This window comes from Drosophila grimshawi, unplaced genomic scaffold, assembly GCF_018153295.1.
Source record: "Drosophila grimshawi isolate 15287-2541.00 unplaced genomic scaffold, ASM1815329v1 contig_848, whole genome shotgun sequence".
Taxonomy (NCBI): domain Eukaryota; kingdom Metazoa; phylum Arthropoda; class Insecta; order Diptera; family Drosophilidae; genus Drosophila; species Drosophila grimshawi.
Window position 1 is genome coordinate 21,971,245 of NW_025063692.1, and position 142,451 is coordinate 22,113,695.

Genomic DNA, 142,451 nt, shown 5'->3' on the forward strand with positions numbered 1-142,451 from the left:
AGACCCAACAAGGTCAAAGACCAGGAGGGAAATGCGTTAGGTGTTGCACATCGTGCCAACGAATGGAACAGCTTAGCGGGGTTGACCTTAAGGTACCCATACTTACCACAAAGTAGCGCTGAGTAGATCACAATTGTGGCTATCTCTAACACCCTCTGGTTGTCACTCTAACGATCCAGATTAGAAAAGGGCTTAATGATCTTTAAGACGTACATTTCATCAGACAATGCAGCTTAGAAGCTCTAAGCAAGACAGCTGACGATCAGAAGCAATAGAGGGTCTCGAGGGTCTCTTGGCCGTGTCGATCGCTGAATTAGAGGTATTAAAAATAAAGCGGTGTCTAACACCGGCAATTGGTTGTAAAGTCATTTTTCAGAACCTTTTCCTCGCCGAATCAATTCGGTAGTTCATTTCTTAAAGTTTTGAAGCTGCAAACAGGCGGCAAACTTACAGAAGGGTGAGAAGCTGCAGAATGACTTATCCATGATTCGTGGACGGCAAATCCCTTAAATGCTAAGGAAGATGGTGATGATATTCTGTGTTACCATCACAACAAGTTTGGCGATCATGCACATAAATGCGCCAGCAACAGATAAACTAAAGCTCGTGCTCAACTGATAGCCTGCAGCATTTCTAGGACCAGCACTGATTCACCAGACCATTATCTGCATGTCGTGGATAAAGACAGCTATTAAACCTTTCTCATCGTTTCCATATCTGTGCTGTCATAGCTTCACACTAGCTTAAGAATGACAGACTACAGTTTTACCTACCTATATTATGTTTATGTCTTGGAACTCCACTTTGCTTTTAATCTCACCTTCAACTGGTCTTTTACAGATGTTCAAAACAAATACAAATAGTTCCTGTTCAAGCAGTGTCCCTTAAAGCCAGGTTTGCAGACTTTTAAACTTACAATGTGGATGCACTATTGTGTAGGTCGGATTTGTGTTGGAGTTTTGTACCGTCTAAGGCAGGTTTGAGGACACTCTCCAGTTCCTGGTCGACCAAGTAGGCAATAGTTGCCGCAAGTAGAAAAAAGGCAGACAGAGAACAAGGCTGTGGTTTCACATTTCCATCACATGGTTTCATCGATGTCGACTGAAAGCCGAAATAGAAGAGCGCATATAGATTGCGAGGGTTGAGTTGTAGTCCCCAGGTCGAACACTAACAAAGTTTATACCAATAATATATTTCCATTTTGAGCACTTTACCATGCATAATAGCGACTGTGAAATGATCATTCGATACACTTCGAAGCATCAAAATGTAAGTAAATTATTTTAAATTTTATTTTAAGGCATTATACAATAACATTGTAAACTCTATGAATGAACTCCTAATTAATTTTTACTGCTCGCTTCCGCCAGGCTACGTTTATATTGTGCCTCAGTGACAATTACACCATCCATATCTACAAAGCGTGTGTGCAATCCAGCAGCAATAAATCGTATACTTGCAGCAATGTCCAAGTGTGGCGCTGACTTTGAATCATTTATTTGTTTATCGCGAGCTAACATCTCTTTTGCTCGATTCAAATCATGTAAAATGTACTACGTAATGAAATTAAATATTTAGAATTTGAAAATTTGAAAATACAATTTTTGAGTATACCTTTGATAAATCAGATCCCTGCAGTTTCAGGTACATCCAAAACAACGTGCTGTTCACATAAGTCAAGTATGTATCGAGTTTGATGTGCTCATCGGTGGACAATGTTGGGCAAGAATGCGCTTTAATTGCCAAATCCAGGTCATTTTCCACAATATTCAGGCAATTCGAAAAATTCTTTAAACTACCAAGTATTTCATCGTCATTAAGTTGGTCACCCGAACTGTTTGGAATCCTTGTCTCTATCATCGCTCTATCTTTATTATTTAAATTATACATGAAAATAAACCCAATAATCTGACTCCTTTTCCTTCACAAACAATACAAAAATTGCAATAAGCTTACACTACACATGCGAATGCAAAGGATTCTTTATTTGTTATCAATAAGCCCATGTATCGGTTATCGTTTATTTGTCTGCTTATTTACTATGTCAAGATAGCGTCACATATTTGTTTACTGAACTGGACAGAATTCAGTAAATGTTATAATAAACTCTGTTCACACATAGCTCTGCGTCATAATTTATACCTCAGCGGTGACCTAATATATATATATTTAAATACATTTTAAGCGTAATTTTCTTTTCTCTTGATTGTCTCACATCCTTGAAAAATTCCCATTTGTTCCGCATCATTTCTGAATCAAAATCGGATGTTCCTAAATCATATTGTTACACTGTCGATATTTTTCGGTGCCAAGAATTGAAATTACAATTTAATAAAGCGATTATTTATTATTTATTTTAATTGGAAAGTACCCCAATAGTTAAATGCACTTTCCACAAAACGACTGGCTATGACAATCGCTCTGAATGTCTCTTTGACTCATCGCTGCTATCATCTTTGATAAACAAATCTCGCAAAACAGTACAGAGTAAAAATATCATATATCAGAACATATAATTTCTGAAAATTCAATTATAATTAAATATAAAAAAGAAATTCGGACTCATGTTGACACTGATGTTGCCTTTGCGAACAGTGATTCACATCTTTGAAATAATCTCATTCGTCCCGCAAAGTTCGCTCTGTATATTTGCAACATCAAAACCGATGATTGGTGCTTTATGTCACCTATATATAATATATCGATAGTAAAATCGACCGTTTTCCAACTCTAGCATTAAAATGTTCTGTATGAAATACCAACTAGTTAAATAAATTCACTCTAAACATTAAATGCAGTCGATGCCGATTGCTCTAAAATTAAGCGGCTTAACTTTTGAAAAGGTAAATGGAAGCCTTTTCGGCTTTTGCTTGCATTTATAAATAATTGAAGAATGAGCTAATTTCAGTGTATGGTAATAAATAAGGTGGAAGACTCTTTTTGTTGCACTTTAAATTGTCAATCAAATGGAGTAGCGAAAAATTGTAATTTGCATGCTGATTATACCCAAAATATGTGCTTAATACACCGTATAGGCAAATTTATTACAAAATTCATGATAATTTATATTAATAAATTAACCAATTCTAAAGCGTACATCACTCAGCAGAATAACCAGGCTTTTTTGGAAATCGTATTGGTGGCAACTGTTTGTGTTGAAATGTTGTGTTTATATTCAAGTTTTATAATGAAACCAAAAGTTTCTTTCCCTTTGCTGACCACTTCCACCTACTTTTACCCAAATTGGCAAATTTTTTGATACAAAATACATACGTTTGAATAACATGCGAAGTTGAATGGCATTGCAAACTGAGGTAGTCATCTGAACTACGTATCTACATGCACACACATATGCACAGATAAAGTTAATAAAAACAAAAATAAAACTATGACGAACAAAAATGATAATATTTACCAATTTCTTTTGCTAGAAACTTATTTATTTAACCTTTTAAATTTGTTTACACTTGCAGACGGTATTATAATTTTGCTATGAAGTTTTTAACCTATTGACATCTCTGACCCCATATATGTAGATTCTTGATCAGCAACACTAGCCAAATCGATATGGACATATTCGGCTGTCTGCCTATGTAAATGTGAAATTTAAAACTATCTGGATGAGACTTTGTGTGTATCTGTCCTTTTACTAAGGGCGGTGCAAATGTTAAAAAAGAAATTTCTTGGGAGCCACAATTTAGACTCATTTATAGTGACATTGCCAGTAATTTTGCAATTCTCTTTTGAGCCTTTGTATATTTATTATTATATTATATATTATATTTATGACCGTGGTAACAATTTTCTCTTAAAACTTGCACAGTTAGATAATTTTTCCGGAGAAAGTCATCCCTGTAAAAATAACTATATTATATACGCCAGTTGGTTTATCAGGATCAACAGCCGAGTCGATATAGCAATGTCTCACAGACTACAAGAGCTGGAGGCTTAACATTTTCGATAGCTACCTCTGCTTCGCATATGTCAATATATATCGATTTCCGATAGCAATTTATTTTAAAGGCATATGTATATTGTTGATCAACTGGAAAGATCGGGGAACAAATACCTATGTTGTCGTTATATAGTTATAGTCTCTAGGCACTTCTGATTGTTTCTTTTATACTCTGATACCGTTTTGGTTTTGTGCAATTTCTGCCATGCTCTCTGTCCGTCCTTATGAACGCAACTATTATCGGCACCCATAAGCCGATTGTAATCGGATGCTGATAATTTTTTGTTATTGTACACAATCCTTCAACTATATATATGGCAATTACGATCAACGAGTGTGAATTAAGTTTAAATATATATTCCTGTATATAAACTTATTAATATGATTAAATTTAATTTTAGATCAACCGATGTCTTGTTTAGTTAAAAGTTAATAGCAGTCGTGAAAGTCAAGCTCAAATTATTGTCATACAGCCAGTATTTTATTATATGGCATAGGAATATTTTCTAAACATTCTATTATTTGAATGCCATGGACAACACAAGTGCCACTGGTCGGCGACGGAACAATATATGTGTTAATGCCGAGGATAATGCGCTCGATCAAATTACAAAGGAGGTATGTATTAGACAATTATATTATTAATTAGTTAATTAGCCACTGTGTTCCACTGTAAGGCTTCAAAATTGTCGGTTATCTGTATCTATAAAATCGGAAATGTAGAACAAGTTTTTATTTTAATGAAACAACGATGATGTTCTTTGATGTTCGCCAATCTATAAAATAGCACCGCTTTTAAAATGTGCACTTATAATTATGAAAACTAGAAATAAATCAAAATTTCTTTACTTATACCTAATTGTTAAAGTTAACATTATTTAATAAATAAGTTAATAGTTCCGTTCGTTTTTGGTATTAATGAGTACTCGACGACTTCGCATTGGATCAACCAAGTGTTGGCATAGTTTTCTGATGAATTTCGCTTCAGAAATTCCGAATTGCTCTCCAACGTGAATTGAACTGAGCTCAGGTGTCTACGCAGGCCACTTCCTTTGCTTTCTTAGTGGTATGCTTGAGGTTATTGTCTTGTTGCAAGACCGTATTTATTCAAGCTGAAATGTAATGTAATTTAAATTAAAGTACGACGGAAAAAAGTAATTTAATAACGAATTAAGTGGCATGATTGTTTTATAAACTTATTTTATATAGGCGGAAGCGCGGTTAGCAGCTCGTCGACAAGCTCGTGCAGAGGCACGTGAAATACGCATGCGAGAGCTTGAGCGGCAACAAAAGGAGCAAGAACAAAATGCTGACCGCGCATTTGACATGCATAACACCAGTGCTGGTGTTATTATCGACACTGTCTCATCACACCCCACACGTAATACCTACGGCGGTCTAATAAACTTAACGCGCGCAACAGCTTCGAGACGCAGTAGTGAGGATTCATTGGAGGATGAAGGTCGCAGTTTGCGTGATATTAAATTTGAGCTTAAGGTATGCACTTATCTTAATAATATTGAAATATGTATTTTTATTCACATACAGAGCGTACAATTTTTTTTATCGTGAGATTCGTAACATTACTAGCCAAATCGATGTAGCCATGTTTCTCAGCTTGCCTGTTTTTATGCGAACTAGTCTCTCAGTCTTAAAGATTTTTTATGAGTCTTGGAACATAAAGGTATTCTTGCTGCAGGCCGACGTGAGAGCCTGCCGGATCCGATCCACATATCATAAATCCTACAAATATGCGTGTTATTATACTTCTTATATTTTGGGAAAAAAATTTAAATTAAAATTAATTATTATTTAGCTTCCATAGGAACGATCGATTAAAACCTTACATGTTTTTAAATATACCCAATAAAATGAATAAAAATGTTATACTATTATTTAACAGGCAGAGGGAACCATAACTGATCCGCAAAATGTATATTCATTTTAGATCAAGTCGATGAAGCCATATCCGTCTGCATAAAGTTGTAGACAGACGCAGTCGTAGAGGCTGTAAGGGCTAAAAGAAAATGTCCTTGCATTTCATGTGCAAATTAAGCATATTATATTTTATCTCCTTACCTCTTTTCTCTCAAATCAATTAATATCGATTTCCGATGGCAACAAATTTAAGATTATTGTAGATGCACCCTTCCAATTCATTCCGAGTATCAACTGATCAACTGTCGAAATTTCTCATTTCAACCAATAGACTGTCAAATCCGTCTGTAGCTGCAACTACGATGTCGCATTGGGAGGTAGCGACCTTCAAAGCAGCTCACTAATTGTGGTTGGTTGTGATCGAGTCCAGATGATTGTGTATTATCCAGTTAATTCTCTCTCATTTATAGATTTTTATTGTGTTCTGTGTATATATTCTATTTTTCGATAATTCAAGCCCTACTTCGACAATATTCGACAAGTATTAAATTTTAATGGTTTAATTACGTTTTTAAGTGAAGAAGTATTTTGAATAATTTGGCTAATAGTACGTATTTTATTTTAACTGTGACATTTTTTCAAATCAGGATGTCGAAGAACGTTTCCGAAAGGCGATGATAACGAATGCCCAGCTTGACAACGACCGCTCATCTCAAACCTATGAAGTGAAGTTACTCAAAGATAAAGGCGAAACAATGCAAGAGTCGTTTGCACAACTTCAACGTGAGCTTAAAAATAAATTACGGGATTGTAATGCCCTGAAACGCAACTTGGACCGCACAACACTTGAATTGAAACTAGTGCAAGGCCAGCTAACCGAGCGTGACGCACTAATAGCGGAACATGGACTTGTTATTGTTGCCATTGAGAATACTGATGGTACTGATGCCAAGAGGGCTCTACTCAGTGTGGAAAACGCCAATACCTTGGCGACAGTGCAGGGTTCGCTTGGTGAGTATAAACTAGAACTAAAAAAAAGAAAAAGCACAAAAATGACATATGAATAAATATCAATATAATCCCAGATATAAGACTCAAAAAGTTGGCAGAAGAAAAACAACGACTTTTGAGTGAAATGCAAAATCTTCGTGAACAATTGGATGCGTATAAGAGTGATGGTCGGGGTGGACGCGGCAGTTCATTGAATGGTCCCGTAGGCTATGATGATGATTACGAAGTTCAAAGTAAGTTTACAAATTAGTTGAATTACAATTATAATTATATTAACATGTATATTTCACAGGAGAAGCAAATAAAATCATATCAGATTATAAATACAAGCTACAAAAGGCTGAACAGGAAATCGCTAGTCTTCAGGCAAGCTTATCACGCTCGGAGACACAAGTTATACGATATAAAAGCACGGCAGAAGCAGCCGAAAAAGCAGAGGCAGAACTAAAAGTCGAACGACGTAAACTCCAACGTGAAGTAAGAAGAAATACAATTTAACATTTTATTTATCAGTTATCCCCTCCTTTCACACTTGAAAAACAGAATTTAAAGTTTTGTTATGATAACAAACTTATTGACAACACGCGTCAACACGCTCCTCACAAAAATGTTAATATCAGCATATTTTTTATTTCTCCCATAGATTTTTTAATTTAATAATTAAATCTAGATTTGTACTGGGTGGAATTTGATATGCAAGGTAATGAAATTTTCAGCGTATTTAAGATTGCCGATTACAAGATATGGATGGGCTGGGAAATCAATAATACGTAGATACACCTCAAAGTGTACATCGATGAAACCCATAAATTTCACACAATTTCAAATCTGAAGTCATGACATTTTCGAAGACAAATTAATGGTACTAGATAGGTTGATTATTGATTATCCTCTTGATAATTGCAGTAAAGACTTTCTGGTCACGCCCACTTCCGTTCCCAAAAATCACGAAAATCGTAATCTCACATCATCTTAGATCTGGAGTCACCAAATTTGAGAGGTAGATCGCTGGCAATTTTTTTTTTATTGAAAGGTTGAGTCCCATCCTATCCACTAAGTTTCCAATTGTTTTATTTGGGTATGCATGAATTAATTTGAATGCGAGGAAGATTATAGATGTAAATACGACAGGTTTAATCAATATTTTCGCATCTATATTAATACTTTTTCTTTTATTTGACATCCGCAGCACCGGGAGATTCTGGAACGTTTGGAAGAATCTGAAACCGCTAATAACCATCTACTAAAACGTCTTGATAAACTAAAAAATGCTAAGAGCACGATTTTAAAGGACTTATGACCGAAGATGACAACGAACATAAAATCACGAACACAGGCAATAACAATGCTTCACAAGCAGTACCCACATAGCAGGAAATTAATCAGTGAATATGATTAAATATATGATGTATTTCCAAAATAGTCAAGCGCAAGATAATAGTCATGAAGAGCAAAATTAGGCAAAATACCATTGTGTAACACCTAACTTAAATATAAACTTCAATTCGTGTAAACCTTAAATTTGCATATGCCTATGGCTTTATTCTGTATTCTCGACAAAAAATATTACTTATGTATGTTCACAAAAAAATATATGTAAACCTGTCATTGGTATCATTTCTATAGTCAGCTATAGAGAGTTACAGATTTGAAAAAAAAACCTGAGACCTAACGTTTTCATTTCTTCTATGGTTAAATTTTAAATGTGACTTGTAAAGTCTCACAATATCCGTTAAGCCCCATTTTTTTTTATTTGCTTTTACAACACGTTCATATGTATAAGTAAGTAACAGTTATTTATATCCCTCAAAATTTAAGTATTTCTCTTAACATCACCTCCAAAGAACACGCCACATCAGCGAATTATGTTTACATTTTAAATGACCGCTATTAAATTATGATGTCAGCTAATTAACTACTTTCAAGTAGGTTTATTATTTGTACGTACACTTACAGTCATGGTCAAAATAATAAGTAATAATAATAAATAGCCAAACTTGCCTGAACATTGAAATGTTTTACATTTTATTGAAATCTATATCATGAAGGCTCTTTTTGTTTTCATTGTGACAATACGAAAGGCTTCTACATTTTCGCGTTCAGCATTCTTTAAGGTTTCTATCTATTTTTCCATAAGTTCAATGGAAAGGATGTGCAAAATGATGTCTAGGACATTGCCTGGAGTAGTCCACAGGCGTTTATAATTATTTGACAATGTATGGAAACACTCCACATTTTAGACAAATAGATTTTCTACAGGTGTAGGCGTGGAAATCTCGAGGCAAGTTTCCTATCTAAGACAACACACAGATACCATACAGATCTTGAGGGAGCGCCAGAGTACTCTACTTAGCGGCGTGCCTCTACTGACGTAACTGGGGGCTGTCCACACTGTCAATATCACCTGCGTTGCAGTATGTGGTCGATAATCTACTCGGGCACCTCCTATAAGGCAGGTGAAGCTGGAGAGATTTTTCGATAACAGTTGTTATCTTGTGGAGAGCTGCATTGCGGATAAATTGGCGGTCACTAATCCTAAGATAATAACAGTAGGGTTGAGTACCTGTTGAACTACACATTAGATAAGAACCTAACGTTCTTAAATGCGAGATCAGAGCAAACTTTCGGAAATGAAGGTATATCCAGACTCATCAACATCTGAAGAGTGTCGTCTGAACCATTAATATCGGATCACAGAATTATATTATTCGACATCAAGCAGGGCACCTCTTTTTATAGGAAGAACAGGAACCCTGGAGGGACTAACTGGCTATATTTCCAGTCTTCAACGAAAGAAGAAGAGGTTACGAACAAGCAATGAACTAGAAACCCTGACACAGCGTCTCAATAAAGCGTATATGTATACATATAATTATAAATGAAAATAGAAAGGAAACGGTTTTATTTCTTGAAATTCGCATCTTATACAGCTAACAATGGGTCTTATATACTACCTGATGTGGCAGTACAGCAACGGATCTACATGTTTGTTAATCCCGACGACGGTTACAGTTTATACCTCTGATATGGTTATTCTTAGTTATTTATTTGGAGTAGTCCCTAGCAAGGGACTTTTAAATCCTAACATGTTCTATCATCATCTATCATATCTACTGCCCATGAATGGACTTTTCTGAATCTAGTGCTCATATTGCACATACATATTATGCTTGCCTTATTAAATGTATTTAATCGACTTCAACACAAGATTTATCGATTTTAGGAGCGTTAGTGGGCGTGACCATTTACCTTCAAAACATGGTGACTCTTTGAAATATATGGCAATTTTCGACTGTTAGGTGCGAAGTACCTAGCGTTGATGCAGTTGGGTGTGGTTTGGTAATTTACATATCAATCCTAAAAGGATGTCACCAAGTTTGGTGACAGTGGCTTTAAAATTGTGGGAGATATGCTGATTTATCGATTTGGATTTTCAGATATATCGATTGAGAGACAAGACTCAGCGTGGCCTTCATTTTTTATAGACACATGGTTACGGGTAATTTATCTGCAAAATTTTGCGACTTTGGCTCAAAAACTTTGGAAGGTATAGGCATTAACAAGGAAGGAATCAGGGCAGGGGCTAGAAGCTTAGTCGTACGGACAAAGAGCATGAGGCAGAAGTCGGTGACTGATTTTAAATTTTTCTTCAAATTTGTTCAGGTTGTGTCTGTAGCTGCTTTGGCCGCACACAGATGGCGCTGATGTCTTTTTCACCATCAATAGATGGCACCATTGCGCCAGCCCTATTTCAATCTATGTTTTCGTCGACCATAACAAAACATTCGGAATCTTATTGATATGCACTTCGCGGGAAATCGACATGTTATCGATTTCCCAGCCTCCAAAAGAGCGTAGCACAGCAGCACTTTGTCCGAAACGAAGGACATAGGCGAATATGTATGTATTCCAATTGCGAAGGTGTCGAAAAATGTTGCGTTACCTACTCAACAATATATTAAAAATCAACATATGAAAAAATGCAACTCTAATGGTTAATGCAACAATAAAAAAACGTCCGAGCCCACATACCAAATTTAGGAGATATATTACTAGCAATCTCTCAAGATTTTTATAATTTTGAAGCCCCGCCCAGTGCCAGCGCCAAAAATCGCAAATTTACTCTTTTGAGCTAGTATTACGCTGTTTCTGCTTTTTTATTTTTAAATACTAGGTTAAACCACCGAATTTGCGCGTATTAGGCTAGAGTTATACAAGTTAAAAGGATCGACAGTTTCAAACTACGCTTAAATTGTAATATTTGCGAAAAACAATTATTTATTTTCCAGTGTGATTACCTGGAGCCCACAGCCGTAAATATATAAATATCGATTTTTATCTAAAAGCAGTCCTTTGATATCAGAAATGCAAGTATACCCGATCCGAGTGTATTGCAAAGTTGTTAAATTCACCATATATATTTGCTTATCGATACTACATGTGTAGGCATATAGTTCAACAGCTCGTCCGACGCCTTTAGTCGAATGGAGAATCAACGCATTAATCTGAGCATTATGTAGGCCAGGGAATTCCGTACTTCTTTGTACAGTCATGTTGGACATATTGAGTGTGGTGTGCTTTATGATTTCATCGTCGCCGCTGGTCAAAACGTGTAAAATGAATCCATCATCTAGCGTTTCTAAAGCATTAATGCCAGCAGAGTGCAACTTGAGCTCTAGCCGCTTCAAGCTGAGAGTCTGATCAAATCCATAAAGCATTCCATTTGTGGTTGTGATTAGCAATAAATTTGTATTCATTAAAATCTTTAACTGAAGCGGACACCGTTTTATATCAATAAAGCGAATTAAGTACACTTGTGAAGGATTTTCTAACTGCCAGCGGAGCATAATTATTTTTCCATCAGCGCTGGCAACATAAAGATGGAAATCTCCAGTCTCAGCATGTCGTAAAATGGAAATTGACATCAGTCGGGCATCGACTAAAGATTTTTTCCCGTCGATATTCGTTCGTATTGTGTGCGTGCACAGTTCACGAACGACTGGACCACTTGGATCCAGTTGATTGATGCACAGCTGTGATCGACCTCCTACTGAAAAGAGAAGCCAATGACTAACACCGTTTTCTAATTTGATGGGATATGACGTCAGGTGTCTTACGCTTGAAATATGCGTGTGCAGCTCGGTACACTGATTGAACGATTGATTTGTAAACTGGCTAATTTTAATAATATTATCATCGCCGGCAGATACAATATATGTCTGGTCATCATCATCATTAGTCCGTTTAAGTAATTGCATGATATTGCAACTTCGCATGTGCCAACAATTTTGAAATGCTTGCAACGAATACCCAGACCGATTATTGTCCAGTATCGCACGGTGATGAAAAACATGCTTTTGCTTTACATAAATAATATCAAGTTGTTCATTGTTTAGCTGATAATCCCAGCATCGGTGGCCCCCACCACACTGCAACTGAAAAAGGACGTCATTTTTACGGGACCAAGCCACAAGATGATTGTCATTAAAGCCAATCAACACATCTGATTTCGGTAATGCTTCTATCCAAGACAACGGGACGCACTCACGCTGGTCAACAGTTAAATCGTAATTTGTAAAACATAAACGCAAATATTTTATAACAGGTTCGTGTCCAGCACTAAGTATGTATGCGTATTTTTCATCAGTCTTTAACAATTGAAGGACATTCGATCCCATTGGTCCATGCAAGCGCTTAATTGTATTCTTTAGTTGTAATTGTGAATGTGCTTCCCGTGAATATAGCATAATATTTCCATTCCGAATGCTTAGCAACAAACAGGTAGGCGATACAAGCAGTGCCATTGTTATCCAGGGTTCACGGCAATTACTGATTTTCATATGTCCTTCAACGTCCATGTTCTGTCCCTTTAACAGAATACAATTACCATATTCATCAGACATAAGATACAGATCTTTGCTAAGAAAATGAAATGACTGAATGAGGCCTTCAAGCTTTGTACCATCATATAGTTGATCAAATTGTTCAGTCTTCTCTGTATATTTTAGAAGTGTTACCCGTTTATAGCCACAAGTGGCAATCATTCCATCGCACACTGCCAATAATGTGCATTTGTATTTGGGGAAATCAGGAACTAATTCCCAATTGCCAATGTTATGTGATTTTGATTGTTGTTGTTTCATCAAAAACAAGCGATTTCTGCTGCTCAAAGCAATTATTGCACTGCTATTTAGATATTTAATATTTTTCATAAATTCCGTTTCTGAATCGAATGGTATCAATTGGGTTGATTGGGATTGCCTTGCATTAAGAATGCTTTTCAGGTTATAAGCAAGAACGTTTCCCGTCGAGCCTGTGCAATAAAGTGTTGTCGTAATATGATCGAAACTCAAGCGCCATATTGGTGAGCCAAACTGTTGACGTCGCTTAAAAAGCATTTCACCTGATTGACTCCATACGCATATATGTGAATCCTCACCTCCACTTATAACATAAACTTGGCCATCTGTAACAAAAAGAAAATAATGATTAGGACAATCAGTTGTTTTGTTGTTTATATATTTTTTTTTTTAGTTGTCTTACCATACTCTGCAATGGTCGCACAAATAACTCGCGCAGTGTGGCCAAAGCAGCTGAACAATGGCCTCACTGATCCTGCGTCGTATTTCCAATCTCTAATCGACTCACTTTCAAGTTGCCAAAACTTTAAAGAGCGGTCGTCTGATGTAGTTACCAGCAAGCGAGCTGCTAAGTTCAAGTCAATAGAAAATATAACACCATTATGCGCCTTAAGACGCAAGCAAAGGGGATACGTTTTGGTGCAAGTAGTTGTATTCAAATCAACAGAATCATGCGGCTGCCATATGATTATTTCCCCACAACAATTCCCGCTTAATATAATAAGCTCATTATAGCAGTTACCACACAAGCTCGTGTGGTAGAGCATTGAATAGTCGGTGCAGCAAGCTAGCTCTAATATGCTGCAATCTCCGAAAGACCCATTATTCAAGTCATTATATTGCAAGCGCAGAAGTGCACTGTGGGCCATGTGCAACACAAATTGACAACCTATCTCGTCCTTTAAAAATATGGCTGCATTAATCCAATCCTTTGTCTCGCCCTCGTAAATCAATTTAAAGATTTCATTTTCGGTATTGTCATATCTGAATAAGCAGAATTCATTTTCTGCATAGAGCAGTAGCACTCCTGTTGACTCACATTTCTGACTAAATGTAAAGCCGTGTACCTTTTTGAACCGAAATTCATGCGGCAGGCGTGTTTTCCTATTTTCCGTAATAAAAAATGATTGATTGCCGATAGCTAAAAGATATAAAAGTTATAATGACAATATTACATACATACATATAGTTCATTCAAAAATAAACAGAAAAGCAATATGAACTCGATATCGGTTGGAATAATTGAACAGTGGATAAACAGCTCAGCGCGACACTTGCCGTATAAAATGAAAACTACATCTGTAACTCCGAAATACTGGCTGATAGTTCCGTTATGGGACTACAGCCGTAAGTGCACTGTGCAAGTGCACCCGCCCCAGCAAAGCAGGAGGCGGAAACTCCTTGATTAAGTGTCCTACCTATACCTATCCACAGTAATAAGTATGAGTACTGTAATAATCACATTCTTATAAATACTATCCGTAAGCAGCTAACATCTCTACGCAAACAGTAAACATCAGGGGACCTTTTAGAATTGAGAGTAAAACACCGTGGAAGATTCACTGCAAGCGTGCACATTTTTGGCAAGGCCCAGCTTTGAATATGCCGGATGGTTACTCGGACATAGGGACCAAAACCAAGAACATACCAGTAATTAATGATTTTTGTGAAATACTTAATCCCAACGATTCAGTTAGTAACGTTTGACATTCAGTCATGTTTTCTGATCAAATCCTGATAACAGATGCCGAACAGCGTTTCATTCAATATTCAAGTACTTTGGGGATGAGAGAAATATCAAATTAATCGAGTATCGATAAAACAGTGTTACCGTTTTGGTCTTTTAATCGGTAAGATCTGTCCATTATTAGTTTGACTTAGCCTTTTTATTTTTATTAGACTCGTTCATATTTGGTAACAAAAATGAACTTGAGAAATGATTTCCCTTTCGCCCAACAATTTAAGATTGCTGACCAGGAAGATCAGCTTTGGCCATGATTATTGCACAACATGCTTTGTTTTCCCTGTTGGCCATTTAATCGAGTTGTTTAATACGAAATTTGGCGCAATTTATATAAAATTATACCGTACTAAGTTATTAAAAATATTTTGGAAGATGACGTTTTCGATAATAAATACACATAATTTTATTGTAATTTTTTAACGTTTAAACCTTTTTCTGGTCGACCTGTCCATCAAGAGACGGCCAATTTCTTAAAATGTTCAACGTCGGTCCAGTTGTGGGAAAGGTATTCGACCTTTAATTTTTGAATATTTCTATATTTAAGTAAATAATAAATACCATTCTCAGACATTAATATGAAATTAAAATAAAATAGTTGAATGACTTGTTGCTCTATTTGCATGGCTATCAACAGCATATGTACTCGGCATAATTACTTGCCTCGATCCTATCTTCACTGAGATCGTGCAAAACAGCGATACAATTATTTCTCATTAAAAATATTTTTTGTTAAAACGTGTCACATTATTGAGAAAATGCTCTTTGGGTCGCCTAATACCACTCTGTGTTATGCAACTACTACCAACCTTTTCAAATTGTTATTTATTTTTATAACTGAAGCCCTTCCATAATCAATAATAATTTGTAACATAATATTACGCGCCGGCTATCGTAACAAATTAAATGTTGTAATTGCCTTGCACTGTCTTACAAGATCTGTATATCAATGAATACAGAAGGGATTGGTCAAAAATCGTTTTGCATATTTATTTGATCATTAGCTACTTCTCAATCCAAATAAATAATATTTATTCACATTTGAGAGCATTGATAGGTTTTTTCTCTAAGAAATTACATGTTGTTTGTGTTTTATTTTGTCTGTGTATTAACTTTGTAGCCGAAGTTGTTTCTTGTGTTTTTCGAAATCTGGAGTCCAATCAAAGCGACTGATTCTTGCCTTGAATATTATTAATTTTAAATACATGTAATTAAATACATTAATATTGATTATTAGGTTAGATAAAAATCATTTTATTGACACCCGAAGATGGACACACATAAGCCATGTTTGGTGAATATTGATCATTATTCTTAATAATTTTTGAATTGTAATTTCAATTCCTTGCCATGCAAGTAAATGCCAAGTATATTTAGTGGTGGACCTACGTGGACTGATAATATTTTGGGTGCAACAAACGGTTTAGGAACATCAAAACTAATGATTGATGCCGCTCTGTGTGAATGCGCAAATAATTTTGTTGCATCGTTACAAGTTGAGACGCTATTTTGACATGTTAAATATCTACCAAACACTGTTGTCTTTGGTTACTCTGATTGCTGAAATATAATCGGAAATCAACATTGTTATACAATTCCTGTATTGGTATACGTATATATGTATGTAAATTTACATCCGATTGTTTTTATATATCATTTTTAGTTTATTTTTATTTACTTTTTACTATTTTTGAACTATTATACTCCATCCAAATTCAGTTTCTGTAGACAATAAGATTCAATTATTGTGCGTTACATTCTTCTACAAAGTACATATGTATGTATGTAGTTTTCAGACCTACAATTGCGTTCATATGTAAGTATAATGGAATTTAAATTGATTGTGAATCGTAACAAATTAAACATATATATGTGTACACATATCTATGTATACCATAACCCGTAGTACAAAACTTCCAAAGATTTCTAATGCATCAAGACACATATTCATATGCATGCATATGAATGTTGCATTTACGTGCTAGGCAGATTGTACATACATACATACGTATGTACGTTAATATTGATAAGGCATGCGAAAATCTTCATCTCAGGAACCATAATCACAATAAGTTATATTTCAAATTTCATTCAATATATAAAACTAATTAAATGATTTTGGAATTTTTGATATTTTCGATCAAAAATGAAGTTCAATGTCTGATCACGATATTTCCAAATGGAGCTGTGGAAACATTGGAAAATGTCCAACCAAAAAATAGTTAAGTACTATTTTTGTTTCATTTAATAAAAAATAAGCTTCTGCAATTATTCCGGTAACGCCACTTTAATGGTGGAAAACTAACGTTAAACAATACATGCAAGAATAACCGTACATTAGGCAAAAGCTCTATTTGAGCGGTTTTTATAATCAGTGCGCATAGTCAAGTGCAGAGCTTTATCTTAAGTGACGACTGTTTTTTCATGTTGGCGGTATAACGCCTGCTTAGTAATCTCCAATAATATTATTTAATTTATTTTTAATTTCATTGAGTTGAATTTCCTTTGTTAATTTCATTTATTAATGTTTTTATGGCCCTCATTTTTACCCATCGACTGATTTGACAATTGTTTCTCCCATCTCACTTATATATATAGATATTATCACTACTGATATTGTGGACGTATTCTATATTCAATCCTTGGTGCAGGTAGTTCGTATGTCGGGTCGAACTACTATTAAAAAGCGGATCAACATTCTATAATCTATTTAATACGAAACTCAATATTTTGCCAATGCATACTTGTGTTCTATATCTTATCTTATCTTCCAAGTCTTATCTTATCTTCCAAAATCTCGTCTTCATAAACTGCTGCGGAAATGGCGGCTTTCTAGAAATTGATTGTCAATACACTTTTCTGCTAACCAATCTTTGAAGGGGTTTGGAGGTAATCTACCTTCCGTGTTTGATAACTTTATATATAAAATTTCGGTTATTATAGGCTTTTAAAATTTGTAGGGGCGGTAGAGGGTGAATTTTTTTCTTGCGAAGGAGATTGTGTGAAGTATATGGGAATATCGATTTACTCAATCACGATTATTCGTTTTTGGGGCCGGTGTGGGCGTGGCCATCAAATTTTTTATCGATCCCTAAGGGGAGTTACCGGTAATATACTTTAGAAATTTGGTGAGTACCTTAAAACTTTTGTAATATACGGGCATTGGTTAGCCTTTTGTCGACGTAGCTCCCAAGTTTTTGTAATTGTCTGACGCGGACACAGGCAAGCATATGTTTCAAGTAGCGTTTGTGGTGTCGGTGAAAGTTGCGAAAAACGAATATCCTCTTATACCCTCGGTATCAGAGTATAAAACGTATCTTTTACCCAAATTTGGCATTGGCGCATCTACTTCTTGGAACCCAAAACTACAAAACTGCAATTTTTTGCCATTAGCGTAATCCTGAGCAGAAAAGTGATAAATCCATCCGGAACTATCTAGAACAGGCCCATGACACATATATTGCAGCTAAGTCCTGAGCCAAATGATGTGCAACAAAAAATAAATGTATTTTTTATTTTCACCTTTTTCAGGAATGTCGACCCGAGTGAGCTCGATTTAATATACCGTGACCAAGTTGCTAAATTTAAAAAATGAAAACAGTATTGGGTACATTCTCTTTCGCGTGAACCCGAAAGCAACGCATCATAAATTTCCCGAAAAAGGTTCAGTCAAGCCAAAAGACTGGACTCTACAGGTGCATGGAATAAATATATAACGAATTTATCCAATAACAATTAGAAACTGCGCAGGGCTAAAAGAAAACAGTATGCTTTCTGTTCTGATATCGAAAGTACCACAGAGGCATCGCGCCTAAGAAAACTACTTTCTATAACGCCCACGACTCTTGGGTAGCTAATGAGAATCGATCAAAAAAAAAAAACAATGTCCACTGAAGCGTCTATTGACTTTCTGTACATATTTTTTTTTTTTATCTATCTTTAGATAGTAATAACAAATGTGAATACATTTTGGACTATGGCTTGGCTGTTTCCCATCGAATCTTGATGAAATTTGTAAGCTGATCAATAAATACATATGAATCCTTTGCCTTAAAAATTGTGGCTTTTATTGCTATTTGAAAAGGTATCGATATTTGCGAAACAGAGACAGTTATCGATTAATGGGGTTATTGGTTTTGCGCAAATGTATATAACAGGCAGAAGGAAGCATCTCCGAACATGTATGAATATTCTTGATCAGGAACAACAGCCGAGTCCATTTAGCCATGTCTGTCTATCCGTCCGTCCATTTGTATGAATATTTTGAATATAGGTTCTCATATACCACGCGCAGATCTAGCGTCATTTTTATCGAAAAGTGCCTCCGGTTCTCGATATCGATTAATTTCGATTTTCGATAGATGTTAGACTGCGAATGTAAAAGGCTGGTGGTTTGTGAACACTTTAAACTTTTTCACTCCGTATAGACAGCTTCGGAGATTTAAAAAAAAAAAAAACTATAGCAAGCAACTATCGTTCATTCGCCATGAAGTTAAGGTTAAGCCTTGAGAAAAAACTGCTCCTTAGGCCGAAGGACGAAGCGTTTGTTGTCAAATCCAATGGCTTCCTATTACGTGGTTTTACGTTTTCTGATGCAAACTTGACATTGTCTTTGATCAACTTTTCATTATAATTATTTTCATTTCTAAATATTTGACATTCTCTTGAATAAGTTGCGTTGTTCAGCAAAACCCGCTTGTTGGTTTCGAGCAACTTATCTAAGACCAATGGTTTTCTGGAAAAATAATTTGTTCATAAACATGAGCATTGTATAAGTTCTCGGTCTGTTCTCTAAAGTGAAATCATGACCTTAGGTCAAAAAAATTGCGTTTACCTATTTCTATTGTCTATTAATTTAATTTTCTTAAATCTGTAAAGTTAAACGTTTCTTCGTATTTCCAGTCTAATCGATTCCTTTCTTATCTACGACCCAGATGGGGTTATTGTCTTCACAAAATTGAATAAGGATACAACTTGTTATATATGAACTCTTCGCTCTCGGTTTTTATTTCGTTCGCATTTACAATATTTTCCGACTCACGTCATAGCTTTATACAGTTTTTTGAAGCATCCGTATCTATTAAAAGTTTTATCTTTCTCCCTGCTATTATTCTTTCTATGACAAAAAAATAAATCTGGTCATGTTCTGTAAGGTTGTCGTTAATGTCTTCTGCCTCCTGTTCTGTCTCAATTTGGTATTCCACACTTTCGTCAAATGGTGAGGCCTCGTGTTGATCAAAATGGTTTATTCTGTATTTCCCCGGACGCGTATATTTTGCAGTGCTACTGTGCGGTCTGTTCGGTGTCTGTCCGTGTTTTTGGTTATTGTTGTTTTGTCGGCTGCCTGAAATGTGATGACTGATCAACGCCTATCTTTTCTTCCTGTGTGTAGAGAGCCCTCCGCTAGAGGGCCTTTGGAGTTTATTAAAATAAGGATTCTTTCGCTGCTGGCTGCCCATATGGTTCCCTGACGTCTTCTCTGACTTGTTGGGAGACTATTGAGTGTTGTCTAGATCGGGAACCTTTATTAAACTAAATCAACTCAACACAATGTACATGTTTTCTTATCAATTTTCATCTTCGGTTAAGGTTCTGAAAAAATACCCATTTAAAAGATTTTTTTCTTTATAAGGACCCGCAACAAATCCTTCTAGATATACATTCTTTGTTTCAAATCCAAATGTATTAGACATAATGCATATATTTCGTTTTTCTGAAATAAGGAAAAATGGGTAGCGATTATAATAAGCGTGTTACGTACATTGTATTTGACTTTATTATGTTTCTTTGTAAATAATTAACATTAGTAATGCGTTCAATGAAAACTCACTAAATCCTTAATCATTTTCGTTTGCAGGAAGCACAATCTAAATTGGAATTTGCTAACAACTATTAAACAAATACGTTACTGAATACTTGAAACGTTATATACGCACTACAATATGCTCAATAAATATATTTGGAACTACTCTGTAATTGTTCTATTGTACTACATATCGGAAACCTCTTGTCTTGTGAGCATTATGAACGTAGGCATCCCAGAAAATGAAATCATTTTAAATCGTTACAACACGCATGGGGAACACCATGAGGAAAATATGAAAGAAAAACCAAGCGTACATATGAAAACAGCTACCACGTCTCCAGCGGCGGTAACACATGCGGGATCTTCACTGACAGTACATATGTCGCAGTCCCATACTGGCAGTGGTGAAAATTCTCTTCATTTTGAGCAACAGCGTCCTAGAAGTTCATACAACCTGCTAAGCGAAGCAATGTCTCAGGCGGTTAGCAATGAATTCAGTAAGTCAACAATTTGAAAATGTTTCCAATTCAACTACATTCGTAATTGTTTTAGTTGTGTTATGAACAATGTGAACAATGTAAAGCTAATTGGCCTAAAGGTATTTGAAAAGGGATCTTTATTTCCTACCCTAGAGATAGATGTAACCCTCAAAATAACCCAGTCATATTAATTTGCACTTTATCTTATCATATGCTCTGTAGTAATATCTGCGACAAGGGTCCACTTTGTAGTACAAGTCTTGCCTTGTTCTCCTCATTTTCCGCGAAGGAGTCATCCACATTCCTGAGACAAAGTTCCTGAATGCATTTGCCCTTAGATAACGCTCTGTTAGTACAAAAATGACGGAAGTTGGATCGTTTGCTCCTCCGTTTGTCTTTATTGTATTCTGTAGACCCCAACTGCAACTGATTTTCTGTGCTGCATTGAACCTCGTTTTTACTTCTAGTCTGAGTATACATTATTTTTTATTCCCCCACGAATTGCCTATTCTAGAAGATGTTTTCTTCTCAACACAACTGACATCTTGGGCATCACATATCATTAGGTGTTCAATTTCAATAGCTGTTTTGGTTTATTTAGGTTCAAATCTAAAATGGTTTGATAATATGGCCAGTCAGTTCTTTTGAAATTGCCAAGCTTTCTATGAAAACAGACACATTTGTATGATTTAAATAAATTGTTATTGTAGTTCAATTATGAATATCTATTTTATTTCTTTTCTGCAGGTTCTTTGACCACTTCATCGGATGTCACATGCAATGCAAATGACTTCGACTGTGAGAACGGAAACGTGCAGGATCGGCTTGGCATGGAGGCAATCGCCAGTTTACACCGGCAATTAGACGATGATGATAATGGAAATATCGACTTGAGTGAATCGGATGATGTATGTGAATCATCATAATTTGTACAGTGTAATGACAACTTTTGTTCAATACAGTTTCTCCGCGAAGAACTCAAGTATGACTCCGGCTATGAAAAGCGTCAGAAAGCATTTCATTTTAATGATGACATGCATATATCAGTTAAAGAACTGTGGGATGCATGGTTGCGCTCAGAGGTACATAATTGGACCATTGAACAAACAACAGACTGGTTGGCACAGTCAGTTCAACTACCTCAGTATGTCGACCTTTTCAAATTACATAAGGTTACTGGTGCCGCTTTACCAAGGTAGGTATTTTTATTGTTAAATAGAAAAGCTACCACAATGGAGAGCTTTGATTTATATACAGATGTATAAGTGACAGGCATACCCAGAATCCATAACAAATGGATACAAATGATATAACAAAGCTCTGGAAAACTATGTAACAGGCAGATAAAGTAAATATATATTATCGATCAGAATCAAAAGCCGAGTAGATCCAGCATTGTCCGTCTCTCTGTCTGTCCGTCTGTTGGAACAAAGGGATCCCAGAGACTATAAGAGCTAAAGACTTCAAATTTGAAATGTAGGTTCTCGCTAACCAAGTTTTTATCGATACCTAATAGAATAAATAACAAATCGATTTCCAGTATTATTAAAAGCAGCAATTTTAAAGGCTTAGCGTTCCAAATGATATATCCCTTTCCTTGATATATTATTTTACTTAAACGTATTTTCATGTTGATATTACTATCATTTTCAGTATGCATAAATATACGCGTGCCACGTATGTGACCGCAACAGCATGATAGTAGAGGCTGGTGTAAATATGCATGTGTATTGTCCGACAATCCGATATATACACACATATGTTTCTTGTGAATAGGAACATGCGCTGCCTTTGAGTAATTTATTTGACATCTGGGTTCAGGGTATCTTGTGGTCGAGCTCATTCGACTAGAGCATTTTTACTTATTGTTATTAATCAGCGATTACAAATAAATTTCAATTGATGGTTGACGGTCTTATATCTGAAGGGTATAAATTTACTGTCTGGCATAATTGATTTTATTTATTCATCAGGTCATTTCAGGTCTATAGACGCAAATAATATAAGCATAAATTGTTTTTGACACGATTTGCCCCTAACAGCTTATAAATAAGAATTATAAAATCTCTTCAAATTTGATCGCACTAATAAAATAGGCAGTGGTCTAAGCATAAAATACATAGATGTTAAAAAGTTACTAAATAAGAAATCAGTACGATTGAATTCATGATTATTTTTTTAAATTTTAAGTTGCTATTGTGAACTAAATGACGAGTTAATAGTTATTTTTAAACGGAATAAAGAAATATGCTTGAAAAATGTATGAAAATATACAGAATAATATAGAATAGGCAAGCGGTGTTAATTTGCAAAAAAAAAAAAAAAACGCTGCACGAGTTGAACAGAGGCAGCAACACTCCATCAGTGGAACACAAGTCCAGAAGAAACCAAGAAAGCCTGAATGCTAAATTGATCTAGTCAAATTTACTACGCTCTTTAATAAATAAATAGTAAATAAATAAATCTATATTTTATTCGTACTCGAGCCTAACTACCATGATATGAAATTTGAATATTTTTAGATTGGCTGTAAATAATCTGCATTATGTTAGCAATGTGCTGGGCATAAAAGACCCCATACATAAACAAAAAATATCACTGAAAGCGATGGATGTTGTGCTATTTGGACCACCGCGAGGTATGACAACAACGCAGTTATGCATTTACTAGACGTTATATAAATTCCAACATACTGTTGTAATTTTGGTTAATTCATTTGAGAATTGCTTGTTATTTGCAGAGACAGGCACACGCTGGAAAGACTATATTCTTGTCACTCTCTTACTGAGCGCTATTATAGGATGTTGGTATGCTTACCAACAGAACAAAAATGCTAAGAGGCATTTGCGTCGCATGGCACAGGATATGGAAGGATTGCAACGTGCTGAACAAAGTCTACAAGAGATGCAAAAGGTATGCTAATTGATTCTTGCTATTAAAGTCACATTTTTATGTAAGCATCACTTTTTTTTAGGAGCTAGAGCTTGCGCGCATGGAACAGGAAAATGTGGCAACGGAAAAAATGGACCTTGAGCGTCGTCTAAAGGAAGTACCTTCAGTTAGTTCCTCAAGCTCAGATTTGGAGGTACAGCAGTTAAAAAAGGAAATCGAAATGTTACGCAATGAATTAACACGTGCCGAGTTCGAGCTGGTGGATAATTGTTGGGCGCCTCCTCAACAATTACAGTCATGGCTACAGTACACATATGAGTTAGAAAACAAGAACCATCAGAAAAAGCGCAGTTCTGCCGAGAAACAACTGCAATCAGCTCGGGAAGCGTGCGAAAAATTACGTAAAAAGCGATCTAGCTTGGTAGGAGCTTTTGTTTCAACGCACGGTAGAAGCATTGATGATGTTGATCGCTCAATAGTTGAAGCGCGAAATTCTCTTGGAGAAGTAACTAATGAGTTACAGGAACGTCTTCATCGTTGGAAACAAATTGAAACGTGCCTCGGATTGAATATTGTCAATAACAACGGATTACCTTACTTAGAAAATGTTCTTTACAGTCGCAATGGAGGTATTTCTAGCAGTGGCGGTATAAGTTCCACAAAAGGTTCTAGAGGTGAGTATCTGTATGTTTTTTTTATACTCTGATACCGAAGGTAATACCTTCGGTTTGTCTGTCCGTATCAATGAAATTTGTTCGACACTCTTGAAGCTAGAGCCTTGATACTTTGAATATATACTGGTCCGTGCCCGCGTCAGACAAGGTGTACAAATTGGGGTGCTTCGTGCACTAGGAGAATAGGAAATCGATAAAAATCGCAAATCGATAAAGGCACATCTCTCCCTCAATTTGAAAGCTGCACTCAACAAATTTGGTTGACAGTTTGTTGGCGATATCCTTGAACGCCCACCTCCGCCGCCCACAAGTCCCCGGAAATGGGTATAATAACGGCCCCAGGTTGTAATTACATAATTAGTACTCGATACATTTCATAGGCATCAGATTTGTAATAATTAGAAAAACTTTTAAACCAATCTGACCACTCAAATCCTTAAAAATATTAATCCAAGTACATGGTAAAACATTGCATACAATTATCTTTTCACAATAACAAATCAATTTATAGTATTAGTATATAGTTTAGTACTTACATTCTACTTACCCTTGTCATTAGTATCCATAATTAATATTTAAGATTTTCTTAAACAGTATATATTTTACCAAGTGCAAAGTCGATAATTATGTTTGAAACATTTTTGAACGTTTGTGCTTTTCATGTTATGAAAATAAGAGTAATTTATAGGAATAACAATTCATAAATAATGAAATATATAGTTTTTAGTATGTCATCTCAAATGCAAAGTGAAAATTGTAATTAATTGAATGTAAGCAAATAATTAAAAATATTAGCCACCAACTTTGCGATAGTTCTGTGTCTGACTCATGGGCAGTTTTCGACCTAGTATAGGTATACATAAGTATCTCCTAGTTGGGTGCTTCTGACTGTAGATTTCTTATTTGTTTTTTAAATTTTTTTTTTTCACTTTTTCCGAATTGCAGCCAGAATCACAAGCAGCACCGATGACTTGGACGATGAATCAGTACAAGGTAAGATGCATTTTGAGAATTTTTCACTGCTTGCTACGGAGTAGCATTTGAATGGCAAGGCAACCCAGGAAAAAATCCACATAGTTGATACAATCAATGATACAATCGATGCATAAGCAATTATATCCAACTTACTATTCTTGAAGATCATGTTAATTTAGGTACTTACATTTGCTAGTTTTCAATAGTGATCCGATCTTTTAGCAGCAATAAAAGCTGTCATCGATAAAAGTTCAGTGATATATAATGAAGTAGGCATCTGCACGTATATATATGTATACATATTTATACATATATATATAAATGTACATGCAATTACTTATGCCTTAAATGCGACATCAATTTTTAAAAAAAATATACATGTATCGTAAAGATTTAAACTATACTTGGAGCATTTCTTGAATAATAGAACATAAACACATAGCGTGATTCAAAGTGTATTTGCATACAACATTTTAGAGACATATATTTTTGGATTTACATATTTATATTCAATTCAATATTAAAATTAGCTCTATCTGATATAATTCTTAGCACCTTCAACGAAATTACTATTTAACCCATTTGTAAAGAAGCTACCATTTTCAAGTTGCAGGCTGCATAATTCGAAATCACACTTTATATACTTAAATATACATAACATACATTTGTAGTTAATTTTTATTAGATTCTATTTTTTTTTTTTAAATTATCTTTTGTTTAAATTAATTATAAATATATTATACTATATTATATACTTAAAAAAATTTCCGAGACGCTATGTGCAGTTGCATAATGCTGTTAGTAAAAAATGGTACGAAAAAACACTTTGTGCATTGTATATATGTATGTATATTGTATTTGGCTTCACTTGAACCATTTACAAAACCAAAATACAAAAAAAAAAACAACAAAAATGTTAAATATCTAAAATTAAAAATGAAGTGTGCTATTAGATGTATTATTCCATCAATCTTATTTTAAGAATTAATAATAATAGTTTTTCATTAAAATGGAATTAATCAATGTGATCTTACGTACATACACACATATGTGTAACAATGGTGTATTTTTGTAAATACATTTACATATTATGTGTTAACAAATATAATTTCTATCTGCAGTTCTTCGTGCAATTAGTTGTTCGTTGTAATCTTGTACACATTTATACATATACTAAATTATTATATTTTTTAAAGACATCTTTGTACATCTTTGATTTAAAGATTGAAATAAATATTCCAACATTTTTATTTGTTATATATATAATATATACACATATATATTTATATATATATATATATATAAATACATATATTATTATTTTTTCTTATTTCTTTGCAACATTAACTTAGTTTCTTAAAAATTGTGACGCTATAAGACCTTTTATTTGTTTGTAATTGTTGAAGAGCGCTTTATTATTGTTGCCACTGCTGATAGGTTTCCCAATTCAAACTGTTCTTCGAAAAAGGGCCTTTTGAAAATATACTTTATATTTCCCTTGATTCCTTGGTTCTGTCCTAAAAGCTGCGATGCATCCTCGGAAATTAATATGCGTTGAGATGCTCCACCCATCAAAGCTCACAGCTGTTCGAAGTTGCCAATGGTGTTGTTCACTTTTGATTTTTGCTGAGGCAAATTCTTCTCTGTTGCGCCATCGTGTAACCAGGCATTATGGCTTCGATATTCGATTTTTGGCATCTGTACCCCTTTTTGCTTTTCGCCATACCATGAGTGTGAAGATAAGGAAGCATAAATGCTGCAATTTAATAAGCTTTGAGCCTTGAGTTTGCTTAATAGCGTTGTCCCGAATTGTATACATCTGTTAATGTCATTTCCGTTTATTGAACAAAAGCTGCACGATCTCTGCTGTCGTTATAGTGTTGTAAGCTTCGTGACTGTAACCAGGGAGGTGTGAATCTTCCAAGTCGCATCGTAAACTTTCCAACTTCAGTAACGTATTAAGTGGGCATCGCCAATAAATTGCTGAAGATCCACCTTTGGAGCGTTTGGATATTCTGGTTTTGAGGACGCTTGTATTGTGATTCGGACTTTTAAATATAAACTAACTAACGAACAGCACTTTCAAGTGGCCCAACGATATGTATAAAGTATATCAGTATCACTCGCCAAACCGGTGTAGCCATGTTCGTTAGACCGAATATTTTAGTCTTAATAGGGATAAAACTGCTCTTACAAGGACTCTTCATGAAGAAGATGAGTTTTAGAGACATGTATGTCTATACCGGAATTAATCTGCTGACATCCAAATTGTTGGATACCAAAATACTATGTGATGACCGTTCTTAGTTTTTTTTTTGCGTTGTCTTAAGTTGTACTAAGCCATCACATTATTAGATATCCTTGTCTAAATAAAATGTGTGTGGTAAAAGATGATTACAATGAATCTATCTAAAACTGTCGCTTATAAGGGTAATTTATGTTTGGGTAATTTGGGCACATTTTTAATAAAGCTGATATCGCAATATTTTGGTGACACCTAAATCATTTTCGTGTCATTTACATACCTACGTATCCAAAGTGTGTGTGTGTAGTAATCAAATACAAGGTGCTTGGACCCTTTCCCCAGGAAGGAGGGTCAAAAAAACGTAATATGTTGTGCAATTGCAGACATAGAAACGGTTCTTTTTGAATACATTTATATTTCGTTTGCTAAAGATGATCAGTCGGTTAAATGCTGTAGAGGGTTTTACCAGAACCAACTATAGTCCCAGAAAATAATAAAAACAGTCAACTTTACTGTGCTGACTCAATTTCTTGTACCTTAGATACGCAGCATAAAATGTAATTAACGGATTTTTCGCAACCAATTAGAAGAAAATTGAACAATTTTCGATAAGCAAGCATTTTCTACTTTATATTTGTTGGACAGATAAGGGTTGGGCCTGGTCAGCCACTCGTACCAAAGACTTGTCTTGACATGGTAATCTCTGGTGGTTGTCAAAGCCTGCGATTTTCTTTGTTGTAAGCTTTAATTTGTAAGTTGCAGGATGCCAAAAAGTTTGAGGCTTGTTCCGGCCAGCTTGCTCGGTCATCGTGTTATGGTCGGTTTCGATATCGATAGGCAGGTTTAGTAGGCCAGTACTATGGTATGTTAGTGTCATCTATCGAGGGAAAATGGAAAATACGCAACGCCACCTGGTGGTTGAAATGACAGCCACAGGTGTAAGGAAGATAATTAAGAAAAGACGAAAACCCAATATTACACCAAATGTAAAACTAACATAAGTTAATAATGTAATGTATGTGTTGACAAAACAAAATGTTTAGAAATGTTCAGAAATATTGTTAAACTAATTGAAAGACTTAAGTATAAAAACGGGTGCAAATGCATAAATTAAAATAAAGTGAGGAACACGTAGACTGCTCGCCACCCTAACAGTCAACGCCAGCTGATCGATACTGACGGAAGTATATATGCCGAAGTCACATGCGTGTCTGCGAAGAAAAGGCACTAGGATCATTAGCAACGCAACAGATCAGGAGCGATGTAGATTTGCCTAGCGAGCTGAAGTCGGCCACAGCTATTGCCAGAGTTCAAGTGCAAAGGATCATTTACCCTATGAGTATTATTAACGAATGCTGACAACACGATGGGCCCGAACAAAAAGCACAGAGTGCACGAGATGGATGCGAGCCGAACGGACGAAAGACTTACAAGCGATGTGTAGGCTCAAGCATCCAGAAGATCCGATTAGTCTCACATGCTGGAACTGTCTGCAGCAAGGACATGCGTTCTGTAAGTAAGAATCAGCCGTACGCAACATCTGCTGTTACAAGTAATGTTGCGCAAATGTCCTAAACTCAAGCAGGAGTTCGACGCAAACGGAGGAGTCACGTTTTCAATTCAACAAAGAACACTCACAAGACAATACCTCCGATAGTAATTTTAAGAAAAGTATAGTAAGGTAACAAGTAAATTAAATAAAATACACAATAGCATTAGCCTACCGGAGGCAAAGTGGTCTCAGCGAATGCGTCTAGAGCGGAGACAGGCAGAATATGCTCAAGCGATAGCCCGGATATCTGAAAAACAAGATCAACGAGTAGGTGAACTGACCTCATGTAGAGTTGAGCGGGGCCGGGATTCCAGCGACGGAGAGTACGGCAAAACAGCTTGTGCATGGTGCGCAAGTGTTGCAGGCAGTTCGCAAAGGTGCTCATTTGTCGCAGGGTGCTCACTGGCTTATTAGACACAGGAAGTTGCCGATTAGTCAAAGAGCTGTGACTAGATTTTTAGAAAGCTTATTCTACGTTGCAGACAATTGGAGCATCTTTTCAACACATCATTCGAAGCATCCGGACCGCTACTACTATGATCACAACTGACATCAATCTTTTCTTGTGCCCCACGTTGAGTCAATTAGTTTATCTAGGTGTCGATGTCGAAAAGGATGAGACAGAAGGACAGCGAAATGGCAAATTTAACAAAATCGTCCATACAGTTAGTGTCAGCGGAATATATGGTTTTCCTACGTTTTCGAAATATAACCCACATGCGATCCGAAAAGGGTAAACCATACGAACCTAGCGCCTATAAGGAAATATGTTGGGAATGACAAAACACTTTGGGACGAGAGACTGCCAGAAATAGCTATACAACAGTATGAAAAGCCATACATTACAGTATAGGGCCTTCGCCATATTTTGTACTGCTTAAAAGCGGAAAAGATTGCAGACTTGCTCGTCAACCGATGCCGAAGCCCAACATCTATCTAGCCGAGACCAAGAACAAATCACACGTAAGAAAACCCAATAAAATTTTTAATTAGACAAAGCGCCAAAGAATTATAATTTATAACTTTGAAAATATAAAATACAACATAAAATTTATTAAATATACAACAAACCAAATAACAAATCATCAAACAGGAAGGAGGATCGCCGGAAACAGGAAACACCTACTTGTCTTCTGGATTGAGAGGAATATCGGAGAGTACCAACCCGATGATCTAGATCCGGAGCGCCACAAAATAGCCGTGAGTCCGCTCTATTAAGAAATATTGTTAAATGAAATGAAAGACTTGAATGTAAAAATGTATGCAAATTTTTATGAATTAAATGGTTGAAAATAAGACTGAAATGAAGTTTAAATATTTTGATTGGGTGAGATGAAGGTATAATGGGTGAGCGTAAATAAAATAATAATACAATATTAGTCAATTTGTCAAATCGAATACAAAGTGGAAAGCAAGGGACAAGGCTGTGAAGCACCCTAATAATGCAGAAGCGCTAGCCATCGATACTGAAATGATAATGTTTTTTTTTGTTTTTTTAAAGTAACAAAAATAAATGAAATGTTGCTCCGTTGCCTCATAACATATCGCCGTTAATATCCGGTATAGCAATATACTGGTGCAACCGATAGGTGAAATTGTCACCAATGAATTTGTCAAGAAGTCGACGAGCAAAATGGGCTCTTATTCCAAGCTCAGGTCTGTATTTTGTTTATTTTTATTTTTATTTATTTTACTAATCAGTTAGCCATAAAAAATACAAAAAATAACAAATTCTAATATTTAATTATTTGTTGTGTGGGCCGGGGAAAACGAAGCAGAACTTAATGAGACCAAAACTAAAAGTGACGAGAGTTAGCAAAGAATAGTTGAGAGGTCAAAGGCCAAACCATGGTTCTCAATCCGCATAGCTTCGAAATAAAGAAAAATAAATATATAAAGAGTAAAGGAACATTAAAAGCGAAAAGTACAAAAACAATAACAATAACGTCAAATTGCCAACTACAGCAACTACGTTAAAAGGCCTCGACAACAAATCAGCAGCATCGACAACACAACAACAACCAACAGGAGCACGCCATCAGAATTTCGCACCGAAATCTAAGTGAGTTCGTTCCACTTTGCTACTACCTAGCGCCACTTAGCAGACAATACATGGAATGATTGCGCTCAACTCTCACAGCTGATCGATCGGCTCTTTGCCTGCAAGCATCAGTGATGCGCAGCTACTGCTAGTGATGCCCAACGTATTCAGCTAAACAAATTGTGAATTCAAATAATTACTTAAAACCACAGAAAGGGCGGAAACGCTACGGCAATGACAGTGAAGACGTCGTTGGACGCCGAAAGATTTAATTTTTTTGTTCGAATGTTTATGATTGCCACTGTCCGTTAAATCAGCTGTTTTGTTAGTGATGTGTAGATTTGTGTAGTGTTGTGTTATTGTACGGATGCGGGCATTGGCAGGCCAACCATAACTAAGCACTAGCTGGCCTGCGCTGCGCCATTGAGACAAACCGATTCGTAACAACACTGACATATCGCAGATTAACTGCTCGAATTTGTCAAAATATGGTAAGAGAACATGAACATGGCTTGTATATGAATTGGTGTTATATGTGCATAATTCGGACAAAAGGACAAATAATTGATTTCGTTTAGTGCGGATAATGTAGGTGTGTTGGATTTTCGTGCCCTAAACGTAATAGATTTATTTTTGTCTGGATGTATCTGGAAATTTTCTCCAGTTTTAGGAGTTTGGTATATCAAATTTATTTTGCCCAAATTGATTTTGTGGTTGCTGTCTTTAATTATAATGGTTGTATGAATATTTTCCTTCTTTGTCGGTTATTCGTTTCTTTTTATATATTGATGTCTAGGAATCCATTGTAGTTTCATTTTAGGGTGGCTTAGTAGTGAACGTAAAGAGGACTCGTACAAGTTGTTACTACTGTTTTGAATAACTTCCAAAGCTGATAGCAAGTTGGAACATGTAAGGTATTTACCTCTTTTATTTTTAAAGAAGTTTATGGCTTCGTGTATGCCTATTTTCGGAAAAATCGCAAATTGCTTAGTTGGTGGCAAAGAAATTGTTATGATAATCTCTTGTTTGAAAATTAAGATAGCACAACATTTGAAACGATTTTTAATTCATACTCATCAATTCAATTTACAGCTTCATTTTCAAAATCTCTTTGAATAATGCCCAAAAAAAACTCCGATAGCCCCTCAACCCCGCTCCCAAACCAGTAGGTGGCTTGCCACTTATTATCAGCTGGTATTAAAATGATTTAAGATTATTGCACAGTTGGCTTGATCGACAGCAACGTTCTCACTTGTTTTTCTTTAAAGCCCTTGCAGTAATTGAATTGTAAGAATAATCATATATAAAATTAGAAATTTGCATCGATTGTTGACAATAAACAAAAACAATTGTGATTAAACTAGCATTTTTTAAACAGGTTTAATAAATGAAATCTATTTTATTTTAGGTGCCATCGATAGCAACAGTCGAGGCTCGACAAGTGCCAGTGCTGTCACGAATCACATTACACGAGACGATAGTTCATGCAGTGACGAGGGTACCGACAACCAATCAGTTCAATTTTATATAGGCAGGATTACACCTCCCATATCTATGCTAGCGACAGATCGATTTAGGCCACTAGAGGAAATCAAAGCTTGTAATCACGTTGGGCTGAGTAATGCAACATCAACCAATGATTCACCGACATGTTTGGAACAAAATATCTCGTCTATGACAACTCTAAGCAATAGGTAAAGTTGATCTTATTACCGTTTATAAAATTTCTAAGATATAAACCATCCAAAAATTAAAAAAAAGAAGAAAATCCACATGTAAGATCGGCAGCTGAATCAAAACAAAGAAATGACCACGTGGCAATCGGATCTAATCGCCTGCGTAATACTCGGACGCCAGTGTGCACTACTGGTCGGAATTGGCAATTTTTTGAATAAAATCCTAATTTTCATGGTAAAATATTTTAATTTCATATATAAACTCTTAAAGTATAGTCTCTAACTACATATAACCGAAAAAAATTAATTGTAGAGCAGATCTGGTTCTTATGAGGGTTGCAAAGTTGAATTATTGGTCAGCTGATTGTTCACAGAAAGCAGAAGCATTGGGAAATTACCAAAAATATATTAGTTTTGTGAAATGTCAGTCATGCGGTCTGACCGTCTGTCCGTCCGTGTGAGCGCAATTTAAGCTACAAGCTTAAAACTTGGAACATATACTCGCTTGCTTTAAAATTATGGTGCTACGATTTTTTTTTTTGGGGCTAGAAAATTGATATAATCCAAAATCACAAAATGACATGTTTCTACAATTTTAAAGCTAAAGTCACAAAATCTGGTAAGAATCTTATTGGCGAAATCCTTCAAAGATTAGCATTGCTCGTAAGTAACTCAAATTCGATTTCGAATAATCTTAATGGAATACATAAAGTAACGGAAGAATTCAAGGAAGATTTTTACTATTCAAATTTGATAAGCAAATTTAATTAACTTGTCAAAATTTATATTTAATATTTCCCACAATAGTTAGAACTAAAGGAAAGGCTTTAAGATAAAAGAGTAATTGACTTGAAAGACTTAATTGAAAAAATTGCTTGCAAAGTGAACAAATAGAGAATTAAATAACAAAACGGTAATTAATCAGTCCTATTTTGTTCATCATCATATACCCTTGATTATTGAGTCGGAATTCTTTGTTAATGTCGAGTACACATTTCCTTTTCGAGAAACACAGAATTTTGTTCTAAAATTCAAAAAGATAAAACTATATTGCAGAGCGTAGAAAATGTTGACCTTGCTTTTGGGAACAATAATATATTATTAATGAAAGACTATACACTCCGCTGAACGCTGAACGCTGCAGATGATTCATTTTTGAGTGCTGCGGAGGCGACGCTACCTGATTCCTTTATTGGCTTATGTGCCTTACTTATGCCGCGCAGCATACCTTATTTCATCGCATCCGAAACGGAGTGAGTGAATATAAGTTTTAATAAGTGCACAACAATAGAAATTTTGTTAAAATCGTTGGAAGGAGAATCGTTTGCATTAAATATTTTCTTGTAAGTAGCTATTGATATTAGTAAATATGTATGTATGTACATTTTGAATTTAGTGCATATTTGTAAATGTATGTATGAATACGAGTAGATTCTTAGTTGGACCTTGGTGAGCTGCTAGGGGCTTTGTATATTTGCCTGCAGTTTGCAGGCACTACTTGGCATACATGCATATACATTGTCATATGTACATATGTCTAATACTTAATCAATTTTGAAAACCAGATCTAAATTTCTCAATATTTAAGTTGGCAGCCATTGCGAGATGAACTGCCCAAAGAAAGTGTTGGACATGGCAGAGTGTTTTTTTGCACATCTTGAGAATTGGAGAAGGCAAGTGAGTATATACATATGTACATACATGCATATATGTATATGCATGTACACAAGACAAAAAATATCCTTCAATCATAACATTTCGTTGCGCAATTCGCTTTAAATTTTGTATTTACATACACACAACATGCATACTAAAAAAGGTTTGGTTTCTATGCGTTAATTTCTTTGAGTCGTTCATATATATTTACATACCTTTTTCTAGTGACCCTTTGCGGATTTTACCTTTTGTTTTTTTTTTTACTATGGTTCAATAATATTATTTCCTCCATTTTAAACCAATCATTTGAATTTAAACTGGTTTGTTATTTTATTGTTTTTATTTTTAATCGATACAAATTTTTAAAAATTTTATTTGAACAATTTTATTTCAGATTGATGCTGATTTCAGACGACCTTTCAAAACCAATGATTTTATTAAAAGGTGGGAGGAGTTTAAAATAAAAAGCCGCCCTTATTCGACGAAAATATTAAAAAGATCAAGAGCCTTTATTTAAATCGTTTGAAGATCAATCAAATGGTAAAATAAGTTTTATTTTAACCAAATTATCATTTATTCCAATAAATTAATTTTATTAATTTCAGATACAGAAGATTTATTAATAGTATTAATGATGCATGCTTTGTTGGTGCCGACCAGAAGAGCAAAAGATAATTTAATTGGCAAAGTACTTTTTAAGCATAGCTTTGAAAACTTACTTAAAAGCCCGGACTCTTTCAGAATCTATTAATAGTTAAATAACACAAATCAGTAATCCCATTAACATACACATCCTTTACAGCTTCTTTTTCTCTTGTATATGGTCAAGTTAGATATACGCGTACACGAATTAAAGATAATTTATACTATTTATACCATGTATGAAAAACACCAACTAACTTAATTATAGTACTAATTTTCTTAAGACAAATATTATTTTTAGATTTATTAGTACATTCAATGTAACATATCCTACGTGATGTAAGTATTGTATACCATTGTAAAACGAAAAAATGGTTTAAATTTTTTTAAATAAAAACCATGAAATTCCGATATATTATTTCTCTATTTTTTTAGAAAAAAATTCTTAATTTTCAAATTAAGTACCCCAAAGTATAGGAAAAAATATATATATATATTTATTTTAGAAAGAAATTTCTAAATTTTAATGAAAAAAAGAATCTGAAATTCAGAAATAATAATTCTGACAATTCTTTACCTTTCAAAACTGGTATCCCAATAGTCGTTCACCAAACTCGCTACGCTCTTAGTTTGGTGACTCTATATTTTAAACGTTGAAAGATGGCGGTTATATCGGCTTTAGATATATTGGCTTTGGTGATTATGGAGTATATTTTTTCGCCACTGATATAATACTAGCCTAATAACTGTAGATTTGAGTCATCAGATTTTGGCATGGCCAACGCCGATCTTTGAAGAACATCAACAACAATCTACCAATTAAATTTGGTGACGATAGATAGATGTGTAAATTTGGCAGATATGTGGCTTTATCGATTTGAAATACCCCTAGTCGTCTTAGTAACTTATTTTTAACACTTTGACGCAAACACAGCCAAGTATAGAGCATATACATATACATATACTGCTTAAAGTCTCTAGCATTAAAGGTGTAGAAAAATTATATTATTCAGTTTCCAAAACGGTTTTATTACAAGCGAGAACGATGCAGTCGGATGTAACCGACTGCGAAATACTCTGATACCATAAGTAATACCAGCCTATAACAGGTGCCACAGAACACGGTCGGTATAGCTAAGAAATACCTATCTTTAAAGGAGGTTCCCAGTATTCTACCCTCAACGTTTGGCTTTGAAATTGAGGTAGATATTGGGGAGTGGGTGTGGACAAAAAAATGTTGGAGGAGTTTCCTAGTAATCTACTCTCCAAGTTTGGTAACTGTTGAATTTTTTGGTATCATTTTGTTATTTTATTCATTTTCCGGAAAGGAAAATTGGAAGCAAATGCTTATGATTTGGTATGCTTTAAATTTCATTCGATTGGCATTAAACATATATTTTTTTTTAGCTCGGTCTTGTTTCTAATAATAATAAATTTTAAACTACATTTATGTTTTTTTGTGTACTTTTAAAATATCTTAGCATAGCTCAAGGAAGCAATATTGGTGGAATCGAGTGCTCTTGTTACCCACATGCACCTCCACGTAATAAAAAGCGTCCATCTTCGATGTCATCAGAGCTGATGCAGCACGAAGCGTCTCCATCAGCGAGTCTCTCAAATGTTGAATGCCCACCATTACCTCCACCTCGTAAATTTATCCAGAGGTTTGTTAACGGATGTTCTTGCACACTTTCTCATCTATATTCGCTAAAATGTAAATATCAGCACATTTTATATTCTGATATCGAAGGTATAAGAGCTTATTGATGTTGTGCAGTGTCCGTGATGCTGTCGGTCTGTCCGCAACAAATGAGAACTCTCTAGTCGAGCGGAATAATCCGATACCAGTATAGTATCAGCTGAGAATGAATCTTCCACACGTTTGCCTCGATCATTAATATTAATAATCATTAATTTGCCTTTTAAATTTGGTGACTCTAGCAACATTTGCTCACTTTTATAAGTGTGCTGCCGGAAATATACCTCTCAAATTTATTGACTCTAGCTTTCAAATTGTGTGAAATATATGGTTTTCTCAATTTACTTTATCAATTATATTTTTTGTCGCCAACAAGATACTTATTAAACTTGTTGCCCCTAGTATTAAAATTGTGCGAAATATGTGGTTTTATCAAATATTGAAATTATCGATAGCACCCCAGTAGATCAAACACAAAATTTAAAGCCTTTTTAGACGGGATTCACATACGAGTAGATTTTTCATGCATCAAGTCTCTAGAGGAAAGGATCTACTAACCCATTTGGGATGTAGATGATCGATTGATAATGCAGCAAAAGCCGAAGTTTATCTACACACATACGTATATATCTAGATCTAAAACAATTCACAGATGCATGCTACGCAACCTTTGGCCATATTGTTAGCCATAACTAAAATTATGTTTGTAAATAACTTTCTTCTAATTATTGCATTTTTTACATTTTCAGAACTCAGACGCAGAAACCAAAATAGACGTGTTTGTTAATAATTATATTGTAATTAATTTATTAAATTATAACTTGAATTTAGGTCAGAGATACCGAAAACTAAATCGTTTTTTTTTTTATACATTTTACATGGATTTTTACACTTTACCTATTAAAATGTTTAAATCAATGGAAGTTGTGCTAATGGATTTGATTGGGTAATAAATATGAACAGGTTTAACATTGTATACTTCTGTCTGCCTGCAAAATTGTAAATCTAACAAAAGATATCCAACATGAAAGATCTCCTTTCCGAAGGACTGAAGACTACCCTTGTATATTTGAGTTAAACTGCTGACCGGACCAATCTTCTTATAGCATCAAATTATATTCTTAATAAAGAAATCGAAAGGAGTCGATAAAATAACTAAGCCTACAAAAAGTAGACACGAATTATCGAAATAAAGATAAAATAATATATTTAAAAACCTAGTTAATAAGACATCAAATCGTAAGCGAAAAAAGCTGGAGAAGCTGCATCGGTTTTGGGTGACTGACCAATTTTGTATGGAAGTATTGGCGTGGCATACCCACCTTTGGCATCGCCAACAACCTTCAAACCAAATCTGGCGACAATAGTTTTTAGATTGTGGGAGAATAGGAATACCACCTCAGCGAGTCATAGCATTTCGTGTGAGGCAACTAATATGACACGGAGATAAAATTATTCGAATAAGTGCCTCTCGTAGGCGAAAAGATCTTAGTCATTAACATGGCAATGACCAAGTCGATGATCCAGAGTAGTGAAAGCAACCCGTATTCCCCAGGTATTCCTTAGCGGCCATCCAAGAGAAGAAGGCGACAAAGACAGAGTCCAGTTATGTCTTGGGATTCAGGTACTGAAATCCCCTTTCAGATGTTGACGAAACCTTGGCTGACTATAGCAGTATTCTAGCATCTCAGTAAACGGAGTGATATCTTGCCGAAAAAAAATATTCATGTTCACCCGCTATATAACGTAATACGTCAAGGATCAGTTTTATCAGTTGTACTGAAAACTATAAAAAAAATTGTGGTTTTTGGAAATAATTTCTAAATAAAAAAAATGAAAATTATAAATGTTTTTTGTGTTTTTTAGAATTGTTTTCAGTTATTAAGAAAATTATTTGTAACAATTTATTTTATGTACAAATTATATTATTAAGAAATAAATTTCCAATGAACACTCTTATTTTATAAGACAAATAAACAGATGTAGATGTGGAAGGACTTGTCAAAAGCGACTCGTTTATTGGTGCTGATCAAGAATATATATATACCTAATACGGTCGGAGAAGCTAGACTCTGTGTGTTACATACTTTTATACAACTTCATTATACAATTTTTCCCATATTTCATGGATGGAGAATATAAAAATTTCCCTTTTCGAATATATTTTACACATTTCACCAGGCATTTGGCTTAAGACAGAATTATGTCAGCAATTTAGTCCCGGTATTGGAAAAAAAGACAGTAAAACAGGCATGCTTAACTTTAAAAATATTATTTGTATATTTGATACGTTTTAAATTATATCCCAGTATTTTGTGACAATGTCATTTTGTGGCAGACCAAAATTTGCTGGACGATCGTAGCTCAACGCGAACTGCTTCATCATCTTTTTCACCTCGTCGTCAAAGATCTGGGAAGGAAGACATGTTTTTTTTTTATTAATATTGTAATTATTTTGTTTAAATAAACTTGTAAAACTCCTAAGATAATTATGATAATTATGCGAAATATATTTTATTTATTATTAATTTCCAGAATTTTTGTAAATTAGAATAAACGCTGAAAATGCAACGCTTTTCTTTTATATAACCTAGCAGCAGAAACCCAACCATTTTTCCCTATACTTACATCACACTCCTTGATTTCAAGCAGCGGGCCAAGATCAAACTCGAATACAGGCAAACTTTTGGATATGAAGCGTGCAGCATTGGCCACTTCGGGCACCGCATGCTTTTGCAGCAGTAACATCTCCCAGAGGGAACTGTTAAGGGCCCCAGTTTTGACCGGGTCCAACTCGCGTTCATCGTAGGGATCCGAAATTTCCACAGCTGCAATCATCAATCATCAAAAATGAAATAGTTTAATTGCAGGAAAAGATTGCCATACAATGTCACCTACCACTTGCTGCATCCGTTGCGCAAATAAGACGTTGCAAGCCCGTGTGCCGCAGCAATAGGTTACACACGAAACGTATCAATATAATCGCATCCTCTGTAGGACTCTTCAGAGCAAGTCGGGCCAATCGCTTGACAAAGGCGGCCACCAGATTTTCGGGTAAATGCGTCGATGTCAAAAATATGTCGGCCAAATAAAAAAGCCGAGCCTTGTACTTGTTGTAGAACATCCGGGGATAGAACATGTTGTAGAGCTTCTGATACACATCCGGGTATGTAATATTCTGCTCTTGCATCAGCTTAAAAATGCCTTGCAAAGCAAGCAAAGCGACTGGTCCATCTGCGCAAACAGAAAGAAATTAGTAACTGTACAGATAATGCAAATCTATATAGAATATATATATGTGAATCTATCACTTACCGAACTGATGTAGTGAATTCATTAAGAAATCAGTCAACAATATGGGCTCGTCCAAGTGGGGGAATATTCGTTCCAAGAGCACGACAAGCACCTGACGATGCACCTTCTCATCCAGATCGCTGCATCTGGCAATAATGCCATTCCACACACTGTTCAAATGTTTGCGCGTCTCTTCGTATTCAAAATTTCGATTTGGGTTTGTCTCGGTGAGATGATACTTGTTAGCACTTAGAACCGTTTTGCTCAAGTCCAGCGAATTGATGATGGCCAAATAGTTTAGTGCCTCATTTGGCGAGTCAACGAAACTGACTGGCGCCAATTCAGGTAGCACTTGATAGGCCAACTGCAGTATGTCCAGGCAACGGGCATATTTCTCAAAGGCCACCAGAGCAGCTGGCGGTGTCGTCTCCGATGTGATAATCGATTGCAACATGATACGAAGCCGTTCATGGGGCTGGGCATTAAGCTTGGCATACTTTGATTCGGCTAATATGAATTGCATGCACACATTTAGTGCAACGGCAGACACATCCTTCGCCGAACTGGCCAAGTGGATTAGCAATTTGGACCACTCGTCATTGTAGTACTTTAGAAATAGACCATTTGGTTTGTTTTCTTTTGCCATCTGTTTTAGTTTAGCTTTTGTTTTTGCATTTGGTTTTGGGTTTGGTTTGATCTGGTCTGTGTCGGAACCATAGATGCATTTGCGCTTGAGCAGATTCTTGAAGATCACTTCGGTCACATACATCTCGCCAATTGCACTCACATTCAATTTGGTCTACAAATATTATAATTAATATACATCTATGTATGTATTTTGATGATGATAAACTGCCAATAAACTTACAAAGAGATTAATAATATGCTGCAGCACTTTTACATCGACATCGACATTTAGAAATGCATTCACTTGCTTCTGTAGCTCTGGTGGCGAGCTCGTACGCTTTGCAGGAGCCATCTCTGCCTCTGGCTCCTGTGGACGTGCTAATCTTTTAACTAGAAGCGAGTGTCGCATTGTAAACAATATTGGCGAGCTATCAAAATGAAACATGCGGTGTGCAAGTGTGCCAATGCTGCCAACTTGCTGAAAGATTTCACACGCGTTTGGCCAAAATTAGTACATTATTGCAAAATACATTCTGCTTGCTAACATGTGTGACAAGCGTTTAAACATCAATTTCGAACAATTTGTTTGTAGTTTGTAAAATGCTCAAAATGAATGTAAGTGATTTTAAGCCCGTGCTAACACGCGCCGCGCTTGCGCTGAAGAAAACCGCAGACTGCGCCGAATTTACGGCACTCGTCTTCCAGGAAGCGCCAGCGAAAACAAATACGGTGGAAAAAGAAACTGGCAAAACAACGAAGGATAACAAATCGCTGTCAAGCGGCGAGACAGATAACGAGTTCAATATGAAGAGGGCACGCAATGAAGTGCTCAACTTTGCTATGGCCAATCAGCGCACAATCAAAAACAAACGCAAAATGGAAATCGTTCAGCTGATCAAACTTGGCGCCAAAGCTCCAAAGAAGCCGTATCGGAACTACAAGGAACTGAAAGAGGAGCGGAAACGGCTCAAGGACAATCGCGAGGAGCGCAAGAAGTTCCATCAATTGGGCAAAAATCAAACGGGCGCAGCGAGTGTCAAATGCAACCAGAGCCAATCGCATCGCAATCATGCACAAAAGAAACGTGCTCCAGTTGCGAACATCAGTCAGCATTATGGCAAGGCGCAGCCAAAATTTAAAAAGCGAAATAAAAATTGATATCTTAAATTTTATTGTTCTTATTATCAAATTCGTTAGAAACAAATAGATGCTTGGCACATTTGTAATTGGTATGATCGTGTGTTTAAATTGTATAAACAAAAGAAATGGGATAAACGTTCAATCGGTTTTTTTTTCGATTGGTTGTATTCGGCTTGCTATAAATAAAATCGAAATAATAGAATTGTACAATTGTTGATTTCGAATGAACAAATGGCAGCCCCACGACCCACTTGATGGTGTTGCCAATCTACTCGATATCATCTGTTTTTGTTGTTGCTTCTGTTATATTCTATTTTTTTCGCTTTCAGTCGTGCGATTACGTGAATTCAGTTTGAAGTAAGAGTTGTTTTAGTAATATTGTCATCAAAAATGAATGCAGCCCAACGCGCCGCCCTCAACCAGTTACTGCGTCGTGCTTACAGCCAAGCACAAAAAGGCCCAGCTGCTGCAAAATCCACAGTTAGCAGCAAAGCCGCCGCCTCCGCCACCACTCCCGTTAGCAATGTAACGGGTCTGAGCAGTGCCTGTGTGAAGCCGACATCAGCACCAGTTGGTCCCGGTGCTTCAGCAAGCAGCGCCTACAAAGTACCGGAATATTTCAGTTTCAACCGATTCAGTTTCTCTGAGGCCGAAGTGGAACTGGCCCAGTTCCGTTGCCCACAGCCATCGGCGTTGAAGAAGTAGTTGTGTTGAATAATGTGTAGTTAATGTGCGACCAGCCAAACAAATGAGAAATGTAATTAATAAAATACATATATAATAAACGATGATACCAAAATACATATTTACATATACATCTGTACATACATGTAGAGCATTACCATATACGTACACACACATATATGTGCATCTGTGTTTGGACATGCCATATGTGGCATGCCAACTTGCTAACCAAAGTTAGCAGCACGACACCACAGGCTGCTCAGGTTAGCAGCCCTATGTTTTCCACTTTTTTTTTTCACTCGCTCTCTCTTTTCACTTCTATTTCTCTTCATAATTTCATAGCGAGTGGCAGTACTCTAGGTAATCGACATCGAAAATATTGAGCGCGGGAAGTGATATTACCTCAGTTTCCACAACCCAATTTGTCTTTGCAAAGCAAAACCAAGTAAAAATTAATTAATTGTGTTCCATTTGTGTTGCAAATAATTCGAACAGGCCAAAAAAAAACAAGAAGATAATAACAAACGATACGATTAGTTGCAAGGCGCAAGCCACGGGGTAGCAGTTTGTGTTTGTGCGTGTATGTGTGGTACAGTTGGGTAGAAAAACATTGCTGGCCTGGCAGCGCCGCACAAATTGATGAGTTCCACAGCAGAGGTAAAGGCAACGCAAGCGAACCAAAGAACCGAACAACTCTCAACAAAACAAGGTTGCATTTTGTTATTGCTGCTTACACTGCTTACGAGTACAACAGGCATAATAATTAAAACAGCAAATCAGTGCAAAATTAAATGAATGGCGTTGCCAATTTGCTGATATTATTCGCAAACAGGGACGTATCTTAAAACGCAATCGAACCAAGTGCAGTGAAAGTGTGCAAAACATAATTCACAAAGAAGTTTATAAAAAGCAAAAACCTGAAAATGTAAAATGTAAGTGCAACAACCGTGATTAAATACACAACCCCATTAAAAAATATTTACAATTTTCTTTTTAAGAGATAATTAAACATATGCATCACATTCTGTACATGCATTTAGTTACACACATATGTATATATATATATATATATATATATATATATATATATGTACACATATATAAATATCTATATATTAACATTAAATATATGTACGCGTATGTACACATACAACTGGCGCGCAAAAATCAGCGTATTTGTTAATAGAGCACCAAAAATGACAAAAATGGGCGCCAGAGTTGTCGCACAATCAGAATAGCGAGGAGTTCGTGAAGCGGCTTATCGTCACGAAATGAACACGAACCTACTTGAATAATGTACACCCAATACTCAATAATAATTATCAAATTTCAACTTCATCATAATAAAACCTATGAAAATAATTATATATCTAAATACAATTTTATATAAATATAAAGGAAGTTCCTTCGCATTTAAAGTCATTTCAACGTATTCACACTCACGGAGCGTATATAGACGTCCATCTCTTATTGAAAAGCCCGTGTTGCCACTACGCCATATTTTCAATTTTGTTTTGTTTTGTATACTTTGCGATACTACTACAAAAAAAAAGTGTAAACATTATTATTCTTAACTAATTACAGTGCACATATGAAAGATGCCAGCTGGAAAAAAAGCGGAAGCTGTGGAAGGAAAGACTCGACCGTGCATAGTATACGTTAAAAATTTAAAGGAATCTGAGACCACCGAAAGAATCAACACGGCAAAACACATGAAAGCAGCGCGCATCACTGCACCCAAAATTGCGTCCACTAGGCGAACACAAAACGATAAGGAACATCAGCTGGAGCAGCAGCGGCTGGACCTCAAACTGAAGCTGGAACGTGAGACAACGCGAGCGACGACGCGTCTCACACGCCGAGCCACTACTATTTCAGACGTCCAACGTTTGCCGCCGGCGCACAATAAACAGCAGCAGCAGAACAATAACAACAACAACAGCAGCATCGTCGTCACTACTCCAATTGCGACACGCACTCGCAACGCAAAAGGCGACAACAATCCTCCCCCCTCCACAGTATCAAAGTCAACACAGCAGCAGCAACAGGCCAAAATTGTGGCGGAAACTCCTCCATTGAATAAGCGTCGCAATACAGCGTTAATCGTGCCAGAGACAAGGACGTGCAATACAACGTTTATCAAGCGGCGACAACAGGACATCAACGTTACTGAACCGGCGACAAAGTCCAAAATGTACAAACAGTTGAAAGCAGTGGCAACAACAACTCCTGCTGCTGCAACGCCGCCACCAACAATTGCGGCAAGTCGATCGCGTCGCTCGATCAAACCGAATCCGAAATACGCCAGCGATGATATGGTCACGCCCAAGTATGTGGCCGCCTTGTCACAGGAGAGTTCCAACAAGCGGACAGTGAAACATCTATTCGCCGATGATGATGAGGACGACGATAATGATAATGACGACGATGAGGATGAGGATATGCGTGACCTAATCGAGGAGGATAACGATGATGAGCTCAACGATGTGGCATTCAATCCACAACTGCACAAGTCCGAAGACGATGATGACATCAGCGATAATGAGTTTGAGCAGCAGCTAATACGTGAAAAGGTGCCACCAAAACGTGGACGTGGTCGTCCACCAAAATCGGCAAATGCTGCACTCACCAGCGGTGCATCTAACGCATCCCAGGCGAGAAATGCTCAAGCCACCGGACGTGGCGTCAATCAAACGGGACGTGGTGGTGGTGCTGCTGGTGTTGGCATTACACATTTGCAACAGATGCGTCGCAACATGAACATGGCAGGAGCAGCCGCTGGCAGTCCGGCACGCTCCTCCGCCGCCGCTCACATTAAGGTAATGCCAACTGTGGGCAGCAAGCGTAAGCTCGATGATGCCAACGATGCGGTCATTGCACGCAAACGCGTCGCCAGCATTGCTGTTACTCGCTCCATAGCGCCCAGCATCAATGGCCAAGGGGCCAAAACAACAACAACTGGTCTGACCAAACCGAAGATGACGGTGGGCGGCAACAGCAATAGCAGCACGGGTGGATTGCGCATACAGCAGACGACAGCAGGTGCTGGCAAGGAGCGTCAGACGTCGCATTATAAGCAACAGTATACACAACTGATTCGGCGTTCGCCGGACGCAGTGGGTCGATCGTCGGGCTCCGCCGCCAATGCCCTCAAAATGCAAAAGGCAAATGAGAGTGATGATGTGCCCACTTTCACAATTGTCAATATTGAGGACATTATCAATCAGGTCGATGTGCAAATTTCGCGATCCTCCTCCGCAACCAACAACAATACCAACAAGACGAAGAAAATGGTGCAGTCAGCTGCACGCAACAACAACAACAACAGCAGCAGCAGCAGCTCACGCAAGAATCAATCCTCCCAGCAGCAATCTACGCACACAACAGCAATAGGTAGCCGGAATAGCAATACCATGCAGAGTAATAATTTAACAACAAATCGAAGATCAACAAAAGCGGCATCAACAGCAGCAAACGCAACAGCAGCAGCAGCAACAACAGCAACATCATCATCATTATCAACAGGAGGAGGAGGTGGTGGGGCTACAAAGCAACAATTGTTGGTTAATCATCATCGCAGCAAGCAGACGCCACTGATGGTTGCCGTGGGTCAAACAAAGCCACGCCCACGCATCTTAAATGCCGAAATTGGCAAGAAAATGCAACCGATGACAAAGCCACTGATGAGCATGGGCAAGGAGTTGTGCCCGGCAACCGATGGCAATGATAGCGACGACGACGACGACGATGATGATGATGCAGATGATGATGATGATGAGCAGGAGGATATTAACAATGAACTGGCCGAGGATGACATAACCATATCACCACCAAAACAAGCACCACAACAACAATCATCGAGCACAACTCAGACGCGGATGGTGCGTCGTGTGCAGAATACAAAATTGTTGACCAATCGCCGGAATGTGTTGTCGGCTGCAACAACAATGAATGCCAGCAATAATCAAAGGCAACACCAACAGCAGGAGCAGCAACATCACCAGCGACAGCAACAACAGCAACATAAACAACAACAACAGCAAAAGGAGCTTAGTACGGAACGTAAACTGACCAAGCTGTTGGGCGATAACAGCGATGATGATGTCTTTAAGAAGCCGGCGAGTTTGTCCAGCTCAATGTCGCAGCAGCAACAGCGTCGGTACAAGGAGAATGCCGGCGAGGATGCAGCAGCCGCAGCAGCAGCAGGAGCAACATCGGCTGCAACATCATCGGCCGCTGAGCCCGTCACCGCCGCCGCCGCTGCTGTGTCGAAAAATTCGAAATATTTTCCACCCGAGACAATTACATACTGTAAGGAGGATGGACGCATTGTGAAGAAGATAACATGCTATGAGACCTGGCATGTGATTGGCACACCCAAAGAGTCAGCAAATAAGTCACGCCAGCAAAGCACCTGCCTCGATCTGCCGCTGGTTAGACTGGCCAATTTTGCGCCACGCATCAAGGTGCCATCGACGAAATGGACGAGTAAAGTGACACTATATAAGCTGCCACAATCGCTGATACAGCGCCAACCAACGATGGCCACATTCACCGGTGATCTAAAGACCTTTAATATACCCGAAGAGGAGCGACACAAATATCAGCCCTCGTGTGTACTCTTCCGTCGATCCGTGATCGATCGCACCAAATGCCGTGTGCCCTTCGATCGTGCCATCATATTCAAGAACAAATGCTTCTACACAAACATTGAGGGCAAGCATGTCAATCTGTTGGGTGCACCCGAGGTGGTCAACACTGTCAAGGATGTTGAGTTGCTCATCGATATCGTTGATTCCCTCTCGCTGGCCAGCGATCTCGTTGAAGTCGTCCCCTCCAATTAGGCCAACGGTTCACTTCTCCTCGAGGTTGGATGTGTCGGCTTTTTTTTTCTTATGGGGAGATTGTGGTTGTGGATGCAATGTGTGACGATTATACATATATATTGAACACACACATACATGAGTGCATGTTTGTCTGAACCGGGACACACATACATATAATACATAATTAATACAAACGTATATATATGTGTATATATATATATATTTTAAATTATACATATACAATTGTAATAAATTTTTTTTTTTTTATTCGATTTAAATTAGTTGTAATAGTTACTTTAGCATAATAGATACCTTTAGCTTTTCGTTATATCTACATACATATAAATAATAATAATATAAATAAAATTAAAAAAAAAAAAAAGGAAAAACAAAAAACAACACAGACTTGTAAAGATTGAAATAATGTAAACTTCACTAAATCCAATACAGGCCCGATTCCCGCTATAGATATATATAGAACGCTATTATTTTGGGAAATACTAAGCATGCCGCTCGGACGAACGACTCAGTGTGAAATCTATAGTTTTAACAAATAATTTTACAATATCGATTGTATGTAGACATATTTCATATTTTGAGAGACAAAAAAAAAAAACAAAATCACTTTTTTAAATTGCAATTACTGTATGTAACAAGATAAATTATACTTTTATTTCTATGTAAATCGATTGAAAATTTGTAAACAATTAACATTTAATACATTTTATTTGTATGTAAGCTATTATGAAAGATGTAATCAATAAAATGATTGAATTTTATTACTTTGTAAACTATCAAAATATTATCAGTGGTTGGGCCAGAAAGAAAATTTCGTAATCTATTTCTACGATTTTCGTAACAGTCTGTACAAAAGAGTTTTAGCCAGTGTTGTTCATACATATTTCAAAAGTTCAAAAAGAAAATGAAGTACCAGAACACGTTAGGTTTTTGTGTCACTTTAAATATCAATGTTTATATGCATTTGTTGCACAAACTAACGTCATCGATTAACGTTTTAAAGTTGTAGGATATACAAATATTTCATAGAATTGTCGTTCGACAAATAATTTTCAAATATTCATTTTATTCTATGCCTTGGAGCACAAACCTAAGATAGCATCTAAAACCAATCGCCCTAAATCAGTGTATCCATATTTTAATCAGATAAATATTCAAGTTAAACATTGAACTTGAACGGCAGTTCATTGTATACTTATTGTACCTCTATATTCAGTAAAAAATAATTTTATTAGCAAATGTATGTACACACTTATTGTATAGATATTTACGTGAAGTAATTATCGATTCATGTGTAGAAATTGCATGACAAGCATCGATATACACTATGAGTAGAGAACAAGGAAATAAATTGGTGCATCACAGTTATCTTTCACAACAAGATATGGCATTTTACGAAATATTTTGCAAAGAAATTGTCATTGTTGATTAATTTGCGTAACTTTGTCCATCTGAGTATTTTTAATGCAAATGCATATCGATAACTATCGTATGGAGTGTGATTTTGTCTTTTGTGTTTGCTGAGCGTTGCAGCATCCCTGGTTCGATACGCGTATCGATATCAGTCTAGCGCTGTCAATTATTTACCTATATATATATATTTTGTCTCCCAAAACTATAATTATAAACGCCCAAAAAAAAAAAACAATTGTACACGATATTTGCAAAGTGTACGGAAAAACGCGTGCAAATGCTAAGAAAGCATTAATGAGCTGCAATAGAAAAAGCAGTGCAAGGCCAAAGGAGGAGGAGGAGCTGCCCGCTGCGGCTCCATTGACAACCCAACCCAAAAAAGCATAAGCGAGAGCAGAAAAGAGGCAAAAAAAAGGGAAAAACGAAAAAAAAGGGAAAAACTAGAAAAATAGTCGTGTGTGTGTAACGAAAAGTGTCGGCTATAAATACATACATATATTTAAAGCACATTAGTTGATGCACACACAGACACACACACACACACACACGTATATATTGAAATACATATATATAAATCATAATTATTAGAACGTTTCATACGAATTTAATAAGCAACAGTAGCAGCAGCAGCCGCAATGGATACAGAGAGACCAAATGGCCAAGAGACGAAAGTCATTTATCATATTGACGATGAGAGCACACCGTATTTGGTTAAAATACCAATACCGTCCGCTCAGGTCACGCTCAAAGATTTCAAATTGGTGCTCAACAAACAGAACAACAATTACAAATACTTTTTCAAGTCGATGGACGCCGATTTTGGTGTGGTCAAAGAGGAGATTGCCGACGATGCGACAATATTGCCATGTTTCAATGGACGCGTCGTCTCATGGCTTGTCTCCGCCGATGGCACCAATCAGTCCGACAATTGCTCCGAGCTGCCACCGAGCGAATGCGAGATGCGTGTTCGTAATCATTTAGCACTCCAGCAGCAGCATCAACATCAACAACAACACCAGCAGCAGCAACATCAACAGCAGCAGCAACAACATCAACAGCAGCAGCAACAACATCAACAGCAGCAGCAACAGCAGCAGCAGCATAAGCTTGGACCATTGCAAATGTTGCAACCGCCGCCACTCACATATCAATCGGCCTCGGTGCTATCTAGCGATCTGGACTCGACGAGCCTCTTTGGTACGGAATCGGAGCTAACATTGGATCGCGATATGACAGACTATAGCAGCGTGCAACGGTTGCAGGTGCGCAAGAAGCCGCAGCGACGCAAAAAGCGAGCGCCCAGCATGTCACGCACATCGTCATATAGCTCGATAACCGATTCGACCATGTCACTGAACATTATAACCGTCTCCATCAATATGGAGGCTGTCAATTTTCTGGGCATATCGATTGTTGGCCAATCGAATCGTGGCGGCGACGGCGGCATCTATGTGGGCAGCATTATGAAGGGCGGCGCTGTTGCGCTCGATGGTCGCATCGAGCCGGGCGACATGATTCTGCAGGTGAATGATGTGAATTTCGAGAATATGACCAATGATGAGGCGGTCCGTGTACTTCGTGAGGTTGTACAGAAGCCGGGGCCCATTAAGCTCGTCGTTGCGAAATGTTGGGATCCAAATCCGAAGGGTTATTTCACCATTCCGCGAACGGAGCCGGTGCGTCCAATTGATCCGGGCGCATGGGTGGCGCACACACAGGCGCTAACCTCGCACGACAGTATTATGGCGGATATACCGGAGCCAATCAAGGAGCGGCTCGATCAAAACAATCTCGAGGAGATTGTCAAGGCAATGACAAAGCCGGATAGCGGACTCGAGATACGTGATCGCATGTGGCTAAAAATCACCATACCAAATGCATTCATTGGCGCCGATGCTGTCAATTGGGTGCTAGAGAATGTCGAAGATGTGCAGGATCGGCGCGAGGCACGTCGCATTGTATCGGCAATGTTGCGCAGCAATTATATTAAGCATACGGTCAATAAGTTGACATTCTCCGAGCAGTGCTACTATGTGGTGAATGAGGAGCGCAATCCGAATTTGCGTGGCCAGATGCATCCGCTTGGGCATGGGCATGGGCACGCGTTGAGCCATGCGGATACGGAGAGCATTACCAGCGATATTGGGCCATTGCCAAATCCGCCGATCTATATGCCATACTCGGCCACGTACAATCCAAGTCACGGCTATCAGCCGATACAGTACGGCATCGCCGAGCGACACATCTCGTCCGGTTCGAGCAGCTCCGATGTGCTCACCAGCAAGGATATCTCTGCATCGCAATCCGACATCACCTCTGTCATCCATCAGACCAATCAGCTAACAATCGCTGCGCATGGCTCCAACAAATCCTCGGGCTCATCAAATCGAGGCGGCGGCGGTGGTGGTGGTGGCGGCGGCGGCAACAACACCAACGATCAGGATGTATCCGTATTTAATTACGTATTGTAGAAATATTTTTTGCAATGAAATTGTGTATGTTTATTATTAATTAATATAATTATTCTTTTTATACATATACGAGTATACAACAAACAACAAACAAACAAACAACAAACAAAAACAAACAATATAATATGTATGTATATTTATAAGATGATCATAATGATAACGATGATGCATATGATGATAATGTTGATGCAGATACGCTGAAGATTAGCGCGAATTGCGTTTGTGTCTGCAGACAAAATGAGAGAGAATGTTGCATGGTGGATGTAAGGATGTAAGCCAGTAAAAATGAGTATAAGAATGAGATGATAATTTTGAATAAAGTTCTAAGAATTTAGTAATCAAAAAAAAAATAAACAAACAACAAAAAAAATATAATAAAAATAAATTATTCTTGTCAACTTTTAATATATTATTGTAATGGGCCTCAAAATTGGAGTTCCTTGTTCACATTTCTTTTGCCTTTTTTTCGACTCTTTCAATAGTTGCAACTATTCGAACTCACATCACATTTCAAAGTTGAAGATTATGATATAAAATCCAGTATAATTTATGAATAACTCACCTAGATTCTGAGATCTAAATCTGAGCAGTTTGTGATTTTCCCTATGTAAGCATTGTATAAATTTGAATTTCGAAAATCTTGCTACTACTCACTGGACTGCAACGTATTTTATTCATTTTTGATCCAGCTATTATCTGTCTCAGAATCATTTTGCATTAGCAAAGATATATTAAAAAAAAAATGAATATTTCATTTGTCAATATAATTCCAACTATCTGTACTTAAAGTGAATGCTACGAATAATTGATTGAACTTTAAAACTTTCTTTGAGTCATTATAGAAATGTCAACGAATGTGGCACAATATATATATAATATATATTTATATCACATTTCTGATAGATAAGAACTGCTGACTAACAACAACTGGTACAAGTATACTAGAAATGTTTATGCTTCACTTTCAAACTGACCGCCCAATGTGTTACTTTCCAGCACTAGACGCTTAATAGAGACCGATAAGTGTGCAGTTATCGAATTTAGAATTGCAAGTGTGCATCGAAATCACAGTAAACAAACAATCCACGCTTGTGGGGAAGCATCACAACAACTGGTAATACACCGAAAGAAATTACAAATCAGCTACGGTAGGCACACCATAAATACCGATCGATTAAGGGGTATCAACGCTAAGTCCAAGCCAAATATGTCAGCAGAGGTGGAGACTGTCACAGCGGCTGATAAATTTGCAGCGAACGCTGAGGAATTGGAAAACTATTATTTAATGCTTGAATCTGGCAATATACCAGAACTGCAATGGCAATTCCCTGGAAGACGACCGCTCTCCCCAGACGCCAATGCCGGTGGTAACCACAAGGAGTTGGAAGCCGCCACCGAGGCCGTCGAGCAAGAGTGAGTAACTCTCAACTCACAATGGAAACAGTCAAATTTATTTAAACACAATTTCAAATATTCTACGAATCGCAGGCCACAAAAGGCAAACGATTTCGATTTCAGTGACGATGTGGCACCCACTCAAATGCGCGTTCGAAGCCAAACCTCGACGCCAAAATCGGCCAAGAAAAAGACGGCAAACTTTGCTGGCGTTATGGAGACACTGAAAAAGAAGAAAACTGAGGGCTCATAGTGGAGGTGGCCGCGACCCTAATTTATTTGTTTTTGCCGTTCCGACAAATCACGAAGATTTCAGATTGGTCCTCTTGCCAGGGCAAGCTCAACTTATATTGCCAATTATAATATACTTAATGTTTTTGTTTTCAAAAACCTTTCGCTTCTGGCAGATGGCAGATGGATTATTCAAAATGTTCTTCGAAACTTACCGTTTTTGTTTTTATAATATGATTTTACTTCTTCTTCGGTGCACTTGTAGCGTTTCCTTATAAGATTTTGAGATTTTCTGTATATAGATTTGCAATATGCAATTTTAACTTTTAAATGGTGACAAAAAAATGACAATAGTTTTTAAAAATGTGTAATCAATGTCAACTAATTTTGTAGTATATGTTTTCCCTGTATATTTCTAAAATCCAAAAATATACCACTTAATATCATATAGATGAAGTTGTGTATTTTTGCATGCTGCTTGAGAGATTATATTTGAATCATGATAATTAAGATAATTGTTAAATTATGCAAAATGTTGTATTTAGAATTTATGTATGCACTTTATAATTCTGTGCATTAAGTAAATAAATATATCAAGCAATCGTATAACAAATAAGTTTTTTAATTACTTGCTAGAATCACATATACAACCGAATTATTCCAATTATTGAAACACTTGAAGCACTTAACTGCATGATATTTTGTAACCTATTCAACCGATCAAATTTGATTAACGTTTGACAAATGCATTTTAAGCAATTTACGAATTAGACAAGAAAGCAAAATACATAGACAAATGTTTATTAGATTGATTTCCTTTGCAACATTTTTTATGGCCATCTCTTTTTAATATGATGTCTCTGTCTTTGTCGTTGATCGTAAACGAGACGTGTAAATATAACTATAATAAAAGGATACGTCGCGGTGCAGCTTCCCCAATAATAATAATAACTATAACTATACACGGGCAGTATATAAATTTAATGTATGAATACCGATGAAAATTCATACATTTAATGCACATATTTTTTTCGCTCAACGAATTACTTGTATATTTACATTATTATGCTAGATTAGAGCATACAAGAGTTTTGTTTAAATTGACTATAAATTGGTAATATCTTGTTTCAATCGGCATTATTTTTGTTTTAGCAAGGCAGGAATTCAATAGGCTGGTTGTTCTTTTGATGTTATTTCCATTTGAGTTGTGTTCTCTACAATGTAGTCAATTTTGAATACTTTTTTACTATTAATATCTATCTATCTATTAAATATGAAACCAAAAGTTCTTAACTCCTTACCGCTTTCTATTGGATCATATTTGATTTGAATTATTTGCCGTGTTTTTCACAAATCTGTATCAACTTTTGTATTACTCATATTTAGATGTCAACAAGAAGAGGGCCAATGTCAATTGAAGTTAACTTGAAAGTAAACAGTTTGTTATATCAAATTTTGTTGAATATTTTTGGGAATCTGTAAGAAAGAGTACAGCTGACAGGGGAAAGCCTTGACTAATTCCATTAGTTAGATATGAGTGTTGCCCTATTCTGGGACATTTCTAAAGGAATCGTGTATTTATTTTACTGGGACTTATTTGTTGTTTTTTGCTGTATATCATTTCCAAGGTTTGGGGCAATGGGTGGCGTTTTTCATACATATTTCGGACAGTCTTGAAATCGGTTTTCTACATGGTTTCTATAGTCAAAAATTATTTATGTTATTAGTTTGATATTTAAGCTGGTGACAGCTAGTAAAAATATTCATTGAAATTTTGTATATGTTTGTAAATTATTTTTGTTTTATTATTGATTTAAAATGGCATATATAAAGCATAATTGAATTAAAGTGTAATATAAAATGTCAATTTAATTCTTTTACATAATATACATATACATTAGCATTACAACTATAGTTTTCGTTTCAGCTTTACATAAAAACGATTAATTGATTCGCTTGATTAGGATTCAGCATATATACGTAAGTGCCTGCGCATCGTCGTGCATGATTCACATGTATTCACATTTTGAATAACAAACATACTATATACATACATATATATCAAGGCTAAGCAATATTCAACAATGTTGTCTAAAAGTTATAACAAACTAAAAAGAGATTTTAAGGAGGATCTGATTGCGATTCGTTAAAGCAATTGAACATATTCAAATATATATATATATATATACATATATTATTATAAAAGTGAAATTTCGATAGTGATTTAGGCAGAGGAGGGTTGCGAGAGAGAGAGAGAGAGAGGGGGGGAAAGGATCTAGATAAGTCAGTTTAATTCCAAGCGATACCTGGTTGCGTTTAAAACGTATGTGTATTAGTTAGTGGCTAAGATATAAAGAATAACAACTTAAAATAATAAAACATCAACAATGCAATTCTTCTGTTGCTGTCATCTTTACCCGACCTGCCTAAAAAAAATGACCAATTTGTGTTTTTGGTCTTGGTGTTTTATGTGCTCGCTTTCTAATTTCGCCATTAATGTTGCGTTTCACTGATACTGCTGCTGCTGCTAAATGCGATTAGTCAAATATTATTCATATAATTCATCGTCGCACGATATGCTCCTGTTTAGCAACTGTGGCATTTGTTGCTGCAGCTGTTGCTGCTGCTGTTGTTGTTGTGAACTTCCCGCAGTAACAGCAACATTATCTCCCATCTCTCGTGTTATGATTTGTATAATTTGTTGAAATGTTGGACGAGATTTGGGCGTTTCATGGAAACAGGGTCGCATAAGGTCGTTGTATACAAAGTCTGAGCATAATTCCGGCTTTGGTAATCTACAAGCAAATTAAGCAAATCGATTAGGGTCGAGCAGTCGAATACAAATAATATTATATTTAGTAATTTACACATACCTTTCACCCTGGCGCAGGCGCTTGAGAAACTCGTCCGATGTCAATTCGTGGCCTGGCAATAAACATGGATCTTCGCCGCGTGAGAACATTTCAAAGAGCGTTACGCCATAACTCCACACATCCGAATATGATGAGAATTTGCAGGTTTCAATGGCCTCCGGCGAGAACCTAAATATATGAAACAAACCAAATTGTCAAATTTTGTTTTGATTTTTTTGTGGCAATTTAACACTCACCATTTAATTGGTATGTCGCGCGCACTGACGCCAATGTAATAGCCATCGGCATTGGCAAACTGGGACAGGCCAAAATCTGAGATTTTTACACATGAACGATCGACTAGAACGTTGCGGGCAGCCAGGTCACGATGTATGAGACCCTTGCCGGACAAATAGTTCATACCCTGCAATCGATAGCAAATAACGATGAAATCAATGTTGAATTTTGACAAGATGACAAGCGATGGAAAAAACTTACGCGGGCTATGTCTAGGGCAAAATTGAGTAGCCGAGTATTGGTGAGAGTTGGTTTGTAGGACTTCAAGTATACGACAAATGAGCCAAATTCAAAGTATTCCATGATGATGCTCAGCGACCTTTCCGCCCAGTATTTAAACTTGACAACATTAGGATGATCGAGTTTGCGCATGATACTCATTTCGCGCTCAAAGTCTTTGGTGACCTGCATGGGCTTTAGCTTCTTAATGGCCACCTGCTCTTTGGGACGATCCTTATCATAATATTCGATTTCGCCCTTATATACGGTGCCGTAATGCCCATGACCAATCTTGTCCTTCTCAAGATATATAACCTTGCAGTCTTCCAGCGGCATCACCTGCGGCAGATCAAGCGAATTTGGAAAGAATTCACCGCTCACACCATAACACAGAGATGCGTCGTCGACTGGATCTTGTCTTGGTAGCCCATTGCAATGAGGATAATCGGGATAGTCGGCTACATTAAAAAAAAAACACATATATATGTGTATATGTATAAGAATTAGTATATATTGTATATATTATCTAAAATGTACTCACGTAGTTCATCTATAGGCGCGTAGTCTCTAAGTAAGCGTTTTTTGATATCACTCAAGTGTGTAAATATATCGTGGTGATTGAACCGTTTGTCAGGATCATCGCCCCAGCCGTCCATAATAGCTTTGTACATTTCACTTGGGCATAAGCGCTGATCCAGCTGCTTGAGTATGTTGCCATCGATGGAACGATTGCGCAAAAGATCGCATTGTTTCATTTGAGTTAAGTCAAGCTCACCGCGTGAGAAGATCTCATAAATGGTGGTCGCAAATGCCCACAATTGTGTGCTAGAGTCGTGTTTTGCTGCCTCCAAGTTATTATAATACTTTACAGGTATCCAAGGTGAGCTTCATTGTTTAGAAAAGATATGTCATTTTATATATATATATATATATATGTATAGCATATCTGGGATACTTACTCGGATAGCTTGTAGGGACGTGGATAGCCGGGATCACTAATTTTGGCATCTAGTACATACTTGTCGGGATCGTATTTGGTAACATGCAGATTCGCACAGCGTATATAGTTGTGTATTATTTTATTATCATCCAGATAGTGGATGCCACGCACCAGGCCATGCATCACGTCCAGCAGACAGAACATGCTGATGTGATGATGATTCTGTAGGAATTTATTAAGCGGCCCATATTTCGAGTACTCCAATACCATCATATATGGAACGGATAGTGTAAGCCCATGCAATTTTATAAATTGTGGTGACTGTATCAGACTCCATGTGTTCACCATTTTCGTAAATTCCTGAAAATTCGCATCATATCGCAGCATTTTCATTGTTACAGGCACATCCTTAATTGTGCCCTGCTGTATCCAGTCCCCTCTCACTGTGTACACCTTGTCATCATCGCTGGAAGTCACCGAGTCTACATTTGACAGAAAAATAAAACAAATGTATGTTTACGCTTAGCATTAGCTAGTAACAACGAATTTTATGTGCCCTTTCAGACCGGAGTTAATCTAAATAATATTATTATGTTTTGGATTTATATGTTTTCTGTTTCACGACGAATTATAATAAGAATTATAATATAATACTCAACAAGGGTATATATAATTGTCGATTAAGTCAAGCATACTTTACCTGGATACCATCGCAGGTCGGATTTGGGAATGAATAACTGAGGATTACGTCTTTGTAATTCGGCTTCACTCAATTCCGCATCAGTCTTTTTGGATTTCAAATTTTTTGGCAAAAGGAGCAGCAACAACGACGGTTTATCGTATTTGGAAGCCGGTATTCGTATACGATCCGTGCTATCTGTGCGTATAAATTGCGCCAGCTCTGGCAGCTTATCAAAGGTCCGCTCTTCGCCTTGATAGGCCAGCTTCCATTGTTGATCATTTTGTATGATCTTAAATGTTTCCGTATGGCATCTCTCATGATTGCTGTTTTTCGCCACGCTATCAGTGTTACGAGACGAACACGAATATTTATAATAAATATAGCTATTGATATGCATTGAGATGTACTTACATTTTTGTATTGATGTCAATATAGTATGTGTTATACTCTCGCTCGCACTGCCTCACTATATAACTGCCGCATTTATCGCCATTCTCGCGCAGTTTCCCAAAGGAGTATCCACCACCAATGGGCCCATGACAATATAAACGCTCCAGTTCCTGCAGTGATGGTGTCTTGTAAGACGGACACAAGTCCTGCATCCATTTCACCGTCAATCTAAATATTCAATTATCATTGTTATTAATTACTGCACACAGGCATTACAAAAAACAAGAGAGAACGTTAATACTTTGATACCATAAGTTAATCCACCGGATAACATGTAACAAAGAAAAGGGCGGGTGTAGCCAAGAAGTACTGTTCAAGTTTGCCTTTCAAATTGCGGTGGGTATAAGCTAGTAACTTTCTTTCCAAGTTTGGTAACTGTAGCTCTTAAATATTATTATTTTTTTTTTTTGGATTTACTAGCAATATACCTTTCAAATTTGGTGATTCTAGCTTTCAAATTGTATGCGAAATCTGGTCTTATCGATTTACACTAACAGGTGTATCGGTTTAGGGAGTGGGCGTAGCCATCGAATTTCTTATCAATCTCTTATGGGAGTTCTAGCTTACAAATTGTGGAAGATATGCGCATTTCAGATTTCTAGGACCGAAATTCCTGGGCGTGGTCTGAATATTCATATGCCGATCCGTGGAGGCGGTTACCAGCAAGTTACCTTCCAAGTTTGTTCCGTCTTTTTTTTTAAATTGTGGGAGATAGGCGGGACGTATTTTAAACTTTCTCTGACGCGGGCACAGACCAGTATGCGTTCCAAGATTCAAGTCTCTATCTCTAAGGGTGTCGGACAGATATTGCACAAAACCAATATACTATGATAGCTTCGGTATCAAAGTATATAAAAAAAAAAAAAACAATGTTAAATCGAACCTGGTATAAATGCTCAGATAGGATATGAATGATTTCATTTCGTGCTCGGTTTCGAAGCGCATGTGATAACCCTTGGGGAAGCCAACACTCTCCAAGCGCACCAGTTTATCGCTTTCCTTGTACAGCGAGAATATGTCTTCAACAATGGCCACAAGACTCCACTGCAAATGGAAAGAATTCAGTTTAAGAGAGGGAGAGAGAAAGAAAGAAAGAAAGAAGAGAGAGAGAGAGAGAGAGAGAGAGAGAGAGAGAGAGAGAGAGAGAGAGAGAGTTTGCAGATTGTGGTTGTTAGATTAAAGCCTCGATCTGCAAAGATGTAGGACGAGGTAGACGCACCTTAAGTGTTGCCTCAGATGTGACGCGGGCCACTTTGAGGCCCGGCTCGGGTGAATCATGGAAACAAAGACGCACATAGACTGGTATCGTGTTCGGCTGCTGCGGTATGGGTCGATTCCGATTGCTGGACTGTGTCTGATGCGGATGCTGTTGTTGTTGTTGTTGATGAAGCTGGTCTGGTTGTTGTGGTTGCTGTTGACCCGGGCATTGCGAGTGGTTGCCTGTCATCGTTGTAAAGAGCGTTGTATTGGAGCCACTGATAAGCGGTGAGGTGGATTGTGTACGTGCTGAACTTCCACCGATGCTGCCGGTGCTTTTGCCGTGCGGCAAAGATAATGGTTCCGTTGCCGATTCATTTGGCAAATACTCGACGGTGGCCTTAAATTGTTCGGTGAGATAAGTGGGCGCCAGGTGGCAAATTTGATGGACATAATGCCATTTGAGGGTATCGCAATTAAACTGATCTCTGCTCATCTGGCGAAAGGATCGGCGTATTTTCGGCCGTACAAAGATGCGATGGGCGCGCCACAAGGTGTGCGGCAGATACGATTTATACGCCTTCTCGATGGCCTCGGCCTGCAGCTGCTTCTCATCCTTGTCGATTATCATGTCCATGACGGCCAGTCCCATCACCTTATCCTTATGCTCCGGATAGCGTATCTCGTTAATCTGTTCGTGCAGCATATCGTATCGCATCTGATGATACAAATAATTTTGGCACTGTGCATCAATTGCCGACAGCTGACGATCCAGTTCCGGGACACGGAAACGCATCCGGAGACAATAGCGAACAATACAATTCAATTGCTCGCCGGGCAGTTGCCAATTGTGATTGGCCTCCAGGGTGCGCGGCGTGAGGCCGGCACCAGTTTTACCATTTTTGTGCTCTCGTATACCAAAGAGGAGGACCGCTGCGGGTAGGATTTCCATATGGCGGCACATTGCCGTACATATCTCCTCGCAGAGTAGTGATGGCGAGTATTTCTCGTAGTCGTGCTTGCGGTAATTGTAGATGTGTATGAGGCCATCGTTATCAATATTTTGACTTGAGCTTCCGCTCTGAAGCGAAGGTGTTGCCAAGCTGGCGGTATCAGCCAATGAGGTGCGTCCACTGCTGCTGTCGTCCATTGTGGCTGCCTGGCTCTCCCAGGGGGATGTGCTGTGCCTTAGCGCCTACGCTTGCTCACACATACACCAAATTTCCAGCGGATTGATAATATATATATATATATATATATATACATGTATATATATATAGATATATATATATATATATGTATATATTCTTTTTTGTTCTTTCTTATCCAAAATAAAACAATTGTCAGATATACAATTTTCGCCTATTTTTGGCTTGGTTCGCGTCTGCGCCGCTGCCTCATTAATGCACAGTTCTATTGTGATCACGCTCGCGCACTTAATTACTTAATTACGATGCACGAAAAAACGAAAATATTAACACAAAAATAAATTTATGCAGTTGAAAAAGAATGCAGTATTACCATTGGCTGTTTTGTCGCTGGCTATTACTGAAATCCCACAAATATCGATAGCTTGTTGCAGCGTTGCGTGATTGTCTTCTAGAGCACTCTCGGTATTTTCTGTCAATACGATGGCAACTCTATAACACATCTGTGTCCGTATTTATATAACCTCAAAAAAACAAAAACTAGAAATTACAAGTTTCGGGCGAGAAAAAACTGTTACATTTTGTGCGTACAAAAATTCACTGAAAACCTTAACAAAAGCCAATAAACATACATAAAAGCAGCCATGTCCGATTATGAGAACCAATCCGCCAGTGATAAGGAACTGCAGGAGTTTATGATGATTGAAAAACAAAAGGCGCAGGTCAACGAACAGGTACGTAAAAGCTGTAAAATATATTTAATACAAGATATATATATAAATATCAAATTTTATGATTGATTGACAGATACATGAATTCCATGGGATCTGCTGGGAGAAATGTATTGGAAAACCTAGCACTAAACTCGACCATGCAACAGAGACATGCCTCAGCAATTGTGTGGACCGCTTTATCGATACCTCATTGCTGATAACCCAGCGATTCGCTCAGATTCTACAGAGACAGAGCTCTGGTGGCATGTAGACCATTAACTATCTCTTAACTGGTCTCCGCTCCTAGTGCACAACAACAACAACAACAGCAGCAGCAACAACAAGAACAAGAAACAACGATGATGATAACTAAGAACACAATTTGGGCCTTGTATTATCAACTGGATTCAATTGGAGCCTATGTTCCATTTTCTGCATATATATATATATATCCTCAAAAATTACCTTGTAAGAAGTTGATGTGGAGTCAATCTGGTGCAAAATTTGTATTCTGTATGTGCTACAAAACGACAAAACAAAATTCTAAAACCAAAAAAGAAAAACCATAAGATGCATGGTATAATATTGTATTAATAGTTTTTTTTTTTTTTTGGTTCCCCCAAGGTTGAATATTTGACAAAACATAAATAAACATTGCAGACAATGTTAGTTAACTAATCCTATTTATTCCATGCCTGTTCTCGTTGCGCTTTGTTGTTTTTTCAGCTGACGATACAAATCGATCATTTTGTTGCGCTCCCCTTCAAGCATGTTGCGCGTGGCAGCTGGTAAATCCTTCCGTTTGCCTCTCAACTGCAACTTGGTGGGCGCAACACTCTTGGTCTGTTGTGGTGGTAGTGTTGGCATCTGCTCTTCCTCCTCTTTCTTCATCAGCGACTTGAGCAATAGATTCGATTTGCGGCCAGGCCGCGGCACAGTCTCGTTGCGGTTTGCCTTGCGCGGCAGCGTTTTTATCGTTGGCGGTGCATGTACCACCTCACCAAATTGAAACACATCACGCTTATACTCCACGATGCCTTGTCCTTGCTATGAATTATGCGAATTGTTTGAATTAATTATAGGGAGCAGCAAACAGATTTTATTAATTATGATTTTACCTGTTGTTGTTGTTGTTTGGCTTCTTCGTCGGCTTCTCTGCAGGCACGTTTGATTAGCTCCCGGCGGGTCTTCGCATCCATGCCGGGCTTTACAATGGCCGCATTCGGTTTGCCACGTTTATTTTTTAGATTGTGACGCTCTTTTTGCTTCTGCTTGAGCAGCTCATCGATCTCGTTTTTGGGTCGCTTCTGTAATGTTATTTCGCCCGTTGTCGGATTGCGTATGATATTAACACCATATTTGGCCTCATATTGAGCCTCTCGCACAGATGCGCTAGTTATGCGATTTACCCGCCGCAAATATTCCTCATTTGTCTCATCGGCAAACTGCTTAATATTTATGTTTTTTTTGCTGCCTGCTGCGGCGGCTGTTTGAGTCTTTTTTGTGGCCGCAGCCCCTTTGGGCATATCCTCTTTGCCAATGGTGCCCATCTTAAGCTTCTTGCCCGCTTTGGAGGCATCGGCAACTTTTTTGAATTGCTGGAAATTGTGCGATGCACGCTGCTCATCGTTTTGCGTCGGCGGATTATTCGTTACATTGGCCAGTCTGTATTTAAAATGAGTATTTTTATTTGTCTAATTGCAACATTGATTGATAATCTGTGGATTATACATACTTTTTCTCCCTTTGTTCAAGTTGCTTAAGTGGATCGCGTACGCCGTGATGTTTTCGCACGGGAATTTTACGCTTTTTCGCCATAATAATAATAACAAATAAATGTGTCCGTTTACAAAAAGAACTCACGTTTTCTCAAACAGACAACAGCTGTTCTTTGGCTGCTGAAAAATCATCGATAGATTTCAAATAGAAGACTGCATTAGAGTTGTATTTTCCTCGCATCATCGTATTTGAATGTCATCAAAGCAATCATTATTGCTGCTATATTTGCGATATTTAAATATACATTAAAAATAAATAATAAGCTTTACAATTGTAAGAAAATTATGTTATTTCCATTACAATACTAGAGAAAGATAAATGAATTTTATTGTCGGAAATCGCGATCAAGAGCCAGTATCGTTGTAGTAAACATCGATACATTCTTCGATAGTGGACCGGCATTTTATCGAAAGGGTTTTATGCCTGAAGTAATAATAATATACAAGTTTAAAAAATTCTCAATTGCTTATAATTAATACGCTTGATTTATATCTTGTATTTTATGCAATGAGTGTTTTTTAAATTATAGACACATATATACATACATAGCACGCTAGTGCGTAAGAGCATAGAACATGTACGTAGTACATACGCCGTGTTTGAATGTATGTTTTGTGCATTTGCCGTATGCTCGCAATGCAAATGCAACGCGCATGCGCCGAATATGCGGAGCAGGCCAGACAAGGCAAGGCAGGCTGGCAAAGCTAGGCAAGGCAAGACAGGCAGCCACAGACAGCAGCCAAGTAACTTGCGAGCAGAAAATCGTAATATATTCAACGTGCTTCATGCTAAACGCAAACAGTAATTTATTTATACTTAACATAAAATGCTCGAGGCCAGTGCCAAACGAATGTCCTTTGACGTGTAAGCGTGTATGTAAACCTTAAATTGTGATTTTTACACTGATAGTGACACTATTTTGATACACACAAACACACATACACACACATGCAATTTGCATTGACAATTGAATGCGGAAAATAGTGTGTACATATGTAAGTCTTACATATATAGACGTATATGCATATGTACAAGTAAAACTAGGGGCCAAAAAAAAGAAAAGGTAAAGAAAAACGGTCCCGTTGTGCGTGCCTATATTTTTTCATCTATTTTTTAATTGTACATACAACGTATACATATATATGTACGCATGTAAATATGTACAAGGGAAGTTTTTTAAAAATTAATTGTGATTTGTGACCTGAACAGCAAGCGAATAATCAAATACATACCATAAAATACAACTGCAGCTACATAAATATGTATGTGTGTACACACATTTACATATATTTGAGGCCATCTACACACATAAACACCTACATACATACATTTATATACCAACCATATCCACATGTATGTGTGTAATGGGACAGCCGCAGCATCAGCATCAGCTGCCAGAGCAGCATCAGTGAGCTCATAACGGTTCGCGAAAGCGTCAAACCTTTTATACAATTTTTTGTTCGTGAGTGAAAAGTTTCTATATATATATAAATATAAATATATATATATACATCATTGGCGTACATAATTAAATACACACATACGCACATGTACATGTGGACCATGTATCAAGTGTGTGTGTGCGTGTGCACTATTTTCCATACATATATAATTATAATGCACATTATCTGGCATAATTACATACAACGACAAATGATATACGAAATCCAATCCATTCCATCTTTATGTGCATTATCTGACATCGTTAACAGTTTGTATATAAAAAAAATACACTCGAATATTACAAATTAAAAAAGGCCAAATTTTTAGAGCCTACCTTTGGGAGCTTTCTATGAATTTTCCATAATTTACAAACAATTCGAAATTATTGATTGGAAAGAAAAAATAAAAAAAAATGGCAAGAAATAAGAAATAAAATAAAAAATAAATAAAATCATGTTAAAAACATGTACATGCACATGGACATTTGCAAAGATATTTCGTTTTTTTTTCTTTCTAAAAATATCGTGCATAAATTCAAAATGAGAATAAATAGAAATAAAATTAATGTTGCTCCCAAAACAGCTACACGTACATTTATATAATTGCATACGTTTTGTCTGCGTTTTATTGTTCAAACTTGTGCACACCTAAGCATTTGTGTACATACATACACAATATATATATATATATATATACATATATACACTTGTATAGTTTGCTTGCATTTGAACGTACTTTCAAGTGAAAGGGTCACCTAACTAGCACCTAATATCCAAAGCCCAACGACGGACGTCAAGGTCATCGCCATTCCAAATGTATCGATGTTATCGAAATTGAATTTATGTACAAGATGATTTATTTAATACTTCGTTTAAATATTACCTTGCTTGCCCTTCTGGGCACCATCGGCTCTGGGTCATCGATACTTAGAACATTATCGTACGGCTTGGTTTCTTGGTACAACAACGACAAAAAGTTAATCAGCCTTGCCAGTCCTGGATCTTCTCGTTAACTTCTTTCCAAAATTAAAGCTCATCTTGCAGATAAAAAAAAAGTTATCGATAATGATAAGCTCTATATAAAATTATCGGCAACCCACCATTGAAGCGGCAAGTGCATCGAAATCAAGATAACAAATTATGAATGGAAAATGATTTTAGTTTTTGATTTTTAATAAAAAAGTGTTCTTATAAATGCCGCAAAGTCGAGAAAATCAACCCATTACGGCAGACATTTTTATTTTTACGCGAAATTTTTCGTCGATCTGTAAACTGAATTTAAATGGTGAACAAATAAGTTGACTCGGTAATATGTGAACCATCTCTGTCAAGGTTTCAAGTCTGAGCAGTTGATATAAAACAAAATCGGTCAGTTTGGTGAAAATTATAATCATTATTTCTAAATTAATTTTGTTTTTGTGTCCGATTAGCCGCACTAAATGGAAATAGTGAAATAGGAATTGTTTGAAACAAAAAACAAACAACAAAAAAAACCGTCGGCAATCAATCGCCGTTTTAGCCAAACGACAGGATATAATGGCCGTTATCGGCATGTAATGCCAGCCAGTAAGAGGTGATTGAACTTAGCGATACTGCCACTTTGTCCACACACACACACACACACACACACACACACACATATATATATATATATATATATATATAGATATATATGTGTATATGTATATATTGCGTTCTCGCTTTCGCCTTGTTTTGTAGTGTTGTAGTGGGAAAAGGCGCACGTTTAATTTGCCAAGTGCTGCTGGGTAAAGTGAACCATGAATATAAATAAGTACATACAATATATACATACCTACATACAGTTCGAAATAGGTGTTATTATTAAAACAAAAAGTCAATGGATATAATCATTATGTATATACGTAAGTTAGGCAGTTCTACAATTCGATTGTCGTCAGATTCGTTGCATCCGTAGCCTACCTTTAGGCATGTCTACGATATTTATATCGATAAACCAAATTCTTAATTGAAGTGATCCGTTTTGATGATTTAAATATATATATCAGTAATTTTACAATCAGAGTCCAGTTAAGTTAGTAGAGTGCTCCTGCTGCTGTTTCAAAAACGATCCCATATTCATACGCAAATGAAAAGAAACGCAGTCTAACGAGCGAGTGAGAGACCGAATGCTTCGAGCATGCCGCTCTTAAAACAGTGTTGTCAATATCGAATTATTTTCTGCTGATTTGAAGTACTGTAAATATTAAATTTGTAAAACAAATGTGTTTCGAAAGTAATGCAATACAAACATTAACAATTTGTTTGTGGTTAGAATATCTATTTTTCTGCTTCATACAGTTGAGATTTTGAATGGAACTTGACAACACTGCCTGCTAGGGACTTGCTCTTCCTCTCCTTCTCTTTTTTTCTCTCGCTCTCTCTCTTTCTCTGTCTCTCTTTTTCGTATTCTCAGTTGGGTATTGTGTGGTGTTGGAGGCGCGGGTTCCTAAGCAGGAGTAGGTAGTGCTGTATTTATTCCTGCATTGCTCAGACACGCGTGAGCCAATCAGTTATTGTTCGCCTCTTTCGCTTTACTGCGTACGTTTGTATGTAAATTTAAAATATTTTAAAACTAGACGCATTTAAGAAATACATTTTCTTTGATATCTGCCTGCCCACATATTAACATTTTTTCACACAATTACATACATGTTTGCATATATTCATATATATATATATATATATATATATATATATATATATATGTATATAAATATATATATATATATAGTATGTGCGAGCGCAAAAGAACTAAAACCGAAGAGAATTTGCTGAAATAGCGCAAAAAGAGGCGCACATACGCACACATATGCATATATATATATGTATATATACATACATGTACATATAGCCGCCACATCGGACAGTAGACGGCAGATACCAGGAATCAGACAATAGCCGCACAGATAGCTACAAACATTTTGGGCGACACAAATTTCGAAAGCACAATTTTTGGTTCTTATTTAATATTTGACTCGTTTCTGGTCTCCGAATACGATTTCATACAAAATTTGGTGTCAATGTAATTAAGCGCGTGAGTGTATATATATTAATTATGTATGTGTTAATAAATCAATAGAATAACAATAAGAAATATTTAATTGATTTCGATTCTTATTATTTTTTGTTTTATTTTTTTCTGTTTTTTTTTTGGTGTTTTTGTTTTTCAGATGTGCCGTCTGCAGCGACTTTCAGTTTGAATCAAACATTAAAAATAAAATGAAATCGATTCGATTCGTAATGTGCTCATGTGTGCCTAGAATTAACAAATACACATGCGAAAACATGTGTCAATCATAGTGAATAAGTTAAATGTTTAGTGACGTTGAAATCCTATTTGGAGAATTCAATGTAAACGACAACTGCCGACAGAAATCAAAGACGAATTGCATACGCCAAAATATAATCATAAATAAATAAATAAATACAAAATAAACAGTAAATTGAGTGCACTTCATACTTATACAAACCATCTAAATACATATATATATATATATATGTATGTATATATATATATGTATGTTTCTGAACAAATCAAAAGAAAATAACAAAATACAAATAACGAGAAATAAACAAGAATATAATAAATATACAGTGTGTATTGAGTTACAGCGACAAAGACATGCATATAAAAAGTACATAGTACATACATTAACACATACACATATACAGAGTACTCGTATAACCGTTATAACAGTTACAAACCCTATAAATATACAGTGATATATACAGTTTAACGACATTTAAATACACAAGCGTAGCTGAAGCAATAGTAACAACAACAACAACAACTGCAGCAACAACCCAAACTAATAATAACAACAACAAAAACATCTACAAAATGCCAGTGAAAAAGCAAGGTAAGCTATTTTTGATGTCTATCTAGGAATTTACTTTATTAACTTAGTTGGATTTTTCTTTAATTCATTTGCATTCAAATTAAAAAAAAAAAAAAAAATACAACAAATGTATATATATAATATATAATTGTCATCAATTGATAAGATAATTCTCATTGACTCGGCTTTCTTAACTGATTAAGGAAATATGTTACAGGTTATAGGCATCGTTCTGTCCGTACAAACATTTGCACAACTCCAAAATATCCTTGCCTTTTAATTTGTAATAATAACTGTTCGATTTCCGCAATCTTATTTCTAGATTTCAAAACTTCCATAACATTGTTATTTGTAGTTCGTTAATCCGACATATCTGATAGTAAAGAAAGAGATTTAAAACAGTGTGGCAAAGCGGAATTTAAATGGAAACCCCACGATTCAAATTTGAATCGGAATTGTAATCAGAACCCAAATTAAACATTTTTTTAAAACCTAAATACCGGAACTGATTATATTTGTCCTGAAAAGACCGTATCGGAATCAAAACAGATATATTTTTTCAAGCTTTTTATTGTAAAAATGATTGTGCCGGTTTGACAAACCGATTTCAAATAATCCCCGTCAATATATGCATCGAGACATACATATGCAGATAAATGTATGTATTTACAGCTGTCACAATCACAGCCAGTGGCATGTCCATTGCACCAAATCTGAGCACAATAAATAGACCCATAAGTAGAGAAAAATAAAACTAATAATAAAAATAAATAGAAAAAATGCAGCCGCTGCCAAACTTTTGAAACGGGCAAGAAATGAAGGTCAGCATAAGCAAAAGACGCCACAGATATAAATGCTGCTTACATATGTATGTACAGCTGCGGTCAAAATAATATAACCCCTTTCAAATTCTCTACTATCTGCTCTCTACTTTTTGTGCTGTATCTAAAATATCGTAAAGAACGCAAGCTGAGCTGATTTATTTGCAGTTCGTTGAGTATTAATATATCTGCTTATTTGAAAATATTCCAAACAAGAAGTGAACTATTAACAATAGTAACAATGTTGTATTGCTAAAAGGCCGATATCTATTTTTAGAAATGCAATAATCAGAGATAATCAACTAGTTGCAAGATGGAGGAGTGTGTTATGTGGATGTGGATTATTTTAATTGTTGGAAAAACAATGCGACAACATGTTATATTATATAGATATTGTAGTATATGTTTTACATATTTAAAATGCATGTGGTAATTTAGTAGTAGTATTATTTTGAGCGCAACGTAGATGCATAATATATCACACACACACACACTCACACAAACTTTCGTAGATATTAATATAGATATAAATATGTAATCAGTTTCGTTTGCAAAAACACTGCCCGGCGACTTTATGGCAATGTCATCCAGGTTAGCTGTGCGCTGACCCCAAAGATTCATAAATGCCTGCCACGTCTAAAAGCAGAACCAGAAACAGAAACAGAAACACTAAAAGCTGAAACACAGAGAGCTAAAACAATGATAGTAGTGGCTGGGGAAGGCGAACACTAATTTTGCTTTTAGCTTTTTATTTTATTTTCGTTTTTAAGTCAATCTTTATTGATTTATTGAACTAGTTGGGTTGTGTATGTGTGTGTGTGTGTGCGTGTGGATGGGTTTGTGGATGGGTTTGTGGATGGGTTTCTCTATAATAGAGCAGTGTGACGCCGTCTCCGCAAGTGGACGCAAGTGCAAGTGCTGCTGCCTATCGTCGTTAGTTGGCCAAAGGATGAGCTCAGATACCGATTCGGATAGGGAGAAGAGCAGCGATCCCAATGAGGAGCTGCTCAGCAGCGATGATAAGAGCTATCCCGACGACGATGATGATGACGACGATTTGAACTCATCGCCAGTGGACGAAGACATTGATAACAATTCAAATGTGAGCGAACCAATTAGGCAATTACCCGATGCGGAACAAGTGCAATCGTACACCGAGAACGACCAATTGCTGGTGCAATTGACACAAACGGAAGCCATAGAAATACAACAGCCGCAGCAGCAAATTGATGTCGATTTGGCAAACGGCACAACTGGAGAGCAGTTGGTGGTCTGCGATGAGCCCATGCCCATCCAGCAGCCGTTGGTGGTTGCCAAGTACAGAGAGAGTGTTCGCGAATCCGTTGAGTGCTTCTATTCGGCACAGGATCTGCTCGAATATGGTCATATGCTATCATCGGCGGCGGAACAGCGCACTCCCGATGTCGAGTCGGGCTATTTTGACAAGTCGGAGAGTGATGATGTCTCACGCGATGAGTTTGGGGCACAAGCACTGCCAATTGTGGGCGGCCAGACCACATCCAGCAGCTCGGAGAGTCTACGCATTGAGCTGAGCCGCTTTTGCACCTCGATGGAGGCTTTTGAGCGTGAGCAACAACAAGAGCAGGAGCAGGAGCAGAGCCAGCGGCTCCAAACTCCGGCGCAGCCAAAAGGAGGTCCCATTGCTGGCGAGGACTTGACAACGGGTCAACGTTTCATTGAGAAACAAAGTGAGCCATATAGATAAACCAAGAAAGAGATAGCTGAGAGAGAGAGAGAGACAGATACAGCGATAGATATGTATTTAATCCCAATTAGAATAAGAAGTCCAATCCTCATTAAATTTCTTTATAAAATCTTGAATTAGACTAGAAAAAGAATTTGTATTTGAGTCGTTCATATTTCTGTTTGTTTGTTTGGCTTTTCTGTTGTTATATTCTTGCTGTATTTAATTATAATCTGATGCAATATTCATTAATGCATCTCTTCACTTTGCATTGCAGAAGCTCACCGAGCCCTCGAGTTGCTCGAGGATTATCACGCACGTCTGTCGGAGCCACAGGATCGTGCCCTGCGTATTGCAATCGAACGGGTCATCCGCATTTTTAAGTCGCGCCTATTCCAAGCGCTACTAGGTGAGTATTGCTCGATTCTACCTCTCCTTTGATATCATTAAAAATCAAAACAGTTTCAAGTATATATCTCTTGGAGTATGGAGTCAAAATCAATTAAAACTCAATATTATTCTCACTAGAGTCAAAGTTAATTCAATTCAATTCTCTCTAGAGTCTAGAATCAAACTACTTTAAATTATTCAGTTTTTCCAACCGGATGTTATTGTTGTCCAGTTCACTAACAGTGCCAACTTCGTAGGACTGAAACTGGACAGGAAACTAGACTGGAAGCGCCATACCCAGCTACGGGTAAAGAACGCAACAGTTGCTTTATACACTTGCAGGAAAGCCATTGAACTTAAATGGATTATGTCCCTTTAGATTATCCGATCGTTGTACTTATCAATCATTAGACCAATCCTCTTAAATCCACTTTGAGCCATAAGACTGAGAGATTCCTTAGTATGGAATACTCAGAAGATAGGCCATGCATTTATTCTTCTGGCAAATGTAAAGATTCCCACAAAAATGGACAGCTGTGTGTCAATAGTACAACTCGATACATTCTCCCGTACGTACTTCCCCCTGACGGAGGAATGGACTCACGGTATACCCGGGCCATTGGCAACCCTAACGTTCTACACAGACGGCTTGAAAATCGCGTTGGAGGACGCATTTACTCTGCACAGCTTAACATTCAGCTATTCTTCAGTCTCCTGAAAGCATTGGCCTTAAGAGAAGCACTAAAAAGGTTTAAAGCAGCCAATCAAATCTATTAGCCAAATAAACTGTCGTCAAATCTCTGCACGAGTTGGCTAAGCAGCATGTTGTTAGCCTAATTTGATAATTACGATTATAAAATGCAACTGTGTAACTGATTTGCTAGCTAGAAAAGGCACTCTATTGCCCCTGTTCACCTCACAGATAAGGATAAGGTATATTTATGCTTCTGGCTACCAGTAAGCTTAAAATCAGGTCAAATGACAAATGGCAAAATGCCAACTGCGATCGTTTAGCACGTTTAACCTGGCCCAATTTGAATAACAAACACAGTAGTCTAAGTCGCACAAATTGCTACGCAGTAAGTCGTGCTATAACCGGCCAGAGGAGGTAGAGTCTCCAAATCACGTCTTCTGCTTCTGCCCTGCACTGGTCAGAAAAAGACTCGCTACACTGGGAAATCACTTTCTATCAAGTTTATCACAGTTAGAGAATATGGCACCGACCAGAATTGTATAAATGCCACAAGTGCCACAGAAATGAAGTGAGATCCCATACGGTATCACAAAGAGCCAGGGATGGCCTATGTGTGGCGACCTTATTGTCACCAACCGGTCTAACTTGATCACTGGCAACTGCATACCTCATTTCAATGATTACTTTGCCTTGCTCCATATTATTTTGTAAACATTATCCTGGTCTGCATTGGCAGACTATTCTGAGAACTAAGAAACCATTTCCAGTCATGGCATGGTTCGCATTCTTATCAAGTTCCCAAATGCTGAGCACAGTTCTCTGGCTATCCAGCTGAGTCAAGCAAAATATGAGGAGGCTCGCAGGCGAATCGGATCCATTGATATACATTACTTCAAGTGGCAAACGTTGCATAAGCAATACGCCCGTTGCAACTTATATACATATATATAACATATATGGCATGTTTATGTTTTGAATGTTGATGGGCGTAAACATTGTCTGCCTCGCGGAGAGACGGAGACATTTAACAGGAAATTGAACGAGCGCATTGAATTCAAATTGTGAATGTGTCACAGCCAGAACTAAAAGATTGACCCAAATAACTTTTTACATGCCATTCAAGTGGTTCATTATGTTATTTCTGCAACCATCCAAATCATGGTTGGATTTCAAGTCATTTCCCGTCTCATGTTTTCCATTTGCAAATTGATTTTCGAACAGATCGATTTGCATGCTTGGCATGCAAATTGGCAAATGCAAATTTAATAAATACACCTTTGATAACATTACTTTTTCGTTCAGCTGGTGTAGATTTAATATACAGTGTCTCACAGTTTAAAAGACGCAGTGTCTAACCAAAAATTTAATTGCCTGTCATAAACAAATTATTCAATATTTTTCAAAAATTCCAAAGAGCGATGGCAGGTACATATATTAACCACCATAATGAATATATGATCCCAATAAACTGGGGTTTTCCCGCCGGCTGGGCCGGGTTATGTAAAAAAGTACCTTAATTTATGGTCACAGCGAATTTGGTTCAGGGGCGTTATGGACACCTGGGTGCCATAAAACCCGGATTTTTTACGTCATGTTGATTATTTTCGGTATAAATAGACCAATCCTTCGTAGTCAGTTTAGTTTTATCCTGCATCTCGGGTGCCACCAGCCAACAAGGACTATGGACAAACGGACTACCATTGAGCAACGAAATCTCATCCTGGAACACTTCCAGATTGGATATTCATATCGCCAAATAGCTAAAATGGTAAATCTAAGCACCACAACTGTATTCAACATCATTCGGCGCTTCGTCGACGAAAATCGGATAGAGGACAAGGGCAGAAATGCACCAAACAAGATTTTCACCGAACAGGAAGAGCGGAGGATCATCAGGAAAATAAGGGAAAACGCCAAGCTATCGGCTCCAAAACTGACTCCACAGATGGAGGATGAAATGGGGAAAAAGTGCAGTGTGGAAACTGTGCGCCGGGTTCTGCGCAAAGATGACTTTAATGCCCGAGTACCACGGAAGAAGCCCTTTATAAGCGCAAAAAATAAAGGGACTAGGATGACGTTCGCCAAAACCCACTTGGACAAGGATTTGGAGTTCTGGGACACAGTCATATTTGCAGATGAGTCCAAATTCAACATTTTTGGCTCGGACGGACGGAATTATGTGTGGCGACAGCCCAATACTGAGCTGAATCCAAGTGTCATGGTATGGGCATGTATCTCGGCAGCCGGCGTCGGGAATTTGGTGTTTATTGAACCAACAATGGACAAGAGTGTGTATTTCAATATATTAAAAGAAAATTTACTCCAAAGTGCCAAGAAGCTAGGAATCCGACGTACTTTCCGGTTCTACCACGACAACGACCAGGACAAAAGCCAAGCATAAGTCTGAATTAGTACAGTCCTGGCATATCTGGAACTGCCCCCACATGATAATTCCACAGGCCCAGTCTCCAGACTTAAATGTTATTTAAAATTTGTGGGCTCTGCTGGAAAATAACATCAGGAATCACAAATCCGATCTCAAAAATGCTCTGCTGGATGAGTGGAGCAAAATCAGTCCAGAAACGACCCGGAAGCTGGTATCCTCCATGAATAATAGGTTAAGGGAAGTTATTAAGGCTAAAGGGTATCATACTAAGTATTAACATCCTTATTTAAGTTTTTATACGCCAAATATGTTACTTTTCTAAGACTGCGCCAAATTAACTGTGACATGTATTTTAGACAAATTTTCAGTTTTTGACTAATTTTAATTAATTAATTAATATTTTAATAAAAACTAAAGTTAATTTTTCAAACGTGATATAACATAAAACAAATTGGCATTTAAACATTTTGCGTTTGTTTCTTTGTTTAAACTTTATAGCACTTTAAATTTTTTGCTAGGCACTGCGTCTTTTAAACTGTGAGACACTGTACATATTTAGTTGTATTAATGATAACATCGTAATCACAAAAAAAACAATGAAAATACTTCTCTTTCTTCCCTCCTCGATAACTGAACATATCAACGGTAAATTAAAAATCAACTGTTGAATACACACAAAGTGGATTACAAAAATGAAAACATTTACTAATACCAGTTTGGTTTGCCTGTATTCAATTGCAGATATACAGGAATTCTATGAATTAACGTTACTGGACGACTCAAAGAGTATACAACAAAAGACCGCCGAGACATTGCAAATTGCTACCAAGTGGGAGAAGGATGGACAGGTCACAAAGATAGCCGATGTAAGTAGAGAGAAAAGAGTCGAGCATAGATATACAGCGATGCATACATATATGCATATGTACACATGCACATGTATGTATGTATGTGTGTAATAACTGTTTTGTGCATAGTTAAATAGACTGAGAGACATAGCTCGTAGCGTATAACTGTAACTACTGAACAGTGTTGCAAAACAACGAATAGCCCTAACGACTCTGTTCTCTAATACATGCACATACATATATTTATATATTTATATATATATATATACATATATATATATATATATATATATATATATGTGTGTGTGTGTGTGTGTAGAAGAGAACTGAAAGATGCTATTGATTATTTTGCAGCTCTAGCGTGCAATTTGTGTTAATATATAGATTATGTATATATGTATTTGTGCATATGCGTGCGAAAATTTAGCACTCGTAGCACTTAGTCCAATAATTTATTTATTTTGTATTGTTGTTTTATGTTTTGTATCCCAAAAAGACGAAGAAAGAAAGTCGCGTGTCTAACCTCAATCTTGCCGAGGCACGTTAATCAAATTTGTAATTTCGTTCTAGGTTCATTGTCACATCATTGCATCATTTACATACCTACTACATGCAGTTTACTCTCTCCTCATATAATGCCTGCTCTATTATATTCTACGTTTTCTCTTTTAGTTTCTTTAAAAACACATATATATACATATATAAATATATAACAGATACTCTCTATCAACATACATATATCTAACACTCTTTCTCATGCTACTCTCTTTCCTTCTACATATATACGAATATATATATATATATATACATATATACATATATATTATATCTTCTATTTACTTAACCTACTATGCAGTTTATAAAAACTTCCAATCTTAATCGCAATTGCGCCTATGAGTTTAACAACGATGCCACAAATCCCAATCCAAGTTCAAATCTTAATCAAAACTTGAACGCGGCCGCGCATGCCGAGGCTTTGAGCAGAACGTTTAAAAATGAATTGGAAGAGATTTTGGTAAGCACATTAATTCATTATCACTTTCTTTGTTTTGTTTCACTGTCATACAACACCTATCAATATGCTATCTATCTACATATGTGTGCGTAACCTAACTAACTATTAATGACATCCAAATGACAAATCTCTCGAAACTATATAATCCCTATAATAATTGTATAGCAATCGTTGCCGGATTTATAAGTTTTGTGCAGATCCATCCAGAATCTGAATTCATTCATGATCAAAATATATTTTCGTCTTTCCGCCTTTCTGCTTGAAACTCTTTTTATAAGTCTTCTATTGGATAAAATATGTTCGCTTCTAAAGATATATCAATTTTTTGTTCGATTTACCTTAATATACTTATATATATATATATATATATATATATATATAGCGTTGATTTATTTTATTGCCAATAAGAAGAATGGCATCTAAAATGCACTATAAACTTAGAAGAGCAACCGATTCCGATGGTAGCTTTATGATATAGTTGTCCGATGTTCATTATAAACATACTAATGCGCATATCTGATGAGTTTGTCATCCGCCTAAAATCATTACGGTTATTAAATCGTAAACATTTGCCGTAATTCAAGTGATATCTGCGATAATTCAATTTTGGAGGGATCAGGACAGTTTCTTGAAATGTAAAATGTTATTATTATTATTATTATTCTCGTATATGAGAGCATATTTATGTACACAAAGATTAGCTGAAAAATTGGTGATACTATATCGATATTTATCGATTTGTTACATAGGCCTTAAAGTTTCTAGTTCCAATAGTGAGCCAGATTGATGAACATGGTTAAATCAACTTAGCTCGTCGTTCCATTGCGGATGTCATCTTTTGCCTGTTTCAAAAACATACATTTCTAATACCCATTTATACATTTTACTCTCACAATATAAAATTGAAGTCTTTTTACTTTTTACCACTGTTTGGTGGGTTAAGTCGTTAACTGGGTTTCGGATGCGGGGCATTGACAGACATCATTGGTAATTGTGGTAGGAGATTACCAAACTAATCGCTCTGATTTACTGGAGTTCAGTGACCGCGTCTCGCTGTCTGCCAATGATGATGACTATCTATGCAATTGGCCCAACTTGAGGCTGGCTAAACTAAAAGTTGAAGTCTGACTTATGACTGATTACTGATGAGTGATGAGGGGCGATGAGCGATGACTGTTGACTGATGACTTATCACGGATACCATCTCTGACGGGGCATATTGGCGCCAATTGACTTATAAATTAATGTGTGCTCAATATGAATATACATCATAGTTCGAGTAGGAGGAGTAGCAGCAGCAGGAACAGGAACGGGTGCAGGAGCATAACCAATACCAAGAATATAGCTATTAAGTTCCAAATTGATAAAAACGAACCTTTTGTTTATCTATACAATACTGGGTATGTATTGTGTATCCGGCTTAGTGTTTCTCTTATTATTATTATTATTTATTACAAATACATAGACTAAACCTGTATACTACCAGTATGAGTTGAATATAGCACTGGTGACTAGCTAAAAGTTTATTTTTAATTTAATTACAGTTAGTTCTATGTATATTTTGAAGCAAAACAAAATGTATATTATATTTATACATCAAAAATTTAGTTTTTATGAGGCATCTAATTGGAATTTTCAAAATCTGAGTGATCCCCTCGAAATATTTTATTTTTGTTTTGGCCTGTTTTCTTAAAGATTCTACAGTCTATTCAAATTTCGTTTTGGAAATGAGATGTGTGTATGAAAGGAAAGACTTACAAAACAGGAACCAACGAGTAAGAATTATATAGTCGATAGAGCTCGATTTAGAGATAACCAGACATACATTTAGCAATATATTTGCGAATTTATAGAAATCGGGGTTGCTTTCAATATTTATAAACGTTTTGGCTAACAAATTGGGTGTTTCTTAACCGATCTCCGCTTTGCTCATCTTTAAGCTAAAATATGATTTATTATTCGTTATTCGAAGCGTTTTCCTTGTGACTGTTGTTATTGCCATAATCATTCGATAAATCATCAGAATCGGAGCGAATTTCTACAAACTCCCAGCATACGTAACGAATGTTGAATGTTGCCTATGGGAAAATGTGAGAATGTTAATGGAATCAGGCTATAAATCGACTCGACTCGACTGCCGATGCTAATCAGGAATGGATTCATTTAGTCATTTAGAATGTTAAATTGTTGGGGGCATAATCAAAATTTGTGGTGCAACTCGAAGACAACGTGCCACACACACACACACACACACACATGTGTCACATGCTGTCGAGAATCGCTTGCTGAGATTACAGCGATTACAGCAAGGTGTTGTCGCTTTTCAATTGAGTTCCTTTTCTTTGACGCTATATATATATATATATATATATATATGTGTGTGTGTATGTCTGCATATGTTTTTATGCACATATTTATGCTATTAATTTGTTGTTGTTTATTTATTATTTTTTGTTTTGGCTTGCGTGAGCGCAAGACCGTAAAAATTGAAATCAGTTTAATGCTGCGTGCAGGCGACGAAGCAAGCAAAAACAGCAACAGAAAAAGTTCTTGTCAGGAAGTGGGCAACTAGGCAAGTGTCAAACACGTTTGAGGCGGGTCAATTTCACAGCCTTTTTAACTGTAATAGAAGCCATGATTGCTTTTCTCACCTCTGCTTTAAGGGTCACCTCTCGCACTCGCACTCGCACTCTCTCACACCTCTCGCTCTCTCTCTCTCCCTCTCTCACTCTCTTTCTCTGTTTCTTGCTGCTCTATCAATTAGGCTTGTTTGGCTGTGTGTCTGTGTGTGTGTGTAGCTAGGCAACCGTAAGTTATTCACATTCACCCACACACACACACACATACACACCCACACGCTGTTGAAATTGATAAGGACTAAGAATTGTTAGCGTCTGTTTTGTATTTTCAACATGATTTGTGTTGACCCAGTCAGTGTAGGAAAACGGGAACATGTTCTTAAGTGCCATAACATGGCAATTTTCGTTGTCATGCTGGAATGGTGGAATGATGGAAAGGTGGGTGCGGATAGTGGTGAGGGATGGGTGGGGGCGGGGGTGTGGAGTTGGTTCGCTTGTTTCGGTTGGTGTAGGTGGCGGGAAGGGGGAGAGGGTGAGGGTGGGGGTGGGGGCGGTGGTTTCACAAACAAGTCCGCCGCTCGTCGTTTTGTCCTGCGCCGACGCCGGGCTTTTGTTATTATTGTACGAGGCAACGGACGTATATAGAATATTGCTGCCTGACATGCGTAGTACGTTAGCCCTAACGTAAAACGTAATAATTCAACGTAAGTTCGAAGCGTGCTCAATGTGTGTGTGTCTGTGTGTGTGTGTATGCAAATGTGTGAGTGTGTGTGGGATATTTGCTTATGACCTGATTAAGCAGTGATAACACACACTCACTCACACACTCGTAGAAGTGCTTATCAAATTTGTGTAAGAAATCATCATCAATTTGAGTTCAAGCGGCATGCTTAGCGCGTTTAATGTATTTAACTAGTCCAAGGCATCGGGAATGCTCAAGCTGGTCAATAGCCACGCCCACTCCAAAAAAAAAACAGACTTGCCTTTCCTCTGCGTTGCGCGTGCCGTGTGGCGTGTGGCGTGTGTGGCAGTAACAGCAGCGCCGTCGACGTGTCGAGTCGCACAAGTTTCGTTTATCCGTCAACTGTCGCTGCGTTGACGTCTTTTGACGTCTTCAAGTCTTGGCCAACAGTTCCCAGCCATCGTGTGCAAAAAAAAAAAAACGCCCGGCAAATTTAAAGTTGCTTTGGGTTCGGCTTTTTCTTTTAATTTATACTTATATTTTCGTTTTTTTCTATTTTATTTTCGCATAAAATACACATTTATATCAAATATACTTGCAATCGCTCACTGCAAATCCTTAGCTGGATATTAATATATGAATATTAATATATATATATATGTATGTATGTATATGTGTGTGTACATGTGGCAAACAGCTGTTGGACATCAATGTTGTGTGTTGTACATAATAAAAGAAGAAAAACAACAATTTGGAGCTGTGCCACCTGCTAATTAACAACATGTTGCAGTCTCCGCTTCAATACATCAATATATATTTACATAAGAATCTGCTTTGAGATCTGGCCAATGTTGTTTCACCTGTAAGATGTGTATCTATATATATATATATATATATATATATATATATATGTATAAATATATATTTACTGTATGTCTGCTTATTGTATTTACTGACTGTATATTACGTATACGTCTTGGCAGTGTTTTCACCAAATATTCCGATGTTTTCATACAGACAGTTGTAGACAGACATTTGCAGACTACAGATACAGATGCAGATATATATATATATACATATATATAAATATAAATATATATTAACTCACTCGCTTTTGGGCTTTTCATTCAGCTTTTCTTCGTTGGCATTGGGCAACTTGTTAAAGAAACAACAATTTTTTTTCTCTATATATATATTTATATATATGTATATGTTTCTCTCATTTTTTTATTGTTTTATTTTTTGTTTTGGCAAGTTGCTTCACTGCCGTCCGTCGTCGCTGCCGTCTTTGTTATCTTTGGGCCAGTTTTTCGCGCACATTCGATTGAAGCGCTAAGAAACGCGGCTTTTTATTTTGTGATTTCCGAATTTTCACTGGTTTTTTTTTGTTTGTTTTTTTTTTGTTATTTGTTTTCTGTTTTCATGTTCTGTGCGTTGACGCAAGATTCAGCTTTAAATATAGGCAGCAAATATGTGTCCATAAGATACATTGATGACAAACTTGTGTAAAAATGCATCAAACAGCTGAAAGGAGATCCCATAAAAACAGATGTGCTCGTCAGCCTTGAAAACGGCTAAGCGATCAGCACTGATCTAGCGGATCTTCCTCATCACTTTCCACTCTCCAGTCATCACTCTCCACTCTGCAACTCTTAGCTGTTAGTTTCTAGTTAAAATTGAGCAGTGAAAACAGAATTAAAGAGAATCAAGTGCATTTGAAGCAAGTGAATATTGAGTGTGATAAATTTATCTGCGTGTTCTTGTGGAATAGATAGATATTTGCTGAAAAGATAAAGAAATGTTAAGAAGAAATTCACGCTTACTTCTCACACTAAAATTCAAACATTGTCTGCCTTCAAATCAGCATTCATTTAAAATAAAAGAAAAAGAATTCTACGAATTAATTAATGCGAGGAGTCTACTCGAATAAATCCTAAAATATTACATACATATGCAAATAGCTGTAATTACATATACACATACTCACTCACACTCACATACATACACACGGCTGTGTTTAGTTGCCAAACAGAATTGAATTGATGTTTTCTTGTCTGCCTCAACATGTGTACATAAATATATACTTATACATATACATGTACATATATATTTATGTGTGTGTCTGTAGGCGAATATGAAAAAAATATATCGCGCATACGTAACAACAAAATTGAAAACAACCGAAATAACGGTTAAAGGATAAAATGCATTTTGTGTGTGTGTGTGTGTATCCATACATATATGAATTTACATGCATGCGTATTTACTTCAATTCAGCTTACGCACACACACAAAGAAAAGTGGGTGGTGGGAGGTGTAGAAGTATACGAAACTTGTTGCTACATTTGCTTGTGAGATGCGTAGAATAACTGTGCATAACACAAACACATAGAAAAAAGTCTGTCTGTTGTCTGTCTGCCTGTGTGTTTGTCAATTGTACGTTGGTACAATTGTACCAAAAGTGGTACATTTCTTATGCACTGGCTGATGGAACGACTTCTTCCACTTTTGGTACATCGCACATCGAAAATGCTTTATTTATTTATATATATATATATATATATATATGTATTTTTTTATTTGTGTTGCAAAACGTTTTCCGCAAGTGGCAACTGTGAATTAATGTAGTAAAAAAAGAAAACTTAAACTGCAACTAAAACAAAAACAAAAATAAACATAGTACGTGGTACAAAATGATCGATTGGGTATCGATAGTGCGGCATTCGCGACGACGTTTCTCCAATTATGTTGGCTCTCGATCCCCGGTGCGAATGCGTCGACGTCGACGTCAGTTAACAGCGCCGTCGTCGTCGTCACAGCAGCACTCGCAACAGACGCAACAGTCGCAGCAGGCGCAGCAGTTGCAGTCGCAGCAACAACAGCATAAATCTCGTGTGCGCGAGAAGAGAGGCAAAGAGCAGCAGTATGTCAATGGTAACGGCGACGGTGACGTCGACGCCGACGTCGATGCTGGCAGTTATGTCTGCTGTTGTTCCAATGTAAGCAGTCAAATGTTATTATGTTATGCGTTCCATTTTATGCCAGAACTGGATTTAACAGAACATTGCTCAAAAATCTTTTGTATTAAGTTGTCAATTTCAGAATCAAGTGGAATTTTGGAATCACAACTGAAAATTGAAATGCATTTGATAAATTTCTATAAATTATATAAACATATATACAAATCTTATTCGCAGAACCAACGCATGCGCATCGAGTCCGATTGTGAGAATGCCAAAGATGCCACTGCCACAGAAGATGCCGCAGTGCAACAAGTGCGCAACGCTCGCTCGCCCCAGCAACAACAACAGCAGCAGCAGCAACAAGTGGTTCAACAGTTGCAACAACAACAACAACAGCAGTCGACAGCAACTAGAAGCGGGACTCAGCAGATTGTAAGTGGCTGCAATTGAAATTGAATCATATTTTTGCTCGAAATCATGTCAAACTAATACTCGAATCGAAACAAAACAAAACAAAAACAAAAACCAAAAAAGGAAAGCACAAAAAAGTCACCCGCCAGTTGTTCCAAGTTGTTGCCCGAACATTCCAACATGCTTAAGAAAGCGAAAGAAAAAAAAAACAAATAATAATAGCAATAATAATAATAATAATAAGAACCGGATTTCCATAATCTCTGCAAATTGTTTGGCTGTGTTGGTAATCGGTCAGCTTAATTTGGCGCTTCATTTGAAATGAAATGGCTGCGAATGCCGCTTGTTTCCGTTTCCGCTCGAACTCTTGTTGTACCATTTTTATTTTTCTCTTTTTTTCACAGTATTTGCAGTTATCGTTTTCCGTTTTTTGTTGTTGCCAGTGTTCATAATGCCCACTGTTTTTTTTTAGCACCGTTTCTTTATACATACATATTCAAATATTAATCACGCTGTTTTTAATCAAAACAAAAATTTGTCATTAAGCTAATTAAATCTCATGTAATCCACAAAAAAATCATACACATTTATCTAAATATATATATGTATATATATATATATATATTTATATTATTTTATATTTCAAACGTTGTCTTTATTGTTAGCTTGTTTACATTCGATCATCTTTAATTTAGGCATGTCTTTGTTTTTATTTAGATTGTAATATTAAATGATATAAAGCACTTATGTTTTGTGAAAGACATTAAAACGACAAATGAATCATAATACATATATTTTATTGTATTTTATTTTAATTGTTTTATTTGCAATTTATATGGTTTGTATATATATTTATTGTCACCACTACTCGCAATTTATTTTTGCTGAAAGACTTTTAGTTGCAGGATTTTCTATTTAGGCTAGTTAACTATTTAGAAAATTGATATTATTTCTGAAGTAGAGAAAAATGTGGAGAAAGCTAACTCCTCGTTTTTGGATATTCCTTTGAACTTTTTCCTTTGTTGCTTTTGTCACTTAATTGTGAATATGTAATTGATTGTAACTGAACTCTATTTTGAGAGTAATTTTGTGTTATTGAAACTTGTTTTTTTTTATATAATGGGGATTTCAAAGTTGCGCGGCTGGCTTAGAATCAACTCTGATCTAGTCCCACCCGGCATAAGCCAACACTGATGATTGCGATCGATAGTATCGCTACAGCAGCATCGATAGGTAGGCTTAAGGCTATCGATCCTAAGTTCCGTCGCTAGTAAACCAAGCGCAAGCGTCACTCCCAAGATAAAAATGTAAAAAATCATAAGTCGTGCGTGTCAATGTGCAATCGTATGTAAATTTAAATACATAATTATCGCGAATTGATTAGGACAGCACCGATTGAATATAGAGTCAAGGAATTTAAAGAATTCAGAACTATAACTGTGTACGGTGTTGCCAGCCCCGAGACCGTATAAATATATATAAGCGGTAATATAACCGGTTACGCATACCAAAACATCGCAACGATAGGTTTCTGTTTTGCGTACACGCTAGTGATGGACAGTCGGTTGTGTTGTGTTGTGCTTATGGGCTTGGCAGTAATCGTCAGTCGCTGACTCGCTAGAAAAATGCCAACAACACAACACGGCAAAATAGGCAGGCATCGCATAATTGCGGCGTAAACGCACCCAACAAATTATATATGTATATATATATATATATATTTGAACGGTCTGTGAAAATCTGCAACAAACGAACGGGCGAACGAGCGAACGAACCCCATTTGGCCAAATCAATGCAAGCGGCTAGTGAAAATGTGTGTGTTTCACACATTCAAGTGAACTAAAAAAAAATACCACAAACAAAATGTGCATGAAATCTAAAATTTTTTTGTTGTTTTTTTTGTATACAATACAAATGTACATGCATACGTAGAACATACCAAAACAGTTCGAATAACGTTAATGTTTCGAAATTTTGTGCCTTTTTACATTCGTTCGAATCGCACATATACTCTAGCACATGTATCTATGTATATACACAGACGCATACACGTACACACACATATATATGTAGGTTATACACATGCAAGGCGTAGCGCAAAAAATACCAAAATAGTAGTCGGCGTTGACACAGAGAACGAGAGCGAGAGAGCGTGTTTAGCGTTTAGCGTTTCTTGTTTTTGTTTTTTTTTTCGCTGTTCTCTGTGGCAAACAATAAGTGAAGAAAATACTTGTGTGTGTGTTGGTATGTAATTTGGAAAGCATAACTTATACGTGAATTTACAAATGTGTGTGTGTACATATATATATATATAAATATATATATATATATATATATGTGTGTGTGTATTAGAAGATTCTCTCACGCTGAGGGAACAGAAACCGTTGAACAGCAAACCGTCCGCAGCAAGCTTGGGCGATAGTTGTAGTTCGAACTTGCTCACGTTGGCAACGCGCCGCTTTTTTTTGTGTTGTGCTTACAAATAAAATTAGTTATTATTTATTTTCATTTTTTGTTGTTGTTGTGGATGACACTTGTTAGCGTAGGCGGCGCGTGAGACACGCGGCATATCTGTGCACAAGTGTGTGTGTGCTGTGTATTACTTTTAAATTAAAAACAAACAAATAAAGAATAAACAGAAGAGAAATTTATAACAATTTGTTGAAACGTATCAACAACAACAATAACAAATTGCGTAAACGTTTACGCCAACTGCAACCGGCAACCGGTCGTGATTTGTGATTGTGTCGTGCTACGTTACGTTCCGTTACGTTACGTTACGTGAACCGCTAAGAGAAAAGAGCCGCGCGTTGTGATAATAATTATATTAATAATACTAATATGACCACACGCAAAAAGAAGCGACAGGATGGTGGCAGCGGTAGCGGCGGCGGCGGCAGCAGCGGTGGCTTCATTAAGAAAGTCTCATCACTATTTAATTTGGATTCGGTAAAGAAATACAAAAAAAAGTGTTTAACTCCCAGTTACAGATTTCCATGCAAATTAGAACAGTTGGATAAATTGACAGTTAGATTTAAATGCATGCAAATATATAAATTTCATACGAATTATCGATTGTATCGGGTTAGAACAGATTAGAACCGTTCGATTAATTGACAGTTAAATTTTGTGTAGTAGCAGCAGCTTTTACATGGGTATCGATAAATATAAATCTGTCCCCCTCCCCCTTCCTCCTTTCCCACCAACCGAATTCGATTTATGCAATATCCGCTTTTGGCAGCCAGCGAAGATTTCGCATCTGCTCTTTTTATATATATATCTCAATGATGATTCCATGGGTTATTTTTAAATTCCGCCACACATTCGGAGAAGCATAAATGGAACAACAACAACAGTTCGGTTTGCATTGCATTGTGTAGTGAATTTGCGTGTATGAGTTTTAGTAAATGAATTTACGCATGCGCAGCCCAATTTCTACCTCAACACAACAAACGATTGCACATACGCAGTAAACGTAAATACACACATACACACGCATACGCAGCTGCAGTCTATGCTTGTGAGTGTGAACGTGCATTGTAAAACACCCTCTCCCTCTCTCTGTACTATGCATATTTTTGCATGCATGCGTGTGCGTCTCTGTGTGTTGTGTGTCGTGTGCGTGTGCGTGTAAACAGTGCTCTTTACTTTAGCTGCTCTCTCTTTACTCTCTATCTCCCTCGCTCGTTTTTAGCAGGTCCAATTTGCTCAAAATAGATCTCGCTGCTTGTCTGAAAAGCTTTGCTTGCTGCTCTCCTCACTCTCTCTGTATGGGGATGGTTGATTGATGAATGTGTTTGCTTATAGTGTGCGTTCGATAAAACGGACATCATTTCCTACATTGTCCACAGATATTATTGAAATATTTAAGCAACTCTTTTATATGTATACATAAACGATTGAATTCATAAAAATTATTCGATTTGTATACAATTGATTTCCTTGGGTTATCAAAAACAAAAAGAAATCAGCAACAACAAAATAAAAAAAAAAGTGGATATTATTGCCTACTCATTTAACAAGCAAGACACGTCTTTCTTCGTGTGCGTGTGTGTGTGTGCATTGTGTGCAGGTGTCGATTTATTTAGTTTCGCGAACGTATATAATACAACTGTATATACACATATATATGGCATTGTTGCCATTGTTTGTATGCGTGTGTCTGTGTGTGTGCATGCAGTTTTGGCTCATCGTCAAACGCCGTCGCCGCATCATCCATCGTCACTCACTGCGAGCGAGAGAGAAAGAGAGAGAGGAGGCGAGCTGAAAAAGAAGAGCATTTAATCCACCACACCCCAAAACAACAACAAAAAACATTCGTTCTCATTCTGCATTTGGTGGCAAATTTTGCCTTGCACAGACAGACTTGCATACAAACTTCTTACATGCGTATGTGTGTATGTATATATATCTATATATACATATGTGAGTCAATGAGTAGCGGAGTAAACGTTTTCTGCATTTGCAATAAAACACAAATAATTCATTGAGAAACACGTACAATTCTTCAATTTGTACGTGAAATTAATCAAAATATATTCACTTTAAATTAATTTTTAAGAAAATCTTTTATCACAATTGAATATTTTCTGCGTAACTTTTGCCCAGTGTAGATAATTAGTATCTAAAGCAGAGCATTTCAAGGGTACACAATAATAAATTATGTGTGTGTGTGTGTGTGTGTTTACTCATAGTATGTTGGCAAGTGTTGGCGCTGCCTTGTACGAGCTTCCGCCAAGTAAATAAACGACAACAATGCGTGTGAGTGTGTGCGTGTGTGTGTGTGTATGTCGTAATTCACCCAATTCGAATTCCAATTCCAATACGAATTCCAAGCAGCAGGACCATTGTCAGAATATTCTTCATATAATTCTTACTGATAAGATAAGTTGGTCAACACTCTGATATGATATGTCGACAACTATGTTGCCAATCTACATGTGTGTGTGTGTGTGTTTGCCGTTACAATTTGTGACTAAAACCAAAACCACAACAATTGAAAATACCTTTTGCGGTTATCGTTGTTGTTAGTTGTTAGTATTAACAATTAAGCGACCTTCGGGCGAAAGATACATCAAAGTGTCTCACACATAACACACACACACACACTTGACATATTGAACCGGCTAAAGTCAAAGTTTAATAAGCAATAATTCGAATGCAGCTCATAAAACGATGCTTCAAGTTTTGCATTCGGCTTGCAATTTGTGTGTGTGTGTGTGTGTGTGTGTGTGTGTGTGCGAGCTTAATGAATTCATTTACACTCAGTTGCTAATCAATTGGACGCGTGTATGTGAAAACGTTGCAATACTCACACACACATACACACAGCCGAATGTTGTTGCTTAATGTTTCCATTCATTGATGACAATTTCTATAGATTGTTGTTTATTGGGTGTGGCAGCCAGCGTGTATGTGTACACACACATATATATATACATATATATATATATATATATATATATACATACATACATATAGATTATATGTTTTGATTTCGTTTTGAAATTGTGTTGGTTCATGGCAAATATTTCCTAAACTAAAATGACCAAAACATTTTCTGATATTCGATTAAATTACTCAGCAGTTGAAAAATAGGAGAACTCTACGTGGAAATCTGAAGAAAACATTTTCCTTTCATAGATCCGTTCTACAAGTTTAATTTATTTTTTAATTTTGCGGCTTTTCTTGTTTATAAATTTGAATCTGTTGAATCTTGTACTTAGATGTGCAACATGTGTTCCACATGCAAAGAACATGTGTATCGAATAAATATTTGCCATATATTTATATATATTATATATAATAACACTTGTTTAGCTGAATCCCAAAGAGCATTAAGCGATTCAATCTCATGATGATAAACAATTCCAACAATAAAAGTGGTATTTTTATTTATAATTATTGTAAAAACATATATAGCTCTTTTTGGTTGATCTGCCAAGTAGGCCTTCGTATATATTTTAAGACTGTTTCATAAAGTTAAGCAATATCTTATTTGGCACATAAATTCGTCGATTTACTCACAATTTTAAGTTTTCTCTCTTTGGGCCAATGATTTTCAGCTACACAAGGCATCCTCGACGAAGGTAAGCAGCGCTCAAATGCAACTCTGTGTTTTGTGTGTGAGATAGAGATATATATATATATATCTATATATATATATATATATGATCTCTTTCTGTCTGTTCAACAAATTCAATTTGATCGCCTACTTATGAACTAAACAGGTGGATAAAACCATACATACATATCATACATACATCAATAATAATAATAATAATATTAACTGATTGTTAATCATCATTGTTTTTGGTCGCTTGTCCTTGTTCTTGTCCTTGTTTTGTGATATCTCGCATTGCCAACAAACATCAACTAAAACATTTGATATCTAAAATAGTTGATAGAAATAGTCAAAATGGGTTTCTAATGCGTGTTTTTCAACGTTTGAATGTTTCAGGTAAACGGCGATGATAGCTGGTATTATGAGGACATTCAGCTGGAGCGTGGCAACTCTGGCTTGGGCTTCTCGATTGCTGGTGGCACCGATAATCCGCACATTGGCACCGACACATCCATATATATAACGAAACTGATACCGGGCGGTGCTGCTGCCGCCGATGGACGCTTGAGCATTAACGATATTATTGTGTCTGTCAATGATGTATCCGTTGTGGATGTGCCCCATGCGTCCGCTGTGGATGCATTGAAGCGGGCTGGCAACATTGTCAAGCTGCATGTGAAGCGAAAACGTACAGCGAGCAGTGCAACGCCCACAACAGCAGCTCCATCAGTCGATGTGCATGATAGCGCAAGTGGAACGGCAACAACGGGCACCGGAACGGGAACTGGAACGGGAACGGGTCCAAAGGTGATCGAAATTGATTTGGTCAAGGGTGGCAAAGGATTGGGCTTCTCGATTGCCGGTGGCATCGGTAATCAGCATATACCCGGCGACAATGGCATCTATGTGACAAAGCTCATGGACGGCGGAGCTGCTCAAGTCGATGGTCGGCTCTCCATCGGTGACAAGCTGATTGCGGTTCGCACCAGTGCCGTGAGTTGTCCTCCTTCCTTCATCTATAAACTGAAAACACTTAACCACTTTCTCTCTCTCGCTTTGCACAAACAGGGTGAAAAGAATTTGGAGAATGTGACGCACGAATTGGCTGTGGGCACGCTCAAGTCGATAACCGACAAGGTGACGCTTATTGTTGGCAAAACACAGCATTTAACCAGCAGTGCATCACAGTCGGCCGTTCAACTTGGCCAGCAGACGCAGTCGCACTCCCAGTCACAAACCCAATTGGCTGCCACATGGCAACAGCAGCAGCAACAGCAGCAGCAGCAGCAACAAGTGAATTCGGAATCTGCAGGTGCGCTTAACAATGTTGGGCAGTCAGTTGTTGATTTAGCCGCATCAGTCCCAGAGCCATCAGCCATCATCAATTCCACAATCCACACAACCATTACCAACACCACCAACAACATCATTTTCACCAATGACACCAACAACACCACCAACACCAATTTAGGCCCAAACAACTTACAGCAACATGCTGCTGCTGTTGCCACCACAGTCAGTAACAACGGCAGCAGTAGCAGCAGCGGCGGCGGCAACAGCAGTAGCAGCAACAACAACAACAATCTTAACAATAATAATAACAACAACAACAGCAGCAACAACAGCAGCAGCAACAACAGCAGCAGCAACAACAGCAGCAACAACAGCAACAGCAAAATCAACAACTACAATAACAACAGCAGCAGCTTAGTTGCAACTGCCCAAACACCAACACCACCCGCCTCAGCCTCCGCCCCAGCCTCCGCCTCCGCCCCAGCCTCCGCCTCCGTCTCTGCCTCTGCTATAGCTTTTAATGCCAAGCTTGCAATGCCTGCGATGGCTGCTAGCAGCGCAGAGCTCAGCCGATCCCAATCAACCTTGCCAAGGCGTAAGCGAATCATTTGTTGTGAATTCAAATCAATCTTCAACTAATCACACTCCTCGTATTAACCCCATCTCTTCTCTATTGCATCTCAAAACCGAGTCCTATTATATCATTCAGCAGCTAAAAAAGTCCTCGAATGATCATAACGAAATTAGCATTGCATAAACACACACACCTAAATATATATATATATATATATAGATAGATATATAGATATAAATATATATACAGTTGCGAAAAAAATAATAGCACCACGATTCTGGCAATTTTTTTAATTAAATTAAGTTGGTTTTTAATAGATTCTAGATCTAGTAAATATATTATCACCACTTTCGCACTTTATAGAAATAGAACCGTTATTTCTAGTTTCCTTAATTATAAGAACACATTTAAAAAATTGTTTTGTTTTTGTGTTAATTTGTTTTCTTTGTCAAAAATGTATTATTCTAATTTGAATTCAATTTAAATAACTTTCTCACTTTATTTTGTCTTCTTAAGAGTCTTCTTCTACTTCTAAAAACGTATTCACAAGTTCCTTAAAAAGGACACACTTGAAAACATTTCCTGTGAGAGTAATGTTAATATTTTTTTTTTTCGCAACGGTACACATATATATCTATAACTTTGTATATATATTTATATATATATAGTATAAAAAATGAGTTTGGAGGCAGTTTCTGAATTTAGACAGGGATCTCACTACTAACTGCTGCTCATCTATTTGCTCCTATAACTTTCCTTCTCTCTCTAACACTTGGACATATGTATATCTCTTTCTATCATAGTCGTGATTAGCTCGATCTCTCTCACTCTACATGACAAATGAGCTTCGGCGATCTATCTGTACAGAGGATAGATCTCCACAGGCTTTTTGCTTGTGCGTGTTTGCTTGCTAAGCTGCTAGTTTTTAGTGTGTTGTTTGTTATAACAGTAATTTTGGAACACTGGCTGGCCGCCTCCCCTGGCTGGCAGTCCATTCCAAATCCAAATCCAAATCGAATCATTTGACACGACAAATGCAATTGTAGCCTGCCTAACATTATATATATTTCAACATGCATGCATCACTTTTAATTATACTTTAGTCCATGTCTGTTTTCTATACTTATTATAAGATCATCCTTTCAATCGTGTCCTCTTCAAGCACATTCATATATATATATATATATAAATATATATGTATTTATATTTTACGCGAGTTTAATTTTGTTTTGGTCTTACAATGTTTCTGTTAGCTAAATAATGATTTTTAACTACATAAAAGAATAGTAAGTGTGCTTTTCCCATTTCGATTTGCACAAAAATGCAATCCATATTCGAAGGATTCATGTTTCTCTGTATCTCGGATATACATTGTTCATTTATATATTTATTTTTCAATTTTCGTGGCATATCTACGATGTTGACAACTCGACAACATTTGATAACAATATAAATTGTTCAGATTATTTTCTTTAATTAAGAGCAGCGCTTATCTATTCTACTTTTATTTATGTCTGACACTTTCTCTCACTTAATTGATGGTTTCTTTTACTGGTTTCTGGTTTCTGGTTTCTCCTCCTTTAAGTTCTCCTCCTATACCTATTTAACTTTTTACATACCACTGGCAAGGGATTCGATGCGATGCAATGCGATTCTCTTGTGCTGTGGATCTCTATAAGCCATTCACTTATCAAGATATGCGATTTCGCGACCTCCACTAATCCTCCCTTACCCCTTTCTCTTTCATGTCTCAATATATGTGCCACTTGTGTGTGTGCGCCTTACTTTGTGTGTATTGTATGCAAACGTTCACGTTACACGCGTTGTGTGGTTCTTAATTATATGAATACCAAAAAAAAAAAAAAAAAAAAACAACCAAAACTAATAAACCATATATAGAGCCCGGCTCAAGATATGCATCCACGAATGTCCTGGCGGCCGTGCCACCGGGCACACCACGCGCTGTCAGCACAGAGGATATAACCAGGTGAGTGGTGCTCTTCCTTCGTATGTATATATGTATATGTATGTATATATAAATATATATTGCGATTGTTAGTATATGTTGAGCTTTAACTAATTTGTGCATATTTGCTTATGAATTGGATGCAGAGAACCACGCACCATCACCATACAAAAGGGACCTCAGGGTCTGGGCTTCAACATAGTCGGCGGCGAGGATGGCCAGGGTATTTATGTATCATTCATATTGGCCGGCGGTCCGGCGGATCTTGGCTCCGAGCTGAAGCGGGGCGATCAACTGCTCAGTGTGAACAACGTCAATTTGACGCATGCCACGCACGAGGAGGCGGCACAGGCGCTAAAAGTGAGTACCATCGCTCAACTATATCACAGTCACATTTATATATATATATATATTTATGTATATATGTCTACTTTCGTGCATATAGACGTCTGGTGGAGTTGTCACATTGGTGGCACAATATCGGCCGGAGGACTACAATAGATTCGAGGCACGCATCCAGGAGCTTAAACAACAGGCGGCGCTTAGCGCCGGTGGCTCTGGCACCCTGCTGCGTACTACACAGAAGCGTTCGCTATATGTGCGCGCCCTCTTCGACTATGATCCAATTCGCGATGATGGGCTGCCGTCGCGCGGCCTGCCCTTCAAGCATGGCGACATTCTGCATGTGACCAATGCCTCCGATGATGAATGGTGGCAGGCACGACGCGTCCTCGGCGACAATGAGGACGAACAAATCGGTATTGTGCCATCGAAGCGGCGCTGGGAGCGTAAAATGCGTGCACGTGATCGTAGCGTTAAGTTCCAAGGACATGCGGCGGCTAACAATAATCTAGATAAGGTAATAATAATCATCATTAGCCCCTTAATTTGGTACCATTAACTGGATGGAGTAGGAATATCGCGATATTTGATGTTTCTTCAGTTCAACTGGAACTACAACTTTATGTTCTTTATATATTTATATATATATATATATATATATATATATATAGACAGACAACCTGTACTTTCTTATTGTATCGCCAGTTAATTTGGCCAACTTAACATGTTAACAACAGCTGTATATATAAATACTACACACATTGAATGCAACATTTAACGAAATCACTTCTCTCTTCTTGCAGCAATCAACTTTGGATCGCAAAAAGAAGAATTTCACATTTTCACGCAAGTTTCCATTCATGAAGAGTCGCGACGAGAAGAATGAAGATGGCAGTGACCAAGAGCGTAAGTAGAAAAGCGCCAACGTCAACTGATGTCCGACCAAAAAAAAAAAAACAGCATTATGTATAATAACAACAACAACAATAAGAACAACAACAACAGCAATAAGAGCAACAGCAACAGCAATAAGAACAACAAGAATAGCGTCAACAGATCAACAATTTATTTAGTTAATAATTTGTTAAATGCTTTCTCGCATTCTTTACTTAGCTTTATTCTCAATCTGTTGAATGTTTTTCGTGTGCCATCTATTTTTTATGTGTGTGAGTGTGTGTCCTGTCTCTCTCTCTCTCGCTCTCTCTCTCTCTCTCTCTCTCTGTCTTTTTCTCTCTGTGCGTGTGCGTGTGTGGCTGTGTATCGACACTCAAAGATTGTACTGTTAAAAAAAAATATATATATATATTTATAAATCGATTGTTATTTTTTAAAATACTTTCTTTTAGTTTTTAAGTAAAAATGTTTTGTTTTTTTTTTCTTTCTGTTTTAAAATGTTTTTAATCTGTTCTTGGTCATGTTAAATAAATTTTCAAGACTATTATTAACTACATAGATGTTCCAAAATTATTGTCGACTATATTTAAAAAAAAACTGTACATTTTGACACGCCTCACGCATCTATTCCGAGTGCTTTGCGGCACTTAGTCCGTCCAACTGTTCATTTGAAGACGAATTACTCAATCGATATTATGTCACTTAAAGTTTAAGTAAAATTCGGCTTGGTTTCGAATACATACATACATACATGTTGTATTGTTTGTGTTTTGTTCTGTTTTTTTTTCTGAGTTTTTTGTGTTTTTTTATGTGTTTTGCTTTTTCAACAATTATTTCATGCATTTAATGTTTTGTTTATATTCTCTTTTTATTTATTTTCATATTTGATTGTCTTGTTTCACACATGCGATTGTCCTCGGCGGATCCAAACAAATCCTTAAATGAATCATTCACACAAACTCTCTTACACACATACACACAAAATACACATCACATCACTGTGCGCGTGGACTACATTTACCAACAACATACAATTTTGTGTGTGTGTTTCTCTCGTTGTGTATGTGTGCGTGCTGCTGCTGCTGCGTCTGTATGTGTGCCAAACAAAAAACATGTGAACTTCCTACTTGTGGTGAAAAACATTTAGCGAACGGATTTGTGAACAGCAACAGTGAAATCGATGTGAACAATGTTAATAATAACCAAGCAAATGATCCGCAGCGTAAGTGTGCATTATGTGTGTTGTTCCATTCCATATCAGTTACATATATTTACATATATACATATATATATATATATATATATATATATATGCTGTGGGAGATAAGTGTGTATATGTATATAGATAATACTTCTATTAACTATATACCTGTGTATATTTGAAGTTTGTATAACCAGCTTTTGGAATATGTGTGTTGATGTATAGTCTATTTTGGGTTTGTTTAAACATAAGTTTGCACCTGGTTTATGTTATACACTGGCCTTATCAAAAAAAAAAAACGAAAATTTGCTTTTGGAAGCGGGTCTGTTGACATTATCTACTAACCAAGAACACATACAACTTTACATACATATCCATGCATATTACCTACATTTATTTTTAAGAGACACTCACACACACACACACAGACACACATTCGATTTACATACATATATATGTGTAATTTAGCGTGAATGTATCAAGTACTTGAGTATATATAATCTTACTGTCAACGTGCTTCAGCGTTCGCTACAACAACAAAAATAACTATTTATAATCTATGCTCATTCCATAATGTACCTTTGTATATACCATATGCATATGTGTATGTGTATGTGTATGTTCTGCGCTATTGCTATTTGCTATGTGTGTACGCATATACATGTACATCTCAAACCAGTACTGCTACTCTCTATAAGCTAAAGAACGAGGAACAAGAGAAAAGGAAAAGCAACAACAACAGCAACAACAACAAATAATACTGTAAAATCAAGAGTTCCGTTCTCTCTCTCTCTCTGTCATATCTCTTACATCATTCACCATCGCAATTACACGCAAAAATGTGTGTGAAATGTGGATGAAAGAAAGAAGGAAAGAAAGAAAAAAGAAACTATTTCTCATCTCTCATAATTAACATGTACTACAAATCTATTTACCTATTACTATTTACATATTTATCTAATTTTTACTACTATTCTGTTTTAAACTGACCAAAGCGTATATCTTTTTCGATTCTCTTTTTGTTTTTCTCTTCATTTTTCTAGCTTTTATGCTTTGCTACACACAAGACGATGCCAACGCTGAAGGAGGTATGTACTTGACTATAAACTTGAAGATTAACTAGAAGCAGCCAATACACATTCAGTTACACACATAACACACACGTACACACCACCTATCTATAATTATATGCATATTAATGCATATATATATGTATATAATTGTATTCATTCACATTACTTTACATTACTTACAATTTAAGCAAACTAATTATGTGTTTCCTCAAAATCATAAATACATAAATACATACATACATACATACATACATACATATATACATACATACACACACACATGTATCTTTTGTGTACTTGTATCTATGGCCTAACACAAGATGAGTTAAGTTACATACTTACTTATATGCATACACATAAAGACGACAGTTACATAAGCTCTACACTAACTCCAAACTTACCAAAACTCAGTAATCAGCAATCACTTTCACTTTTAGCATTTTTATTATATAGATTAATATCTAATCTTTGACTCATTTCCAACATTTCACACACGTATTTACATGCATACATACATACATACATACATGTTTTGCATACGTCATAAGTAACAAATTATTAATATAATGCTCATTAATATTTATATTTTGTATATTATTATTTTTTTGGTATTTCGATTTATTATCACATCATACTTTCTTACATACTTAAATACTTTATTCGTTATTATTAGCCGTTTCTTATGTATTATACGTAAGCATATATGAACATATACCTGGTACACACTTACACATAAATCATACATAGTTATATCCTCAAACAGACCCTAAATCGTAAAATGATAGCCAATTTTTCAATACTGCGAGGAATCCACAGATATACAACTTGCGCTAGGACTACCTAAATAACTACTATATTCGATCAATTTGATCAATAAGCGTTCCTTGCTCCCAATTGCTGCAATTGTGCAATTTAAACCGTTAGGCGAAATTCATTATTATTAAAGAACAAACAAAAAAACGTCTTTTTTTTTTTTTTAGGTACAAAAAAAGACACACATGTTTGTAAATATTGATATTTTTATTGTAATACTACTTTCTGTTCCATATTTTGTACGATTCAAAGTACTTATATATTGTGCATATGTATTGATATATATATTTATAAATATATAGGTATATGTATCTTGTGATGTAAGACTCATTCCACATATACTTTCGTCGTATATATTAACGTAATCCTCATATTCCTTAGTTAGATGAAGTATATATGTACATATATACTATATATATATATACATATATATTTATATATATATACTATATACCATATATATATATATACTAGAACCTAATACTCGGCAACGAAATTTAACTTTCAAAGTTAAAAAAATATATATAAAGATATATGTATGCCGTCGTCAATGAATTTTCACAAAGATCTTTACAAATGGTTTTTTAAATGATCTGATCGGCTGAAAAACGAGTAAGTTGCATGCAACGGTACTTTGTGAATTTGGAAATGATATTTTCCGAAAATTTCGTCTTACGCCACAAAATGAAACAAATGTGAAAATTATAGCCAATTGCTATTTGACAATTGCCAATCAGGCTAAACTTTTGTTTAATATATATATGTAGATTTATATATATGTAGATTATATATAGAGATTATGTGTTTCCAACAAGACTCTTCCTTTTGATTATCTATCGTTTAAAGCTTAAACTAAATTGTTTGGTTCTTTGGTATTCTTCAGGATTGTTGTACTTCAATACACTATCCCGTATAATGTATAACCAACTAAAATATTGTTAACAAACGCTGGAAACTCAATTGTAATTGATTAATTTTCCTCTAGCGATTGTCTCTCGCTTGCACTCAAATACTTGTAAAATGAAAAACACATTTATAAATTATACTCTACTCGTCCCATCAAAACGCTTTTATGAATGTATAATTACCCACCTCAGGTACGAAATACTAAATAGATCTGGGAAATATTAAAATCGACAGTGTTTCAAAACTGTTTTGTTTTGTGCAGGCCTCTTTTAATTATTATTTTTCTGATGATCTGATGAGTAGAAGGTCGGTCTTTCGATGCCAATACATATACATATGAATATGTTTGTATATACATAATAATATTCGTGTGTGTGTGTGTGTGTGTGTGTGTGCGTGTGTGCGTGTGTATTATTCGTCAGTTGTCGTTTCATTGTGTCAATTTAAGTTAACTAATAAGTAAGTGTATACTTATTAAGTACTTATATTTACACTGGTGTACACACTCAACAGGACTCCTCGATTTCTATATATGTACTCGGTTTACCTATGTTTATCAATTCACTTTGCTAATACCAATTCTATTATTATTATGTTATTATTATTGTTATTATTTTTATTGATTATCACATTGATAGCATTTTGCTTTTGAACAACCCCCAAATCCATGTTGAACTCGACAATAAATCGTTGAAATACTATACTGACTAGGGAATTTGGTTTATATTTTGCTTCATTTCTCTCTGACACTCCCATTCGTTTGGTTATCTTTTCTTTTCGTCTTGTAAATATTCACAACTAACAGATACATACATACATACATACATATGTACTCAAAGTCTGACCTGAATAGCCGACTCAGCAAATATAGTTGGCCAGTTGTCAGACCTTTCAAGATTTTTGGTTGCCCTTAGGACTTTTTATTGTTTTCAAGTTTCGCTCGCATCAGGGCATACATACATACACACATAAGAACGTACACGAACACACACACACACACACACACACACGCACACACACACACACACAACTGCCACAACCAACCACCAAAAATAGACAACAAACAGCTTGTCTACAAAGTTCATTTAAGTTTAGCAGGCTCTAATACATGCATATATATATTTATATATGTACATATATATATATATATATATATATATATCGATGATTAATTTTGTTTATCTTTTTCTTTCTTTTTCTTTAATAAACGATTTCCTTTTGACTTAACATTTGTGTGTGAACTGTTTTGAATTTTTGCGTTCAACAATTACAAAAAACAAACAAACCAAATTCAAATATATTTACCAACTTATCCATCTACTTTCTGCTGCCTACTGCTATTATTCGACAATACTTCTTCTATCACTACTATAATAATACCACTACTACTACTACTACTACTACTACTACTACTACTTCTACTACTACTGCCACAACAACAACTACAACAACAACAACATCAACTACAACCAAAACTTTAACTTTAACTATCTCAAACTATTTACTGTGTGTTATTGATACGACATTGTTATAATTTCGTTACGTTTGATAATTTACATATAATATATATTATATATCTACTTAAAATCATCTTAATCGTAATTTGGCAAAAATAAAAAAAAAACAACAACAACAAACGAATATCACAAACAACATCCAAACAAACCTATAATGAAAAAAAAAAACAAAAAACAAAAAATTTGTCAATATGTTACATATACATATTCTTGTTTTGTTTTACAAAACTATTCCAATATATATTTAATTCTTGTTATTTGAATTGAAACAAAATAACGTCCTCAACTGGTTGACAAAATCCGTTGTACCTTTATACATATCAATCAATCTACATCAATATATTTATAAATGTATAAATATATATTTGTTACAACCATGCGCTCGTTCATGTACTGCGACAACAACAACTACTAAATTAATCAACTACTATCAACCCCGTACATCACTACTACCAACCAACCAACCAAACAACCAACCAACCAATCAATCAACCAACCAACCAACCAACCAATCAATCAATCAATCGACCAACCTATATTTGATATATATATATATGTATATCGTACGTATGAAAACGCAATGCGCACAGGCGAGATTATCTACAGAGTGGAATTACCCGATATGGAGCAGATAACTTTAATCTACTTGGAGAATAATGATGCTGACTATCGTAAGTCGAGCAATTAAGCAACAATTTTTGTAAAAGAACCAAACAAACCATATAAATGCAACAACAGATATAAAGGCCTTAAAATATTACAAATAAATTCATTAAAGCTTACGTTCTTTTTTTTTTTTTTTAAAGAAAAAAAAAATAGGTCTAAAACCAAAACAATATCAAGAATATATATACATATAGTTTTATTCTCTTTTTGTTTTTTAATAATTTTAGTTATCAAACAAAACGAAAACTGCAAGCAATATTTATTTTAAAATGCCGGTTACTTGGTTAGTTTCCTCTCTTGCCCTCTCTTTTGCACACACTCTATCTTTCTCTCTCTCTCTCTCTCTCGCTCTCTCAGTCCATTATCATACTCTCCAGCTTGGTTTTTCGCAGTATTTTTCCAAAAATTACATATAGTGAATAATTGATTCGAATTTCCCTTCAAATTTCTGATAATAGAAATTTCCTAGCAATCACAATTATTTTCGAATTGATTTTTAAGCATAATGGTTCTTGTTTTATTAAAGATCTTCTTTCGTTTCTCCGCATCAATCCAGCTTTAAGTTCTTCCACACTTTTTATTTGCCTGCTTGTGTCCATTTATCTAAATACTTTTACTCTATATTCGATAGATATATACATACTTGTCACAAAAAAAAAAACAAACAGTTAAACTAACCAATCCATATTTTTAAATAAAGCTTCGATTGATTTGAAATGAATATGATGCAATTCCATAACCGATTCACACTTCGTTCATTCAGAACTAGTTACTTTGAGTGCATTACAATTTTGTAAATAATTTTATTAAAAGCTGACGCTGATGCTTTGAGCCCACTGCTGATAACTTCTGTGGGAGTATTCAAAGGCATTTGTTTTAATGAACGAAATTGTCTTAGAAACCCTCTTTTTACTCCATTAGAAGGTTGTTGTTACTCCGTAGATTAGATGAGCCATAATATTTGCGATTGTAGTGCTTAGTTCTACTTCGACCTGATCGATCTCCTTTATATTTCCTTTCCGTTTTCGCTATTTGTTCGTTTTCTTATTCATTTTGTTATTGTTTTTTTCTTCTTCTTCTGTATGATTCTTGATTCGTTTACCAAGCGTAATTTGATTGTATTTGCTTAGTTTTATGCTGTGCTTTGTCCATTCCACAATTATTCCTTTTGAACATATATTCTGTAGCGATCTGCAATCAATCGTAAAAGCAAACGTTAAAAGTCGAACCTATTCAACACCGATAGATGTATTGTTATTGTCATTTATCGTTATCGATATCGTACCACTGCACGCACATTTCCCCCATTTTGACTTCATTTGTTGGAACCAACCCCCACCCCCAAGGCGGAAGCGACATACCCTTAAATCCAAACAAATTCCAAAAAGTCCTCTATGCGAATTGATCTATGTACTCGTAATTAATTAGCATTAAGGTAACAACGTAACAAAAGGATTGCGACCAGCGACGACGAACGCAAAGCGTTTATTATTGTAATATAATGATGTATTTCAAAATGATTTGATTACTAAACTTGAAAGTTTCAGAAGATGAATAAAAGTCTTGTTTGATTTAAGAAGTGTTGTTAATTTATGATACATATACGTTAGTGTGTATTTCCATGATGTCATGACAAACCAATAATATATATTTCTCCAGAAGGGAACCTTTCATATCCGGGTATAAAAATACATTTCTCACACGTATTGATTGTATCTGTTTGTCGCAGAGACCACATTTTATTGGCTTTATATTTTATATTTTGTTGATTTTCTATTTTGTTGTGATTCTTGGTTCAAACAAATTATTGGCATCATATTCTTTTAATTGCCCAGTTAATAGTTGAATCTTAACATGAATTGCAAATGAAATCCCATGACATGGTCTTACAGAGTGAGTAAACTATAATTTCCAAAATTCAATGTGAAATTAATCGAATTAAGAGTAAAACGAAACCCGATCGATCAAACCAACAAATGTTCCATCAATTTAGCCTGATCATATTTGTTTTCAAAACGTGATTCCTCCTTTCCAAAATGTACACCAAAGTCAAACCCAATTATATATATTTTAGGCTAAATATATATATGTACACCTATATATGTATAGTATAGTTTAGCATTTAAGTTAAATAATATTAATAATAATAATAAAAAAATATATTTAAACAAAAAAATTGCTACCAAACGTTCACATAAATCATCATTTGTAGTACATATCATTTTGTTGTACGTTGTTTGTATTGTGTACTAACATGTTTTCTACTTACATATTTCAACATTTCTTTCCTTATTGGTTTTGTTGTGTTTATTTTCGTTGTTTGTATTAGTATGTCCTAGTATTATATTGTATGTAATGTGTATGCATCAGCTAAGAGCTTTACGCCAAACTGATAACAATAATAATAATAATCGTAAGCAATATCTGACTACTGAATGCCGCAGATATTTGGCAAAAGTTTCTAGTGACTTTATTGTGAATTGTGCTCGTCTAATTCGTATAGCGTTTTCGTAACTGTAACTTTGAACATAATACAACCACTATGTATATATGTATGTAATACTACGATTTCATTTACATTGAAATCTTAATCTTGGATACTCATTTTGCCTATAATTATTGAAAAAAGCAGTTATATATTGCTTTCTATTTTCTTATCTTTTCTTTTTATTTTTATTTTCATTTCCATTTTTTTATTATAATTTTTCCCAGAGATTATCAAACATATATTGGTTGCTTTAATTAATTCATATATTTTTTCAATACAAATTAGTGCAGTATTTTGGTAGATTATATTTTATGTTTTTTACATTACGTTGAAATTTAAAAAATGACTATTTTATATATATATAAATATGTATTTATTCAATATATTTTTTATTTTCACTTCTGGTTTAAATAAAGCGCTCGTTACATTAAAATCTATTTAGCTAACTACTCAACTATTCACATTAAACTTATTATGGAAAGCTGAGAGCCATCGTAAACAATAAATCCAACATTATTAATTTAATGCTAACCAACCAATTAATATGGACACAATTGAGAAAATTAAAAGAAAAAAAGAAAACAAAAAAATTGGAAAATTGAAAAATTACCTTTTTGCGCTCTTTCTCTCTTGATATCTCTATTCTATCTGTCTATCTCTCACTTACTTTCCGTTTCTCTGCATATTATATTTCAAATAGAAAACTATAACCGTACACCTTTTGTGGAAAATCAATCAATCTGTTTGATTTTTTGAGCCCCTTTCCCCTACAACCCACACCCGGCCACGCCCCCGCCCCCGCCCCCCCAGGACCAGTTCCATTCATTCTGTACATTTTGTTTTTGCACCCGCACACAACCTAATAGCATTGCCTACTATGCTTACAGCTTCCGAGGAGAATGTGCTGTCCTATGAGGCCGTACAGCGTTTGTCTATCAGCTACACACGTCCCGTTATAATATTGGGACCGCTTAAGGATCGTATCAACGACGATTTGATATCTGAATACCCGGACAAATTCGGTTCATGTGTGCCACGTATGTATCAATCAATCAATCAATCAATATATCAATTGATAACCACATCAATTGAACGAACCCCAATTTAAGATCATCTTATATATCTTATTATAATGTTAACACAGATACAACGCGGCCAAAACGCGAATATGAGGTAGATGGCCGGGACTATCATTTTGTGTCGTCGCGCGAGCAAATGGAGCGTGATATACAGAACCATCTGTTCATCGAAGCTGGCCAGTACAATGACAATTTGTATGGCACTTCTGTGGCCAGCGTGCGCGAGGTGGCCGAAAGAGGCAAACACTGCATACTGGATGTGTCGGGCAATGCAATTAAGCGTCTGCAGGTGGCGCAACTTTATCCGGTAGCTGTTTTCATAAAGCCCAAATCCGTTGATTCCGTGATGTACGCACCGCAATGCTTTAAGCTACATAGCTGTTTATATCTATATATATATATTTATATGTATTCATGTATTTTCAGGGAAATGAACCGTCGCATGACGGAGGAGCAGGCAAAGAAAACGTTTGAGCGCGCTATTAAGATGGAGCAAGAGTTCGGCGAATACTTTACGGGTATGTTGCTGCATTGAGAGCTTTGGGTCCGAACTCTAATAATAAATGTATTCGTTGTAGGTGTTGTACAAGGCGATACAATCGAAGAAATATATAGCAAAGTGAAATCAATGATTTGGTCGCAATCGGGACCAACCATTTGGGTACCATCGAAGGAATCTCTATGACCAACAGCCACAACAACATGGACACTGCCGCCTCGAGTACGTTGTCGACCTGTCTCGAGAACAACAACAACAACAATAGCAACAACATCATCAACAACAACAACAAATCAGCCGCAACAAAAAACGCCACACTGATGCACCACAACAAATAAGGACGACGCCGATCGATGATGATGATGATGATGATGATGATGATGACAACATCAACATCAACACCAGCAATAGCAACAGCAACACAACAACCCGTAGCAGCCAACTCAATGTTGTCCATAATTAGGATGGTTATTGTTTAGATAAGCAAATAACAATCGCGGGCGCAGTACAATAAGAATCCAAACATTACATCACGAACTTTGATGCATTGCTTTTGGCCAAGCTTGTTCATGACTCTTGGTTCTTAGTTCTTGGTGTGGGGACAAACTGTTCCACCTGAAGCGGCAGCTGTTTAATTTTAGTTAGAACAAAATTGATATACAAAACAACAAAAAACAAAAACAAACAAAAAAAAACTAAAACAAAAAGAAAAAAAAACAAAAACAAACCGAATCATATTGATGACAAGATCTAATATGAAAAAGAAAACCGAAAGCAGAAAGCAGAATGCAGATGGCAGAATGCAAAGAAACTGAGTTGAAGAGAGGAGGAAACGTTCGTTATGCGCTAGTGTTGTTTGTTTATGTTGATGTTTATACGAGAGTTATAGCGAGTTAGTTATGTTGACGCCAATAATAATATGGTATATGATATGATATACATATACATATGCGTATACATACCTTTACAAATATGTATAACAGGTATATATATATATATATATATATATATATATATACACTCTTTTTAGTGCGACTAGCGTCGTCTAACATACCACGTTTAATGATAGCAATTGAAGTTGAATCACTTGGCGAATACGACTATATATATATGTATATATATATATGGGTAAATAGACGTTGACGAGGACGACAACGATCAGTTGGTGCATTTGTTGTTAGATATATTGTATTCCCCCCCCCCCACGCGTCTTTGCCTAATGCAACACAAATCACACAATACGAATCAAGACGAATGATGATGATGATGATGATGTACACAATAGTTTATGCTACATAAACACACATACTCCCACGCACACACACACATACACACACACACACACACACTCACACATTAATATACATGTATGCATGCAGAGAGAAAGAGAGAGAGATATATATATGCATAGGGAGAGAGGGCGATATCACTTCTTTCAATGCAAAAAGTCATTTTACTATTTAACATACAATATGTATGCTAGAGACAGCATTAAACAAATTGAAAAGCGTAGTGTTGATTTCGAAAAACACATATACATAAGCATATTACGATCAATACAGCATATACACCTATATATACACACATATACATCTATATATATATATATACAACTATATATTATATAGACAACACACACACACACACATACCGATACGGTTTAATTTTACAAATGAATTTGTAACAACTCAAATACCTTATGGTGTTTACATTTTTTTTATGTATCGACAGCAAACGATTAGCTAATGTTAAAAAAAAAAAAACAAAACCAACAAATTTATAAATTATAGACAACGCACATAACTGCTAACTATCTTTATTTATTCTAGTTTTTTGTACTCTACTTTTTTTTCTAAGAAATTTAGTAAAATTCAAGTTATTCAAGTTTATTATTATGATTTTTTTTTTTGTTTGTTTCGTGTGTGTCGCTCACTTTCCACAATATTTAGAAGATCAATATATATTTCGGAAATGTATACGTTGTGCATTCATGTACATAGCTATATGTCTAATGGAAGGGGAAAGTATTTGCATAATATTCAAATTTTTTTTTATCGTCTGTCCCTTATTTTGTAATAAATATATATTTTGTAAAACCTTCGCTCCCTGCTTTATAAACATTGAACAGTATATGTACGTGCAGACAATGCATACCAAATTCTTTTTCACATTGAACGCAAAATGCATTGTTGTATTAAATAAACAAACCTAAGCGAATTATATTAATTTTAAACTAAAGAAAGCAGTAAATGTAATAAAATAAACTACAAAAAAAAAAAAAACAAAACAAAACAAAACATACATCAATACCATTAAAACTTTTTAATCAATTTCCCCCTTGTAGACAAATCATTTAATAGGATGTGTGTAAAATTTAAACGTAGAAAGTGTCAATATTTTTTTTTTTTTTTTTTTGTAAAACTTGCAAAGAAAAAAAATGTGCAATCCACAAACATTTTGTGAAAATATGCCGGGTGAGGCACGACTGCGAAAATATGAAAACGAGGCCGAAATGATCTGGTAATTTGACAAACCCCTAATGTCGATAAAGTCTAGATTGGGTTGCAGATAGTATATAAGATAATCAATATGCCATAAACCTTCGTTGATTTAGCTCTCGATGATAGCTGTGTTATGGTAACACCCCGAGCAATTTGTCCTTTTCCATATTTGATGAGCAACGGGGACTCTGTTGTGGCACACGCAACTCATTGTTCTATTCTTGTCCAATAGTTGGCACTCATCCATCATAAGTGGGTCTTATGATACAGCTAATTTCATGTCCATGACCAGAATACACTCGAGTCTCTTTCGTATCTATGCACATATTGTACGCATTTTGTCGCAATCAATAATCGTATTAATATTCTGCCTACCAAAAAAACCAAAAAAAAAAAAAAACCCCGCCTTGCAATCTCTTAGTGAAGTACCTCGAGCACATCTAAGCAAAATCAAACGGAAAGCAATTTAAAATACATAAAACCTGAAGAAACAGAATAATAAAATCAATGGATAATTTTACACATACATAGTTGCATATGTATGTATATGTATGTACTTACTACATGTTTAAATAGTTAATAGACACATAACATAGTTTATATTATAAGTATATTGAAACAAAAGGAATAAACAATTTAATTACTTATGTATATGTTTATCATATATATATATATATATATATATATATATACTAAACAAACAAAAAGTTCACATACTTGTTGGAATTTAATCCCAAGTGCGGCAAGCGTTATTTTCTAATAGCCCTTAGCGTATTTCAAAGTCAAGGTAACTGTTCCACGGCCTTAAATGCAATTAATAAACGCATTTACGAGTATATTCAACTTACACACACACACACACACACACACACACACACATTGCTTGTCTATAAAATTCGCAACTTGTAAAAAAAAGAAGGAAATCAAAAGAAACTCAAATGACAGTTTTTTAATGTAGCCCTAGAAGATGTATGCAAGAATTTACCAAACAAACAATTCATAATTAAAAAAATTAAAATAATTAATACCGTGACACACATACATACACACATACACACATACATACATATGTACATATATACAATATGTATTAGAGCTAATACTGAGAGGCATTTAACGAGATCCATTGTTAAGAAACAGTTTTGTGCTGCATCATGAACAAACAACAACAACAACAAAAACAACAACAACAACAACAACAACAAACATCGTGAATTTGTCAGCGTATACTACAAATTTTTGTGGAAGCATTTCATCAAAATGGTGCCTTTATCAGTTATTGTTGTCGGTATTGAATAAAAACTAAAAACCAAAAAAAAAAAAAAGAAGAAAAATATACACGTTAAAATTACATCAATTTATAAATTTAAGTATTATAATAATCCAAATTGCAGCACATGCTATTTATAATAGATGCAAAACTAATTACAAAAAAATTATTCAGTTGCGGGCTGTGATATCTGCTCGAACATCTGAAATATCAGCCTTACAACTTTGGTTACCCTCAATCCAAAGCTGTTTGCTATTTGGTAGCACTTACAGCTGCCTTTCGGCTTTGCCCCGCCAGAAATTCAGAGATTCTATAAGCACCAAATGCTCGCAAGCGAAATTGATACTTTTTGTGTGTTTGCAGTGCATGCTAAGCAAAAGTAAATATACATCATACCTACATAGATATATGGATGTATGTATATCACTTATTCAGTATACATAAATCCAGAAATTTGTTGTTATTGTTAAAAAAAAAATAAAAATAAAAAGAAAAGAAAAATAAATAAATAAAATAAAAAAAGAAAAGAAAAGTAAACTAAACAAAACAGAGAGAAAACATTATTACCCAAGTACAACTTATTCGATTGCCTTTTAAAGTAAAACGATATGTTCTCCTTTAGCGAATAAGTGCTTTAAGTATACTAAAATACAGTTGTATAAGTAAATGTGTAAGTAACAATGAGTTACAGTGCATATTGAATATTGTTAAATTATATAAACAACAGATCATTATTCCAGCTAGTTTCGATTTCAATTGGTGTTTGGTTGGACAATCACTAAACAATTTTCAGAGCTGTAACCTTTGATTAACCTGATTATAAGATTGATATTATAATTTCTGTTATCGATTTCTTTTTCTCTCTCAAGTTCATTTCTTGTCCTTAATTTGAATTGCAACTTAGCAACATAGTCTAAGCTGCAGAAATATTTAAATTTCAATTGAACAATACTATATATATACATATATATAGGTTACAGCTCTGATATAGATTTTCAAAAAGTAAAACATAATGCCATTACTGATCAAATAGAGCCGAAATGAATTTATCAATTCGCAGTCGTGGCATACATACATACATACATACATACATAGATACATACATACACGTATACACTTACATATACACATATAATACATACCATATACCTACATACATATGAGCATGTACTTGATAAAATTGACACACATCCACACAAACAGAGATAATTAGTTATAAAATCAATTTGTGAATCCTACATTGTGTATTATTTAATAGTTCATCAAATGATGCGACATTCGTAATAAACAAGAAATTCAATAAGTATGTAAATGTTGTTCTTATATGTATGTATGTACGTTTGCTGAGTAAGTATAAGTATAAGTATGTATGTATGTATGTATGTATGTATGTATGTATTTATGTATTTATGTATGTATGTATGTATGTATGTAGGTATGTATGTATGTATGTATGTATTTAAATATGTATGTAAGTATGTATGTATGTATGTATGTATGTATGTATGTATGTATGTATGTATGTATGTATGTATGTATGTATGAGGTATGTATGTATGTATGTATGTATGTATGTATGTATGTATGTATGTATGTAGGTATGTATGTATGTATGTATGTATGTATGTATGTATGTATGTATGTATGTATGTATGTATGTATGTAGGTATGTATGTGTGTGTGTATGCAGGTATGTATGAATACACGCTTAGGGAGCTCTAACAAGCAAAGTTGATGTTTAATGTTTCATTTTGAAATGTACAGATTAATTCAAATCGGATCAGAATATCAAAAATACTGCATGAACACGTATGTTAATTCATTTTTATTCGTTCGATATGAGTTGGATTAGTAAATGAATTGAAATGTTAAGATATTATGGATGCCTCAAAGGTGCCTCATGCCTTCATGCTTAGTACTTGGTTTAATAAAAGCCGAAGTGCCTCGTATTTCTGCCTTTGAATTGGATAATCAGGTACAATTGATTGGTGTATTTCATGACTTTAATAATCTAGCAAGTATAATGTGTTTAACATTTGTGAAACATACCCGATCCACATGCACTTGCTCAAATTATCCTTAATGCGAGAAAGTATTGCGTGTATTCAAGTTAATATGATACGATCAAATTAGCCTAATTAGTTAGTTAGTTAGCAATTGAGTGTGTGTTGATTGAATCATATATTCATATATATATATATATACATGTATATATAGTGTGGATGTGGCAAGCACGCAAGGAACTACTCTACTTGGTAATGCGCAGATATATATCGAACTGTACGAGCGTTATGAAATAGGAGAAGGCCGTCACGGAAATCAGATAAATCAGGCGACGGTCCAGATGCAGCAGGCCGCATAGCATTGGCTGTCGATATTGCATCAGCAGCAGCGAGAAGTGTTCCACCTGAAATAGAGCTAAGTTGTAAATACAATCGCGAAATGATCGCACAGAAATTGGCTTATTTTCAAATGCTCTGCTCATATGAAACACACTGGAATTTAGAAATGTTTTTCATAATTTTCATTTTTGTTCTCATATTACTTTCGAATTGATAAATGAAATCTGTGTTTCTTTTCATTGGAAAGAAACAACCTTTCAGTTAGCAAATGCAATTTCTAAGATTCTATACTCTGATACCGCATTTACAAATCTCCAACAATTTTGAAACTAGATGAAGTTGATTGCAGCTATATAAATCGGCATTTAAAATAGAAAATGCCACTAAAGTCACCAAATTTGGAATTTGATACATTACCGGTAGCTTTCTTTAAAGATCTTTAAAAAAACCTTAGAAAATTACTTATTTTAGAGGTAGAGTTACCCAACTTAAAAGGCTAGAACTGCCTAGTAAAATTGGTAATCATATTTCTAGATAACGTCCAGCCACTGCCGCTCCACCCTCAACCCCACAAAAAATCATTGCACAGTTTATCAGATGTTTTTGCATTGATATCAGAGCATTCGGCAGTCGGTTACGCCCGACTGCACAGTTCTCACTTGTTTTTCTTAGAGTTTGTGCCCAAGTTGAATACCTCTTGGCTGAGATTCGGCAGATCCAGCGAACTATAGTCGCAGAATCGGCGCATTGTGAGAACGAGACGGGCCTGCTCCGTCTTGATATACTCAATGACCAGAGTGACAATGTAGGTGTCCAGATAAAAGCAGAGTGCGTATAGTCCACTGGCCACAATTGGAAAGGGGACACCCGCCATGGATTGAGTCGCCAGCAGATTGAAGATGGTAAAAAAATTGGTTAGGTTGTTGATCAGTGTTGTCAGCATCAGGCCAAGCAGCTGCACCTGATGCATCCGCATGCTGCCCAAATGCAGAGCATGTATCTGAGTGAAACGCCGACGTAGCACGGCAATCCGATCGCAGAGCCGGCAACACTTCATCAACAGCATGCCACGCCTCATCGGATGTCGTTGCGAATACGGAGCCAGACGGCCCAGCTGGCCGAGAGCGGAGTGCAGCTGGACGTGCAGCTGGCGAAGATACTTGAGCACACAGCTGCTCATGTAGTAGAAATAGTCGGCCATGTTCTCCGTGTAGTTCCACAGCACAAAGGAGTAAATGGCAAATTGAAAACGCAACTTGCCACCATCGGAATCGCCATCAACAGTGCCAGCAACGGCAAATATGCCGCACACCTGGGTGATCATCATCATGTTTATCAGACCGAATTTGATGTACATGAACTTCTCGAAGCTCTTCATGGGCCACCTGCTGCCATGGTAGCTAGCGTCAAAGGCCGCCTCTAAGCTGACTCGCTGCAACGTGCACCGCTGATTGCTGGCCTTAAATTTGAACATGATTTCCATGTAGGTGACAATGACAGTGGCGTACTTGATCAGCGTATTGGCAAATGAAACGTACAGCACCAGCTGCATCCGGCGGTCATCCGTTGCCATAAGCCATCGATAATTATAGCCAAAATAGCAGGGCAGCACCACAATCAGCATCAGACTAAACACATGGCTGTAGGCAATTAGCAGAGCCTTCAGAGCAGGTCGCAACGGCTGCTGCGGCACGTAATCGATGATCACCTGGCCATAGATGCTCGCATAGATGTGACCGTATCTGAAGAACTTGTACTGGTGCCGCTCCCAGAAACTCTGCTTACCGTCGCACATGTTGCACACACTCAGCCTGCCTCAGCAGCACTGAGCAGCACCGACGAATGCTTCTCATGTCTCTCCTATTTTGTGGCATACTCGAGCGCAGCTGCGTGTCCAAACGATAATATCGTGATACTCTGACACGCCGTGGTCGATAAACAGGACGACGTTCGAACACAACTATACTCTACAAAAAAAATCAACTCGATATTCACCAGATAAAAAAGAACCTTAGGTTTTTTTTTTAAATTTATTGACTGTAGATTAACAATTACCATCTTAAAATTATTGGGGCAAAATGTAATGATTTTCTGTTTCCTACAAATAACTGCTAAATTTTCAAAAACAATAACTTCAAATTAAATAGATTTTATATTAAGAATATATTCGATTTTTAATAAATCTATATAGTAGATTTGCAAACACACACAAAAATTAGTACTAAAATGAAGAAAATTTACTTAATGCAAATAAGGCACCAAAACTATAATGATTTTCTAACTTTGAGTGCAATGCTTTTGTTGTCTGATTGTGCAGGTTATGGAACAGGTTAACCCTTGCGGACATATACAAATTAGTGGTTCGGCCAATGCACGATATACAAACAAGTTAACATTTAATATTGCGAATAACTCAAACAAACTAGAATAAATAATTAATTCAATTATCATAAGTTAGAGTTTATGAATTCGGTCCGAATAAAACACTTGAACACAATAATCTGTTTTTTTTTTATTTACTAAAAAACACAAGGACTCAATTAATTTACATATATATATATATATATATATAAATTAAACGAGTCTTTGCGGTTTTTTAATGAAAAAAAAAACAGTTTGTTCTGTTCGGATACTTTATTCAGACTGACTTTATAAAATCTAGCTTATCCTAATGAAACCTCTGGCTATTGATTCTGCTTGGCCGCTGCTGGTGTCAGTTGTCCATTCTGGGTCCCATGGTGGTCTTCAAGTGGAATGCGCTGATGAGGCGCGTGTCGTATTTTTCCATGCGCCTTAGCTATGATCGTAGGCTCCGTAGGCTCAGCATATTTACGTGTGAGTTCCGCGTTGCCGAAAATATGCTGACGAGGCGCGCGTATTTTGTGATATTCATTCAAGTGCATTGGTTTAGGTTGTTCGTAATATTGAATGGGCGCGTACTTTATGATATTCTTTCAAGTGCATTGACTTGGGTTACTTGTAATGTTGAATGGGCGCGTATGTTGTGACATTCATTCAAGTGCCCTGGCTTGGGTTGCTGGTAATATTAGATGTTGCTGACTTGTTTATTCACGTGCATTGGCTTTAGTTATTTGTAATATTAAAAGTGCTGACTTATTTATTCGAATGCATTGGTTTTGGATATTTGTAAGAATGAATGTTAACTTATATATATATATATATATATATATTTTCGGCAACGCGGGACTCAAACAGAAATATGCTGAGTCCACGATCACAGCTAAGGCGCATGGAGAAATACGACACGCGCCTCATCAGCGCATTCCACTTGAAGACCACCATGGGACCCAGAACGGATAATTGACACCATCAGCGACAAAGCAGAATCAACAGTCCGAGGTTTCATTATGATGAGCTAGAGTTTACGATTTCAGTCTAAATAAAACATCCGAACAGAACAAACTGTTTTTTTTTGTTACTAAAAGCCGCAAGGACTCAATTAATTGGCGCCCGAGCAGGGACCGAGCAGGGTATGGAATTATAAGTTATCGCGAGTTAGTGAAAGTGAATTAATCACTCCTTGCCAAGCGCCTCAAATAGCCGCAAATACAAAAATAACTCCGCGAAACAGGCCAGTCTCAAAAAGGGCCAAGTTCTATCAAAAGCGCCTCAAATAGCCGCAGATACGAACAAGACTAGTGCCAGCTTGATCAAAAGCGCCTGAAGCAGTCGCAGATACAAACTCGAACAAAAATAAAAAAAGTGCAAAATATATCCGTACCGGTGCTATGACAATACCGCCGACAACCCTGTAGTGTCCGTCCGCAGGGTACCGCGAGTGATAGTATCCAGAGTAACCTGAGTCATCCATCTCGACTCGAAATCGTCGTGGGACAAAAGGGATCAATTCTAAAGGATCGTCGCGGGAGATTCGCCGGAATGATGATTATCTCGTAAGCATAGTTACTAAGAAAAAATTAGATATTCAAAAATAGAAAACTAAGAAAACCAAAACAAGAAAAAATTAAATAAAAATTAAGATTCAGAAAATATTAATTAAGAAAACCAAAAAAGAAAAACCAGATAAAAATTAAGATCCAAAAAAGAAAATAGAAAAATTAAGAAAACAAATAGAGGAAAAAAATATGAAATAAGAAAATAAGATTCAAAAATATAAAAATTGACAATAAAGAGAAAAATAAATAAGTAAATTAAGGCTCAGAAATTTTCAAACATAGAATAATAATAATTTTTAAGAAACAGAGCAACTATAAATTAAGTAACAAGTTTTCGAAAAATCGTTCTTAATAACTAAGTAACTTCCCAAAAATATTATCAATTTAAAGATTCAAAAATTCTTAAAAGTGGTCCGAATATAAATTTACCTTAATCCGTAATAAAACTAAATTACAAAATGCAGCAAAACGAACTATCCGAATTCCTAGCTAACATGAATCTGGGAGCAGCCAGTAGTAACTATCAAAAAAATATACAACCAGGCAACGCAGCCTATGTAAGCCAAAACCTGAAAGATGTTATTGTGTCTCTAGTAAAAGAAACTCTCCAGGGTAGCGATATAATAAGGCAAGCAATAGATTCCGAAAGTAATGATCATTATAATGATATCCCATTTACCAGTCCGAGATTAGGGGAGGAGCAGGAAAAAGTCCCCGAGATAACAAAGTTGATCAAATATTTTTCCGGAGACCGAACCACATTCGGTTCTTGGAAAAAAAATGTAGAAAGGATAATGAACATTTATAATGGCCAAGAAGAAACATATAAATATTATTTAATAACCCTGTCAGTCCGAAGCAAAATAGTAGGAGAAGCCGATGCAGTGCTCGAATCCTATAACACTCCTATGAACTGGAAAGCAATTTCCAAGTGCCTTACAGAACATTACGCTGACAAAAGAGACCTAAAGACTCTCGAATACCAGATGTCTTACTTGACTCAGGGAAGTCTGTCCGTTCAAGAATTCTATGAGATGGTATATCACCAATTATCACTTATCCTTAACTTAATAAGCGTACAAGAAGACTCGCCAGACGTAATTAGAGCTCTGACGAATAATTATCGAGGTAAAGCCTTAGATACGTTCGTGAGAGGTTTAAATGGAGACCTATCCAGACTGTTAGCAATCAAAGAGCCAAGGGACCTGAGTCATGCCTTGCATTTGTGTAGCTTGGTGGAGAGCCAAGAACATAGAAATGGGTTCTTATCCAAACCAAAGCAACAAATGCCACCTCTACCGCCCAGAAACCATAATCTATTACAAAAATTGCCTCAGACCAATCATTTTGTACAATGGCAGAGTTTCGACCCAAAACTATATCACACCCCTGGACCATATATGAATTATCAGACAATGCAACAGCATACAAAATTCCCTCATCCATTCCGTGGCCAATATACATTGCCGCAACAATTTTTCAACCCTAGACAGGGCCACCAAGAGCACATGACAAACAAACAAAAGAGTTTCATAGATCACGTTACTAAGTCACGTACAACACTGTTCGCAGAACCAGACGAGAAACTGAGCTACACCACTAGAGTGTTTGGCGAAATAAGAACCACATCAGATGCTCCAGTTTATAGCAAGCACTGCCAATACCCTACTTCATTACGAGGGGAGGTCGAAAAACAAATAGATCAGTTGCTGCGAGACGGCATAGTAAGACCTTCACGGTCACCATATAACGCACCCGTGTGGGTAGTACCAAAAAAGAGCGACGCTTCAGGTGAAAAAAAGTTTCGAATAGTCATCGACTATAGAAAACTTAATTCCGTAACAATTTCGGATCGATACCCGATCCCGGAGATTGGAGAAATCATCGCACAATTGGGCGAGAATAAATATTTTTCCGTTCTAAATCTGAAAAGTGGATATCACCAAATCCCTCTCGTCGCGAAAGACATAGAAAAAACTGCATTCGCAGTTAATGGCGCAAAATACGAATTCACCAGACTTCCGTTTGGACTAAAAAATTCGACATCAATATTGCAACGAGCATTAGACGATATCCTAAGAGATCACGTCGGAAATATTTGTTACGTTTACATCGACAATATTATTGTCTTTAGTAAGTCAGAAGACGAGCAGATCAAGCATCTAAACATGGTTTTCACGACCTTAGATAATGCAAACATGAAAATTCAAATCGACAAATGCGAGTTTTTCAAGACCGAAGTCGATTTCCTAGGTTTCACTATTTCAGCAGATGGAATTAAAACCAATTGTGAGAAAGTGAGAGCCATCAAAAGTTTTCCAACACCCAAAACCCTAAAAGATTTACGTTCTTTCTTGGGTTTATCAAGCTATTATAGAAGATTCATTCGTGACTACGCCAAATTGGCAAAACCCCTCACAACTCTCCTAAGAGGAGAAAACGGTAGACTCTCAAAGAGTGTTTCCCATAAAAAAGAAATAGCACTCGACAGTAATGCAACTAAAGCATTCGAAAAAATAAAGAACACGCTCAGCTCAAACGACGTGGTACTGGCGTACCCCAATTTCCACAAAGAGTTTCATTTGAGAACCAATGCATCAAACTTCGCCATCGGTGCAGTCCTAGAACAAGAAGGTAGACCTATCACTTACATATCGCGTACTCTATCGAAAATAGAAGAAACTTATGCAACTAATGAAAAGGAGATGTTAGCTATTGTTTGGGCACTTCAGAATCTGCGCATGTACCTCTATGGTACATCAAAGGTAATAATCTTTACAGACCATCAACCTCTAACCTTCGCACTGAGTAGCAAAGATCATAACGGAAAATTAAAAAGATGGAAAAGTTACCTCGAAGGGTACAACCACGAATTAAGATATAAGCCAATAAGAATTTTCAAGATGAAATAGCTATATTATTGAAATATAAAATACAAATTTTCAGAGAAGAATTAAATAATTTAATATACGCCATTCATTGGGCAAAAACACAAACACAATAAACTCAATAATCCTGTCAGAAATAGAATTAGAAAAAATTGCAAACCTATTAGCAGAAAAAAGAATACATTTTTTATTAATCCCGAAGAATTGTTGGAATTTGCTAAAATCAAAATTGCCACAAACGGCATAAAAAATTGTTATATTATTAATATTCAAATTTTGTCGTTATTGCTAGTACCAATAAAAAAAAGATAATGAAATCACTACGTTAAAATTCAGTAACATAATTAATTGTAACCAACAAATTTTTGGAAGCAAAGAAAATTGTGAAACTCATAACGATAAAATCATATGAAGAAAAACTAAGTTTATAGATCTAAGTAACGACACTTGTATAACACGAATCAAAAACAAAAAGCCGATTGTAACCTCAAAAATAGTCAACATGTACTCAACCACGCTCTTCAACACTCTAACGATCATAGTCACCTGTTGGATAAGACAAAAACCTGGCACAAGAGAAATTAATAGACAGGAAGACAATCCAAACAAGGATCTACATCGCGTCCGAGGACGTCCGCATTAAAGGGGGAGGAGCTAACATTTATTATTACAAATAACTAAAACCAATGCATTCGAATAAATAAGGTAACACTACGAATAACTCAAATCAATGTACTCCAATAAATATCGTAAAACACGCCCGCCTCGTCAGCATATTTTCGGCAACGCGGGACTCAAACAGAAATATGCTGAGTCCACGATCACAGCTAAGGCGACCGTCAGCGCATTCCACTTGAAGACCACCATGGGACCCGGAACGAACAACTGACACCATCAGCGACAAAGTTGCAGCAATCAAGGCGCCAGCGACAAAGTTGCAGCGATCAGCAGAAGCAGCAGTCCGAGGTTTAGTTATGATAAGTTGGAGTTTATGAATTTAGTCTAAATAAAATATCAGAACAGTACAATATTGTTTTTTTTTTACTTTATATATATACATATATTGTTGAAATATGTTTGAATATCGCAGCAACGGTTAATACTTAAGTATCGCTATATCGATTAGTATCGAAGCTCTGGTCACACATGAATTGTATTTTTTTCTTTCTGCGTTGTATTTTTCCTAAGTTCAAAAGTTGCTCTCAATTCTTCAACAAGTAAAGACGCAGTCGCGCATAATAAAGATAATCCATAATCAGAAACTGCGTTTAACTCTTCATTTTTCAACGCCATTTACAATATATATATATATATATATATATATATATATATCATTTGACCATTTATAAATGTAATTTGCATTTGAAATATTATTTATTTTTTTTGCTTTTTGATATTAAAAGCTGGTTTAACATATGCATAAATATTCTTCAAAGTTCGGTTATTGAAAGGACTTGGCCAGCGCTATTATGGAGCCCGACGTTTGCAGTATCTTAAAAGAAAAGATGAATCGATGATTAGAGAAAATGAAGTGATAAACTTTTGGGCATTCAATACGAACTGCGGCAAAGGTGACCAACGAGGGCGAGAAAAAGGGCACAGCCATTGTCAGGGCACGCTGCGACCGCATTATGAAGAGCATTATGTAGCGCCGATGCCTGGGCTGGCATATGTGCCAGGGACAGGAGCTCATCACAGTGGCCAGATGGAGACTCTGCAAGAGAATAGGAGAGAATCGTTTGCTCACTAACTAATCTAAATGAATGCGGCTAAGAGAAACGTACGTTCTCAGCGACCAAAGTGCCGCCGTAGCAGTAGATAAACAACTGGCTAAGGGCAGCCACCGTGTATCCAATGTAGAGCAGGGTGCCCAGTCCATTGCCGCCGTTGATCATCAGTTCGACTATGCTGAAGGCGATCACCATGCTGGCGGACAAGAAGTGCGCCAATGTGATAATCCAGTAGCGTTGCCGAAAGAACGCCGTCAGCTCAATGATATCGTTTTGCCGCTTGATAAGTCGCACCAGACATCCAACGAATAGTGTGCCTCGCAAGTCGTCCATCTGTTGGAGTCCTGTGCATTGATATTAGATTGCTATGGGTTGCTGTGTTGCAGTGTTGCAGTGTTGCACGTTACCATCGTATGGCCGAAAAAGCGCACGTATGTCGACCTCCAGGAAGTTGCACAGTGTGGCAATGTGCACACAGAACTCAAAGTAGAAGGTATCACAGCCGCCGAACATAAAAATGGTCACGTAGCCAGTGTAAGCGATGAAAATGTAAGTAACCGGAAAGAGTGGTGCATGCAGCAGGAAAGAGGGCATGCTGAGTGGATACCAAATTGGAGTGGAGAGTGTGTACCAAGTTAGAAATGCACCCAAAATTTAATTATTAACATAAATCGATAAATGACAGTTTGTGTGGCTCCAATTTCATATATAATAGTTGTACTTCCTGCACCTAAACTACGGACATATCATCTCAAAATTGATTAAGAACAAACTTGCAATACCCTCTGCCAGAGTATAATATGTAATCTTCTTCGAGCCGAAGATAGTCTTTTGATCTTTGAGTGCTTTAATGTAAAACTCACGTCATATTGAAGGGCATGTCCCACTTAATCTGCTCGGCCTGTCCCCAGTACTGCAGCAAGGCTAAAATTAGGGGCTTCAGATTGTACATGGTGCACGTAAAGAATCCCGCGGAGAGTGGCCAAAAGTTGAATCGTGATGCCATCAGAAGATGCTTTCGCATTATCTTTTGTTTTTCGTCCGATTGGCTGGCGCCGTCGAACAGCATCTGTCGTAGATTGGCCAACACGTTGAATAAGTCGTTTCTATAGCGGAGCATGAGATACATTTTCAGCAATGTAACGGCCGAGGTGCCCGCCGGACAGAACGTCTCCAGGGCAAGCGAAATCTCTCCATTCTGTGCAAATTGGAGGCCGGCATGTATCTCGGTCGCAACACCCACGCCCAGCACCACAAAATGGAACAGAGCGCGCTGCTGCAGCGCATCCAGCATGTCCGGCCAGTAGCCCATGAGGTTCAGACATAGATGCGGCACCGCATAGAAGTACAGTTGCAGCGGCTGATCCCCGTACAGGAAGCGAAATCCAAATTTACCTGCCATTTCTTAAACGTTTCTATTGCTTCAGGCCAGTTGACCTGCTGCTTTTATAGGCTCGCATTTGACCCTCTTGGTTCGCTGCTAATTGACTTGTTATTCAAGCAATTACGTACAATTTGCTCAAAAGTTTTGAAGTTCCCACAATTTGCCAAATAACTTTTTCATAGTGAAAACCTGTGCCTCAAGGAGGATTAATTAACTTGTTATTCGGTGGCAAGCAGGACTCACAAGCGTCTCAAAGGCATACAATATTTATCTGTGTCTCGGATTAACAAGGAATAAATGCAATACGTGTTTTCTTTTGCTTTTAGTGTAATAATTTATAATAATAATAATAATAATAATAATAATAATAATAATAATAATAATAATAATATTAATAATATTAATAATAATAATAATAATAATAATAATAATAATAATAATAATAATAATAATAATAATAATAATAATAATAATAATAATAATAATAATAATAATAATAATAATAATAATAATAATAATAATAATAATAATCATAATAATAATAACACTCTATAATATAATGGTTATTAGATCTGTAAGTTAAATAAAACCCTATATCAATCATGATTTGATTCGTATTTATTTAAGCTTTTGCTTAACTTAAGTAATCCTTAAACTATCGATTCTTGTAGAAACTACCAGTTTTATTTAAGGTATTCAATTGCCAATATCTTCCAGAATTATCGATTCTTAAATATCTTTGAAGATCAAAGATTATTTACATTTTTGCCCAAGCATTGAATTTTATTTTCTGATTCATTTCTCAAAAATGCAAGTGCTTCTAGATATAAACAATGGACAAATACGATTATTATCTATGCACATTTTTCCGTTCGCTGTGCGAATAAATTGCTTACAAGTGTTTTGGCACTCGGAGTCACCTCGATACAGAAGATCTTTGCACCTGTCTAAAAGTATGCATATCTTTGAGTGTGCAGAGAATTTATTTCATCCTAAAAGTATACCTTGTATTTATTAAAAAAGTCTTTTTTTAATGTTTCAAAGCATGTTTACATACCTATATTAACATAAAGGTTTGCCTTCCACCACACAATTTCTTTATAAACTTCATTACTTTTAGTACATATAATACAAATATGAATAGGTATTATTATATAAATATGTACATAGTTCAAAATATTGAAATATAATTAACATATGAATCTGTTATTTGATTCACACGTACATTTAATACAGATCATATTCAGCTATAAACAGCAGAATCTGTATTTTCAGGGGGACTAACACAGGCCTCTCTGGCTGGCGAATGACCGGCAAATTGCCAGTCAAGTGCGGTCGTCTTGTTGATGTTGCCAGATATGTTCGAGCGACTAAACTCTGGCAAGAGTATGCCAACTGACAGCACGATTGCAGAATATTCGACAACATATTGGCATCGTGTGTAAGCCCACCTGCACCGCAACCTGTGTACATATATAAATTTATAGACTGACCTACTTCTTGCCAGAATCAAAGTGATAGTTAATTTGTAACTTGACATGGGTATGGAGTATTTGGCATTAGGAAACTAGATAATTATTGAAGTTTAACAATTGCTTTTGAGGCGAGACTTCTTCAAGAGTTGTGTCGCATCGAGACACCTTTGCTTTGGATATCCTAATTGAATATGAGTGTTATTTGATTGATAGACGTCATGTTTTTACGTACATCAGTTTTTTAAACCTATAATATTTGTATTTTATTAGTTTTTATTATGACTGGTCGAGGAATTGCTTTAAACACAACCAGGGAGCTAGAATCAGAGCGCACCTGTTGGATATGCTTTGCCACCGAGTCGGAGAACCGTCGTGCCACCTGGGTGCACCCGTGCGAGTGCCGCGGCAGCACCAAGTGGGTGCATGAGAGCTGCCTCTCTCGCTGGATTGATGAGAAGCAGAATGGCGATACGCGAATGAAAGTCATTTGCATGCAGTGCCGCTTTGAGTACCACATCATTTTTCCGAAGGTGGGCCGCATCGCCATGTTCTTGGAGTTGTGCGGGAATGCGATCCGTCGGCTCAGTCCATTCGTTACCGCTTTTGCCGTTTTGCTCTCCGTCTACTGGGCGGCCGTCACATATGGGGGCATCACGCTCATTCAGGTGCTCGGCATGGAACGCGGCATGGAACTCATTGAGCAGGGGGACGCAATCTTTATATTGATCGGACTGCCAATAATACCGGTGGTCCTGATCATCAGTCGTTTCTTCCGCTGGGAGGACATTCTATTGCAACTCTGGCACAATCGTCACAGTGTTGCCCGCAAATTGCCGCTGATCAACCGGTTGCTGTACGCCCATACCGACGTGGAGACGGTGTCCAATGTTGAGGATACACCTTTAGCCGATGCTCCTTTCGACTTTTCCTCCATCTTTTGCGGTGCTTTTTTAATGCCCAGCATTTCAACAATTTTCGGCTGGGTGTTATATAGGAACGTGGCATCGGCGCTGCGTCGCACGCTCCTCGGCGGCTTCACGTTCATTGCTGTGAAGGGCATCCTCAAGATCTATTTGCGGCAGAAGGTGTATCTGAAAAAGAGACGTCGTCACATCATCGACTACACAGAGGAGAATGTGCGCATCCACACGACTGGCGCACAGAGCAATCAGCTTCAAGCAAATATGTGACAAGATTGTGATGGTTATGATGAGTCGATAGCTATGATGATGAGCAATGTGAATTCGATGAGCTGGAAGATGAAGTTTTGAATGCGACTGCGACTGCGACAATGCAACTGGATGATTCCGATGCCGATGATCACGAAACGACGGATCATCTTGTTATAAGCACACCAGACCGTCCATATACACTGTCTCTTGATTACATTTTTGGATGATTCTCGAACCAACCCAAACCAAATTGTTCTCAATTATGATATTACAATCTAAATTTGTAGTATTTTAATTAAATCAATTATATAATATTTTATAGTGGTTTAAGTTAAGAAAGGCCTGAACAACTTCCATACGACTTATCCGAACTGATTATTTGCTTGAAACATATCGACTCCAACGATCTGCCGATGTGTACTCGAAAGTTTTCTTTATTCATTTTTAGTTTTATCTGTGGTGGTCAGACAACAGGTCACATTACAAATGTGTACCTTGTTTTTAAGGTCTTCGAGTCCTTGTTCATTTCAGAATATGGTCAAAGAATCGTAGATAGACAAGTAAACCACATTTTTGTGATTGGCTAAGAAATAAATCCCTTAATTGCGTTTGCTACACGAGAATTAAGACTTGAAGTGTCTAGAAGCTCTTTAGTCGATCCGCAATCCAATATGGACGTTAAAATTGTGGCTTTCCTTGACATCGGACATAGATATTTGCTGAATGGGGGAGTTATCGATTAAATTAAATAAAAGTAATCTGCATAATTAATAAATTATATGACAAATTTGAGCTCTTATTTGCTCAGTATAATCTCTGAATTTGGCTTGTTTATACAGATGGACAGCCAGACAGCGATGGCCAGATCGAATTGGCTATTTATCCCGATATATAGGATCGGTTACATACTTTTGCACAACTTTTTACTCATTTGATCCCATTCAGTGTATGAAAAAACGCAGAAGTATATTCCGCATAACCACGATAATCCCAATCTTATTCTCAATTATATTTGTTTGACTCGGGCAGAGTTGAATAATGTCAAATGGACTGGTTAACTTCAATCGCAGCAGTCGGCGACATATCCAAACTGGGTTAATATCATTTTCACAGCACAAATTTCACAATTCGGTCAGTCGAGACATAAAATAATAAAATTAAAATACATTTAAGAACTTTTCCGTAAATAAGTCAAATTAAAATTCTATACAAAATATATATTTTTTAAATTAATATCCAATTCGCTTTTGGCTGTTCCACTTTGTTAATAACCTTCTCCAATTCAGAAAGAAATCAACCCAAAAATGTCGGACAATTCGGCGGTATCGGGTGTACTCAACTTAGTCCTATGCGGCGTTACCGGATATGGATTCTATGCTATGGGGCCTTCGGAGCATCCATATGCGTTCTCAGCATGCGTGATTGGATTTTGTCATGGTTTATTTGGGCTGGTCGACTCTTTCTCTGGCAATGAAACGTCGAAGAGCGCCAAGGAGACGAGTAATTCCATTTTGGAGATAGTCCCCTTGCCACTGGTCAACATAGAGCTCTTCTTTGGGGGCGATGCCAACAACATTGCTTTGGGCCATGGCCTCTTCATCGTACCCATGGCCATCTGTATCCTGGTGGGCCTTATCCAGGGCAAGGGTGACGGGGAAGGCGATGAAGTCATCGAAACGCTCAAGCTCTTGACCATTCTGGGCAACATAACATCACTCTCCTATCTGGCCGTCAACGAGGGTAGCTGGCTGATGGGCGCCATGGCCTTCCTATCCTTTATGACCAAGTATGGCTCGGAGTATCTGGAAACTCAGATCGAGGGCTCCGGTGATCCCGTCAAATATGTCAGCTGGTCCGTATTCTACTTCCTAACCACCATGGTCGTTGGCGGCGAGAGGTAATTGCCTTATCAATCCTTCCCAACCCAAACCGATCCGTGACAAAAGAGGAACTGCAATGGGGAACAATCGAAATGGTGAAACTTGGATGCTTATGGACTTTATATAACATTAAATAGAACAATTCGATTATTTAATTATTACAAATATTAATTATAGATTTGTCTGTGAAAATAAAAGGTACTGGATATGTATTTGTATCCTAAGCAACAGGCAATAGATAACTCTAACCTCCAGACTTTTCGGGAAATGCTGATAGCATAGTAATTCCTGCGTAGTGTCAGACAATATTATAGGAGATTACATAAGCCATCGCGTTTCGAAAGATTCAATTGCTTAGTACAATAGACCTTATATATAAAAAAGGGCACTTATGTATGATCAAAACCCATAAATCAATATGGACTATCCCGATGTCCTTGTGCTACCAAATCCGAACCCGTGGGACTCAGATTTCACTATTGTTTAGGGTGTAGACACTTAGCTGAGAGAGCCTCAGTCTGCTTATAGCCCGGCAATCTTCCAGAATGTGTTCTGAAGTCTTATCAATTTCAAAGTAGATTTACCACGCAGTTATTTCCACAATTTTTAGCTTGTGTAGATGCTAAGCAAACTGCAATATGCCGTCAGAAGAGATTTTTTTTAAATATGCAGATAGTGAATAGTGCGATTTCTATCATAGCTGTCATGTCCTAGTTGTTTTTTTGCTATTGGTGGCTGCGTGAGAAGCTTGCCAGTACTTCTACTACTTGTGGATCGAGTCCACAAAATGGTTCACGACCAGAGAAATGTTAGCTGGCTCGCTTCTTGTCGTGAATGTTAGCAACCTTATTACCCCGAATGCCGGCATGCCCCGGTACACAATAGATTGTTACCATATTGATCCTTCCCAGCTTTTTTAGCAAAATTGCCATACCATATTTGAGACACCCTTGTAATCTAGCAATGCATTGATAGCTGCCAGAATTTATGGGATCGAAGATGCTTTCTTTTGCCTGTTACTTCTACACAACTTCGGTATACCCTTTTTACCTATTTGAACCCATTCAGGGTATGAAAAAACGCATGAGTATATTCTGATTAACCACGATAATCCCGATCTTATTTTCAATTATATTTGTTTGACTCGGGCAGAGTTGAATAATGTCAAATGGACTGGTTAACTTCAATCGCAGCAGTCGGCGACCTATCCCAACTAGGTTAATATCATTTTCACAGCACAAATTTCACAATTCGGTCAGTCGAGACATAAAATAATAAAATTAAAATACATTTAAGAACTTTTCCGTAAATAAGTCAAATTAAAATTCGTTACAAAATATATATTTTTTAAATTAATATCCAATTCGCTTTTGGCTGTTCCACTTTGTTAATAACCTTCTCCAATTCAGAAAGAAATCAACCCAAAAATGTCGGACAATTCGGCGGTATCGGGTGTACTCAACTTAGTCCTGTGCGGCGTTACCGGATATGGATTCTATGCTATGGGGCCTTCGGAGCATCCATATGCGTTCTCAGCATGCGTGATTGGATTTTGTCATGGTTTATTTGGGCTGGTCGACTCTTTCTCTGGCAATGAAACGTCGAAGAGCGCCAAGGAGACGAGTAATTCCATTTTGGAGATAGTCCCCTTGCCACTGGTCAACATAGAGCTCTTCTTTGGGGGCGATGCCAACAACATTGCTTTGGGCCATGGCCTCTTCATCGTACCCATGGCCATCTGTATCCTGGTGGGCCTTATCCAGGGCAAGGGTGACGGGGAAGGCGATGAAGTCATCGAAACGCTCAAGCTCTTGACCATTCTGGGCAACATAACATCACTCTCCTATCTGGCCGTCAACGAGGGTAGCTGGCTGATGGGCGCCATGGCCTTCCTATCCTTTATGACCAAGTATGGCTCGGAGTATCTGGAAACTCAGATCGAGGGCTCTGGTGATCCCGTAAAATATGTCAGCTGGTCCGTATTCTACTTCCTAACCACCATGGTCGTTGGCGGCGAGAGGTAATTGCCTTATCAATCCTTCCCAACCCAAACCGATCCGTGACAAATCCTGCAATGGGGAATAATCGAAATAGTGAAACTTGGATGCTTATAGACTTTATAACATTACCCGCAACTATACGATTATTTAAACTATTATTATTATTACTATTCAAATATTGAGCTTAACGATATTAATTTGAGTTTTATTTGCGAACATTTGACATCCCATTGGTGGGAATATTTGCGAGGCTCCGAGGCTTTGTAGTTGGTACAATAGATCTTGTAAGACGCAGCTCATACGCCTTAAGATCGTTGCAGACCACTAATTTACACCCATTTAAAGAAGTGTTGGGGTATAATGAAAGCACATAAGAAGTAACCTGGTCAGCAATAATTTATCTGTGAACTTTTTCATCATTGTTATTATTATAGTGTAATGTGTAATTTTCAGTTTGTCATAGGTGCTGTTGATAAGACCATTTCAATGACTTGACTATGCCCGTTGACGACTTATCCCATTGGCCCCGCCCAAGGCAGGGGCCCAACCTAAGACCACAACGCTAGCCGCAATGACAATAAAAACTAATAAATTTTAAGAGCTAATGTCAACACGCGTCGTCTGGCACGCACACCCGACTCGACAACAAACGGCAACAGCCCGCAGACCTAGACCCTTGTCCAGACTGAGACTGAGACTCAGACTCAGACTCAGACCAAAACCAAGACCAAGACTCGGGCCCCTTAGCTGCACAGAGCGGTGCTCAATGACCATGACGCCCAAAGTTGGCGTTGTGGAGTCATTTAGCTGCGTTTTCAGCTTGTTTATTGTTGATTTTATGACTTATGCTGCGGCGATTGGAAGCTGAACACAAAGTCCAACTCTGCGAAGCTGGTGCTGGCGGTGTATGTGAGGGTGTGCAGTTGGAGCTAACCGGAGACGTAGTCCGAGTCGGAGCTCGGAGCTCGGATTTGGTTTATGGTGGGGTGGGTTAGAATTGTGGACGAGTTTTTTTGTTTTTTTTTTTTTGTTTTGGTCTTGTTTTGTTGTGCGATCATAATCACTTTTGATTGGCAGCTGACGAAACTGGTTGTTACAAAACTGTCTGTTATCATATGTAATTGGCTGTCATTGTCTTGGCCCGAGCTACTGGAGCTACCAGCAACCAGCAAGCAGTAAGCAGTAAGCAGCAACCAGCGCCAGGTTCAGTTCCAGTTTCACATTGTAAGCCCAAAAGCCTCGCATGGGGCTAACAGGCTTAGAGACAGCAGACCGCGTCTGTTGCGATGAAGTCATCTGCAGTCCATTGAATGCCGTCCTGACATTGATTTAACTGGCCCACGATAACGACCAGACATGGCCATATTACACAGCGACACAGACTGAGCAGTGAGCAGTGAGTAGTGAGTAGCGAGTACATTGTTCTATGTTCTTGATGTATCATTCTACATACACTTGCACACTCGTCGCACTCCAAGTAAATCCGGGTTACTACACAGCGAGTGGTACTCAATGGAGTCCACACACAGACACTTCACAACACACTTTTGGGGTCGTTTATTGAACCCTTTGAACGCATTGATCTGGCTGCTGTGGGAAATTAGATTTATTACATGGGGCGAAAACGATGATTATGGGAATTTGAATACACTTGAAAAATGAGAGCCAGCGCACATTCAACACATTTAAATCAAAAAAAAAACAAAAAAACATCCACCGTACCATTCACACTCATTCACAGTTGATTCGCGCAAATTGTTGCCCTCTCTTCCCCCTTCCCCCTTCCCCCTTCCACCATCGAATAACACAAGCAATGTTCTCAGTAAGTAACTGAGAATTCGAATACTGTGTTATATTACTCGTCGAATAATTAATATTTTTGAGAATCTGTTCACTATTGACCAAATTCTCGCTGTGGCAGATAATAATCAATTTCTTGCAAATAAATCTTTAAATAAAAACATGTTTGCAAATTTCAATTTAGTTTTAATCTAAAGTTCACAAAGTTACTTTCTGGTTAAACTAATGACTGTGGATCTCCTTAATTCCTCTGCGTGGATGGATCCTCTGATTCCTGTGCACTCGAGACGCTTGGGAATCGTTCAAACACCAGTTGGAACCGATCAGATTTTGTTTTGAATTTGCTCACCAAGAAAATGTTCCGAAATTTCGAAAAAATCTATTAACCTAAAGAAAGTTTTTCCAATTTCCCATAAATACGAAAAAATGTGTTTTAGCTTTATTTATTTTGTGATTAAAATAGGCACTCTTTAATTGCCAAATTTGTTGTCTACGCTTTAGAATTAAGAAAAATATTCTGTTTTCGAAAGTCACTTTCAGAAAAAAATACGTTGAGCTGACTTTGTCGCAAAAGAAATATGATTATTGTCTAAAGTCTCATTTTGTTTTCTCTGAGTGTAGTATATGACAATATATATATATATATATAAATATATATATAAATAATATGTAATATAAATATATATATAAATATATATGTGAGTTGTATTGTTTTTATCACAGTTGGCGTTATCAGAAGTTCTGATGCTGCTGCTGTCAACGCCCTAATCAACATTTAATCTTCGTGTGTAGGTGAGTGCCATTGTGTGTGTGTGTGTGTGTGTCTGTGTGTGTGTGTGTGTGTGTGTAACAGTTATGAAGCAGCCCTGTAACTGCAATCATATTTGTAGTTTTATTTATTAGATCGCTTCTTTCCATCAGCCCCATAATGGAGCAGGGGCTGAGCCTTGGTATGGGTATGGGTATGGGTATGGGTATGGTTATGGTTATGGTTATAGGTATACTGGGCGTATTGGTATGGCTCTTATCAGCAGTGCTCCAGTTTTGGGTGCCTCTTGGCCTGCTCCTATCTAATTTTTACAATTGAGTCGCTTTTTGGCGTGTGCAAGTTGGAATTGAAATTTCTTTTAAATTTCCATTTAATGATTAAAAAAAAATAAATAAAAAAATAAAAACAAACAAACAAAATGAGAACAGTTGAAATAATTTCCTGCCTGCTAATGTGTATCGAACAAAATTAATGACACCTCCCAACTATTGACATCCACTTTAATCAAATTGAAAGCGCCTACCTCCACCTGTGCGTGGCTGCATGGACGGGCTGTGGCAGATGCGGGCGGTGGTGAATGGTGAGTGGCCAGTTACAGTTTCTTTTGTTGTTCTTGTTGTTGTTGTTCTTAATAATCAATTGGGCAATTCAATATTTTATTTGTGCCATCGCATTTGGCCGCAATTCCAATTTTAATCGATATGCGCTCTTTATTATTGTTCTTTGGCAACGCGTACATTTTGTTATATATTGTTCTTTGGCCAGTCGCTCATGTTTATTTCATAGGGCAAACAGTCAGCCCATTGGCCACAAGCTTAACATTCATCAGGTATTCCGGTTTGGCTCTCTAAAGCGCTCGCCTGGACGACAGACGCCAGAAGAATGCCGGCCGAAGTCGAAGACGCAGACGAAGCCCAAGACGAAGGCGATGGCGATGACGATGACCCATAACGAGCTGTGTTGGTTAAGTTGTTGGTGGGATCGTAAGCTTCTCGCCCCATAGCACACAGATCGAAAACTTAAGAATGCGAATGCTGTAAACTTTTTGGTATTAGAATGTAAAGTGAAAGGAGTTCTACAGGTTAATGCCAGGCCAAAACGTGAAACAAAACAGAAAACAGAAGACAAAAAATACAAAATAAAAAACATCAACAAAAAAAATAAATAATAATAAAAAACGCGGTCTGCTTGGGATTCCAGAGCCACTGCCAGAGCCAGTGCCAGTGCCAATGCCGGTTTGAGAAGGTGGTGAGTAGTCAGGCAGTCAGTGTATAGTTTATGGAGAGTTGGAGAAGTGCTGGAAGTGCTGTGGGTAGCCAAACTGCAGAGCTGAGCCGTCTCTATGTATCTCTGGTTTCCATTTTAGTTCTTCTTTTTTTCTTCTTTGTTTTTTTCTCACTCAACTTCATCCGCTTTGACTTTGGCTTTGGCTTTGACTGTGGCTTTGGCTTTGGCTTTGGCGATCATTTAATGAATGAGGAATGACTCCATGGAAATTATGAGCAGACTGTCCATGTACTATGTAACTGTTCCACTCAGTTGGTTGAAGAGTTATCCACACACACACCAACACCAACACATTCCGAGTGTGTGCAGCAGACGCTTGCAGCCAGTTCGTGACACATTTGACTTGCCAAGGAAAACTGATCGCAACTCCGCTCGAACCCATTAAGAAACCATTCTTTAGCAAAAAAACCACATAAGTCAATTCTGTTTCTAATTTTACGATATCATTTCCGTAAATTATTTTTAGTAAACAAAGTTTTTGGTTCTTGGGGGAATACCATAAATTTTACAAATCTTGCCTTCTGAAAATGAAAACATAAATTTCCAATTTCGGGCCCAATTACGATATCACATTTAATTTAAATTTAAAAGATTCCCATATTTTTCCAAACTTTTTTACGTCATTTTTTCTTGCAGTAAAAATTAACTGGCTGCGAAATGCTCTGATTTCTGTGTAATGCAAATAATAATAGTTTTTAGGTTTGTGCCTGTTTAGGCATATTAAATTTAAAAAAAAATATATATATATTTTTGTCTATAATAATCAAAAGGGTTCTTTAGACGAATGTGTTCAGTACTACAAATAATTTCGTATAAAATGTATTTTGTGAAAGTAACTTTAGTTAATCAGTTCATTTTTAGAAAACTTGAAATAAGAAATCTGAAGAAACCTTTCGTGCATATTTAATTGCATTTCTTTCAATTTGATGTAGGCAAATGATTGATAATAATACTGAACTTACTTAATTATATAGCTTTAAGATTATTATATAGCTTTTGGTTTGAGATTTCAAAGTTGGTTGATTTGCAATTATGGGCCCGACTTACTCTATATATATATATATATATGTATATAGATAGGATAAATCATTATATGTAAGCGGTTGGGCAACGATTAAGATGAAGATGGCTTGAGATGGGAAATCATTATTATTATTTGCTTGCAGCATGTCAATGTCACTGAGGGAGTGGAGGAGGCTGGGTGGGGCACGAGTGGAGATCATTCAGTCAGCTGACAGATTGAATTGCCGAATTGCCTATTGTTAGCCATATGAAAAGAAATGAAATGTTGAAAATGAATGTGTGTTGTTGTGTGTGTGTGTGTGTGTATACGATGTGTGTGTGTGTGACGGCGTCAGCTTGCGGAAGCAGATTATTAACACCAAAATAGTTTTATGTAGGATTAGTGACAAATATTTTTGTTGTGTGGCGGGTAACATGCAGACAGACCGACCGAGCGACAGACACACGGACGGACAGACAGTCAGTCGGACAAAGAGACAGAGAGACAGGCGAGTGGGCGTCCGCCGAGACGGAGACGGTAACAACAGAGGCGACGTGTCGCCTCAATGGCCTGGCAACCAAAAGACACAGAAGCAGCAGCAGCAGCAGTAGCAGCAGCAACACACACGGCAAGAACAACAACAACAACAAAAACAACAAGAAGAAGAAGAAAAATAAGGCATCTACAGCATCTTCATCTTCCGCATGTCTGCGCTATTTTTAAGCAACTAATCGCCCAGAACGTTGGCAGAGAGCGACGCTGACGCTGACGTCGACGTCGGCGTCGACTTACCCATCAGCAGAAGTAAGGTGGACGGGGTTGCTTGTGGATGGGGTGGTGGGGTCAATGCATATACCTGAAAGGCGATCCTCGTTGCAAGCACAAAAATTGGTTTGGCCAGCTCTGCTGTTGCTCTTGCCATAGGACGCACATAAATTAGTCGAGTTTTATGCGACAGTTTTCAATTTTTTTTTTTTGTTCCCCAAAAGCTATTTGGTCGGGCGTCTGCCGGAAAATTCCAAAAAGTCAAACGCGTTGTGTGTGCTCAGGTTATTTTTAAGCTAGAATGGAATCAAATGGAATTTATATTTGTCAGCGCCTCAACATGCAGAACAATCTGTTTATATATATGTATATATATATATATTTGTAGACACGCGTATATTTCCCTGGATCTTATTTTATTTTTATACAACAAATATTTATTCGAAAACGGGGCAACATTTTCCACACAACGAGCAACAAGGCAAAAACATTTTTTTTTTTTTTTGGTTTTTTGGTTTTGTGTCTTTTAGATCTTGAACATTTATTACCCGACTTTGGCAATATGGCAAGAAATATTTAGACGAAATTAAAAATGCCATGCTTGAAAACTCGCAATTAATTTTACAACACAGTGGAGAATGATCGAATAGACTGGTTCCACTAGGCGAAACATTTCCAACATTCACATTCTTAACATTTCGCGGTTCCATTGGAAGACTGCGTTGGCTGCGTTGGCGTTAACGTGTGAGTGGCAAACTGGATCCTTGATTAGCATTAGCGTATTTATTTGTCTTTGGGAAATGAATAATTAAATAATGAATAAAAATAAAAGACAGGCGACAACCACTTTCTGCAAGTAATCCAATTAATAAAAATGAAAAAGGATTTCATTTCTATAATACACAAAAAAAAAAACAGATGACATTAATTAAATTATTATTGTAAGGATCACTGAAAACCAGTCTATGTACACTCGGAGAAAAAATCCCAGCTGTCTACTTCTAATACATGATTCCATCTTTAATTATGTTTTTAATGAATCTTGTTTGAAGCATTTTTGAGCTTAGAATATCAACTTAAAACTAAGATCTGCAAGCTGAAACTAATCCATTCTCATGCAAATGAAAAGCAAAAGGCTTAATTCTCCTCATGGACAACAATGGACTCGAATCAATATCAATGAATAATTTCTCAATATTCTTTTTGTTTTTACCTGTCGAAGTCATCCCGTAAATATTAAATAACAAGAGTTGGTACACAGAAGGAGGGGGGAGGTTGCATGGATTGGGGCAACAGGGTGGGAAATGGGTGTGGACTGGTTTCGTTGTTAATTGAAAATGCCAAATGCTTGCGTACACTTATCAAAACAAACTTACCTATATTTTAGTAATTTAATAATATAATTGGGAAAGTAAATTTCCAAGGAAAGGATTTGTTCGACAAATTGTATTTCTATTTATTACAAATGTTTTTCTTTATAATAGAAAATAGTTCTACAAAGAATAAAGAAAATCGAATTATTTCGAAATTTTTGATTTACTAAAATTTAGGCAAATATGTTTTTTCTCAGTGTATTGGTTTTTTTTTTATTATTTAATAAGTGGCTTGCGATGTGAATTTTCACTGGATAACTGCAGGCAGACGGCGACAGCGACGTGACTTCCGTTGGCCATGCGAAAAACTTTTCTAACTGTGTGTATGAGTGTGTGTGTGTGTGTGTGTGTGTGTGTGTGTGTGTGTGTGTGTGTGTGTGTGTGTCTCTGTCAACAGGATATGTCTACTGCCTCGACGGTTTGTTGATGGCATAATTAATGCCTCGCTGCGACAACAGTTGTTGGCATATACATATGTGTGTGTGTGTGTATGTAAGTGTGTATATGTGTATGTATGTAGGTATGTATGTGTGTGTGTATGTATGTCCACCACTTTCGGCTTTCTGTATTTGAAGTTTTTCCCAATATGAGCACAAGCTTTTCTGGTTTTCCGTTGTGTCACGCTGCTGCTGGTGGAGCGCTTTCTTCACATCGCCAGACGCCTGCCACAAGAAAAACTGGTGGAAATTGAAAAGCAAAATGCAATTTTGATTGACGTGCAACAAAGCAACGCTTGCGGCAGCAGCAGCAGCAACACCAACACCAACAACAAAAACAATACACGCAACGCCTATTTTCATTTGAAGCTAAAACTGTTAAAGGCCTAAGAGTTTTTCGTGTAGTTTTGATATTTTCGGAATTTTATGGAAAATCGTTGTCTTTGAAATTCGAGTGGGTTGCAGCAAAACAGAAATGTTTACGTGCCACAGCAGCTATATTAAGCTGGGCACTTGAGCAGCCAGAATTCTTTCAGTTGTGGATACAGCAGACAATCAAAGCTGCACCTGAAACTCAATTCAAAATTCGAATAAAAAATATCACATTTGCAGCGAACTAATTACAATATTACTAACAAAAGGTGACAAAAATATAGATTAAACAAATAAAGACAAAGATGAATGAATTAATGTGCAACACGTAATTATTTATTAAACATTTATTATTTGTTAAAACCATCTTCATGTTTATGTTGTAAGCGTTGAGTTCTTTCAATGATTAATGTATAAATAAAATAAAATAAAAAACAAAACAAAAAACAATAATAATCGGCGTATACTTAATATGTAATTTTTTACTTATTTTTTGTTATTTATATATGTGAATAGCGAAAAGTGTAAAATCTGAGTGTAAATATAAAGAATATATTTATATTTTGAATCTTTTATGTGAATCATTTTCGAATTAAGTAATTTTTGAAAAGTGTCACGTTTATTTGTACAACTATGCCAACATGTCTGCAACATGTGGCAACAAGGAAAAGCGGAAAATGCATAACATTAAATGATATCAAATCCAGTTCTTTGTGCACATTTGTGTCAAATATTCTGCTTAAAGCTGAAGCAAAAAAAAAAAGAAAAAGATAATAAGAAATGCCGCATTGGAAGCCAAGTTCGCCAGCATTGTGGAGGGGGAGTGGAGGGCAATGAATGAGGAGCTTGTCGAAAGTAAAAACTGTTGGGGCGCACCTAGAAAAGTCAGAGGCAAAATCTTTTGCATTCCCGCCAGAGTCGCATTAAAACCCGTTTCTAGCTGCTGTTGTTGTTGTTGTTGCGATTGTTGTCGCTGTTGTTGTTGTTGTTGCTGTTGTTGCTGTTGTTCTTCAATTGAATTCAAGCCGCAACTTATGCGATCCAATCCGTTGCCAGCCGCCCAAACTGAAAAGATTGCCACGGCAGACAGAGCGACGCAGCCAGCGACTTGGCCCAGAGGCCGTTAGCTGTTTGCCGGCTAGGCAACAATGCGGATACATGCCACACACACACACATATATAAACATACATATATACATATATATGTGTGTGTGTGTGTGTTGGCCTAGGCGAGGATCGTAGACAAAAGACGTCAGGCATTGTTTTTGCTGCCGCATGCCGATTGCCGTTTGTTGCCTGTATCAGATAAGTTAATTGGCCATTTTGGCCCAAAGGGAGCAACAAAAAAAAAACAGCATAGCAGTTGCTGACTAGCAAAACTCGTCGTCGTCTTTTGGTGGAGAGGGTGGACTGAGAGTGGGCCAGGGACTGGCAGTGGGACTGGGACTGAGAGTGGGACACTGCGACTGGGACTGTGTTTGCCATCGGGCTATTGGCCGAGACAATGTGAGCCACGTTAACACTGCCGTCGCCAGCTAAGTTGGTAACCCAGTGACACAGTTTCTCAGTTGCTCAGTTTCTGGCCAGTTGCATTCATTGGTGCAGCCGCTGCATGTGCCACGTTCTGCCTGCATTTCCATTTCCATTTCTGATTTCGATTTCGATCAATGAATTCTCCACAAACCCCAAATGCAATCATACAACATTTGTTAACACTCGCCTTCAATGACAATGGCGTGGCCTATTCCATGTTGATGTTGTAATTGTAATTGTTGTTGTTGTTGATCTTTCACTGAGGCAGCTCAATATGCTGCATGCAATTGTCCGCTGTTTCTATACTCTGTTGCCGAAGGTATCATAGTATATTGGTGTCCTGCAACGTCCGTTATGTTGTGTGCCTTTAAGAATCGATCACAAATTGTTATCGCCAAAGTCGATTTTTAAGAAAGTGCAAGTCGATAGAAACGCATATCTGCCACAATTTTAAAGATAGGGTCACTAAACTTGGAAGGTAACTTGCTGGTAACCTCCTTCAATAATCGGCTTATACATTTCTAGACCACGCCCACTACCGTCCATATCTTGCCTAATTTAAGAGCTTCACTTACCAAACTTATAAGGATGGAACCTAGGAAACTCTTCCAACATTTCTTCTCGGCCACGCCCACTCGCGCCCCCATAATTTACACAAGCCTATATCTAGCGGTATTTTAAAGCCATGCTCGGACGATTGATTACTAAAAATCGAAAAATATATAAGGGATATATCGATATATAAGTATATCGATATCGACAGACGAGTTCTCTTTAATATAAAATTAAAAAATGTTATTTTATAATCGTTTTCCCAAATTAATCGATATTCGATTATTCCCAATATGTCGATATCGATATATTTGTCCGATATTAATGCAAATTAACAAATTTATATATATATATGTCGACGATCAGGTTGCTTATCGATAGATTGATCTCATTTTTTGTGTGGTTTCTTATTTCCAGACAATGTCAGGCAAAAATGGTTACTTGATTGCTATAATTTAATTAAAATTTCATTAAATTGCAAGTTAATTGCAAAATTGCACGCACACACGCAAGCAACAATTTGAACGAGCATAGCCGACTGCAGAGTACTCTGTACTCTGAGTACTCTTCAACAACAGCGATTGAAAGCAATTTAGATTTATCTCTCTTCGAATAGACAAAACAGATCCAAGCAAAACATTCCACAAAACCAATTTACCCATTTTTGTCAGTCAAGTATTTCGAGTATTTTTTATGAATTTTGATCATAGTTGTTGAAAAACCAAAACCAAAAAAAAAAACATTAAAAATAAAAATGCTGTCAGCAAAATTGCTGTCGATCAAATAGTTGGCGCATTATATTTTTTTGTTGCAGCCGCATCAAGTGAATCAATTAAATTGTGATCAAAATAATATACACAAGCACCAACAGCCGCCAATACACTCAAATAAACTGCACACACACACACACACACACACACAGTGAGAAGAAATTGCATTTTCATTCATGAAACGCAGCTCTGTGTCAATGGATTTAGCGCTGTTTACATGCCACAGGCGGCTGCCACAGGAAGTGACGTAATTTGCACAAAAAAACACAACTAACACACACAAACACACACAGACACAGGCATATGCAGCTGTGGCGCGCACTCAGTGCACTGTGGGGCAAACACACACTTTTGCTGACGACTTTGTACAACAAACTTAATAATTATGGAAATAAATTGCAAAAAAAAGACAAGAAAATTATATGCAATAAAATGCAGTTTGCGCAGCTAAATTCATGAATTATTTGTAACAATTCAGCTTGTCAGCAAGTATAAATATTATTTGGCAAAATGTTGCCCATCGTCCTCATAGACATGGGTAAAGGGCAGAAAGAGACAACTTTTGGGCATTGTTTGTATTGTTTGCATTGCGATCTCTGCCGGCGTCGCTGTTGGCGCTGTTGGCGCTTATGCCACGCATCACTGCCGCTTGAGGTTTGTGTCCAAAGTCTTTCGTTCTGTGCGCTGACCTCGTGCTGCATTTCAAAGGGAATTCTAACGAACGAACGAGCAACAAACGAACAACAACAAAAACAATGGCAATTACAGCGATCGATTGTCAACAGCAATTCCAATGTGTGTGTGTGTGTGTGTGTGTGTGTGTGTGTTTGTGCATTCATTCACAAAAAAAATAGACAACGTGCAAGAGCAAGCGCCAGAGCGAGAGACAGAGAGAGAGAGAGTAAAACAAGCAATGCCAGTTAAATGGACAAATTGCAGCAACAAAACAAATTTGTCAATTGCTCTTTGCTGCATTTCTGCATTGAACGAGGACAGCAAAGAGAGCGAACTGCTGGAAGCGCTGCAAAGCTAAAGAGCTGGAAGAGCAAGAAGAAGTCGAACAACAATCAAAACCATTTTTATGTGCGACTTAAGCGAAATAAAATCACAAAAATATAAAAAAGAAAAGAAAAACTGTTTTGCCTGCGATTTGGTTTTTGTTTGCTTTTGCTTTTTTTGCATAAGTATTTTAAACTTGACTTGACGACTTTCGTATGGGGAATGTGTCGCATAAATAACTGCATACACACACACACACACACGCACACACATTTGTGTACATATTTACATATGTATGTACGTAACTGTCCATTTGAGCCGTGGCTTGCCATTGTAATTATTCAAATGAAGACTGGAATCGTTTTGGAATGCTGCAAATAGAACGCAAATCAATGCAATGGAAATTCACTTGGAAGGCTTAGGATTCATTTAGTAGATGACTAAAGAAATTTGTTTTATCATAATGATATGATATGAAATGTGTGTAAAATTGCGAAACTTAAGAATACATACGAGTTGAGTACTTTTAAAATATCCCATCAAAAAATATAAATGTAATTTTCTATATGTTGCTGATACACCGGAAAGTTGCTGGAAAGCGCTGGCAACAATAATGCTGCAACATTTGCGGCACTCAAAGCACAAATACAAACGCTCCAAACTCTCACTCAAAGCAACTCAATCACTCGAGAGAACGTGGCGAGTGAGTCAGAGAGAGAGAGAGAGAGTCACTCAAAAAGCTTTAGTCAGACCGGCAAAAAAGAGAGCAGTATATGTGTGTGTGTGTTGAGAACAATACTCTTTCCAATTAAGTTTCACAATTTGGCGCGAAGCAAGTTGCAGCTCAATGGGGGATTGGGTAAGGTAATGGTGGGGGGCGAATTGCACCCGTCGTAGTGAGTACTACACACAGGCTGTACTACTCGTAAAAGCACTCGCAATCATCAAGTAGTCGTAGTAGTAGATGAAAGCTCTCATTGCAAATACCAGCTGATGTGTGGGGAGAGGCGGGTAGGCAACGCAGACGCCGGGGCGTGGCTCAGTCTGCGTCAGCGTCAGTGTCAACGTTTGTCTGACTACAGTCGGTATTTGATGCCCTCGTGGCGTAGGCGAGGGTCAGCAACGGAAAACGGAATACGGAATATGTATGTTCTCGCTCCCTTCTGCAACTGCTTCTTCTTTCTGTCTGTGTGTATTTCCCTCTCCCTGTCTCTCTCCCCCACTCTGTGGCTCTGTGGCTGTGTGCGTGAAAGCAGAGGTGACCGTTAGCTAATGTCTGTCTGTGTGTGTTATTGTTGTTGTCGTTGATGCTTTTCGGTCTTTGAATTGACCAAAAATGCAGTCGTCGCTAATTGCAATTTCGACGACCTACATCAAAAAGCTTTCAGCTGGGCTGGGGGTGGGAGGGGGAGTTGGATTTCTAACGTTTTGATTTTCGCAGTATTTGGTTCGTTTTTCTGGTTTTTTGCTTATGCCAAATTGTATCCATTTCTGAAATTATTATTTTTACAAAATACTAGCCTAATTAGTTTTAATATTTGTATTGCCTTTGATATATTAATCTTGCTAACACACACACACAAACACAGACAGACACTCACACAGACAGACAGACACACATACACACACACACAAAGAGAGTGAGAGAGACAGACGAAATATTCGGCTCGTAAGAGTGCCACAGACAGTGAATTGCCTAAATTTATAATTTGACATTTATGCATTTTTTATGATTATTTATTACGTTAATTTTTGATTAAAACACAAGTCGACACTGGCACCGACAGCACCCTTAACACCCAACACCAGCCCCCATTTTTCATGTGCCACATTTGTATGCAGCGTTCGCTTGTTGCAAGCTGAACTTCATGAACTTGAAATCGAAATCATTTCTGTTAATATCGTAATAGGATCAGTTATGGGAGCAGTCAGACGGTTGTTATCTCATCTCATCGATAAACGATAACATCGATAATTACAAACCGATAAAATCGTATATAGCTCAAAGATCGGCAGATATTTTGATACATATTTTGAAATTTATGAACACCTTTTTAGAAGTGGAAGCAGACTCAAAAAAGGGAGAAATAAAACAAGCATCATTTAATTCATAATTTTCAACTTATTTAAAATAAATTAAGATTCAAAATTAAATTTTATAAATAAAATTGGGTAAATTTAAGAATGTACAAAAAATATTTCCGGTTACACCTATGTACTTTATTTCCTCCAACAAATTGCACAAGCATCGATACAAAACTAAGCAGAGAACACTTTTAGTATTATTGGTAATAATTTATTACGAAACTTATGCAATGGACAGCACTTAAGTAACCTAGTAAATCTGGCAACTACTTGATGCAATAGCTATGAAAAATATAGTACGTTCTATATTATCTATCTTGAACATGTATTCGAGATTGAAACATCGACTCTTCCCCGAGCACTGATAAAGAAAGCTTTTCTGATTGTTTGCTCTCTATAAATATTCTTTGGGTGTCGACAAACATGTTGCCAACCTAAGCAGCAGGCACACAATCAGAGGCTCATAAATCACACACACGCACTCACCTTTGTACAATATATATATATATATATATATATATATATAAATATATATATATACACTGCGCGAAACTCGATGAAAAGCACTTGTCTTTTTCCTTATAAAATTGAAGAAAACATTTTTTAAGTTGTTTTTTTTTTTGTATTGGAGCATTATCCTGTTGGAATAAGGCATTTGGGTCTGGTTGACGCTCCCTAATGATGATGTTGCGAAGACTGAATGCAGACCAGACGGGACTTCTAACCATAAACCAAATAGAATTTTAGATGCCATAGCATTTTTATCCAGATTGATGTTTTGCTGTTGGTTTCTTAGCATTATTTGCTGTTGTTTTTTTGTTTTTAATTTTGGCACTCTCAACTCACAATTATTGATGCCGATCGACTTAACTTAATTGATATATGCCGGTTGTTCATTCCAGTATCTTTGTAAGCAAGGATCTTAACTATCTCCTCAAGCTGGATTGTTTTTTCCAGTGTCAATCCGAATTTTTGGATGCAACCAATCTGTTTCTGCCTACAAAAATATTACATAAATATATATACTTAATTATCTTATTCAGAGAAAATCCATATAAAGTGCAATCGAACTCCAATCGAACTTCGCAGAGTGTATTTATAATATGATATTATATTCGTGACTCGGCACACAGAATTCGCATTCATTCTTTATCAGGCAAAATACTTTTCATTTCAAATGCACCAGATACCCTGTGAGCTGGTGTAGAGTATACACACACATATATACCATATACAATACTATATATAATAAGAAGTAATACTGCGAATATTATATGGAATTTGGAATTGAATTTTGTGCTGCTAATTGCCTGAATTTTGGTGAATTGTTTCACTTTCAACATGGACAAGTAAATTTAATTTTTTGTAATACAAACAACAATAATATAATCGTATATGATTTTATAATATATTTAATTTATTAAAAAATTATACAACATTTTTTTGTTATCATGGAATTTACTATGTAGAATTGTTGCATCTATATTTAAATCGATTTTAAGATTAATCTAGAAAATTGATTGTATTGATTAAATATA

The 142,451-nt window shown here is 36.8% G+C and overlaps 19 protein-coding genes across 47 annotated transcripts; 12 read left to right on the top strand and 7 right to left on the bottom strand.

Annotated features, from left to right (window-relative positions):
- Positions 1 to 1,270: 1,270 nt before the first annotated feature.
- Positions 1,271 to 1,998, bottom strand: LOC6565222. Its single transcript, XM_001991191.2, has 2 exons — positions 1,615 to 1,998; positions 1,271 to 1,553 (listed from the first exon to the last, which is right to left on the bottom strand). The coding sequence occupies exons 1-2, from the start codon at positions 1,888 to 1,890 to the stop codon at positions 1,344 to 1,346; spliced, it is 486 nt and encodes a 161-aa protein (XP_001991227.2). The 5' UTR covers positions 1,891 to 1,998; the 3' UTR covers positions 1,271 to 1,343.
- A 708-nt stretch (positions 1,999 to 2,706) lies between these two features.
- Positions 2,707 to 8,850, top strand: LOC6565221 (leucine-rich repeat flightless-interacting protein 2). 2 transcript variants are annotated; one of them, XM_001991190.2, is made up of 7 exons: positions 2,707 to 2,843; positions 4,357 to 4,573; positions 5,165 to 5,452; positions 6,481 to 6,844; positions 6,919 to 7,077; positions 7,137 to 7,321; positions 8,034 to 8,850. In XM_001991190.2, the coding sequence occupies exons 2-7, from the start codon at positions 4,487 to 4,489 to the stop codon at positions 8,142 to 8,144; spliced, it is 1,194 nt and encodes a 397-aa protein (XP_001991226.1). In that variant the 5' UTR covers positions 2,707 to 2,843; positions 4,357 to 4,486; the 3' UTR covers positions 8,145 to 8,850. The 2 variants fall into 2 exon arrangements, with proteins under 2 accessions (XP_001991226.1, XP_032593817.1); XM_032737926.1 differs by lacking the exon at positions 8,034 to 8,850 and adding an exon at positions 7,488 to 7,539 and having other exon boundaries at positions 2,760 to 2,843.
- Positions 8,851 to 11,096: 2,246 nt separating this feature from the next.
- LOC6564892 (WD repeat-containing protein 6) lies at positions 11,097 to 14,725 on the bottom strand. 2 transcript variants are annotated; one of them, XM_032737925.1, is made up of 4 exons: positions 14,633 to 14,725; positions 13,388 to 14,125; positions 11,962 to 13,310; positions 11,834 to 11,894 (listed from the first exon to the last, which is right to left on the bottom strand). In XM_032737925.1, the coding sequence occupies exons 1-4, from the start codon at positions 14,700 to 14,702 to the stop codon at positions 11,892 to 11,894; spliced, it is 2,160 nt and encodes a 719-aa protein (XP_032593816.1). In that variant the 5' UTR covers positions 14,703 to 14,725; the 3' UTR covers positions 11,834 to 11,891. The 2 variants fall into 2 exon arrangements, with proteins under 2 accessions (XP_032593815.1, XP_032593816.1); XM_032737924.1 differs by having other exon boundaries at positions 11,097 to 13,310.
- A 5,857-nt stretch (positions 14,726 to 20,582) lies between these two features.
- On the top strand, positions 20,583 to 37,910 carry LOC6564891 (stromal interaction molecule homolog). 9 transcript variants are annotated; one of them, XR_004365245.1, is made up of 10 exons: positions 20,583 to 21,028; positions 21,758 to 21,918; positions 21,973 to 22,205; positions 23,533 to 23,648; positions 23,751 to 23,923; positions 23,985 to 24,576; positions 25,522 to 25,569; positions 32,798 to 33,083; positions 35,116 to 35,261; positions 35,327 to 35,775. XR_004365245.1 is itself a non-coding variant. In XM_032737993.1 (10 exons), exons 1-10 carry the CDS (start codon positions 20,668 to 20,670, stop codon positions 37,834 to 37,836), a joined length of 2,178 nt encoding a protein of 725 aa, XP_032593884.1. In that variant the 5' UTR covers positions 20,583 to 20,667; the 3' UTR covers positions 37,837 to 37,910. The 9 variants fall into 9 exon arrangements, 8 of the variants coding, with proteins under 8 accessions (XP_032593884.1, XP_032593885.1, XP_043071924.1 ...); XM_032737993.1 differs by lacking the exons at positions 35,116 to 35,261; positions 35,327 to 35,775 and adding exons at positions 36,845 to 37,027; positions 37,812 to 37,910; XM_032737994.2 differs by lacking the exon at positions 35,327 to 35,775 and adding an exon at positions 34,654 to 34,742 and having other exon boundaries at positions 35,116 to 35,175.
- A 1,408-nt stretch (positions 37,911 to 39,318) lies between these two features.
- LOC6564890 (nucleolar complex protein 4 homolog B) lies at positions 39,319 to 41,438 on the bottom strand. The gene is made up of 5 exons (XM_043216304.1): positions 41,225 to 41,438; positions 40,378 to 41,155; positions 39,961 to 40,296; positions 39,691 to 39,890; positions 39,319 to 39,472 (listed from the first exon to the last, which is right to left on the bottom strand). Exons 1-5 carry the CDS (start codon positions 41,426 to 41,428, stop codon positions 39,356 to 39,358), a joined length of 1,635 nt encoding a protein of 544 aa, XP_043072239.1. The 5' UTR covers positions 41,429 to 41,438; the 3' UTR covers positions 39,319 to 39,355.
- A 117-nt stretch (positions 41,439 to 41,555) lies between these two features.
- Positions 41,556 to 42,150, top strand: LOC6564889 (uncharacterized protein C1orf131). The gene has a single exon (XM_001991186.3). It carries the CDS (start codon positions 41,584 to 41,586, stop codon positions 42,139 to 42,141), a length of 558 nt encoding a protein of 185 aa, XP_001991222.2. The 5' UTR covers positions 41,556 to 41,583; the 3' UTR covers positions 42,142 to 42,150.
- Positions 42,151 to 42,465: 315 nt separating this feature from the next.
- On the top strand, positions 42,466 to 42,922 carry LOC6564888. Its single transcript, XM_001991185.3, has one exon. It carries the CDS (start codon positions 42,514 to 42,516, stop codon positions 42,826 to 42,828), a length of 315 nt encoding a protein of 104 aa, XP_001991221.1. The 5' UTR covers positions 42,466 to 42,513; the 3' UTR covers positions 42,829 to 42,922.
- A 266-nt stretch (positions 42,923 to 43,188) lies between these two features.
- Positions 43,189 to 47,826, top strand: LOC6564887 (AF4/FMR2 family member lilli). Its single transcript, XM_032738434.2, has 2 exons — positions 43,189 to 43,739; positions 44,392 to 47,826. Exon 2 carries the CDS (start codon positions 44,406 to 44,408, stop codon positions 47,649 to 47,651), a length of 3,246 nt encoding a protein of 1,081 aa, XP_032594325.1. The 5' UTR covers positions 43,189 to 43,739; positions 44,392 to 44,405; the 3' UTR covers positions 47,652 to 47,826.
- A 1,776-nt stretch (positions 47,827 to 49,602) lies between these two features.
- LOC6564886 (segment polarity protein dishevelled) lies at positions 49,603 to 51,555 on the top strand. The gene has a single exon (XM_032738325.2). It carries the CDS (start codon positions 49,700 to 49,702, stop codon positions 51,533 to 51,535), a length of 1,836 nt encoding a protein of 611 aa, XP_032594216.1. The 5' UTR covers positions 49,603 to 49,699; the 3' UTR covers positions 51,536 to 51,555.
- A 1,054-nt stretch (positions 51,556 to 52,609) lies between these two features.
- LOC6564517 lies at positions 52,610 to 53,611 on the top strand. The gene is made up of 2 exons (XM_001991182.2): positions 52,610 to 52,948; positions 53,024 to 53,611. Exons 1-2 carry the CDS (start codon positions 52,743 to 52,745, stop codon positions 53,181 to 53,183), a joined length of 366 nt encoding a protein of 121 aa, XP_001991218.1. The 5' UTR covers positions 52,610 to 52,742; the 3' UTR covers positions 53,184 to 53,611.
- A 1,418-nt stretch (positions 53,612 to 55,029) lies between these two features.
- LOC6564516 (tyrosine-protein kinase hopscotch) lies at positions 55,030 to 61,027 on the bottom strand. The gene is made up of 10 exons (XM_001991181.3): positions 59,821 to 61,027; positions 59,485 to 59,645; positions 58,563 to 58,769; positions 58,170 to 58,489; positions 57,489 to 57,951; positions 57,071 to 57,414; positions 56,512 to 56,987; positions 56,271 to 56,437; positions 56,035 to 56,202; positions 55,030 to 55,956 (listed from the first exon to the last, which is right to left on the bottom strand). Exons 1-10 carry the CDS (start codon positions 60,946 to 60,948, stop codon positions 55,710 to 55,712), a joined length of 3,681 nt encoding a protein of 1,226 aa, XP_001991217.1. The 5' UTR covers positions 60,949 to 61,027; the 3' UTR covers positions 55,030 to 55,709.
- A 466-nt stretch (positions 61,028 to 61,493) lies between these two features.
- On the top strand, positions 61,494 to 62,342 carry LOC6564515 (mitochondrial import inner membrane translocase subunit Tim8). The gene is made up of 2 exons (XM_001991180.2): positions 61,494 to 61,680; positions 61,754 to 62,342. Exons 1-2 carry the CDS (start codon positions 61,591 to 61,593, stop codon positions 61,928 to 61,930), a joined length of 267 nt encoding a protein of 88 aa, XP_001991216.1. The 5' UTR covers positions 61,494 to 61,590; the 3' UTR covers positions 61,931 to 62,342.
- LOC6564514 lies at positions 62,328 to 63,556 on the bottom strand. The gene is made up of 3 exons (XM_001991179.3): positions 63,395 to 63,556; positions 62,778 to 63,324; positions 62,328 to 62,706 (listed from the first exon to the last, which is right to left on the bottom strand). The coding sequence occupies exons 1-3, from the start codon at positions 63,475 to 63,477 to the stop codon at positions 62,344 to 62,346; spliced, it is 993 nt and encodes a 330-aa protein (XP_001991215.1). The 5' UTR covers positions 63,478 to 63,556; the 3' UTR covers positions 62,328 to 62,343.
- Positions 63,557 to 64,188: 632 nt separating this feature from the next.
- On the top strand, positions 64,189 to 105,571 carry LOC6564512 (disks large 1 tumor suppressor protein). Of its 19 annotated transcripts, XM_043216238.1 has the most exons (19): positions 70,496 to 71,270; positions 71,544 to 71,675; positions 75,478 to 75,602; positions 76,441 to 76,599; positions 83,058 to 83,255; positions 89,300 to 89,323; positions 89,695 to 90,291; positions 90,367 to 90,610; positions 93,065 to 93,152; positions 93,278 to 93,491; positions 93,577 to 93,990; positions 94,277 to 94,379; positions 95,515 to 95,589; positions 96,612 to 96,656; positions 100,468 to 100,548; positions 103,919 to 104,068; positions 104,176 to 104,458; positions 104,537 to 104,628; positions 104,689 to 105,571. In XM_043216238.1, exons 1-19 carry the CDS (start codon positions 70,511 to 70,513, stop codon positions 104,793 to 104,795), a joined length of 3,891 nt encoding a protein of 1,296 aa, XP_043072173.1. In that variant the 5' UTR covers positions 70,496 to 70,510; the 3' UTR covers positions 104,796 to 105,571. The 19 variants fall into 19 exon arrangements, with proteins under 19 accessions (XP_032594344.1, XP_032594345.1, XP_043072182.1 ...); XM_043216240.1 differs by lacking the exon at positions 100,468 to 100,548; XM_043216239.1 differs by lacking the exon at positions 95,515 to 95,589.
- Positions 105,572 to 110,628: 5,057 nt separating this feature from the next.
- LOC6564511 (gustatory receptor 10a) lies at positions 110,629 to 112,517 on the bottom strand. The gene is made up of 2 exons (XM_001991176.1): positions 111,417 to 112,517; positions 110,629 to 110,787 (listed from the first exon to the last, which is right to left on the bottom strand). Exons 1-2 carry the CDS (start codon positions 112,515 to 112,517, stop codon positions 110,629 to 110,631), a joined length of 1,260 nt encoding a protein of 419 aa, XP_001991212.1.
- A 6,451-nt stretch (positions 112,518 to 118,968) lies between these two features.
- Positions 118,969 to 120,659, bottom strand: LOC6565072 (odorant receptor 10a). The gene is made up of 5 exons (XM_001991175.1): positions 120,121 to 120,659; positions 119,665 to 119,852; positions 119,312 to 119,601; positions 119,089 to 119,241; positions 118,969 to 119,019 (listed from the first exon to the last, which is right to left on the bottom strand). The coding sequence occupies exons 1-5, from the start codon at positions 120,657 to 120,659 to the stop codon at positions 118,969 to 118,971; spliced, it is 1,221 nt and encodes a 406-aa protein (XP_001991211.1).
- A 1,701-nt stretch (positions 120,660 to 122,360) lies between these two features.
- LOC6565071 (E3 ubiquitin-protein ligase MARCHF5) lies at positions 122,361 to 123,602 on the top strand. The gene has a single exon (XM_001991174.2). The coding sequence runs from the start codon at positions 122,395 to 122,397 to the stop codon at positions 123,304 to 123,306; it is 912 nt and encodes a 303-aa protein (XP_001991210.1). The 5' UTR covers positions 122,361 to 122,394; the 3' UTR covers positions 123,307 to 123,602.
- A 910-nt stretch (positions 123,603 to 124,512) lies between these two features.
- LOC6565070 lies at positions 124,513 to 125,393 on the top strand. Its single transcript, XM_001991173.3, has one exon. The coding sequence runs from the start codon at positions 124,593 to 124,595 to the stop codon at positions 125,187 to 125,189; it is 597 nt and encodes a 198-aa protein (XP_001991209.1). The 5' UTR covers positions 124,513 to 124,592; the 3' UTR covers positions 125,190 to 125,393.
- A 972-nt stretch (positions 125,394 to 126,365) lies between these two features.
- On the top strand, positions 126,366 to 127,361 carry LOC6565069. The gene has a single exon (XM_001991172.2). The coding sequence runs from the start codon at positions 126,596 to 126,598 to the stop codon at positions 127,190 to 127,192; it is 597 nt and encodes a 198-aa protein (XP_001991208.1). The 5' UTR covers positions 126,366 to 126,595; the 3' UTR covers positions 127,193 to 127,361.
- Positions 127,362 to 142,451: the final 15,090 nt, after the last annotated feature.

What these genes read in the sequence shown, in the direction of transcription:
- LOC6564887 (XM_032738434.2), top strand. Translation starts at nt 44,406, where the DNA reads ATGCCAGCTGGAAAAAAAGCGGAAGCTGTGGAAGGAAAGACTCGACCG.
- LOC6564890 (XM_043216304.1), bottom strand. Translation starts at nt 41,428, where the DNA reads ATGTTTCATTTTGATAGCTCGCCAATATTGTTTACAATGCGACACTCG. An exon ending in AGCATATTATTAATCTCTTT is followed by an intron (nt 41,156 to 41,224) that starts GTAAGTTTATTG and finishes TAATATTTGTAG; the next exon opens with ACCAAATTGAATGTGAGTGC. An exon ending in GAATTCACTACATCAGTTCG is followed by an intron (nt 40,297 to 40,377) that starts GTAAGTGATAGA and finishes CTGTTTGCGCAG; the next exon opens with ATGGACCAGTCGCTTTGCTT.
- LOC6564511 (XM_001991176.1), bottom strand. Translation starts at nt 112,517, where the DNA reads ATGTGCGACGGTAAGCAGAGTTTCTGGGAGCGGCACCAGTACAAGTTC. An exon ending in TGCCGAATCTCAGCCAAGAG is followed by an intron (nt 110,788 to 111,416) that starts GTATTCAACTTG and finishes GCTCTATTTCAG; the next exon opens with GTGGAACACTTCTCGCTGCT.
- LOC6565071 (XM_001991174.2), top strand. Translation starts at nt 122,395, where the DNA reads ATGACTGGTCGAGGAATTGCTTTAAACACAACCAGGGAGCTAGAATCA.
- LOC6564889 (XM_001991186.3), top strand. Translation starts at nt 41,584, where the DNA reads ATGCTCAAAATGAATGTAAGTGATTTTAAGCCCGTGCTAACACGCGCC.
- LOC6564886 (XM_032738325.2), top strand. Translation starts at nt 49,700, where the DNA reads ATGGATACAGAGAGACCAAATGGCCAAGAGACGAAAGTCATTTATCAT.
- LOC6564516 (XM_001991181.3), bottom strand. Translation starts at nt 60,948, where the DNA reads ATGGACGACAGCAGCAGTGGACGCACCTCATTGGCTGATACCGCCAGC. An exon ending in CGACCTGCGATGGTATCCAG is followed by an intron (nt 57,952 to 58,169) that starts GTAAAGTATGCT and finishes TGTCAAATGTAG; the next exon opens with ACTCGGTGACTTCCAGCGAT. An exon ending in CGCGCCTATAGATGAACTAC is followed by an intron (nt 56,988 to 57,070) that starts GTGAGTACATTT and finishes TTTTTAATGTAG; the next exon opens with CCGACTATCCCGATTATCCT.
- LOC6564514 (XM_001991179.3), bottom strand. Translation starts at nt 63,477, where the DNA reads ATGGCGAAAAAGCGTAAAATTCCCGTGCGAAAACATCACGGCGTACGC. An exon ending in CTTGAACAAAGGGAGAAAAA is followed by an intron (nt 63,325 to 63,394) that starts GTATGTATAATC and finishes TTTTAAATACAG; the next exon opens with ACTGGCCAATGTAACGAATA. An exon ending in CCAAACAACAACAACAACAG is followed by an intron (nt 62,707 to 62,777) that starts GTAAAATCATAA and finishes CATAATTCATAG; the next exon opens with CAAGGACAAGGCATCGTGGA.
- LOC6565072 (XM_001991175.1), bottom strand. Translation starts at nt 120,659, where the DNA reads ATGGCAGGTAAATTTGGATTTCGCTTCCTGTACGGGGATCAGCCGCTG. An exon ending in GCTTTTTCGGCCATACGATG is followed by an intron (nt 119,602 to 119,664) that starts GTAACGTGCAAC and finishes ATCAATGCACAG; the next exon opens with GACTCCAACAGATGGACGAC. An exon ending in GCACTTTGGTCGCTGAGAAC is followed by an intron (nt 119,242 to 119,311) that starts GTACGTTTCTCT and finishes ATTCTCTTGCAG; the next exon opens with AGTCTCCATCTGGCCACTGT.
- LOC6564517 (XM_001991182.2), top strand. Translation starts at nt 52,743, where the DNA reads ATGTCAGCAGAGGTGGAGACTGTCACAGCGGCTGATAAATTTGCAGCG. An exon ending in ACCGAGGCCGTCGAGCAAGA is followed by an intron (nt 52,949 to 53,023) that starts GTGAGTAACTCT and finishes TACGAATCGCAG; the next exon opens with GCCACAAAAGGCAAACGATT.
- LOC6565221 (XM_001991190.2), top strand. Translation starts at nt 4,487, where the DNA reads ATGGACAACACAAGTGCCACTGGTCGGCGACGGAACAATATATGTGTT. An exon ending in GACAGTGCAGGGTTCGCTTG is followed by an intron (nt 6,845 to 6,918) that starts GTGAGTATAAAC and finishes ATATAATCCCAG; the next exon opens with ATATAAGACTCAAAAAGTTG. An exon ending in TGATGATTACGAAGTTCAAA is followed by an intron (nt 7,078 to 7,136) that starts GTAAGTTTACAA and finishes TATATTTCACAG; the next exon opens with GAGAAGCAAATAAAATCATA.
- LOC6565222 (XM_001991191.2), bottom strand. Translation starts at nt 1,890, where the DNA reads ATGTATAATTTAAATAATAAAGATAGAGCGATGATAGAGACAAGGATT. An exon ending in AGGGATCTGATTTATCAAAG is followed by an intron (nt 1,554 to 1,614) that starts GTATACTCAAAA and finishes TTCATTACGTAG; the next exon opens with TACATTTTACATGATTTGAA.
- LOC6564512 (XM_043216238.1), top strand. Translation starts at nt 70,511, where the DNA reads ATGAGCTCAGATACCGATTCGGATAGGGAGAAGAGCAGCGATCCCAAT. An exon ending in TTGCGGTTCGCACCAGTGCC is followed by an intron (nt 90,292 to 90,366) that starts GTGAGTTGTCCT and finishes TTGCACAAACAG; the next exon opens with GGTGAAAAGAATTTGGAGAA. An exon ending in GTTCGGCGAATACTTTACGG is followed by an intron (nt 104,629 to 104,688) that starts GTATGTTGCTGC and finishes TATTCGTTGTAG; the next exon opens with GTGTTGTACAAGGCGATACA.
- LOC6564888 (XM_001991185.3), top strand. Translation starts at nt 42,514, where the DNA reads ATGAATGCAGCCCAACGCGCCGCCCTCAACCAGTTACTGCGTCGTGCT.
- LOC6565069 (XM_001991172.2), top strand. Translation starts at nt 126,596, where the DNA reads ATGTCGGACAATTCGGCGGTATCGGGTGTACTCAACTTAGTCCTGTGC.
- LOC6564891 (XM_032737993.1), top strand. Translation starts at nt 20,668, where the DNA reads ATGCTCAATAAATATATTTGGAACTACTCTGTAATTGTTCTATTGTAC. An exon ending in ACTGGTGCCGCTTTACCAAG is followed by an intron (nt 22,206 to 23,532) that starts GTAGGTATTTTT and finishes GAATATTTTTAG; the next exon opens with ATTGGCTGTAAATAATCTGC. An exon ending in TTCCACAAAAGGTTCTAGAG is followed by an intron (nt 24,577 to 25,521) that starts GTGAGTATCTGT and finishes TCCGAATTGCAG; the next exon opens with CCAGAATCACAAGCAGCACC.
- LOC6564515 (XM_001991180.2), top strand. Translation starts at nt 61,591, where the DNA reads ATGTCCGATTATGAGAACCAATCCGCCAGTGATAAGGAACTGCAGGAG. An exon ending in AGGCGCAGGTCAACGAACAG is followed by an intron (nt 61,681 to 61,753) that starts GTACGTAAAAGC and finishes ATTGATTGACAG; the next exon opens with ATACATGAATTCCATGGGAT.
- LOC6565070 (XM_001991173.3), top strand. Translation starts at nt 124,593, where the DNA reads ATGTCGGACAATTCGGCGGTATCGGGTGTACTCAACTTAGTCCTATGC.
- LOC6564892 (XM_032737924.1), bottom strand. Translation starts at nt 14,702, where the DNA reads ATGACTGAATGTCAAACGTTACTAACTGAATCGTTGGGATTAAGTATT. An exon ending in ACAAAAATCATTAATTACTG is followed by an intron (nt 14,126 to 14,632) that starts GTATGTTCTTGG and finishes TATATCTTTTAG; the next exon opens with CTATCGGCAATCAATCATTT. An exon ending in TGCGACCATTGCAGAGTATG is followed by an intron (nt 13,311 to 13,387) that starts GTAAGACAACTA and finishes TTTTTGTTACAG; the next exon opens with ATGGCCAAGTTTATGTTATA.